Genomic DNA, 112906 nt, shown 5'->3' with positions numbered 1-112906 from the left:
ATATTCTCCTTTTTCTTCCTTAAATTGGAAGCTCTAGCTTATCTCTAGATCAAGTCTCTCAAGACATAGCTGGAGGTTTCCAGTCTTTGACTGCTATAGCTTTGATTTCAACACCTTTCCGTGTTCTTATTTATTCTTCAAAGGTGAATTCCAACTAGTCAAATCTGCTTTGGCTATAGATCTGAAATGTCTGGGGGTATAATTTTAACCACATAAACCAGTCACTATTGATATATGAGTGTGAATAGGGAAGAGAAACAGACTGTATAAAGAAAAGAGGACAAGTATGCCTGCAGCTTCCTTGTATTTATGCCATGAGGTTGGAGGAGGCAAGGACAGAGATGGTGGCAGAAACCGATGCTGTTTTAGCAAGGGATGCATGTCACTCTGAGACAGCAGCAGATCCTCATCAGCCATGAGTGTGGTGAACCCGGATTTTGGATGAAACATCAGCCTAGGCATCCCATTCACATTTTGCGACTGAAGATTTTTATGCAACTTTCCATTGGGAAAAGGACACACAAATTCGTTCTTCCTCTACTTGGGAAGAAGGGTGAACTACACTTTGCATTTCTACTGTCCTGTGTTTCTGCCACTTCCCAAGCCTGCTGGAAACGTAAAGAGGCATAGGGCTACCTACGAGACGGGTTCTGGTTCCAGTGCTGTGATGGACTATTGAGAAGTGCTGAAAGAAAATCCCTATTGCAGGGGTAATACCCTTGGTCTGTGGAACGGGTTTACACTCTGCAGTATCAAAGATGGTGTAACACTAATGTTTTTAGTCTTTATTTGCAAAGGAAAGCTTCCAAGCATGGACCAATTACAATTTCATGCACTTTGAGGCTTGAAACAACCACCAGCCAGAATTAAGGCTTTCCAGCAGAGCTGACTATCCCAGGCATCCATCACCAGAAATTTCTGAATAAAATGCTGGTCATTTGAATATGTGAAATTTGTTATGATGCAAACAAGTGAGAGCTGGGCACTCACAGGCAATGAGGAAAATGAAGCCACCTAACAACAAGGCTCCTGCCTGTAACATGCATTTTGTGATGTAGAATGCAACAGCACGTTTCTATATAAATAATAACTAAAATTGTGGTTCCTGGATAAGAGTGGTGGCCTGCCAGCAACCTCTGTACAAACCTCCAAGTTCCAGTAGCGAGGGGGGATCATGCACCTTAACTAGACAGTGTGGTCCACAGCCAGAAATACAGTCCTTCCCTGATTGATATGCCCATGATTACAATTCTATGTATTACAATTCCATGTAATCACGCTGGCATATGAGGGGCTTCATTGCCCTCAAGCTGTTAACCACAGTCTTTAGAGTAAGCAGGCACATCCTGTGGCCTGAATGACCTCTCAGAAACCATACTGAGTACTCCTGGCCTAACAGAAGTGTTAGAAGCACTTCTGTGTCAGCCCTATGATCATACTGGCTCTTGAGAAATATTAATCTTCATTGGGCTTCACTGATTGATTCTCAGCTGGGAGGCCTTTGAGGAAGTGCAGGTGATTCAGAAATGAATGATGATGACTCACTGGGTAACACCTGGGCCCTCTCTAACACTGTGGTAGGGGCATTTTGCTGCCAGTGGTACTATATTTTCATTTAGAAGTAAACCTAAAGGCTTAGTTGTTAGTGATGTTGTAACATCTTCCACACGAGTTTGAATGCAATCCTTGTTCTTCTGCTAAATTTCACTTAGAGAAAGTAGTATTCTGCTGACTTGGCATTTGTTCTGTAATTGAACTAGAATAGTTACTCTTCATTTTTTCTCTCTGACTGCTATATAGTTTTATTATGTGCTGTTATATAACTTAGTTCTGATGTGAAGCCAGCTATATTTCAGAGTTAGATGAATGATCCCTATATAATATGCATATATGTCTGCAAAGCACTTTGGATAAAAGATGCTAAGAAATCCAGGTAATTATTTTGCTTTTTCTTGGATTTTGCTTTGCTGCCCACTATGTAGCAGCTTTGCTGTTGTTCTGTCTCAACGCCTTGTTGAATTAAGTGTTCTGAACAGTTTTGGGAGTGCTGGAATAATTTATTTATTGCCTCTTATAGGTTGTTTTTCTACCTCTTTTGAAACTCCCCATTTCACAGACATAATGAAAAATAAATGTTTTCAACTAAAGTTTTAGCAACTGGGGGGTGGGGTGGGGGGAGGGGGCGGGGGGAGGAGAAAGCTCAGCAAAATATTTGGCTGATTTTAAGCCAAGTTTTGGCGCTGATATGATACCAGAGACTCCTGTCAGTAGGATTTTAGGGTACAGGAATAATAACTGAAAAGGAGGGAAGATGGGTGCACAGTGTTCCAGGCAGGATAAAATAAACCAGCAACCCATGTGGGTCTCTGACAGCTTCTCAACGAAGGATTTTGTACTCTGAGATTTGTTCTGACAGCAGGGTTTTGAAAATGTTTAGGACTCTTGCCATCGCATTTCTTTTAACGTTTGATTACCTTATGTGACATATCCTCGACTGTTGTAAATTGATACCACTTCATCAACTTCGGTGACATCTTGTCAGTGAACATCAGCAGAGGATTAGCCCTCTGCATCCAGACGTGTTGCCTTGAGCTGGGCTGGGATCTCATCCTAAGTCATTACGTGCCTGATGAGAGAGAGCTGAAGGGAAGAAATAGGTTATGATAGGTTGTGGTGAGGGCTGACCCAGTAAGTTGAACTGATTTATTTTTGATTTGTTGCTAATTCCAGTTTCTCTGTATGATTTTGGCTCCAGGACACATTATCTTCTGAGACAGAAAAAAATTGTAGCTACTAAGACCTCTGTGCCACCCTTTGTAACAACAGGGATGATATTGGTTCTGATGTTCAGGCCAGAGCCAATGTGAGAAACTGCATTCAACCCACCAAAATCCCCCCTGTAGCTACCTTTGATACTCATCTTTGTGGTTTGTCATATGGCTACTGTGCGATATTTATGTGCTGCAGTGTTTTATCATAACTCAGGTATAAGACTTCCTCTACGAAAGACTGTTTGAATTGTCTTTTGGCATCTATTACTGTGAAATGTGCCGTGGAAGTGTAAATCATGGCACTGGCTGTCAGGGAGCACTTGGCCTTCAAAGAGTGTCCTGCGGCATCGCTGAGGGAGGGGGTGAAGAGGCTAGCAGGGTAAGGCGAAGGAGAAACTGAATTTTTCATTTAACTTAAAGGACTCTTGTCTACAGGCTGGCATTCAGTACCCCCCTGGGACTAGAGCTCCCGAATGTGAGGGCCACAGAGCTGCTGAGCTGGAGGACACAGAGGAGAACATACTGTTGTCCTTGTTCCTGTGACACTGCACAGGCAGTGCTCTGTCACCTGGTGGGCAAATTATTCTCCCTGGGGGCAATGCTTCCCACAAATACAGAAATGTTTCACACTCTGGACTTGAGAAGACACTGTTTTTCTTATGGTCTGGGGGTCTGAGCTGGAAAGGCTTCCCCACACTGGTAGCACCAGGGAGAGCAGTGCTGGCACTCCCAGTCTGGCTCAGTAGGAGTGGGCTCGGGCACACACCCAGCCATCACGGCAGAGTTTTTCCTGCCTTAATCCAGCCCTGAGTGAGCTCAGCTGACTGCACACGGTAGTGTCAGTGTGTCTTCCAATGTGCAAAGTAATATTTCCAAAGGAATTGATCTTCTGTGTAAGGGCATTGGCTGACTTGCCCAGGTAGATCAGGTATAAACCTCTGATGTACCCTGAAGTATCGCTGTCCAAGCCAATGATGGGCCAATACATCTCCTGTGAATATCCAAAAATATCCAAGGGCGGCTCGCTGTCAGATGGCTGGTGCCATGAAACAGCCACTTTGTGGCTTCAGATAGCTTTAGTGAAGATAGCTTCAGTTTGAAAATATCGAGACTCCTATTTTTATGCAGTTTAACCAATTGGCAAGTTGCAAAGGTACATACTAGGGCATCTCAACACAGAGCCTGGAAGCTCAGAGTCTTTCCTGTAATGTCTTCAGGGGTTTTTTTTGTTTGGTTGTTTTTTTTTAATTGAATAAAATCCCAAATGTATCATCTTCGTCCAGTCTGAACCCAAACCCATGATACTCACCCAAGAAGTGTTATTACTAAGTGAGCCTTTTTGTTGAAAAGCTGTATCTTTCACTGAATGGTATCCTTCTTCACACGCTTCCATCTTTTTTTAATTTGTGCCTAGCTGTAGGTCAGGTAGGTAGATTTTCTGCTTAGCATTTCTTCAGGGCTCCCAATGCAGTTCTGTCAATATGAAGTGCTATAGTCTACAGCAAGCCTGGCCATCACTGAAAGGACTGTGAACTGAGGATATTTGCTATGTGGTCCCAGAAAATAAATCCTAATCTTCTAGGGTAGACACAGGCTTCAGACTGTCCCTAGGCTAAAGGGAATAGATTCAACTCTTGCCACGTGGAGTGTTCAGTGACACTGGGAAAGAGAAGAGCAGACTACTTTTCCTCTATATCATGTATGTCTTGGACCTGCCAATGCATGTATGTCAAACAGATAATGTGCAAGTCTTCAGGCAAGAATCCTGATTCACTCAGCCTTGCAAATGGCTCCCTAATGGACTTTGCTTGAAGCCATATGACCTTGAAAGTGGAAGCTTTCTGTCTAGCAGTTAAACTTGTATAGATGGGGACAAGTACAGACTGTGTTACGAACCCTGTTAAAAGTAAAGCTTATTAGAAAAGGAGCCTTTGCCCTTAGCAAAAGGGTTTTCCACCAGTATTAGGCAGGTCCATCTTGCAAGGAGATGACATAGCTGAGAGAAAAAGAATTTTAGAATATTATTCACGCTCACATATGTGAAGCGGGTTATATAAAGATTTTGCTGCCGTGCATCTGCAATGTTTGCTTGCTGATAAAGCTACACAGATTATTTAGCAATGGCTGTCACACTCTTGCTAATACTGTGTGTGGTAGTAATATGTTAAGTGCTATTAAATAACTTGGGTGTTGTCAGAGACCAATTTTTATAAGAGCTGCAATATCCAGATTTTGGTATGAGAGACTCCTAATCATGTACGCTAACCCTTCTTGTCAGGAGAACATATTGTGCCTCTGAAGTAAACATTTCTGCAAAAGTGGAATATTTTCTTATACTTTCCCTCAGCAAGTTAGCCCCTGTGACTACATAACTTGTGTACATGTGCATACAGCATGGAGAATTGGCAATGTCTATGTGCTAATGATTTTAACTAGCTTTGCATCCAATTTTGAAGCCTTCTAAATCCCCTCAGTAACAAAGTCCGTTCTCTTGATTGTTTGTTTGTGTGATGTGTGGCCAATAAACCATATTTCTGGCAATTTAAAGCTGTTTTTTTGGAATGAAACTATAATATCAACTGTGCTGTTTGCTTTTACAAATGCTTCTTTCTCAGGCTCTATCTCAAAAGTGACTTGGTCTAGAAACTCTGTTTTGCAAGAATCCTTGATGATATGTTGACATAAAGTATGACTCCAGATCAAATTAAGAAATGTTTTTTAAGCATTTGGCAAGGCACCTTTGAATTTTTGCAATGCTCACTGGCTCCAGACTGTAAAGGTAGAATTTTCCAGAGCATCCAGTACTTACCTAACTTTTCTGATCCATGCCTGCTTGGATTTCCACAAAGCAAAGGCTGGACTACAGCAAAGCCCACTTCCAGATTCTATCCAAAAAGCACACCATAGGCTGGTGCTGCCGGGCTGCTGAAGAGAGACTGGGGTTCCCAAACTTCATAAGCCCTGACGCTTGGGTTAAGAGAGGTGGCAGTTGTTTGGACTTTGCTCTTGCAGATAGTTAATGTTAAATTCCACTAGCTGAGGCACTTGGTTCCAAATTGGTAACGTGCTCTCCTAGTGCTGCCTGTGACCTTGGTGAGCTCTGGCTGAGCATTTCTCCCTCGGTCAGGGACCGATGGACTCTGCGCATGAAGCCAATGGAGTCTGTAAACTCCCTTAGCCAGGCTGTCTTGATTTTTACATTCAAGAAGTAGCCTTCTGACCCAGCCTGTGCTCTTGCTGATTGTAGCCTGGCCAAAATCTCCTGCCAGGATGAGGTGCTTTTTAAATAAGCTTTTGCGATGGAGTTCCTTGAATTTTTTGGTGTGTATTTTATGCACCTTGTAGGATTCACGTGCTGCCTTGCAGAGGTTAGAACTACTCACTCGGCTGACAGCTGGAGCTTCTTTTGCTGATTCCTGCAAGATCAAGGAGACTATTCTCTGTTAGCCTGGTTGACTGGGATATTCTGATCTGAAGTCAATGGCGGTGTTTAAAGTGTTCTTTGTAATCTGAGGTATGAGTAATTCCAGAAAAGCAAACTCAGCATGCCCTTTCTGCTGATTAAAGCTAGTTAAAAGCTTCACTTTAAAAGTAAAGGGATAGAGAAGAGTATGAAAGGATGATATGGGATCCCACCAGGGATGTCAGATTGCTGAAAACTGACCCAGGGTTTGATGGCATGACCTCGGGGCTGTGGCATACCTAATGCAGAAGGTCTGAGTCAAAGCCATCTGCAGGCCATGAGGGCTTGTCTGTCACACTCCATGAATCACGGATCTAGGCCTCCTGTGGCAAGTCTTCACTCCTCCTTAACCTGCTCTGTGCATCTTTGCCGTGTTGCCAGCTGACCCAGGAACCTGGCACTGATACACTAGAATAAGCCCCCAAAACATGTAGGTAAGCAAGAGCAATTTAGCTTTTTTAACTGAAGTCACTTCAAGCTACAGAAAGCTGGGAATTACCCTTCTAAAAGCAAGATTGGTTACCACTTTTAAAGCTGGACCTGGGACAGTGACTCTAAAATAATCAAGGGTTTGTTCTGTCCTTTGCACCAAGGCTGTAGTGGGAATATTTTTGATGGTGCTACTGGGAACAGGATCTGGCCTATTCTAATTGCAAATTGCATCCCTTCTGCACATAAGATTCAGTCTTAATTAATATCAGTGATGTCTTAAAAGGAAAAATGGAAGTTTAAATGCAGACCTCTCTAGATTTTTAATGTCCTGCACATAATTTTCAAGCAAAATGCATTCAGGAAAATGTTCCTTGTATTTTAACAGTCTCAGAAATAGCTTTGACTTATTTTGCAGTTCAAGCGCCAGCACAAGGATCTGCAGTGGCATGAAAATATTGTCTTTTCCCAAGTGTTATTGACATGTGTACCTTGCTGATGCTGCTAGTCCAAAAACCAATATAATTTTTAAAAAGGAAGCCATACTGCAGGAAATCAGTCTCCTTTTCCTCTTATGCATGATCTTCTAGCCAGAAATATATTGGAATTTATTTCTAGCCAGAAATAAGATGGAGAAACATGAGTATTAGGGGAGTATAGAGGGAGGAAAAAATATGGGTGTGCTCACAATATATTCTGTATGTCTTGTGCTTCAGATGTTGCCCTTCACAGCATTGCATTGCATCCCCTGCAGCTGTGCTCTGAGCGAATCAGAAGCTCTGTGAAATCTGCCTGGAGTATTCTTTCTCTTAAGAGCTGAAGCATATCTAGCCTGCTCTTCTCCTGCTATCCCTACCTTCCCTTCCAGCAAAACAGAAAACATGAAATTGAGAGAGTCTGCTTCCATGAATAATGTCCTGCAATCTCTGTGGATCCCACTGTTTCACCCACCTGCATCCCAATACTGCAGTTTAGATATGGGAACAGTCTCTTCTCCCCCCAGAAAAGAAAAGAGCATAGAAGAAGCTTTTGGCATGACATGTGAGCCAAAGACAGGAATGGCAGAGGTCACCAGGTCAAGAACCAAGAGGACATCTCCACTTGCAGTATCTGCACTGGCCAATACCTGATGTTTCTTGTCCATGCATTGCTGCTGGTGGAAGTGGTTGATGCACTGATGTCAGTAAGTCACTGGTGTCTCTAGCATTGCCACCTCGTACCATGTCAGTTTGCTCACTGTAACATCACTGAGATCTCTCTACACAGTATGAGGAAGTCAAGCTGAAGCCTGTACAGACATACCCTAGGTAGATCAAACCACAGATAGGAAATATCCATGATGAGAACACGGAGGCACAGCCATCCCCACAGGTGTCATACCACTATAGCTGGCCACACACCCCGATGTCTGCGCAGACTGCCCACCTGCGGCGGTGACATCTGCCGAAGATAGCTGGCGTGGGCTGCAGCCATGTCTCCTCAGGTCGGGCAGACCTGGAGGAATAGGAAGGCAATCAGTCCTGTGCTGCATCTGCAGATGTTAATGAAAATAGCATTGGCTGGACCAAAGGTGGAGAGGTGTGTTTTTCTCCTCTGTGCTGCTGCTGTCACCCTCTCTGGGGTGGCACTGTCACCACTGGTTGGCTGATGGCTGATCTCTCCTTGCAGCAGTGAGTGTGATGCACACTGTAACACAGTCCTCTGAGCCTGGGCATCAGGAAACAGGGCTCTGAAGGGAAAGCTGCTGGCAGAGCTGGGGCTGAACAAATGGCAGTGGCCAAAACATGGAAAAGAAATTGCTCTTCAGTTCTTTGCCAGGAGATGATGTGGCTCTTCTAGTGTGGGTTGCCTTTCAAGACAGGGTGATGCCAGGGGCCTGGAGATATAGGCATGGTCCTTCTCTTTGCCAAGGGACACCCCACTCTGTGGTTTTTAGCACTATTCTTCCAGTTCCACTCATCTCCCTGTGTTTACTATGATATACTTCCCACATGGGAGTGTTTTGTCAGGCTAAAATCAATGATGTCAGTGAGGTACCCGGACACAGCAATGACAGAGTGCATTAAAAGGACCCAGTTAAAAATTATCAAAATTTGTGTAGCACAAAGGAGTTTGAGGGAATGCACTGGAAAATCACACTGTCACACTCGTTTTTCATTAGTTTGAATTGCATTCAGAGGTGTATCGTGTGTGTATGTATGTTTATTTTTTCTAAATATAGTTATATATATATATATACCAAGTATTTCAACAGCATAGAAATAGAAATAATGTAGTTGGATATATCTAGTATCTATATAGATTTCTGTATCTTTTGCAAAGTGAAGACATTTGATTATTTCCCCCCACCCCGCCCCTTTCCCAGAATGTAGGTAATGGTAATCTTCATCTTGCCATCTAATTGCAAATAAATTTTCCGTTTTGGTTAGTAATTGAAATCGGCATTTTTGCATCTGCTGTTTCTAGACACTGCACTCCAGGAGTCAATATCACATGTGACAGTAGCAATTGATTTGTGAGGGGTGGCATCCCCACTGAAAATTTCAGGCCTCAGGGATCAAACACCTTGAGAGAGCAGTAAAGTCATTTTAAGTCAGGAGGGATTGTGAGGAAAGGGAGATAATACCCAGGCTAGATCCTGAAGCCTAATACAACAAACAAATCAATTCCGTGCTTTGTCATAGATTTTGTGTATGATTACATACAAGTACTGAAAATTATTGCAGGTGTAAATAAATCATACTGTAAATTTTGCACCATCCAAAGCAGCACCTTGACTGACCTGTGCTTATTGCATGCATCGGTACTGACAGCTGAGGGTTATAACCAACACACATCATCAGTGTAAAAAGGTAAATTGTAAGCGATGGCTGTTTGAAGGTGAACCTCAGCTCAGTGCTGGGCTGCTCCTTTCTCAGGGAGGTGTACCAGGGTGAGCTGGCACACACGGGACAGTCCAACCTCTGAAGAAAGACTGGAAGTGTTGGGAAGAAATTTCTTCAGTTGTCTACTTTTACTGAAACCATATGTGAAGGTCTGTCAGCAAGATTATTCTTAACCGTTGTGAATGAAGGAGTGTCAGTGGCAAGGTTATTAGGTTTGCAGACACTTTGGTTCCTTCCTTCTTTGTCCAGGTGGCAGAAACTTTCTCAGATAAAATGTGCAATATGTGGCTGTTCCTTAAATTTCAATTTCTAGTCTCAATGGGATTGCAGCAGATCACAGCATTTGGTGGTATATCCTAGGCTTCTTTAAAGCTTGGGGGGGTGTAAATGAAAGGTGGACAAAGCACAAAATGCTTCCTTAGATATCTAGATAAAAATCTGGCAATGCTTCTACTGTCGTCAGCACTTCCAGTCTGAGATATTCCTACTGTGCTATTATTTTGCGTACATTGGTCCTATGAAGCATGGTCTCTTCAGACGAAGAGGCAGGGATTAATGAGCCACATGGAAACACTAATTTGCCTGAGCTAGAGGAGATTAGTTTTGTGTAGACCATTAATGTAATTATTTTGAGATTAGAAATGTTTATTCGGTATTGCAGACTCACTGGGTGTTTTTTTCCAAAAGGTGCAGTCCAACACTATTAAATAGAGAAATTCAAAATACATATTTTATTTAAAAATGCAATATCTGTTCTTTGAAAGCATATAGAAGGTACAGATATGTGGAAGAAAGGTATCTCATTGCTGAAAGAATTTGTGCTGCTATAGTGTCTTGAGGGATCCCAAAGTGCTCGGCTCCTCTGCGAGCTTCAAATCAAGGTCTGCCTATAAGGTTCACTATGCTAAGGGGCAGAAGGGAAGGAAACCTGCAGTAAGTTGCAGAGCTGAAGTCCTTGTTTGTGTCTCTGCCCTTCTGTTCCATCACACTGTCTGCAGAAACAGTTCTTTTAGCTTTTCTTCTTTTCCTGCTTACTAAGTCTTTTCTCCCCCCTCATATCAAAAAGGACCTGAAGTCAGGCCATGGGAATCATTTGCAGGCATCAGAAGAGGGCTTCTATGGATCTCAGAAAGTACTCATAGCGAGAAATCTGCTGCTTTTAAGGGGACAAGTTGTTAAGGAGTACAAGGTTCTTGTCCAGCTGGGGAAAGACATTTTCCTTGCATTTTGTGAAGCGGCAACTGGCTTGGAGGAGAAAATAGAAAAAGAAAAAAGTGGGGCTGAATGAGAGAGAGTTCATCTCTACCCTAAGAGATTCCCAAGAAAGAGTATGAATTTGCACCTGTTTCTAAGCTTTGCACCTCGAGTCACAAAATAGTTTTTTTCCTTATGCAGTTGAACTTTGGGATCAATGCAGTGTAGTTAGTTCAGCTTGCAACCAGCTTGACTTTAAAAATTCTGCTTCAAGACTTCTACAGTTAGAAGTCTATCTGAAGAAGTATAAAACATTAGGGGACTGGTGCTAAAAATGTGCAGACTGAAGCTGTTATAGGAAAAGCATTTGCAAAAATGATATTGGGGTATAGCTTGCATTGTTCTTTTATTTGGTTTGGGGGAATTCAGAAACTCTTCTGGAAACATTTTTAAACACAGAGCTGCTAAGTGAACTTGTTCTAGTGATTTTCCAAAATGGAGCATTGAGCTTTATAACCTCAGACATGGTGTTTTATTTCTAGCTCTTTCAGAGTGATGGGAAGAGCAGCCTTTCCTTCTGACATTTACTTTAATTCATAACAATTACAGGCATCTGCCAAGATATCCTAAATTGTGGGGGAGGTGGAAATTGGGTCATGGAGAAAGATTAACATTGAACAAAAATATTTGCCAGTAGCTTAAGATGAGAAACAGAAAACTGTGTGTGCGCTGCAGAACAGGCTGGGGTTTTTTTGTTTGTTTTTTTTTTTTTTTCTTTTCCCCTCACAACCATGACTGGGTCATTACTTTAACAGAGAATGAAGAGAGGGCTAAGCATTAGGGTAATTTTCCTTGTGCTTGTTTGCTCTTCATCTTTTATACATCATCAGATTCCCATGTCCTACCCTTTTGATGAGGGTTAATTGGATTTATTTTGGGCACCTTTATGGGTAGGGGGAGGCGAGGCCAAATTCTCAGCAGACAAACCTTCCACAGGGGTCATATCTTATAAATGCAAAAAGCTTTAGACAGCTCGCCAGCAGCAGACACAGCAGAAACCTTCTAGCTGTTCCTCTGGGTGGAAGGAGGGAGGAAGGCAATGTGCCCATAGCAGATTTTAATATATTCATCAGTGCCAGACAGCTTCTGATTAACAGCAGTTGTCTCTTTCATCGAAGCATGACGATCAGGGCCTACCCATCCTCTCGCGCTCTCTGCACGCTGCCTTCCAAACAAGCCTCACCAGTCACTAATTCTCCCATTAGTCCTTTATCAGACAGTGTTTAAACCACCACTTGAAATCAGCCACATGGAGTCTGTCATTGGCACATCCGCTCCTATTTCCAGTTTTCAGCTTCTGCAGTCGATGAACTTCTGCTATCATCGTGTGTGTTCTTTGGGGCCCTCAATACCATCAGCTGATTCTCGTCATACTGGCATCTAAATCTATTAACCCCTTGTTCTTCTCTCTCTCCTCTTCCGCTCGAGGTTGTGTGTTGCCTTTCAAGGCAGCTGGTAGTGCTGTGTGGGCAGAGACCACCCGCTACAGAGGCTGCAGAGCTGTCCTGGCACAAGCGCCTGGGGGCAAGGCTCTGTCCCAGAGCTGCTGCAGGTACACGTCTGCAGACACCATGGCACCATGTGTGCAGGTGAAGCACCACTGCTCTGCCTCCCAGACTGTTTTGGAAGGAGCATAGCAAAAGCCGTGGCTGCCTTGGCATATGGAACACCCTTTAATGTGGGAGGTCATGCATTAGGTAAGGAATAAGGTATAATTGGCACAACTGGTCATATATGACAGGTTATGTGTTGTAGTAAGTGTAGCTGGCACCTTTTGTATTACATAAAGTTTTTTATCTGAAATGACACTTCTGGGCTGAAACTGGTGCAAATTTTGAGAGGATGGGAGGCAGGATCTTCTCTATAAAGGTCCTGTGTTTCTGTAACATCCTTTGTGACACATTGATACCCCTTCTCCTAATAGATACTAAAGTGCTTAAAGAGCTATACAAATTGTACTTGAGCCATAGCTGAAACTTCACGATGTCTTATTTGTTGAATTCAGTTGATCTCAGCAATGTTATGTGGTAGTTCACAACAGGGAATGAAATATACTTTCAGTAGAATTGCAAGGAGGAGTTTTACGTTAAGTGAAATATACTGGAGTTGTGGTTAGAATGCAAGGAGGGCTTTTTACTTGTGAAGATTTGTCACAGATAAGGTTACCACAAAAACAAAATATCAAGTGTTCAGAACTTCTGTCCTGTGCTGCCTCTGCTAGACAGTGTACAGAAGCCCTTGTTTTCTCTGCATCTTGTTGATCAGCTAATACTAGTTTAAGAGGATGTCATGTATGGATTACAACCTCTGTTTTCTTCAGTGCGTGGGTATTTATAGAGGTCTCAATGTTGACCATTCAGCTCCATCCAACTTGTATGAATTATATTGGTGACACCCTTTGCTGGAAGGATTCAATTCCTTTCTCTGCTGCAAACTCCCTTTCATGGAAAGAAAAAGGGTTTAGGTTGTGCTGGTGGATGTAGTCTGCTTTACTGAAGGTCAGGTTGCTTCTATGTGTTTAGGGACCTGACTGAGGAGATATTTTAAGTTCTGGCTAAGACTCTACAGAGACCATGTCTTAAGTGTCTTCTTGGGAGATATTCTGAGAACGTCAACATCTCAAGTACTTCAAGGCAGAGTTGTTTCTGTAGTTCACAGGACTGTTAAAAAAACATGCATGTATCTGGACTGTGCTGGCAGAGGTAAGCTAAACCCATCTATGTTAGTTATGAGTTAGTTTAATTTGTCATTGCTGTGATAGGGTAGCAACTGTAAGGGTCAGTTTCGTGGTTCACTGGGTACTGTACGATTCCTAGGGGTGGTCAGCAAGCACTCCTGCTTCAGTCCTTTGCCCTTGCAACAGGTTCACTCTGAAGGTAATGGAAAATTCATCTATTCTGTTTTGGTTTTGTAGCCAGGGAAGAAGCTGCCAGCTATTTTATAAAGGTATGCAGAACATATACTGGCAAGCTGCCAGGAGGAAAATTTCTGATTACTGTAGAAAGACAGTGAGGATGTGGACTGTAAAACACACTGCTTCAGAGTCTATTTAGTCTGTGGTATGAAAAACAAATTGTAAAACAATGCTTTAAGAAGTCCATCATTTAGAAAGGTAGACACTTGTTTAGAGTTGCTATAAATCAGGTTTTGTATCATATAGAATGCTTCCAAAGGCAGTGGTTTCCTGCTTGATGAAATAAACATTTTCATAGATATTTCACATGGGTCCTTTTTAGCTTTTGATCCTAAATCTTCCACCCCTTGCCTGCTATTTTCTATAGCCACCCATGGCTGTCTCTCATACTATCCCTTTATATATTTCCCCACTGCTGCCCTGATGCTTAGCTGATTATACATCTTTTCTGTTTATGAGAAGATCAGATTATCGGGAAATGCAGGGACAACACACAGATGCAAATATAGATGAATGTGCAGATAGTGAAGTAGCATCCAGACAGATATGACTGCCCGAGTACCTGTCTGGTACACACAGTGAGTTCTTGTGGATTAAACTCTTAAACAATGACGACATAGTAATAGTTTTTGTAGTGACAGAGCACTAAAGGACAAGGTGTGAGAAGTTTATTTTGAACAGCTCTGTGTTTCTGATTATAATTCCTTGAACACTATAAGGGAAATATGATGTGTTGTGAGAGAATAATGGCACAAAGTTGGAAAGGAGACTGAAGTCACCCTGAGAACTAGAAATGACTAGAGGCATCACTAGTACTTGAAGGACATTGGAATCTGACCAGATGCTGCATGGATTAACCATGATTGCCACCTGCCTTTTAACAATTCGTAGCTCCTGGACCATAGTATCTATACTGCCTTGGAGCCTCAGAACTGCATTTCTCATCTCCAAAACCATGGTGTTCAGTGTAGTATCCATGAAGAATGGGCCTCCAGCAGAAGGCTGTGCAGGGCACACAAGTATTGTTCTGCAGAGGAAAATTCCTCCAACTCTCACTAGAAATGTGGAAAGTTCTGCTATCAAAACTGTTTGCTTTTTCAGCAGTATCTCCCGAATTATCTAGAAGGAGATTCAGGATGATGGAGTCTTAATTTTCCTTTTCTGGCATGGGGCAAGAAGAACTGGAAGTTATGACCTTGTCCTTGAGGTCTTTGAATGAAATGGGAGAGGAGAACCCCTGAGGTGAAGGCAAACGTGAAGGCTTTTTGGCGGGAGTAAGGAAAGGATGATTTGTCTGCTGGAACAACTGAATTGGGAGAAGAAAAAAAGATGTAAAAAGAAGTTGATGCCATGGGGGTGGTTGAATCTAAAATATACATAAGGGAGAAATAGAAATCAACATTTACCAGATTTTCATAAAATAAAAGTTTAATTTGTGAGTCCTCATTAGCAGTGAGGATAGAATAAATTAACCACATTAAAATAGGTCCTCAAGGCCCCAGTTTAAATACAGCTGTATTTTGCAGAAGACCAGGCAGTTCGAAAACTGTGCTGAACCATTTCAGTATAGACTTGATTCAAGAATCAACAAATAGAGGTGGTGGAAAACGGCACAAAGGTAAATGATTCTTTATCTAAGAGTCTATGTGTCTTAACCACCTAAAACTCTGCCAGAAATAGTCATTCTGAAATGTGAATGCAGTTATTTGCATCAGCTATTTGCTAATGGGTATGCTAACATGTATCTGATGCAAATACTTGTTGACCTGATTCCTGCTTAAATGAGTGAATTTAAAATGTTTGACCAGTTTAACTAGACAGTAGCAGGGGCAGGAGATGTGGGAACAAAAATCAGGAAATAATGAGGCTGCTTGATTCTTTTCTGAGAGGTCTTTTCATACTGTAGCAAAAGTATGTGTAAAAGCTTAATTTAAAGAGAGCAAGAAAACACATCCAGCTATATGCTGGGGTGGGTACCAAACCTCAAATCTTCAGGTTGCTTACTCTATTAGGTTGAAATTTACTCTGGCCAGTATGGGATTGACTAACACTGTATTTATTATAGACTAAAAAGATCTTTTAAAAGCCATAAGCTTTCCTCCACAAGTACTGCTCATTTATAACACTGTTGTTGCATCACTCAATTCTACAGAATGAGATGGCAAAAATTTCACGCATTTTGTCATTCAGCTTTCTCAAAGCATGTGGAGGGAAGCTGTGGCACGACCCGACCCACCAAATGAGAAGTCAGAAGGACGAGTAGGAAAATGATATTTAGTTCTCCAAGAGAAAATACTGAGAAACATTGCTTCACAAGAATATTTTAAAATAGAATTGAAGCTTCAATTGCACCTTTACAAATGTGAAAAGATCTTTCTTTAATTCACTCCATGTGCTGCTTCTGTAGCTGTTGATGGCTGTTGGTAAGCTGTTTTCCCCTATTCAAGGGGAAAATGTGTTTAAATTAAATTATTGACTAGAAACTTGTCTAAACTGAAGTTTGAGCTTTTGCTATGAATAATAAATTTATGGAGTCTGCCTTTTGTTCAGAAGCAATCACTTAATAGTGCAAAACCTGCTAACAGCAGTTGCTACTACTGCACTTTTCAGGCCCCAGCTGAAGGAAAGGGAAGGGGGGAAATGATAGTCTGCAGCAAACAGCAGCCAGCTATGTAACACCTCTTCTGGAAGGATGAAGCTTGAACTAGTTCTGCATTTCACAGGCTCCTTCAGACAGATTTTTGTAACCTCCAGGGTGGAGTATGCGATTTGAGAGAGGTGGAGCTGCTCCACTGACTGGTGACAGCTGTGGGATTGAGGGACTGTCACTGGAGAGCAATGAAACATCAATCTCTTACGAAGGGAAGCCAGGGGGTATCAGAGTAGGAAAGGAGAGATGAGAGTTAAATGGGAGATGCTGTCAGCAGAAGTGCCTACAGATTTAACAAGGATTTGGTTTCTGTTTCCCAGAACAGCCGTTCACCTACAGAGAAAAGCATCCTCAGAAAGTCTAAGTGCAACACACTCTTACATGTCATGCAGAGTGCCACACTGTCCTTGGCACAGTCCCAAGCTTGATGTTGGCCTGATCTGTGTACGATAAAGCACTTACCCAGCCCGCAGCATACTAAATAGCAGCATGTCTAGGTGTAGATTTACAGGTAGAGCAGCTGCTGGTTTCAAGATTCACCGTATGCTTTTCTCTCCCTCTCCACCTGCAACTTTTATCTTCTACACTGTTTTCGTGAGCACCGCCTTGCAACCCAATGACAAGATTACACTGAGGATTAAGTACACAAGTGGGAATGCCACCTTCATATCCTTCCTCTGTTTCCCAGGGCCAGATGGGGATGTGTTCAGCCTCTGAGCTAATTAATTATGCTAGTTTGAAATAACCCTGCAGCCATTTATTACTGTTCGGTGTATTCCTTCTTTGGGATGCAGGAGTGCCTCTGGAACTGGCATAATTCCCCATCTGTGGATGCATGCAATGATGTCTCTTTTAGAAAAGTTTTATGGCTCCTTTTCACTAGGAGACATGACAAAGAGTCCCTGTGGGCAATGATCTGCCATTTACTTGTCACATGGTAACATGCTGATGTGAGATACCAGTGCACATGAGAATGCAGATAAGATGCAATCATTCTGTTATACTAAGTATTTTTGTTATACTAAGTATTTTTAAATTATATTATGCTTATGAGAATAACAATATTTTAACTAAATAGAAATCAATTTATTGATTTCAAAAATATTTTAGAGATATGAGGATTTGAACTGTTGCATATCAGCTTTTTGCAACAAGCAATATTGGCTTTCTGACTATACTTCCAAGTGCCAGTAACCATGCATGATGAATATTTATTTGGGTTTTTTTAAACACTCTATTTGAGACAAAAGCTCCTCTGCTCTGTGCTTCCATGGCAGTGGCTTCTCTTTTATTCTGGAAATACTTAGTATTTTCTTGTTGGCAGTAATGTACCTCAATAAAGCATCTTCAGAGTGGTCACTCACCCTAGAATGCTCTGAAACTATTTTCTACATGCTATGGAACAGCTATGTGCAGGACGTACAAATTTATCTGGCAGAGTGACATCTCCAGCAGTGTGGGTGCTCTGAATGCCACCACCATTCCCCAGCAGTGAATGATGCTGTGGGTGTGGCAAGGTTAAAGCAAGAGTTTCTTCTTCAGCTAATAAAACAAACACATTTTTGCTTTCATAGGCATCTAAGGACATCTCTCTGACTATGGACCTGCCTAGAAAATATAAAAAAAAATAGTTTTTAACTTAGCAATTGTTTTAATGTCTAGAAATAACTGTAAGGTTTGAATTCCCTGGTGGTCGAGAGACTGACAGAGGGGACCGGGTCAGGGAAAAGCTTGCTGTATCCTGATGAAGTTGCTCATGTTGTGTAAGTAACTGAGCAGGTTTAGGATTGTAATTGGTAAGCTGGAGCTAAAACCCTTTAAGTGAATGAGCACACATGTGTTGCCTGATTATGAAATGCTCTGTTAAAGATGAGTGTTACTGGTTTTCATTATTAGATTTTAGCCTTTACTAAGAAGACCTACTGTTGAATAATGACGATTTAAATTATAATGATTACTTAAACCGTAGACAAGCTGAATGCTATTGAAGCAGCTTGGCATATTCAATATTGTACTCACCTGGGATAATGCAAAGAATTGCCTGCAGTGCAAAAGGTGATGCTGGTAACTCGCACTAAACTGTGAAGGGTTAATGTGTTTAGCTGAGCTATCAGGGAATTCTCATCCAGCACGGATGTGGGATGAATGAAAGAATGAAGAAGTCTGAATACATGTAACATGTAGTGCATAAACACACTTGGCCTTGGGGAAGATGTGGAAGCTGCCTGCGCACTATCCTGAGAGGAAGGTGTTGGCTTCAGAATTGCATTTCTCAATGTGTTTCCCAAAGATTAAAAGATTCAATGGTCTTCACAGCAGCTTTGCTACTGGGTGGAGGAAGATCTGACTTTGAATTTTGATGGCAACTTGCGACACCTTTTGGGACTGACAATCAAGGATCAAGCAAGATGGGGTTTGTATCTTTCAGAGTGCTTGCCATTAACTGTTTCTCGGAAGGAGGCTTGGGGTGACACAGGAAGCAGGATCTGCGGCAATATTATCTCCTTTCCTGCTGAAGCCCCCTGTTTGTGAAGTAGTTTGGTTTGACTCTGAAAGGCAGGAAGCAACACCTGCAAGGCAGCAAATGAAGATAATGCCACAGAAAAGCAATGTATCGCAGATACAGGGGAGGATGTTGTAATCATGTTGGTCTGAGTGTAAATGGTTCAGCATAAATATTATCAAGCATTTCAATGCACTCTGCAAATGGGGATGTGCCACAAGAATATCTGAACTGACAAACCAGCCAGACCAGCCAGCCTGGTTACGGCTGGACTTTCTCAGCGAGAAGTGGTGCTTTTAGAAACAGTGATACTGAATACATTCTTTCTCATTAATCTGTTCAGTCACTTTTTGTATCTCTGTACACTTCTCATGTTCATAATGACCTTTGGCAAGGAGTTCCAGAGTCCAACTGTGCCTTACTTAAAGGGCTACCATTTTGTTTATTTTTTTTATCTGTCACTTTTGTTTCTTTGCTTTTGTATTCAAATCATTCCCTCTCCAGTCTCTTTACTATTTCACCTGTGATTTTTTTTTTTTTTTTTTTTTTTTTTTTAGGGGTCTGATGCCCATCTCTAACTTTGACAGTTCTGTTGTATGATTCCGGGGGTAGGTTAGAGGAGGGGGGGGGCACATGACACCACAACATGATGCAATATTCAAAACATGGGCTCAAGATAAATGAATACAGTTGCATAACAGTGATCCACTTCGGTCTCTATTCCTTCTCTAATTGCTCATGCCATTCCACTTGCTCTTTGGCCACTGATAAGCAGTGAACTGTAGTGTGGTGGTTCTCTTACAATGCTAAGACCTTGCTTCAAAGCGGTTATTGTCGCAAAACTAATCACAATATATGTCAAGTTGCTGGTTTTACCTGTGGGGTGGTGTTTTACCTTCACTGTATCCCTCTTCCTTTTTATAACATTTCTGGTCCATATTCTGGCAACGCTTTGTAGTCGATCTTTGTCTTTAACAATCTGATTAATTTAGGCTTCTTAGCAAAGTTTGTCATGACATGGCATGTTCTTTTTCTAAATAACTTCTGGATGTGTTGAACAGGACATGTCCCAGCGCAGGTTCCTAAGGGACTTTTTTTGGTGACCTATTACAAAACCCCTTTTTGTCTATCTTTTACCTGTTACATGATCATTTGAGGGCCATAATCCCATGGCAGATTAGTTCTTTTGAGAATCTCAGCTGAAGAACTTGTTGAATTCCTTTGTATTTATAGAGAATGAAGGCTTGAGATTCCCACAGAAAGTGACTGCTCCAGTTGTGCCATGCCACAGCTAGGGAAGAACTGACTGCTATCAAGTAGTCCTTTAGAATAATATAAGGGAAACGGTGATGCAATCGTGACTGTGACCATGCAGATGAGCAGAAGTGCTATTCTTGTGTAGAGTTTGGACACATTCAAAAAGACTGCACCAAAGTGAAATGCTATAGGTGTGGTGAAACTGGCCATGTAGCCATCAACTGCAGTAAGACCAGTGAAGTCAACTGCTATCACTGCGGCGAGTCAGGGTACCTTGCACGGGAATGCACAATTGAAGCTACAGCCTACTTATTTTCCTTTGTCGACCCTCCTCGTGATTGCAATCACTATAGCAAACTGCACATAAGCCTAAGTTGCTAAATGTAAGATTATTTTCTATTAATAGAATATCAACAATAAAAAAGTTTCCATTTTGTTAGTCTGGTGCTGGGTCAGCCAAGGAAAATTATATTTGGTATTGGCATTTGTAGGAGAGTCCTTCTGATGTACTTAAATAGAGAGAGGGGGTGGCTCATCTGTAAATATTAACTGCTAAGCTACTCTGATTAGGAATATAGAGTTTACATGGATATAATCTTAATTTTATGCTTATTCTGTGCATTCAGAATGGGGTCTGCATTCTAAGATCTTAAACTTGGAGGAGTCTCATTTCCTTATTAATAAGATCTCCCTAATAAAAAAAATTGTTGTTGAATCATGAAAAGGGATGATCAGAGGATAAAGCTTGACCTGCTGATAAGCCATATGGTATTGTGTTGTGTTTTAATGATGTCATTCCCTTCCCCCTACATGCACAGTGCCTGTTAAGCACTCATTTCTTAATGCTAAGTGAACCCAGCTGGCATTGTGAGTGACCCAAGTCTCCTCCTTGGTTTTCTCTGCTGATGCATGTTAAGATCACTTAGATGTTTATGTGGTGTGAAATGTGTGACTGGAATGAAACTGCAAAAGAGACTACCAGCCAGAGATACTGACCCAATGGAGGTGGAGAAGTAAAATATATTAAATGATGAAAATAAGTAATTATCCCCCAGTATATTACTGACTTGTTCTAATCACAGTGCTATCAATAGAGATTTTTGTGCAATTTTGTTAACAAAAAGCAAGTAAATGAGCATTGTTTTCTGATTGCAGAACAGGATATTGCAATAAATCTCCACATGTCCAATAATTTAGGACACCAAATATTCTGGCTTGGGTTACTTGAGGGCCATCTCCCTGCCTAATAAAGGGAAATCATGTAGGTCTTGTCAGTGGCAGTACAATTCAGCAAAGTTAGAAAGGCTTGAAATATATTCAGACTGCTATATGGTCTAAGGAAGAGTCCTGTTTCCAAAAAGTTACCTGAAAGTAGTAATATTGATGAAAGAGTAAAGTAAAAAAAAAAAAAAAAGAAAAAAAAAAGTGCAGAGGTGGGACACATCACTTTCCAACCTGCCTTGGGCAATCCATAACAATATGGGAAGCATTCTGTGCAGGTTATGGTTGTTACAGTTTCTCAAGATAAATCAATTTGGCAAAATTAAGTGCTGGTGACATGAAGGCAATAGGAGCAGTTTATCACGCCAGCACTCTTGGTTCATTGTGAAACAAGGCACTATAGCAAAAAGACTATTCAGTGAATTCTGATGAAGTTGAGAATGCCTTAGTGCTCCCTGAGATTTTCTTTCATTATTGAATAAAAAATTTGTGATAAAACAGCTGTATTTAAGATAACTGATTCTTCATTGATTAGGATGTCTTATTCTACTGCTAAATGGACTGTATTTACAGAGAGTGGAGACTTCTCTTGTAATTTAGTCAGAAAGACCCTGATGGCTTCATCACATTTGAGACAGGACAGCGCTGCTCAAAGCTCATGTCCAGAAGGACAATGACAGTCTCTTTATCATCAGAAAACTGTAAATATAGTTTAGAAGATAGGAATCTTTTAGCAATTTTATTTCTCAGTACCTCAGTAAAAATGGTAATAAATAAACATGACTATAAACCACGACTGGTAGAACACTTCTGAAAAACATGTTGGTTTCATATTTTGATTGCTTTTTCTTTTAATACTTTATAACTGTTGAAGTTGATTTTATAAACCAGTATCAGTATGCCAGTGTCAAGATAAGGAAAACTCTTTATCCATTCACAACAGATTAAGATGTCCTCAGACAATCTTTTTGATAGTATCAATGGATGGTTTGACGCTAAAAGTTCCTAACCACCAAAACTACGAAAAAGTTTATTTGCAATGGCAAAACATGAAACTTTAACCCAATTGAGCAATAGAATAGATGCTTTCCAAGGGGCTGACAATCTAGTATCCATATAATAAAAGCCCTTTATGAATCACATTGCTTTGTTTTTCATTAGCTGTTGAGCCAGTGTTGCCATTATGGTGTTCCAATATAATGCCTGATTTACTAAAAATGAATTTCCTTTTGTATCCCCAGAGGAAGTCTAGATCAGCATAGACCTCAGTATGAGAAGAATAAGAATAAGCACTTGTATGACATTTAGGTCTTTGGGATTTTGTGATCAATGCCCTAGTAAGTGAGTTGAAGTGATCAAATTATTGCAAATTAATCTGCAGCTTCTAAATATAGGCCTCACATCTCTTCATGATTCATCATCCTGTGATCTTGTGAAACAAACAAGTGAGTTAGTCTTGGTCAGACAACAGGGATGACAGCTGATTCAATGCTTTTTTTATATCGGAGAGGCAGCAATGAACCTGTCTGGAAACTATCTCTGCTGTAAAATTTAGTGGGACTTACGCCATGTGTTGATAACTGACTTAAAGACAGTAGGTCAACCGAACCCCAGGAGAAGGTGAAAGTCAGAGAGCTGGGTTTTTTCCCCTGAAAACATTCATGATAAGATTTGTATGCACCCATGGGATCAAAAAATGTGCTTTAAATTATTTCCTGAAGAAAATATTTTCTGCTGCTCCTCTAGGCAATAGCTTTGAAACTTCTTTTGAGAAAATACTTCAACATTAAGTTCCGGCTCATGACATGAGAGGAAGATACCAGGCCTCTCATGTTTGTTCTGTCCTTTGAGAAGGTAATTCCAAGGCCCTCACTGAAAGGGTTTGTAAAATGGTGTGTTTCTTTGTCCATCCACCATTAGCCCTGAACTTTGGCTGCCATTGCATATGTGAACTGAGAGAAGTCTGGACACAACACCCAGAATTGATACAGAAACTTCCTCATAGGTTTAACAGACCTGTTATTACTGAAAAATGCAGAATATGTTTTCTTGCTAATTAATATAATGCACTGTGGAGTGACATGGAAACTTTTTCTTGGTTATCTGGTTGTTCTTAATGCTGACTATCAAATTGTAAATGCTTTAATACATCATAATACAGGTGATTTACAGAAACATTTGGCATGAAAACAAATTACCATCTTAGTTTGAAAATAATGAACTAAAATCAACCAGTAAAATTGATTTTACATAGACTCTTCCAAAGAAGTCATTCTGGTGACGATACTGTGGTTCTTACTGGAGTGACTCTCATTGATGTACTGGGTCCAAATTGGAGTACTAAGGATTAGGCATTTGCAATGAAGTGAAATGTCAAGATTCAGGATCTTGTTTGTTTATAAACTAAGCCACAAGCATCAGAGCTTGAAGTCAAAGAAAATGTGTGTGTGTGTGTGTGTGTATATAAAATATCCTAAACAGTTGACAGTACCACAGATGTACAGAATGTAGTTGAAGTGTGTATGCTGTGAAATCTAATGAGCAATCTTGCTGTTGCTGATGAAGATCTTGTCAAGACTGAACAATTTATTCTTTTTCACTGTGGCCATACCAGTGACAGCACAACTGTTAAACCCACCAGATTAGTTCTATTTTCCCATAAAAAGTAAAACAGTAGAAAACATTCCACCCACTCATCCCACACTGATACAGCATATTCACTGAGCAGCCCTAAAAGTTAGCTGCTGGCACCAAATGGTCTTAAATGTGATCATTAGCAAACTCAGAGCCATGTGGAGAAGGAAAGGTAGAGAGATATTTCCAGCCTGCACAGAAAACTCTCCCAAAGCAAGAGTCATTGGAAGCTGCTTGCATAAAAAGACTGGAGTCTTGTACATATATATCCAGCGGCTGCCCCACAGCATTGTGTTGTCTCACTGTGATAGAGTATAAAACACAATGTGCAGCTGGTATGGAGAGAAAGTGTGGTAAATTAAAAAGAGGACTAAACATACCTACTTGGCATATGAGGGATGTGCGCAAATTTTGTAGGACCTACGTAAAAATTGAGTATGATCCATTTTTCTCTCGACTGTGCAACAGAAGGTACCATCTGCAGAAATCCAATGCATATGGTAATATTTTTTCCATCTTTTCTTTAAATGGTAGGAAAAGTCTGTTAATGTGGCTCCCCTCCCTTACTAGTTTCTCTCGGTCAATTTTTCATGTTAGATTTCTGGCAGCACAGCTTTCCTAACAGGTACAAGTTGCCTGTTATGATGGATGCGCAGGAGGACCGCAGTGTGAGGAGTTTCTCAGACCTTCCATTGGCAGCACTGAACCTGGCCCATGCCCTTCTAGCGAATGTGCAACTGCAATAGCACAGCTGCATCTTCTGTGGTACAGTTTGGTTGTGTTCATGAGGTACTCTGGCTATTGAAGTACGGAATGCAGATTTGCATGTGGCTTATAGCTAATTCAAATTAAGGGCATGGCAGTAGTATAAGTAGTATGAGAAGAAGGTCAGCATGGGGAGATAGCTTTGTTTGTTGTGTGAGAGATTCCTCCAGGTGATCTGAAGTACAGTTTCTTCTAACGGCTGCAAGGCAATTCTGGGCTGCACAAGCTGATGTCATGTGAGTGAGTCCCTGCAGATCTGTGGTTTAGACAGATCTGTGCTATCGTTTCTTTCCTGGCTGCTGATTTGCTTTAGCTTCTCATGGTCAGCATATACTGCGTTGTTCTTCGTGCACTGCAATCCAGAGATTTTTTTGAGAAAGCTAGATATTTTTCAGAGATTTCCTCTATAAGCAGTTTCTCTGGTAGCCTGATATGCCATATTCCATTAAAGATTACAAAGTAGAGTCAGCAAGTATGACAAGGGATTTTTTTTAAAAAGTTTAAATTTATATCTTGATTTGAGAATGTGCAAGTGAAAAAAATTTTGCCTTCAGTAATGACATTGCTGAAAGAAATAGAGCTGAGATAATAGAGAGGCCAGTGTAGTAATTGCCTGTAGTACTAAACAGTTGATACAATGGGGAATTTGAATTGATTACTGAACTGCTTTAAAGGTAGATACATTGTGTCCTTTGATAATGACTGCATATGTTTTACCAGACACCCCATTTGAGACAGGTTTTTAATTCTTCTCTTTTTTCCTCTTTCTTCCACTACTTATACAAATATGAGACAATGTTATTTCTCCAGTAGTGGAAAGACACGAAATGTCTGTACAAATCTATCTATTTTGAAAAAGCTTTAGGCATCTTAAATTTGGGTAGGCATTTTCACTCAGGACTCTCATGCTACAGCTTCAGCAGAAAACACATTGAAAGTCTTTCAGTTTGATAATAACATGTATACATATACACTAGTTGATGCCTTCTAGCTTTCTTATGTTGGAACCTGGTATGAAGGTGGTAAGTGTAACTTCTGTAAAACAGAGCTCCACCTGAGAACTGTCACAGGTGCAGATCCTTTTCCTCTCCTGTGATTTGAGCGGCTCTTATTCTTCACTGGACTCTAGTTCTCATGCTACTTTATCGCTGTGATGTACATGCTGGCCTATCCACCCAAAACTCTCCCACAGAAGATTTGATACCAGGAAACGCTGTTTTTATCATGCACTTTCACTTAACTAATCTCCTTCCTCTCTCCCCTATCTTCCTCCTCCTCCCTCCCCCACCCCCCCACCCCCCCAACAATCATTTCCTTCGATATCAGAGAACTGCAGAGATGGTTCACCAGGCAATTATGCTATCAGCCAAGCTTCTGCCATTCCAAGAAGCTTTATAAACCTCCTGAAAGAAAAACAGATTGTGTGTGAAGGGCTGGCTAAAAGCTTCTGTGCAGGACCCTCCTGAACTTTGTCCTCAAAAGGAGGTGGTGGCTGTTAACTTCTACAAGCAGGGGAACAGGCCTGCTGTGAAAATATCAAGGTTAGTAAAGATCAAATGCTTTCAAGTTGAGGTACTGATTTCTTCTGTGGATTTTCAAGAGACTGCATGGCTTTCAAAAGTGCTGGTGGACCTCGAATTTGGCATTTTTGTCAAAGGTGAGGTGGGTGGGCTCCACAGCATAGTTTGTAACCCTGCTTTGTGTGCCCAGACCCCTGCCCCAGCTCTGCATTTGGACAAGAACTAGTGTGTATGGTCCTTTTGTATGCCCAAGCAGGGAGGTAGCCAGGGTGTGCTCCAGTTTCAACATCCAAGGTTGTACAGGGCACTATGGGTTGCACCTGCCTGAGAGACCGTGCTGCGGGTGGCACACTGTGCCAGGGTGAGCAGCTGGCTGCAGGCAGCTCTGAAATGTCAGGGTCCATTTATTCCTGGTTTGTATAATCACTTAGGCATCTCGTTTTAGGCTCCTATGGCTAGAGCTTGGGGTGGGGAGTGGAGACCTTGAAGGAGTTCAATTACAGCTCACTTTGTTTTCCTGCAAATCTTCTCAAAAGGAACAAAAGGTGTGTCCGAATCAGTGTACAAAGCTGGAAGTATTAGGGCTTGGTGCATTTGACTTGGGTGATTCAAAATTTGGATAGTAGCTGGGGGGACGGCAGTGTGTTCTGCTGTTCTTTCTGATGCCCTGGTTTTGTAGTGAGTTAAGAAGCTGTGGCCCAGCTACCCGAAACAATTATGTTGCTTTTCTTGTGCAGCAGCTCGAGGTATGCAATTCTAATCAAAGATTCAACAAAGTAGACTTTAAATGATAGCTGAGCAACAATAGTGCTAGGAGTTATGTGAAATTTAAAAATATCCTGAATGGAAAAATGGTACAGTTAAAAGCCTCATCTGAGATTAATATTTTTTTCCCCTGGAATTATGGGAGACAGTTGGAAAGGATTTAAACAGAACTTTGTTGCTGCAAAGAAGGGATGCCAGAAAAGGAAGGCAATCAGAACAGACCTTTATTTTCTGACAAGAGCTGGGTTTGAAGCACTAGCTGTATTAAATAGTTTTCTGTTAACTCAAAGAGTAAAACTCAGTTATGAAACCACGTAACAGAAACTTGAAAGTTATTACATTTGTACAAAATTGGAAAGTCTGGGAGATTTTAGGATAGCTGCAAATGGTTTGAAGAGGGAAAACATGTTTTCACCTACTTCTTGCTGTCTCCTGATGTCCTTCATGAAATAACAGGCAGTTACAAAGTTTCCAGGCCAAGAAAAAGACAGCCACTAGAGAACCAAAATTAATGGTTAGAAAGAGAAGAATTTACCAAACAAGTTTGGCAGTCCATGCAACAGCTTATGGACAATATATTTGAGATGTTGATTTTACATGGTTTGGGAGAGCTATCTAGACAGGTTCAAACATACATCTATGGAGCACTGGAGTAGAAACTGCTCTGTTACACTGCTTATGTATGGAACAGGTAGTCATAGTTAATGTCTCATTTCTAAGAAAAGGTTGGGCATTCCTCTTCTAGCAAATTCAAAATGCTATAAGAAAATATATCAGAGAGAATGTAAAAGGCAGAGTCCACACAAAAAGACCTCCACATACAAAGCTTTTTGTGTTGTGGGACAAAAATAACCAAGACAAACCCCTTGCATTTAGAATAACCTAGACGTTCTTATGAATGGCATAGTTCGACAGGAGTTTAATTTTAGCAAAGTGTACCCAGCATAAACAAAAAAGGCAAGAAGTACTGTTATCTCTTTGGGACTCAGTGGACAGTGCTGCAGGGGAAGATTGGTGGGCTATCACGCTGAAGTGTATTTGTTTTCAGTTAAAGGCAGGCACACAAGCCAGCAAAATGGAGCGTATGGAAACAACCATAGGCAGTGAAAGGAAAAACATTTTGTGTTTATAGCAGCATGCATTCCTTTATTACAGAACATAAGGTATATGACAAAGCGGGGGGGGGGGGGGCTGTATTTTGTAGTATCAGGAAAAAATACCTAATGATGTGAAGATATTCAGGCATTGAGCCTGCAAGGAGTATCCTCTTCTGGGAACAAGAAGCAGATAAGTGAGGGAAAATATGAAGTTGTTTCAAAGAGATGCAAGATCTCGCACTGAAATAACATCTTTTGCCCCTCTCATTAGAAATGGTCTTCTCTTAAGCCAGAGGCTTCAGAAGGAGCTGGGTAGACTCGCTGTTCTGTGAGCTGTGCAGCAAGCAGGAGCACGAACAGAGCGGGTGCTACCAGAGCCTTACCGAGCACTTGTGGCAGGCTTTGGGGCAGTTGCTGTCAGCTTCCCGCTGCACGTGAAGCCTTGGATGCTATTTTCAAGTACATTCACATGCTTCCTGCCTGTGAGAAACACAGGTTCATTTGTTTATCACAAGCCAGGAGTGTGAAAGTGCTTGTAAACAGCACTCTGCCATCTCACCCACGCAGGGCCCTCCCTTCTCTGAGCAAGGACCTCACTAGTGTTGCCTCCTTCCCTCTAACTGCTATATTGCCATCACCTACCGCTTTCGTGCTGCTCCCCATGTGGGACCTGAAGGCAGGCACCACGCTCAAACAGCCTGTGTAGCTGTTGCAGGTACAAACTGTAGTGGAGCTTCAGCAGAGACTCCCAGCAACTTCTGAAGTGTCCAGTGCCTTGGTCTCAACAAACAAAAACATAAGTTCTCTGCATTGCAACGTAGCTGAAGCCCTTCAGCAATACGTTTGGTGTTAACAAAAAGGTCAAAGTCGTTGTCAATTTGTCTTTACTCACACAAAAGGAGGAAGGCAAGGCTCCCTGGATTGCTGAACTAAGTAGCTTTTTGCCCAGATTACCCACCTGAACCAGCAACCTGACCGTGCAAAGCTGTCTAATGGGCAAAAGGTTAGAAACCAGAATAAAGAGGTTCCAGTTCTGAGGTAATAAGTGACAAATCAGTTTGTTCATACCTCTTTGAGCCAAACACAAGCACAGTCTTTGTAACAACATGGTTAATGTTGGAGATTGGTGGTCTGAACATCACAGGCACTACAATACCTCAATGTCTATATGTTCAAACAAAGCAGAAGTCGTTGGCTGTAATCCACAGGAGTAAGAAAGGCTCATATGTTTTTGTCTGAAAGATGAGCATTAGCTGAAACCACTCACAGAGTATGGCTGGATTGTGACGGGCCATAGAAGCTTGCCATGAACTACCTACCTGTGACCAGCAATAAAAGTTACTCTTTGGGATACTCATATTATTTAAACAAAGCTGGATGCCTTCTGGCATAAATTACTGTTTTTCCCACAGATAATGAAATTAATCTTAACGGCATACACTACAGATGTCAGTTCCTGGATATTTTTCCTCTTTGGTGACTGTTCTTGTTGTCTAGTTAGTAAATAGATAAAGGTTTGGTGACTTCTTGTTCAGTGATTTATTTAGTCTTCTCAAAACAACTCTAGAATTAACATTGAATTTGCTAGGGAGGGAATCTGAAGGAATTTCTTCCATTTTCACCCAAGATCATCCAAGAAATGAAAAGTCCTTTTTCCACCTGAGAAGACCTAAACGTACTTTTCCTACCTACCAGACCCACAAGAAAATCCTAGATGAGAGGGAGAGGTTGTCTGAGATTGGCACACACTATTTCAGAAATTTCCTGTCATAGCTTTTCTGCTTTGTGTGGGACAATTGAAATATTAATAGAGCTGAAGACTGGGGATGAATTGCTAGGCATTCATCCGGGAAGTGGGATACCAGTCATGTTGTCATGAACACTTAAGTGTTTAATTCAAAGTGAGCAGTGTTAATAATGATAAAAGTCGCATTGCAGTCTTCTCTAAGCAGGTAGTTTGTGTTATCTTAAAAAAAAAAAAGGTATCTTTTGATGATTTAAAATTTCTGCATCTAACTTTTTTTTTGGCAAGCTGCTTTTTTACATGTAAGGTTCATAATTGTTCACTTCCTTTGCTTTATTTTCAGTTAAAGATGCCTGAAACAAGATGGAAATATTTTGGTTTGGATTGAACATTCTTGTTTTTTTCATTTTTAAATTGAAAAGGCTTGGTTTGGATCAGACAAAGGAAAGTACTTTTGTTCTGTGTGCTGAAACAGCTGGGGGAAATTGTTCCTACAATCCTAATGCCAGTTCACTGTGTATGTGTGTGTGGAGAAGAGAACAGGATTTATCCATGTTCAATGATCTTAAACCATAGCTAGTGGTGAATTGGCATGATCTATGATCTATTTTAGGAGCCAGGCCTGATCCAGTGGCCTGCTGTTTGTATAGCAAAAATTCATTAAAGCAGGGACAGAGATACTTATGTTTGGATTTTATTTACTGTTCTAATTGTTTTCTCATACCCCAGGCTCTGTGAACCAGCTCATATCCAGACAAGATAGAACTGTGCATAGGAGATTGCACTGAAAAAGCTGGGCTTTTTAGCCCTGAGACAGCTTTCAGTGAATGTGACGGTGCTGCTTCTGGATCCTACCTAGCTCGTATGCACAGTGCAATACTGGGCTCAGTGTACTTGCCCTGCTGCCCTGGAAGCAGTTTGGGGCTCCCTGCATTGCACTCTGATGCAGATACCCAAACACTCACAGGCAGTCAGCTGGCCAAATGAATGCTTTCTCCACACCAGATCTGTACACCTAACAGATCTGTTAACACTAAAGGAAGGCTTGGCTCAGTCTTTGGCTGTGAAGTATTTTCCAACAGTCATTTTAGACTTTTTTCTTTTTCTTCTCATTGTTGTTAAAAAGACAAAGGGGTTACCAAAAGGGTTATTTGATGAGAGTCTTTCTCAGAGAAGCACAATGCTGTGGATGTGATCTGAAAAAGAATCTTTGTCCCTAACACTGAGGGCAGAAGCTTTTGGCTGTTTAGACAAGTTGTTCTCAGTTCTGTCTCTCAAAGGTACCTGGAGATTATTCTAAATGCTTCGTAATGCAAGTTGCAGAGCAGCTCATTGCACTTACACTGTCAAGCAGTTAATGTTTAAAAATCACTTATTTTCTGTTTTCATTGCTGTACCTCAGAAGAAATAGATTCTGTTTTATCTAAACAGAAATAGAGCTGGCTATTTTGCTTGCAAAAACCTCCAGTAATGTAGTTGAAGGGTTTTTTACCTTCTTTCATTTCCAAAATGAAATAAAAAAAATTAATTGCTCAGCTCTTACTCTGACATTAAAGAAAATTAACCCATAGAAATTGTTCTGACATAGCTTAGAAATGGGTTGTATGCCAGCGAGGGAACATAGGTAAGCTAAAACCAATGTATTTATGCAGTTCTGTTTTTGCTGCACTACTGCAGTACAGCCTGCTGGTTAGGGCCTGAGTGTCTCAGACTTTTTTTCTTGCTTCTAAAGCTGTGAGCAGCTTTGGTACAGCTTAGACTAGGGATAATGAACCTGACACTCACCATCTTAAGACAGTTCTGCATCTTTAATGTCTCATGAGCTGGGAAAATTAAGAAAAAAATACATACCCAGATCTCACAGACTGTCCTGATAAAGCCAAAACTTTTAACAAATCCCTGGTAACTTTTAAAAGCAAAGAAAACCAGAGTATAACCAGGTCAAGGAGAATGGTAGGACAACAGGTTTAGTTAGACCACAAGTTTCAGTAGCCAAATCTGGTTTAAGCCAGAGAGAAGTCAGGTTGCTCTAGACATCTCAGAGATTAAAGGTCACTGCCTACCTTGAGAAGAACAGCATTTAAGCATCAAACTTGTCTGCTTTTGGAGAAAGCTTGGAAGATCAGGCCAGTGGCCTGACCACCATAATTCATCTGTGCTAAGCCTGAGTAGAATATTACAGGAAAGGCTGCGGGTCTGACTTGCTCTCACTTGCAGTAGGTAGAATCCAATACTCAAACACAGAACTGCTTCTCTAGTATACTGGTATGTGAAAAAATTGCATCTATAAATGCAGCTGAGAGAATGACTTCTCACTGCAGCTTCATTCCAAGGCCCGTTTTTTAAGTCTATTCCTCCCTCCAAAGAGATGCCTGCTAGTAAACTCAGGGCTATTTTTAGAGTACTCACTGAAGATGCTGGGGAAAAAAAATTTGAGTCAGAGAAGTCTCCTATTTAGACATAACCAATTAAAAATTCTATCTCTGTACCATGACTGGGGGCTCACTCTGGTGCCCGTGGGATTTTTTTTGGGGGGGGGTTGTTGGGGTTTTTTTGGAGGGGGCAGGTGGTGGGTGGCGGGTGGGGCAGGGCAGTTTAAAGGGAAGTAAAATTAATGTGCTTTGCTATGGCTTTTCTAGTATTAAGGTGAGGAACCTGTGTTCTGGAGTGCTTTTTGGCTGCAGCTAATGCCAGAGAAAAGGAGGACTAAGCTGCTAGATCAGTTTCAAAAGTTACCACGGGGAAATATGACAGTTTCAGTTATAACCCATCTTCTGTTTCATTAAAGAGGTTAGCCTCAAATTTTACTGCAGTGCACTGCAGGTAGCCAAGCCTCCAGCATGAAAAATGTGAACAACAAAATTAGTTTTGCTTTCAAAGAAAAGGAAGATTGAGAAAACAAAATAAAGATTTCTTGAGTTTCATATGACTGTAGTCATACCTTGCTTACAGTGTATCACGAGAGTCAATTAAATTTGCAGGTTTTTTGGATGTGCTCCTGATTCTCAATCATTCTCTCTTTGGGGTTTTAACCGTGGTTTAACTGCCATAGCTTTATCTAGAGTTAAGCAGCTTGCACCAATTTCAGGTTGCTGCTGCTTATTAAAAATTGAACTGTACCTTTTCTCTGTTCTTAAGGGATATAGCTGAGGGTCTGAGCAGCTCTGAAATTGAGTTTGTAAGTAGGAAATACACATGGCATTTACTAGACTACACAAGAAAGACTAGCACAGGAGGCTGCTTTTGCAAAGCAATGCAATGACTTTAACTGAGAGCACTGCTAGTTTTCCGCCATTTTGCCAGCACGAAAAAATCTGACTGGAAAAGAAGTATTCTTGTTTGTAGTGTTCTCATACCTAGAAATGTAATTAAGTACTTGCCAGTAAGCTGCAACTGAGGCAAGTACAGTTCAGGCAGCCACAGACAATTCTGCTGCTTAAGTTAACCAAACAATGTCACTTGCTGCCTTCCCCTGCTCATGATTTGCCTGTGCCTTCTCTCAAAACAAAATTATGCTTTTCAAAGACCGTTTTTTAAATCATGGCTTATAGTGAAATTAAGACCTCATAGGAGTCTCTAGGTGCTACCACAGTACAAGTATTATTTAAATAAATGCATTTTCTCATCACTGGCAAAAAAGATTTACTGAAGATCAGGATAGAAAGTCAAGACCAATAGCCTAATTTATAATAATCAGCTAAAATGCAAGCTTTCATATTAAGTAAATAAATAAACAAAACCCCTCCCTATTGCCAGGAATGCAAAAGTATCTTTTTGCATTCTGAGTGTGGATATTCATGTCAGATAAGTTGCCTCAAAAGACCATCACCTACTTAAGCTAATGAGCTGGCCTCACACTGAAGCACGTGAAAAGTATTCATAGGTTTTGTTTTACAAGGTTCAAATGTACAAGTCATAATCCGCACCAAAAAGACAGTAATAAATAGTTTGGAGGAGATAATGTTTCAATCTAATCAAAATTATCACCAAGTGAATATGTATCTAGCAACTGGATACAGAGCTGTTTACTTTCTAGATGCTGATAGTATATGAGATCGATGATGTTCTTGTCCAATTATTATCAAGTGATGGCAACATACAGAATCTGGGAGGTATGAGAGGTGTGAGGAGAAGTATAATTAATGCAGATGTTCTGATATTGCTTTGGGTTTTTACAATTTTGTTAGATTTTTTTAATGTTGAATCACTTCCTCTGGCCCAATTCTATTCTGTGCTTTTCACACGTATGGTGAGAGCAAGAATGTATATGTGATACAGTCTAATTAACAATAACTGAGATAAGCAACAATATAGAAAACAGAGTGGCAATTTCCTGGAATAAATTCACTATGTTTTAACACAGGTGTTTGCTAAAGCCATGTTAAAATGTTTGTGTCTGTTATTCCAAGGTTTCTGGAACAGACCCTATATTCATAAGCAAACAAGTCTTTCAAATTTATTTGAGAATTTCTAACACAGTATAATAATTATTTCTCTCTTCAGAATAAATGCAAGGAGACTGCAGTCCTAGGTATAGTTAAGCTTTTTCCATTCTTTCCATTCTTTCGACTCTCTAATTGGCTTTTACTGCAGCAGCTTTTGGGGTGACCTATTGCATTATCAGGAGTAAAAATTAATCTTTTTGTCGTTGCATTGCCACCCCACCCCCCCTCATCCCCTCAGTTTTTCACAGGCTTTTTAGAAGGAAATTCATGGCCTGCTTTATATGCACAATTAATAGTAACACACTCTCCTATGTTTTCATAATCAGAGGCAAGGAATAAAATTCTAAAGGATTTTTTATTCTGTATACACTTCCTATATGCATACCAAACACAATTGCACAGCTAGACTGTCTTCATTTTCATGTCTTCATTATGAATGTAAAGTTACTGAAATCTCACTGAATACATAAAAAATCTAAACCCGATTCACTTTCTAATCACTGAAGTTTCCTTCGTCTGACTCCTCCTCATTTTTCATCACTAAGGAAACAAGCAGTGCCATGAAAAAGACAAAAAAAAAAATTGATTCTTGGTAGTTGACTTGTTCCCACTACAAATTCTTCTTTCACCCCATGCCTTATATTTATCATCTTAGCCCTCTGCTAGTGACATCAACGGTGACGTTATAGAGAACTCTCATTGGAGGTGCAGGAGATGAGACAGCAGGAGGAAGAGGTGGACTGTCCTCAAAGAAGCTGATTTTAGTCTCAGTGAAACAGAAAAATAGAAGGAAGGATAGCACAGAACATATTGGGGGGAAGTTGAACTGCTCCTACATAAAAAGATATTTTAAGCTCATGTCAGCTGTTAGAAATCCATATACAGAAAACTCAGTTTCAGGGACTGCTACCATTACGCTATCACTATGCAAAATAGATCTTAAAAACATTAACAATAAGTTTTTCTCAATAAACTTATGAATTTTCCTTTGATGCCTCCTGGCCTGAAATCCCCTTTCATGTCAGGTGGCTCTGATCTTTGTTTCTATTTTTCTGCCCTGTCTTCCTCTTTCCCTATGCCTGTCTGATTCCAAAAAAAAGTTCCCCTACTACACATCCTTCCCAAATGACTCTTCAGTATCTTTTGAAGATGCCCCCCTTGTTGTACCGAATGTCTCTAGAGGCTGTTTGTCACTCCACTGTGTTGTTCTCTATTTCGTAGCATGTAATGTAATGATAGGCTTCCAAACATGAGAAGCTGGGAAATGTAAAGATGAAGGAAGCCTATGAACAAACAAAGAGACTAATAATCTGTATGCAACAGGACTAATGCGGAACTTCAACACCACGGGGTAGAAATTTCAAGAACAAGGAGTTAACATCTGTGAATAGTTGCCTGAATCAAACCAGAGCTCTTCTGAAATCCATGTTTATACCATTTCGTCCTGGTCGGCTGGACTTGACTTTTAAATAGATATTACAACATATGGGGTAGGACCTGCTTTGCTATCTGTACTAATACTTCATTAAGCAGTAATTTTCAAAGCAGACTTATTTTGATAAACTTCAGGAAGTTGAAGATCCTGTGTTAACAAGGATATATGCCCTGTTCAAGCTGTGCACATTTTAAACATCATACTTTTGCTCTAGATATCACTGACAGCATTGTTAACTACTGGTGGCCATTCAGCTTCTGGCAAAACAGCCTGATGATAAAGTGGTAGTGGAGGGGATCTGCTCGTCTTCACTGAACACTATCAAGTCACGATGAAAAAGAAATACAGAAATGATAAATGGAAGAGTGAATGTTCATATACAAGCCACTCTGATCATTATCAGGATGATTTGTTTCATTCATTTTAAGTTGAAGGAGGAGGAGAAAGAGTGAGGTGGTTACAGATTGCAACCTATTTGACTGGTGTTGGTGTGTAGTGAACTTGGCCCAAGTGCCCATATTTTTTAAATGCTTAAGACAGCAGATGATTGTGCATGTAACCATGAGAAATTCAGACGATTAGAAGCAGATACTTAACATCGAAGGTAATTGAGTATTTGATTCTCTCCTCTGCAACAGGGGCTAGGGGAAAGTAGAATATTTCCCCTGCTGCAGGTAGTAATATCACTGGTGCTTCTACTGCAACTAGAGCTGCTCCTCCTTTGTGTTACAGCAAGAAGACAGCATCCTCCAGTGAGCACTCTCAAGCTTCTCTGATTGCTTTTAAAACAAAGTGGAGGGCCTATTTAGTAGACCTAATCTACTAAAGGGCAACTTTCATGCTTAGACCAAACTTTGTTCTAAAAAAAAGTATCTTTGTACTGCATTTCCATAGCTGCTATTGAAAATGTATGTTTTAAGAAGGGCTGTCTTTTATCCAGTTGACAGTTTTACTTCTGTTGATAGCAACTTCTAATACTTTGTATTTTATCACATCATTTGTGTTAAAGCACTTAAGGATTAAATTAAATGAGCTGCATGGCACTATTGTGTAATAGGCTATAAAAGGAAGGGCTGGACACATCTGAAATGGGAGAAGGCATGTGCAACGACACCCACAGCATCCCAAGTACCCAAGGAAGGGAATGTAGCCCATTTGAACATAGCCCTTCCTAGGAAATTCATACCCGATATGCCTTCTGAGGTGTGGAAACTTTGGCACGTGTCAGTGAAAAATACATGAGGCTGTGTGGGGAGAGGTCTTACATCTCTTGGCTCTGTCCAAATGGTAGGCCAGGTCTTCGTGTGAAACGAGTGGGTATTGTCCCAGTAAAGTCAATCAATTCATGCCTGTTTTCATAAGGTGAAATTCTCTTTGACTTCCCCTTGAAGCTGATTTTTTAAAGCAGAAATCAGAAATTGATAGCGGGCTTCTCTGCTCGCATACTGGGTGACAACAAATAAAGCTAGCATCCAAGCATGTAATATTTGAGATGTTTTTCTCCCTTTGCAGAACAGGCTTAAAAACTACTGCAGAACACCAGTTTTATAAAGAGGTTGGGTTTATCAGAGCGCTGCTGAAAGCAGTTGAACAGGGAACTAAGGTTTTTTTCTAAACTAGAATAAAAGTAACTTGCTTAAAGGAGGATGATGAGAAGAAATACAGTTGAAACAATACTGAATAACATCCAAGCATGTCAGGACAAGGTCTCTTCCAACCCAAACCATTCCATGATTCTATACTGCCAACACCTGTTATTAGCAGAGGATATTTCTGGACTACAGTCATGACAAAAGGCATAAATTCTTAGAGCAGGTTAAAGTGATTCTGCCCTGGTAAGAGATTGACAGCCACCCAGGGTAGACAGGGAAGTAACTGTGATTGACATATGACTGGAAGCAGTAACTGTGAGTGACATAATTGTGTATGATCTTACAGGATTGCAATGTGGGTGTGTTAACAGACACAGACATGTAGAAGTGGAAAGCAGTTGCTTGATGATGCACAGGATGAAAGTTTGAACACAAAGCTCTTCAGGAAGCACGCTGAAATCCACACTTCTCTTGCTTTTGTTTATCTTTCTTCAAGACAATTATAACAACAATAAGAAAAGTAGGCAAAAAAAGAACAGCCCACATTGATGTTTGCTCCTTTTTCTCACAACAAAGAAAGAGCATATCTGAGAAGTCCAAACCCTTTTACGCTGCTCAGAGCTGGCACAACTTGAAAGTCTTGGTAGTTTAGTTCATGTAAGCATCCAAAGGTTTGGCTGATGTTTGTTTTGCCCCCTCCTCTTAGACTTGAAAAACTAGACCAGAATTGCTGGGGAGGTGGAATCCTTTCAGCATTTCTGTGGGTTTTTTCACATTGAAAAGAAAATAGAGAACTCTGAAATGAAAAATGACTGGAAAAACAGACAGACCATTATTGGATCTCTAACGCTATTTTTTTAGGTTCAATTCCAAATTAAGACAATGGCTTGCTGTTTGGTTTTGTTTCTAAATGAGGATCGGGCTCCACTTGATAGACATATTATTCCAATAGCCATGCCTGATTGTGTCAGGATCAACCGGAAGAAAAAAAGCCGAAGGAGATGCAACTTCTATGAAAGGCTAAAGAAAGTAAATTAACAATGTTTGGGATCTAAATATCATTACATTTTAAGGTCTGTCTTAGTGCAGAGCAGTTCTAGTTAAACCAGTCAAAAGAACTGAGGTAATAATGAAGTGATGGATAGTAGACTTTTTTAATTGATATTTTGCCCACTGTCTACATTTTCATTTGCTGCGTGATTGTAGTTGCTTAACTCTCTAGATCTTAAATCCAAACTTCTAACTCTTCCCTCTGACCTGAAGAATTATAAGAAGCCAATTAAAGAATTCTTACAGCTTTTTAAGTATTCAGAAGCTGTAAAGCCAACTACAAAGGTAAACAATGAAGATCAATAGCAATGCTATCGCCTATGTTCAGAAGGACACCTTCCTGCAGTTTCAGTTCTCCTTTCCAAGACCTTGTCAAGGAGTGAAATGGTTGTCAGAGCTATGGATTACACTGCTGCCCATTAAGCAGCATTGCCTTCAACTAGACTGATGCATTTGGCAGCAACTGAACTGTTTGAATTCAATACTGTAGTTTGTTTTGCTTAAACTTGTGTCTATTGAAAGTCTTATTTTGGAGCGGCCCATCAGTGTTTGCATTTCTCTCTTGTTCCAAAACTTGCATTATTTCTGTTCTCCTGCCTGAAGCCTTCTTATTTGTCTGCTATGGTTTATCTCATCCTCTTCAGGCTTGATAAAACAAATTCCAGGCTCATGTTTCTGCACATATCTGTGTTCCCTCTGAATCTAGGTGGCACACACATGTCTGTTCTGAGGTGTGCACTACCACTAAAATAACTATAAGCCTGCAAATGCTATTTCAGCATATGTGGCACAGTAACCTCCTCTTCTGGTCTAGTATTCCGGTTCAGCATGGAGGCCATTTTCAGAGTTACTAAGGAGATATATTAGAATTTACACAAAAAACAAAGCTGAATGAGAGTGCTAGATTCACATAAGAAAAAATTGAGCGCTGGCCCTGATCAACAGAGGGGTTCCCAAGCCATTTACTTCTGAAGGTTCCAGCAGGAAAGCAAAGGCATGTTCAAGACAGTAAGGGAAAGGGTTGATCTGCTTAAAAATTCAGCATCTGTATGGGTGATGCCGAATTTCATGCACACAGGTCCAGCACTGTGTGGATGAAATGTATTCCTTCAAAACTCAGCGGTTAAGCTGGAAGATTTGTTTTGAGTGTGGGGTTTTTTCTGTTTGGCATTTTGGTGGTTTTTTCTCTCCCATCTTTTCTTCTGAGACCTGCATTGTCTGGGATGAAGTGGGGGATCTTATGCTAAGTCAGTGAGCATCTCCAAGATACTTAAAAATGTATATTTCATGGCTTGGTGTTGGTAGTTCAGGCAACATAATTACTTTGTCACTCATGCTCTGCATTGCTTGTATATCACTTTTCCCATAAAATACGTTTCAGGTTTCTTTTCACGCGTTAAGCATCAAGAAAAATTTAAATCTGGTTACAGAAGTAAGAACAGCTAATTAGGGACCCTACTTGGTGCATATATTTAAAGATACAATGTAGTGTAAACAATTTGTCCAAAATGTCCTCTGTGTTATTTCTTGTTGTAAAAATCTCTTCTCTTGAAACCTTTCCCACTATGATTTCTTTTTCTTCTTTAATCTTCCACCTCTTCCTTTGTTCATCATTTTTCATCTAATTGTAGCCTGGAATATCATTCTCCAGTGACCCACGTTACATTACAGAACTGTATACCTACTATCATAAAGGGTCATTTGCCTCCAGATTCACAAGTCCTCCTTTAAAACTGATTTGGTTTCCGCCTCTACTGCTAGGCCCTGAGGTCTTAATCAGATATTCCAAATCACTTAGTTGGATCTGTGTTTGACTGACCCACCCAATTCAGGTCCAGTGCTCACCTATCCCCCTACCGTTGTGCCGCAATGGAGGAATTCTCCATGCTACTTTATAGCAACCAAGACTATGTAGGTAGGTGTCTCACAAGAAATCAATCCAGCTTACCGCAAAACTGCCACATTTCTACTTTTCACAATTTCAGAAGTGTCGCGATCATCCTCCTTTCAGACCCTAAGTGTCTTTATCTTCTCAGTGTTCTTTGCCGTTCTGTGACGGGTTCTAAAAGACATCTTACCATTGCCTTGTGTAGATCTATGAAAACATCAGCTCACTGTTGCACAGAGGTGAAAAAGGCAAAGAGAATGTTAAGGGTTACTGAGAAAAGACTGGAATAAGATGGAAAGCATTGTTCTACTACTGTATAAATTCCTGGTGTGTTTTCAATCTTGACTACTGCACAGAACTAGGAAGATTAGAGAGAAGGAGAGCGAGTGTGATTTAAGGTATAGAGTGTTTTATATGGGAGGAAGTACGAATGGTTTCATTAACTTGGGGGAAAAAAAGCAGCAGATATTATGCAGATCTATAAAAGATGTGGAGTAGAGAAGTGAATAGGAAATGACTACTTGTTATTTCTCACAACACAAGAACTAAAGGGCACCCAGTGAATTTATAAGCTATAATAAATTAGCTTTAATACAAACTGAAAGCAACACCTTTCCCCAGAGCATATAATTGTGAAACTCAGCACCACAGGGTTTTGAGGAGGCCAAAAGCAGAAAGGGGTTCAAAACAGACCAAAAAAAATTCAGAGAATAGATGTATTTGTGGCTGTTGAACGTGATGCTGTACATACACCCTTTATGTCAGTTCCTTCAAGCTATTACATGACTTGAAGCTAGAAGATTATTTCAGGAAAATATCACCCAGAATTTATGCTGCTCCTTGTAATCCTTCCCAAAATAGTACTTATGTTCTCCTGCTGCATACTAAAATATGCATACAAAGCATACTAAACTAGGGGAACCTTTGGTCTGTGTTTGTACAATTATTCTTATATTCTGTGAATGATATCATCTTGACAGTGAAGTCAGACACCTGTTCCTATATTGAAGTGTAGTGAATGCTTTATCTCATGGAGATTTGGACTTAATTTTTCTTGACACTACTTGATCTCACCAGACCAGACATGGTGGTCTTGAGCAAGGCAGGAGCTGCTGGTCTCAGGAAAAGTCTTGTCTGTGTGAAAGTTTAAAAAAAAAGATGGTTAGATTTCTGAAAAAATAAAAATGAAATTGAAAGTAACATTGAGTGATCAGGGAGATGTCTTTCTGACTGGACTTTATTAATGATGGTTTCCTGTTGCGGTTATTTACATACACTTATTGAGCACAGCAGAGTTATTTTTCTTGCTCTGGCTCTGTCTTATAAAACTCCAAACTACAGAACTGTCACTCATGCTTGCCAGGGATGAAATGTCAATGTGAGGTAATTTAACCACAGGCAAGGTAGCTTAAATAAGAGTTATGGTTTGTCTTTAATAGGCAGGTTTAGGACACACATTGTTTTGTAGTAACTTTCAATTTTTCTTTTACATCTTTCCTTTTCCACTGTAGTAGTAATTGCTCATGTGCTCTTTAGGGGTCATATGACTGTGCAGATCCCCGGAGGGAAAGGGAAAGCTATGCAAAAAAAAGTCAGTGTATTTGAGGCAGGACTCAGCAAACTAAATGGGAGCCTGTTTTTCTAAAGGTTCATTTATGCCAGCAGGGAGATCCTCATGCAGTATGAAGCAGCGCTGTGCTGATCTCAACAGATCTACTTTGTTTGGTGGGGCTTAAAAATCTGGTCCCATGTGTGCAAGATTCTCTCCTTATGCTGATGCGATTTATTGCCACTGCGTCTGGGGAAGGTTTTGCTTCTGTCTCCTTCTCCCCTCTCTTAATGTCCTAGCAACACTACAAATGCACTGTTTATCCCCTTGCTTTTTTTGAAGGTTATCCATGCTCACATGGCAAGCTGTGTTTGCGGCTGGGCCACTGCTTGTGTGAGCTTTGATACCGTGGGCTTGGCGGCAGTGACAGCACAGCAGCACTGGCTTTGCCACAGCCTTACTGCCTGCATCAAGGCCCCAACATTCATCTGGGTTGTCTAGCTCAGCCCACGCTGCCATCTCACTGCTGGGAGAGCTACCAAGCCTGGGTTTACCTCCACATACCAAGAGTGTGCTTTTCTTCCCACAACACAGCATATTGAGGAGGCAGGAGTTACTCTGAGTTGTGTTTCCCCGCCAGCAGTGGCTCAGCATGCTGTACTGAACTGGTTTGCTGCTTACATATGGCAGTAAAACAAACCTGTTCCCATGCTGCTGCTCCTGCTCAGTTTATTGTTTTAAGAGACATGGTCCATTTAACTAGCACTCCTGTGTTGTAGGTTAGCTGTGGGTCAACTTTACATCTTCAACTGTAAATGTAGGTCAGCTGGCTGCCATGAGCTATGTTCCTTATTCTTAAAAGCACAGGTCCCCGCATGCAGTTTCACAGTACATCGCACATGCTCATCTTGTAAAAAAATTTATTTTGCTAGAGTGGTTCAGCTGCTCTTGTGATAGTAGCAGTCCTATCAGGACGGTAGCAAAATTTTTTCAGTCTAGGCATTGTAGGGACATAATGAGAGCATTTTCTGCTGTTTCACTTGAGGATTTTCCTTCCACTTTTTTGGTAAGGATAAACTGATCTCAGCCCTACCAATGGAATTAATTATTATAGGGTGTAACAGTGGGTGCCTATAAATAAAATGAGTCCTTCAGCTTTTCTGCTGTGCTGTCTCTTCTGCATCCTAGATTTTTTCATTCCTGCATCCTAGAGAGCCCATCAGAGGTTTAAAGTCTAGATGTGAAAGGGACTCTTACAAGCTCAGAAGGAGCCAGCTGGGTTCAGTTACCCTGCTGAAGGACCTGCTCCTTCCTTTATCACACACATTTGCTACATTGCTAAAAAAAGGCAGCAAACTGTTTTACATATCCATGCTTGCAGACTCTATTTTTAGATATGACACCTAATATGTTCTGAATTTTTTAGCCCAGCTTCCTAAGAAATTGAGGCTTATGCAATCCTTATGCAAAAGGAAAAGCCCCAAAAGGTTTCCCAAAGAAGACAGCAAAAAACACCCAATAGGTATATGAATTTTTTCATATTTCATAAACAGAAAAAATTGTTATAAGTTTCAGATGGAGAAGGTGGGCAGTGTGGAGCTCCCTTTCTCAATGGCTGCTTGCATCATCCAGATGCTTGTGGGACAATGACAGGGTAGAGACAGGGGCTATACATGTTTCCATAATGCTTAGGTAGATGTCCTTGTAGGAAGTCATGACACTCTCCATCTTGGAGCAGAAGAGGGACATGACAGGAGTAAACCATGACCTTGTATCTTTCACCAAAGCTGAGGTTGTAATAGGAGAATCAACAAATGGAGCAGTCACACCACTGCCACAAGCAGCCCCAGCCTCCCTGCCCAGGGCTTCTCCAGCCTCACACCACGGCTGTCCATCCCACCTCTCCCTGACAGCCAGGAGACGTCCCTCCTGAGCCCCCCATATCACCAGTTCCATGGTGGTTTGGGCCACCACTAGTGGTCTACCTGCCATGACACAGCCACTACAGTGCTTGGAGTAGCAAGGACCTAGCCCTTGGCCAACTGGGGAGAACAGGTGCGGAACTCCCTTTGCCCAGGGCTGTGGGGTCCTTCCAGCTCCCTGTGAGACCACGATGGAATATAGGTAGGAATGGAATCCATCCTGCAGTGCATTGAATCTCTCTGGCTTTAGTGGCCAAGGAGGGAGCGGACAGCAGTGTGCCACGGTTTGGTCACATGCCCTTATGGTGTCTGGAGAAGCAAGAAAAGTTAACTCCTCCTTGTCCTGTCTCAACTCCCCTCTGCCATGCTGCCACCACCACAGGTAGTCTCTTCTGTCCCTGCCCTCTCCTCTCAGCCCTTGCTCATCTCAGCCTCCTCACCTACATACTGGCCTGGCACAACCATTTTGATACCTGTTCTGGGTTGCTGTGTCAATGACTCCTCTGTTCCGTGGCCACTGCCAACATTCTGTCTGCTGTGATGACATAGCCATGACATCACCAGGGCTGGTTCCCAGAGTTAGTGCTGCATCACCATGACATGGCTATTATCTTCCACCATCGAAGCAAAAAGAAACAATTAAGTAAATGAATAATAATAGTAATAATAGGTTGTAATTCTGGGAAAGGCAATAAATTAGCTGTAGCAGCCATTTAAAGAATCAATAAAGAATGTAGCAGCTCAGGCACAGGTTAAAAGAGAGTTAAAAGCAGTAGGTCCTAGCTACTGCCCAGTTTTAAAAATTTGTGCAATACTGGCTGTTGAGATTTCTGGGTTTGAAGGCTAAATTTCAAAAGAAAAATCTTGTCAAGTTGACTGACAGTAATACTTTACACCTTTGGAAATAAAGACATGATCAATGCCAAACCTTGTATCAAGGAGTGGCTGACAGTGCTGAGGGCATTTGACCATGAGCTGCAAGACTTGCATCTTTCTTTCCCTGAAACAAACAAAATATTTTGTGAAGGATAGTCCTGTGCTACACATTTCATTTGGGAACAGGAATAAAATATGTGGATTAGCTTCCATGTACTTGGCTCACTGCAGGCTATTCCATCTCCTTTAGCTGACAGGACCAGAGGCAACGCGCACAAACTGAAACACAGCAGGCTCCATCTGAAAATCAGAAAACACTTTTTTTTACTGTAACAGTGACCAAGCACTGGCACAGGTTGCCTAGAAAGGTTGTGGAGTCTCACATCTTGGAGGTATTCAAAAGCTATCTGGACAACAGCTCTAGGTGTGCCTGCTTGAGCAAATGTTTGGACCAGATGGTCTCCAGGGATCCCTTCCAATCTCAAACATCTTGTGATTCTGTGATAGGTGGCCATATAATGTTAAAGCTGATGTTTAGTTTGCCAGAACTGTATTTTAATAGTTTGTTGCTGACAGTATTTCACGCATGCTCAATATTTCCCATGCTTGGGAAATACTGTCAGGATGCAATTAGAATAGGCTGCTCTAGGCATGGTCTGCAACCACATCTGAAGTGTGCTCAGAATTCCTTACAAGGACAGCTTCTGGATTTGGCTCCAGCTGGAGCTCAGGAGCATTCTAACATGCAAGCAAGTTAGGCTACTGGGGAGCATGGTTCAGGATGCAAAATAGGGAATGAAACTGTATGGTAGTGTTCAAACATCTAAAAACCTCTTTATGTTGCCTTTACAGTAGTACTCTCATCAGTAAGAATTAGACCCCTAACATCAGGAAGAGTACCACCTAATGTCATTACTGTTAAAAACTTAGTGTTTCCCTGCTGCTGTCATATTGTGAGAAATCACAGTAGTTCCCTATTTTTATAACAGAAGTGCAAAATATCATATATCATTGTGCAGTACTACGCCTGAATAAGTTACCTTTTTAGGGGAGTTAATACTTACAGTGATTTTTAATTAGCAAGTCGAAACAGTAAAGTGCTTTTAGTATTACCAAGCATGAAAAAGCAGGAAAAGGAAAGCCCTGCTTTCTTAAATTCCTGTGGCTATGCCTGGAAATCAGAATGGGCTGAAGCAGATTTTTTCTCAAACCTTTTAAAAAAATAGATGTGCAAACTTTGCGTGTGCAGACTGAACAACCATAGAGATGAACCCTTTACAAAATTCCCTTTTGTAATCAGATTGCATGTCTTCCTTCAGCACTGTAGATCAAGTACAAGCCCTTGCACAGCACGTGTGGGCATCGCTAGTAAGATTTACTCTTTATCCATGCCAAGTTTTATCATCCACTGAGAAGGCAGCCTGCTGAGCAGAGGGAAGAGTTGGGTTGTGGTGGATGCTGCTGATACTAATAAATTTGGTGAGAATATGGTGGAATATTGCCATAATATAACAATGGTTTTTAAACAAAAAAAAAAAATATATATATAATTTCCAAACCTTTTTCAAAAGCAGGTGGCACAATTAATAGGAAATTATTTGTATTCAGTAAGGTGGCAAACCAATTGCAGTAGGTCTTCACAGAGCCCACTGAAATAATCACAGACAGGTAAGAATAAGAGAGATGGGGCTACCCTTCATTTCCTCATAAGAGGTCATAAAATATTTGGGGACATATTCCTCCCCTCCTGAGTGCACAAAGAATTAGTTGCCTTGGCTGGAGAAATTGTCACAGTGATACAGTGTGGAGTTATAACTAGTTAACAACTTATTTAAAAAGTGCTTCTCTGAGGACAGATAAAATCTTTCAGGTTTGAATTTTCTTCCTTATTTTCTTCATTTTTTTTTCCTTCTGCTCTGCAATTCAGTTGCTGAAAATCTCAATTCAGATTCAGATCCAGCCATAGTCTGTATTTTCTACTGTAAACTCTGCGGAATGAGTAGCTGCTTGATAATTTCATAGGGTTTGGTATGTTGGTTTTTTTCAGTTTGCCATTTTCGATGTAGGTCATGCCAGTGCTCTTCCCCATTTTTGGTATTAAGGGAAGAGCACTGGCATTTTTGCCTTACCTTGAAGACTATTAGTTCTTCAATGCTTTGAAATCTTTCCACACTCTCTCATTATGCACATACCTTGAGTAATATGGATGGTATATTTATGTATAAAACAGCTTCCAAATTGAACATTTTAACTACCTAGGTGAAATATTTCTTACACTTGCCAGATGTAAGACATGATAACTAGATACTAATTAACTAGTTTAAAAATAGGGTTTTGTGCAGAAACTAGCAGCCAGGAGTACAATGCAGCATTAAGGGGGTAAAGAGTTTTGCCCTGGAATACCCACACAGTTTTATAGATATACGTTATTATGCATTTATTCTCAACTAATAAATGTAGTCCTGCAAATTACACAGCATTTTAAATTCTAAGGGTCTTCATTTCTGCTGACTCATAGCCAGGCGGCAGACCAATTTAGTCAACTAGTCTAATCCCCTGTCTATGTTGCTGAGTCAAATGGTGATATTTTTATTCATATTAGGTAGCACCTGATAGATTTAAACAGGATTACATATTTAAACATGATGTAAAACAGTATTAAATGTGAATGAGTACATGGCACAGTTCAAAACAGGTGTCTCACTGGGACCTCAGAGTGCAGCTTTACAATATGAAATAAAATGAACTTTACCCCAAACACCACAATGTCCCAGTAAAAACTATCCTGAAGTATTCCGAGCTGCACATCATTCTTCGTAGACAGAGCACAGAGGACCCAGAGAAAGCTTTAATGCTCTGTAGAGTTTCATCTATAATGTAATTTTTAAATGGCAGTTTGTACATTTGTTGCAATGGATGTTTGGTTCCTGTCAGTGAAAGCCAGGCAATAAACTACTATGGTCCCTTGTATTTGGGAATATGGCAGGTACTCGGCAAGATATGCTTAAGTCCAAAAAGATGACAGATAAAATCACCACCTTCGTTTCAGTTGTTCTTGTCCCACAACTCTGCATCCTCATTTGGAGTATCTGACTGCTAACACCATCAGTTTGCTACTTGTTATTTTGAAGGTGGGGGAATAGAATGATGATTACAAATAAACATTAGATATCCATCAACTCTTCCCCTCTACATACATCACTGTTACCTATATAAAATAAGCCTCTGGTGAATTCATGTTTTCAAATAACTTTTCTTTCTTGGGCCGCTGCTGCTTGCCTGGGTGCTGGAGAAAGCTGGTTTTGATGTGACATGGATGCTGCCTTGGAAAAATGTTCTACTGAGAATTTTTTTTTTTTTAATTATTGGGGGGGAGGGGGGGGGATACTTTTTACACAGGTGTTAAATTTCCTGGAGTTAATCGGGCAGAAAAATGCCTCTGAGGCATCATTTGGTCCATTAACTGCACTGCCAACTGCCAATAGCTGGAGTTGAATACTAACAGATTTTATAACTCTTTATGATAACTGACAAAGCCAGACAGATTCACAGTTCAGCATAGCCCTCCTGTTCTTACCTGCTGCCTTCTGTCTTTATATCCCCAGTGTACGAAACACACTTCCTTTGTTAACAGGGGAGACAGGAATAGAAGAAGCTGGGTTGTTTTGCTCATTTATGTGAAAATTATACAGATGAGTTAGTACGCAGCAAACCAGGATCAGCATCCCCTCCCCCACTTCTAGTTACTACTTCAGAAGGAAAGTTATTGCAGCATTGTGTCAGATATGTGCCCCATAACACATGGAGCAAAGCAGGAGACTAGGGAGCAGCTGAAAAACTAATTTTTAAGATTGCCATTTCCTGAGAGAAATCTTTATTCCTAAGACAAATGTGAAAAAAATATAGAAGGAAAATGAAGATGTTGCTGTTATTTAGTGTAGGTGTGTTATTTTGCTGGCTACTTCAAATTGTGCTGTATGAAAGCTTTTAATAGTTTTTTTTCCATGTAGACAGTGTCCTGAATCAGTGTCTTTACTAGAGAAGACTGCAAACCCTCATAGACTTCATTGCAGAATCAAGGTCAGCAGAAAGAGCATTCCCTAAATCATAGATAGCAATGTAGAACGTTCTCTAAATTGACACAGGTTGTATGTATGTGCACCCACTCTGGATTCTTACCTCCATGTTTCTCTTAGACTATTAGGACCATGCCTTGTTAGTTCTCAGCTGGGAGTCCCCACGTAGAACTTTGTTGAAATGGGTCATGACGAATTAGTATGTAGAATACTTCTCTGTGTTTCCATTACAACACCAACCATAGAAGATGCTGACTTTGCAAACAACTATGGATGAGACACAAATCCCAAAATCCTTATTATTTGCCATGGTTAATTATCCCAAATTACACTTAAAAGGATATATGGTATTTTTCCCATTTCTCCCACGGTGGGTGTTCCAAATGATCATGAAGGGAACATATGGCTAACTATTTAATAGCCTGTTTATCTGTCTGCTATGTGGCATCCCTGCAGCAGTCTTATTTCTTTGTTTGAAGTTTTCTATATACATGCATTTAAAAGGCACTTGGGAATATGAGGATAAAAAGCAGCAAATAAATATGTTTGGAAAGGATATGTTGTACTAAATCAGCAAAGGATAAAAAGCTCCAAAAAGGAGAAGGGAAGAAAATTGGCTCCACCTTAGAAAACTAATGCAAGAGCTGCTGAGTGAAAAAGAACACTTATCCAGCTGGGATTTATTAAGTGGAAAGCTTTTTTTAAAAAAAGGCTGTGGAAGACCAGAAATCAAAGATCGCTGTATATTTACTGGCTTTTTTGAAGCATCTGTTTTCTAATATCAGAGTATCTCACAATGACTAATCAACTGATGTTCAGAATATCCTTATGAGTTTGAGATGTGTTAGCCTCATTTTACCATCGAAGGAATAAAGAGATTATTTGTCCAAGACTAAATAGGAAATCTGTGACAGAAATAATAATGTAGGCCTGTATTGTCCAGCGCAGTGACTCAACCATAACACCATGCAACCTTCTATCAGGGTAAGAAGGCAGTAAGGGAGGGCTGTTGGTATAATTCACGACCAAAGGAGAGAAGCTGATGAGAGACCCCTCAGAAAAGATGGAGAGGGCTATATTGTTCTGGTTATGGTGGAGGAAATCTACCTTTGTTCTTGGGATTTGGTTAAAGGCATATAGAATGCTATAAATACATTTTCAGCTAACCCTTGCTGGGCACCTCTGATGACAGGTCAGTCTAAAAAAAGCCTGAAACCTTAACTTGTAATGAAATCTGAGACTGTGTTTTGAGCTTTGTCCACATGTGGTTATTTTATGAAAACTTAGAAGACTTGTATGCCAGCAAAGATGCTAAAATCTGTATTGCAGGAAGTTAAAGCCTTTTAGATTGATAAAACACAGATACAGCTGACATAAAAAAGGAAAAAAATGTCCTCTTTATTGCTCCAAAGGGAATTTAAACTGGACTGGAATTTCTAATATTTAAAAACAAAGACTGAAAAAAATCATGTTATTTAAATAAAATTTTCACACTTTGTGTTTTCCTTCAGCTTTTAAACATAGGTAGCTAAGACTGTACAACTAAAAGCGTTACCTCTGTTAAAACTTCTTCTCATTGCGATTACTGGGTGAGCTGACCACATTTTTTACCTACCTCCTAAGGGGACAGTTGTCATGCACTATTATCTGAACATATTTCATTATTTATGTTACTGCCAGTGAGAATGTCTTTTTAACCACATTCAGTTTGGTTCAGTGAGATTTTTATGCTAGGGCTTGCACATCCCGGTTGTAAATCCTGTAGAACACTGAAAAAAGCTGATGCAACTTTTATTAGCTATATTAACTTATTTGTAATAACGGATTCTCAGGCTTTCATCCAAATTTTCAAGATACATCTACCAATTGCATCATCGGCTTCTGAGAAATCTAAGAGCTTGGAAAAGTGAGACTACCATCATTAGGCTTACTTTTTCTGCGCAGAAGACTGCAACTTAACTGTACAACCTTTAGGGCTCCACTGATCAAAAAGGTTTAAATTCACTGCCTTCTAGGACTTCTCAGTAAATAGAATAAAATTGCCCTTATCCAGCACGTTTTCCACAGAGACGGTTGATCAAAGGAAGTTACAGGTAACTGAATTCAACAGTGTGTGTATTTGGTATTCATTTTATTTGCACTATGGTTTTTCACATAGTCTTGGCAAGGTAAAATGTTCTCAGAGTGGATGCAAATGAAGTGCAATTTACATATGCTTTAAACTGTCTTGTCATTGCCAGAGTTGTGTAAAAGGGTGTGATTTTGTACTACAACTAAATGCATCCAATGATTGGCACTGAAGAGGACAATCTCACAACTTCTTTTCTTTTCTCCTCTTCCCCAGCATGGATTCCTGCCCACTTTTCCCTAGAGCTTCAACCATGAGATTAAGGAAGCTAGACTGGAAAAAAAAATTAATCTTTCTAAAATTTATTAGGCTCTCCACTGGGGTTACATGACTATAACTTCCTGCACAAGTGCATAGCTGGAGCTAAGAGGAAGGAATAGGATGATTCCCTTTTGAAATTTGAATATATTTGCATTATTGCACATAGTCATGGCAATTGTAATGAGAAAAAAATACCTCCCTTTGCTGTGTTGTGAAGAGCTTACACAGTTGTACCTTTCAGCGTCAATTTGCTTTGAAAAGAAAAGGTTATGGGATTACAAGTGAGAGATACGTATTCTTTAAGGCATTGTGGAGCACACACTGGAGGCAACTTGATTCTTCAGTTTCTTAGTTTTGTTATGATTATTATATTTCCCCAGTTAACTGTGAACAGAATTCAGTAGGGGGGAAAAATATCTAATTGTATCAAAGATTCCAGCGATTCCCATGCAAGTCTGTTTGAAACTAACATTGCAATATGGAACTACTGAAATGCAAAAAAAACCCCAAACAAAACCACAACCCCCCAAAAAACCCAAAACATAAGCTGTTCGGAATTTCTTTTGTATCAGGATGATTTAATCTCCCATATAAAATTAATTTCTAAAGTGTCTTCTGTTAGGAGCTATACTATGTTCCAAACATTTGAGAGAGAGTTCAGCTAACACTATTTGTCTGAAAATGTTTACATTTTCTGGAAGAGGGAAAAGTCTACAGTTCCTGTCTAGTGAGAAGGAGGAAGCAAGCCTGGGAGGTAGAATGCAGAAAATCTGCAGATTATAGTGGTTTTCTCTGTCTTGGTTAAAAAAACCCAACCAAACACAAGTCACATATAGCATTTTGCATGTTAGCTGATTTTTTTATCAGCCAACAAATAAATTGTGCTGAAACATTAGACTTTACTCCCATGGTGATTAGATATTACAGTACATATGGTATGGAAATTTAAGTGGTGTTTGAAGACCTCATAATGCCTAAACACAGCATGCCTGCCAACTGTTGACCATACGCTATAGCTGAACCAAACGTGGAGTTGCATCCTGCTATCCTGCACCTGGATTGGCCATGCAAATATATCTTAGATGTTATTGTAGAGGAAGGCCTAGCAAGGACTTCATATACTTTCTCTCCACAATAGCTGCAGCAAGTAGATCATACATCCCCACCGTTAAAAACAGACGTAATCTTCTGTCTGTCTGAAATGAGTTTGTCACATCACACAAGATTTGTTGTCACCCTGTCCAAAAATTGTAGTGCTTCTGTTTTTCTCTTGGTGAAACTAGACAACATTATGTCCTTTATGTTATACTGACTGCATCTAAAATGCAAAAATATTTAGGACTGATGGGTCAGGGTGAAAGGTGCAGCAACAGACTAAATGCTGTACATGCTGACTTTGGTTGGTTTGTACAGTATGTCAACTTGAATAGTCATGTCCTGTAACATTTTATTCAATAGCTGGCATTTAAGTCTTAGAAAAACAAGCCAAAAAATCTGAGTAGTTTTTTTCTGATATTAAACACTGGCTTCTTTAGAGAAGTTTCTTACTGCAAGTTCAGCTCAAATTACGTTTACAGCATTTTAGAAGACCATCTGAACAAAATTAACTCCTACCAATTTTAATTATTCAGAAGTTTCCCCTCCTTTCATTTTATAGTTTAAATGTTACGTAGAATAATTTACTCATGAATAAATAGCCTTGATGCTTTTTAGACCTCTGTGATATCTGATATGTAAAAGCTGTACCAAAATAACTGAAAAAATGCTATCAGTGAGCAATTTCTCTTTGTTTTGTGGCACAGAGCCATACTGATTTAGTTAACATTCGTGTAAAGTCATCTTATTCCCATGTTATTTCACAGTGAATATCATCTGACATTTTATTCTGAAAGTAGTGATCCACTTGGAAAGTGGAGGACTTTTTTGAATCCTGCCTAAAACCCAGTGTTAATGTCTCCTTTTAGCTATATATCCTATATAGTTTGTGTGAATACCAGTAGTCTCTAAATTATGCAAGATACCTGTAGCTGGGATGAAGCATAAAGCAAGCTGTGTTACAAATCAACCAGTGTAACCACTCTGTTGATCTCAACCCACCTTTTCAGAGCATTTAATCTCCAGTTTCTACAGCATACCTGTTCTTCTAGTATTGGTCTCCATACTTTTCAGACCCAATGCTATTGCACAGTCTGAACAAGAGTCCATTAAACTGATTACTTGCTATTCCCCTACTGATGCTCTCTTCCAAGTTCTGCACAGGCACCTCAGGCTTGACCCAAAGCAATTCTTTTTCTTGGTTTCAGGATTCCAATGCACTTTCTTTCAAACTATTTTAAGACTGTCAATAGACCCTGCTATTCCAGTTTTGAATGAAATCTTTTGGTCAAACCAGGTTGTACCTAAGACAATAGGCAAACAGACTGAGACAGAAAAATGTTTGCTATATTTAAACATCCACAATACAACCCTATTTGTGACTCCGCAAGCAAGTACTGTAACAGACCCATTACTTTATTCCTGAATGCTTCCATTTCCCACTTTTTCTAAAACCATTGACTTACAGTTTTTACTTTTTGCATTGCATGGATTTTTAACATTTATTTTTAACAGATAGTACTTTTTTACCATGGAAAGCATTTTCATTTTTAATCAGCTGAAGTTTTAGCATATATTCTTATTATTATTAGCAATTATTAATTTAATTATATATATAATAAAAGCAATTATTAGCAATAATTAAGAATATATTCTTAAAATCTAAGCTTGAGCTGTTTAGGTTGAAGTTTGTCTGAATCAGGAAATTCTGGTAGGAGCTGAGAGAAACACAATGTTGATGAACAGCCTTTGATATTAGCCCTCTTAGGGTACAATATAATATAGGAGATACAACATCTAGTTATGTTTTAGTTATCTTGATGCCTGTTTGTCATATTACTTCTTCTGATGATGTCAGAAACCATAGGAAAGGGAAGATAAGGCAGATTGGCATCCTGAGCAGAAATATTAACGTATGCTACAGAATGCCTCAAGAGATAGGTTGCAGACATTGAAAGACCTCTGGTTTCCTCCTTAGAATTAGAAACCTGAAAATTCAGTACCAAGATCACCGTCTCTGTGTATTAGTTTTTCTCTTTCATTCCCTTCTGCTGTTGTATGGTAAGTTTTTCAAGCACTAAATCTGATTATAGATTCAGATTATAGAATGGTTTGGGTTGGAAGGGACCTTGAAGATCATCTAGTCCTAATCCCCCTGTCATGGGCAAAGACACCTTCCACTACACCAGGTTGCTCAAAGCCACATCCAGCCTGGCCTTGAACATTGCCAGGGATGGGGCATGATAATGCTCTTGCTGTCCCTGTAGTGTCACACTGATGAATTCTGGTCTGGCATGTCCTAAATAGACTGACCTGATGGACAAATTAATTAGAGTTGCAGCTGGTATTTACTTCTCATCATTAATGAGTACAGGGCTTTCAAGCTGCTTTTCAGAGGGCTTTTGAAGTTAAGATATTTTATTTTACAAATAAGATGGAATAAGACTGAATTTATTGTCACTTATCAAAACCCAGGTACAGGGCAATAGCTAGTTAAGACAGTGACACACCTCTTAGAGCTGAGCAACCAGATGTTAGTTGTTTTTTCTGACTCATTCTGAAACCAGATGAAACTACATACTACTTACAAGTTAAGCAGTGATGAGGTGGAAGCACATGCCACCTTTTGCTGAGAGAGGAAAAAAGGGCATTGAAATGTAAATTCTTATGGTATAGTTAAGAGTTTTCCTTAGCTTAATCTCATAGCCCCCAGATTTTTATACAGTCATTAAATAGTCTTGAATTTATCTCATCATCAACAAGCAAAATCATTATGCACAGCTGTACTATAGAAGTGGCACAATGCAATTATTTCATTGCACAGAACAGATGCATGCTGTTGGCACCTCAGACCCAGTAGGAGCTGCATGGAGCTTGTATCAGCAGGAATTCACTTTCCCATACATCACTTGGGGACACAAATGTGCAACGTGACAGGCCCATCACTACCAATAATTCATCTAATTTACTATGGCAAGGTGGATACTTGGTTGCGTCTGAATGCCAACAGGTCAGTGGCTTCATCTAGCAGCTCACGCTGTTCCCAGCAGTGCTATGTGCCTACTAATAATTTAATCTTGTATTTGAAGTTCAGTTCCTAGCAGTTTACCCCTTCTTTCTCATTGTCTTTCACTTCTACTTAAAAATATAATGGTCCATTTCAGCAAAATTAACTGCAATTTCATGGATCACTACAGCAGGAATAAATTTATACATAACACTGTAATCCATCTATTTGTTCCCCAGAATGCAAACTGACTTGATGAGCAATACTGTGTTCTATGTAAATAACCCTACTTCTAATTGAGAGTGCTGCATTTTCAGTGAAGAAGGGGGAGAGAAAAGAAGATTGTATCTCTGACTTTGACTTTCTGATAATTTTTCCAGGATATTTCATTTCAATTTTTAAAAAGTTTAACATATAGAAAATATAGGCATCAACTACCTTGATTTCTTTTTGAATGAAGACTCTGGTGCTCTGCTTGTGCTTCATTCTTTATTTTCTTTAAAAAAAAGTAGTTTTCAAAATCTGAATTCTCATATAACACGCCAGATTACAATATCTAAAATACCCAGTTCTTCTATCTAGTAGATACCAGTTACCATATGGGCAAGAATAAAACATTACTCTTGTTCTTCCATCAGCGTGTCAGTAATGTGCAAGAAGAAACACTCTACAATAGGATGAACAATAGGAAGTTCACTTTCCATAGCCCCTCTTACATTCAGAGTCTCTGCAGGGATTGTCAGCAGGTGGAATAATTTATATGAACTGGATAATTGTCTTTGTAGCGTGGATGCCTTTCTACTGTGAATTGATTGGCATTTCCACTTCTTTTCACTATAAAGATGTTAGACAGTAATTATCAAGAACCTCTTGCAGGTTCAGAACTAGAAACAATGTCTAGAGAAGATATTGAAAATAAAGATACCAGCTTTTATATGCTGTTATAGGTTTCCTAAACTACAAATTTTATCAACAAATTTGATTGATTATGAAATAGTAAAAGTTACTGAATGTGAATGGTGAAGATGTTTGAGTGGTAAACATTAAGTCTTGTCTTTAAACTTCATTGAACTACTGACTTGAAGTCCATCAAGTCAGTGCAACCTAACTTCTCCAGGAGGAACAAACTTATGTTACCAATATTATGGGGTAGTAGTTTTTTTTAAAAAAGAAAGAATTACTCTTCCATACTGTGCATTTAGTGAATTGTAGCATTTATTGCCACAGAGTGTAGTGAAGGGCAAAAACGTAAATAGAGACATTTACAGAAAATAAGTGGCTCTCAAATATAATTGTTCAAATACATTCTCTGGCTCAACAAGTCCCTGGATTGTTGCAGGGAACAATTTCTGGAAGGAATGTCAAGAGAAAGCTCATTTTGTTTCTTTTCTTCCTGCCCGTTTCCTGTAAATAGATCTTACTGGCACTCCCAGACAGAGGGCACTGGGCCAGATGGGCCTTTTGCCGGACCCTGTACACTATTGTAGTGCTTTTATGTGCATTATGGCATTTTAGTACAATTTCCTGGCAAAATCACATTTGCTTCAAAACCAACTTGTTTCTACCAGCAGCATCTGTTAGAACTGCAGAATGAGCAAACCCACTAGCTGAAAGTGCTTCAGTACTTGCTTCCTAACTGACATGCACCTGTGGTGCTGCTTAGTAACTTAGGTTGACTGGACTATCATTGCTTTGAGCAGCCAAGTTAATTACCCTATTGTCTTAGTAGTACTCGTGTAACTAGAAACTTGTATACACAGAATCTGTCTGTCTTCTCTGGTGCAATTCCTTCATTAACGTAGGAAAATACAGCTATGAAAGAGCAGTATCAGCCCCAGTCTATTTCAATATGTATTTTAGAACCAGGAAATATTAGTTTGTCTTGCTTATTTTCAAGCCACTAATTTTTGGAAATACCAAATGGATGGCAATTTCTTTTCAATTTTCAGCGTTTCATCTCATCTCTCTTCATATTAAAAAATGTTTCCACTGATATGTAAGCCTAAGTCAGCAGTGATGTAATTTTTCCTAAGTTCTTACTTGTAAAGGTGTTGGTAATTTTAAGTATTTTTTTCTGAAAATAACATAGAAAACTTGCATTTCCTTACTCTTTTTCTGATGTCTTTGTGGAGCTGTGATTACTTGCTATCTTTCCTTGAGAAATTAGTTTAAATAATCCCCCCCAAACTTCCTAATTTTAATTGACAGGCCTTCTCAAGTCATCTTTGATTCCGTACAGTGTTACCCACACAATGAAAATTCTTCACTGTCTCAGTATTGAAGAAGCCCTGTTGACATTGGTGTCTGACTTTCTCTGATCCATTATTTATAAAATAATCCAACTGTGTGCACTTACACACATGCCTCCAGTTCTTTCTGCAGTCATTCATCCATCATACCATGTGCATAATCTCAGAAAGAGAAACTGCACTGTATGTTAGTTCACTGATGTCTCAAATTAGTGAGCTTGGGGGACCCCAAGAATGGTTAGACGTTGCTTTTCTGACTTTTACTTTAGCATCAGAATAATTTTTCATAAAGTTCTTCATGTGCCTCCTGAGTGCCATAGATAAATATTCATTTTACATCTAGAGTCAGTAAGTGACACCAGACATTTCTCGTGGTGCTTATTCTATTGTCCAAATTAGAAAACTCAACACACTTCTGCAAATGTAACAGTTCTAACATGAATTAGAAATTAGGGCTTCACCCCCCCGAAAGGTGGCAGGATCAATAGCCCAACCAAGGTGCATCTACACCAATGCATCCAGCAGGGGCAACAAGCACGAGGAACTGGAAGCCGTTGCGCACCAAGAAAACTATGATATATCATCATGGAAACAAGGTGGGATGAGTTGCACAACTGGAGTGCTGCAGTGGATGGCTATAAACTCTTCAGAAGGGATGGGCAAGGAAGGAGAAGCCCTATATGTTAGCGAGTGTTTTGATTGTCTAGAGCTTAATGTTGGTGACAAAAGGGTTGAGTGTTGTAAGGATCGGGGGGAAGGCCAACAACGCAGATGTCATGGTGGGAGTCTGTTATAGACCACCCAACCGGGATGAAGAGGCAGACAAAATTTTCTATAATCAGCTGGGAGAAGTCTCACATTTGCTAGCCCTTGTTCTCATGGGGGACTTCAACTTACCAGATATCTGCTGGAAATACAATACAGCAGAGAGGAAACAGTCTAGGAGGTTCCTGGAGTGTGTGGAAGATAACTGCCTGACACAGCTGGTGAGGGAGCCTGTTAGGGAAGGCGCCCCGCTGGACCTGTTGTTTGTGAACAGAGAAGGACTTGTGGGTGATGTGATGGCTGGAGGCCGTCTTGGGCAGAGTGATCATCTCTAAGCATGTGGAGGAAAAGAAGGTTAGCAAGAGTAGTCAACATGGATCCACCAAGGGGAGATTGTGGCTAACCAACCTAACCACCTTCTATGGTGACTGGCTGGTAGACAGGGATGTTATCTGCCTTGACCTCCGCAAGGCTTTTGACACTGTCTCCCATTAACATCTTCATACATAAGCCCAGAAAGCATGGGTTAGATGAGTGGACAGTGAAGTGGATTTAGAACTGGCTGAATGGCAGAGCCAACAGAATTGTCTTCAATAGCACAGAACCTAGCTGGAGGCCTGTAGCTAGAGGTGTTCTCCAGAGGTCAGTACTGGATCCAGTCTTGTTCAACTTAATCATGAATGACCTGGATGAAGGGACATAGTGTACCCTCAGCAAGTCTGATTATGATACAAAACTGGGAGAACTGGTCAATACACAAGAAGGCTGCACTGCCATTCAGTGAGACCTGGACAGGCTGGAGAATTGGGCAGACAGGAACTTAATGAAGTTCAACAAAGGCAAGTGTAATTCCTTGAGAGGAATAATCCCATGCACCAGCACAGGCTGGGGGTTGACCAGCTGGAAGGCAGCTCCATGGAGGAAGACCTAGCAGTCCTGGTGGACAGCAAGTTGCCCATGAGCCAGCAGTGTGCCCATGTGGCCAAGAATACCAGTGGGATCCTGGGGTACATGAGGAGAAGTGTGGCCGGCAGGTCAAGGGAGGTGATCCTCCCCCTCTACTCTGCCCTGGTGAGGCCACATCTGGAGTGCCATGTCCAGCTCTGGGCTTCCTAGTTCAAGAGAGACAGGGACTCTCCAGACTGGAGAGGGTCTGGTGGAGAGCTACAAAGATGATGAGGAGACTGCAGCATCTCCCTTATGAGGAAAGGCTGAGAGAGCTGGGCCTGCTTATCCTGGAGAAGACTGAGAGGGGATCTTACCAATTTCTACAAATACCTTAAGGGTGAGTGTCAAGAGGATGGGACCAGGTTCTTTTCAGTAGTGTCCAGTGACAGGACAAGGAGCAACAGGCTACAACTGAAACACAGGAAGTTGCATCTGAACATGAGAAAGAATTTCTTTACTTTGAGGGTGACAAAGCACCTAGAAAAGGCAGCCCAGAGGGGTTGTGGAGTCTCCTTCTCTGGAGATACACAAAACCTGCCTCGACACAATCCTGTGCAACTGCTCTACGTGAACCTGTTTAGCAGATGTTTTAACTAGATGATCTCCAGAGGTCCATTACAGCCCTAAACATTCTGTGATCACAAAGTGATAAGAGTTTTCGATCCTTGGAGCAGTAAGGAGAGGGGTCAGCAGAACTGCTGCCTTGGAATTTTGGAGGGCAGACTTTGGCCAGTTCAGGAGTCTGGTTGACAGAGTCTCTTGGGAAGCAGTCCTGAAGGGCAAAGGAGTCCAGGAAGGCTGGACATTTTTCAAGCAGAAAATCTTAAAGGTGCAGTAGCAGGCTGTCCCTATGGGCTGAAAGATGAGCCAGTAGGGAAGACCACCAGCCTGGCTGAACAGAGAGCTTTGGCTGGAACACAGGAGAAAATGGAAAAGGGGCAGGCAACTCAGGACTACAGAAGTGTCATGAGGTTATGCAGGGAGAAAATCAGAAGGGCCAAAGCCCAGCTAGAATTTAATCTGGCTACTACTGTAAAAGACATTTTAAAAAGTTTCTCTAAATATGTTAGCAACAAAAGGAGAGCTAAGGAGAATCTCCAGCCTTTATTGGATGCAGGAGCAAACGGTGACAAAGGGTGAGGAAAAAGCTGAGGTATGTAATGCCTTCTTTGCCTCAGTCTTTGAAAGTAAGACCAGTAGTTCTCTGGGTACTCAGCCCCCTGGGCTGGAAGGCAAGGCTGGGGAGCATAGTGAAGCCCCCATAATCCAAGGGGAAATGGTCAGCAACCTGCTACACCACTTAGGCACACACACGTCTACAGGGCTGGATGGGATGTACCCGAGGGTACTGAGGGAGCTGGTGGAAGCGCTCACCAAGCTGCTTTCTATCATTTATCAGCAGTCCTGGCTAACCAGGGAGGTCCCGGTCGACTGGAAGTTAGAAAATGTGATTCCCATCCACAAGAAGGGCTGGAAGGAGGATGCAGGGAACTACAGGCCTGTCAGTGTGACCTTGCTGTCAGGGAAGGTTATAGAGCACATTGTCTTGAGTGCCATCACATGGCATGTACAGGACAACCAGGTGATCAGGCCCAGCTAGCATGAGTTTATGAAAGGCAGGTCGTGCTTGACTAACCTGATCTCCATCTATGACAAGGTGATGCACTTTGTGAATGAGGGAAAGGCTGTGGATGTGGTCTACCTAGGCTTTAGCAAAGCTTTTGGCACCATTTCCCACAGCATTCTCCTAGACTGTTGATCTGCTTGAGGGTAGGAAGGTTCTACAGGGGGATCTGGACAGGCTGGATCAATGGGCTGAAGCTGAATTGTATGACCTTCCACAAGGCCAAGTGCTAGGTCCTGCACTTGGGTCATAATAACCCCACACGATGCTACAGGCTTGGTGAAGAGTGTCTGGAAAGTTGCCTGGCAGAAAAGGACCTGGGGTGCTGGTCAACAGCCAACCAAATATGAGCCAGCAGTGTGCCCATGTGGCCAGGAAGGCCAGAAACATCCTGGCTTGTATGAGAAACAGTGTGGCCAGAAGGATCAGGGTAGTGATTGTCCCCCTGTACTCTGCACTGGTGAGCCTGCACCTCAAATACTGTGTTCTGTTTTGGGCCCCGCACTTCAAGAGGGACATCGATGTGCTGGAGAGTGTCTAAAAGAGGGAAACAAAGCTGGTGAAAGATCTAGACAACAAGTCATATGAGGAGTGGCTGAGGGAACTGGGGTTGTTAAGCCTGGAGAAAGAAGGCTTGGAGGAGACCTTATTGCGCTGTACAGCTCCCTGAAAGGAGGTTGTACTCAGTTTCTTCTCCCAAGTAACAAGTGATAGGACAAGCGGCAATGGCCTGAAGTTGCTTGCACAAGGGGAGGTTTAGATTGGATGTTAGGAAAATTTCTTCACTGAAAGAATTGTCAAGCATAGGAACAGGCTGCCCAGGGAGGTGGCTGAATCACCACCCCTGAAGGTATTTAAAAGATGCATAGATGTGGTGCTTAGAGACATGGTTTAGCGGTGGACTTGGCAGTGTTAGGTTAATGGTTGGATTTGATGATCTTAAAGGTCTTTTCAACTTGATTCTTTTCCAAATAATTCTATGATATCATTCAAAATTCTGGAGAAAGAAGCAGAGACAGAAATAATTTCATTCTCTCTTTCTTATCTGTGTAAGACAGACAACACTGGGATTCCATGGCAGCAAAATTAATGAACAGGAAGACAGTGGAGACTGCTTTCTGCAATAGCCTTTTGGTTCCATTCAACTGTTCTTTAACCAAAAGTACAGCAACCATTTACAGACCTAAGGAGAAAATACAGAGAGTATGCCTAGCCTCTCCTTTTGACAAGACCACAGCTTGACTCCAAACTAGAAGGAAAGTGGCTTAGTTTTACTCAATAATATATGCCATAATAATTAAGTGCTTTGACATTTTTATGTTGAAAACACCATATTCAGGTGTTTCACAATGAAAAGTCTACCAAGAACATGGAAAGCACTAGCAAGTAAAAGAAGAAATGGATAATGTTATTTTCCAGTAAGCTTGTTTAAATGTAGCCTAACACCTTCAACTACTAAACCACACCTGTTGACTTATGGTGCTACTGTAGCTAGCATTTTGATCACACCTATTATAAGATCCAAATGCAAATGTCAGATCCAGTGAAAGTTGTATTATAGCTGAAGGACAACATCTGCAACTAGGAAGAAGGGAAGGAAATGTTTCGTGTCAATCCATTGCAACCCTTCTGTCTACAGAATTTTCAAAGGGCTCTAAACAAGAGCAGAGAGGTGAAGAAATTAGAACAAGAGCTTCCATTTGTCTGTGAATTGCTCCACTAAACTGTAACAACAGTGTTTCTAGACCTATCGGCATGGATCTGTTAGCTTTCACAGCTGGTATACTCAGTAGGAGGTGTATTTTAGTCAATGCAGTAATAGCATAAAAAGGGAATGCAGCCTCCAAATGATTTAAATTATGCCTGTGAACTGTCATTTCACAGCTTTATGAGATGTTCCTGTTCCCCTCCCTCCCTTTTATTTTTTACCATCAGCCTGGGTAGATTTCTGTGCAATTCCCAGCTGAGTCACCAGAGAAGGGTCCACCTTCATCATGTATTAATTTGATTTCAAGCCCCGACAAACACACAGCCTCAAGAAGGGAGACAATCTGTAATACACTATAAGAACAAAAGATAAAAATATTAAAATTCATAATAAATGTTTGTTTTCCATCTAAGCCCCCTCCCCACACCCCCATTTATGAGCGTGCTTCTCCTTTCTGCTAGCTACCACAGTCCAGACTGAGGGATATTTTTAATGTAAGGATAGGCATGAATTTCAAGGAAAAGATCAAAATGGTACCTTTTATTTTTTTAAAGAATAGAGCTAATTAAGCTTTTTATCAAACTACACTCATCTTCAAATGACTTAGATGGGAAATATATTGGTTTAATTAAGATTTCACAGGGAGAGACTGTTGCAAATGCTTGGAACTGAGAGAAAGGGGGATCTTTATGAGGAGGGTGATGTATGTTTTACAAGTCCCTGTGTCTCTTTGTTGTTTGCACTTCAAATAGAGTCCATTTTTATCTGCCTCTCTCCTGCTGAGAGAAAGTGATTTTATCATGTGTTTCAATGAAGCTATTAAAAACTTCAATCATGAGATTCCTCTTTTGCCTTTGTATATTTCTCTCTCTCTCTCTCTCTCTCTCTGTCAGAGTTGCACTGTGACATCGGTTATATGGCAGCATACATCGATTTGCTTTGGTTTACACATGGATTAGATAATTCTCATGCAATCATAGCTTGCTTTAACCAAAAAGTTAGTACCCGTGTTTTCCTTAGCTGGCTCCCCACTTGGTTTGACTTTTGTTGGTCTACAATTTTGAAGGTTTTGCTGTGCTTCCTTCTTTCTTTGTTTTTAGCAAGTGTTGAAAAGTTCAGGAGCGTCAGCTTGAAGTTCTATATGCATACAAAAAGAACAATGCCAGCTCAATACTTTTCCCTCACTTCAGGAGCTCAGGAATATTTCAGAGGTGAAAAAAGAATGTATTACAGTAACGTGGCATTACAATACAAGTATTTGGGGGGCAATACCAGACAGGACTTCTACATTGACAAATCATATACTCTTAATGCTCAGATGTAGTTATTTATCCAGTAATCTAAGACACTAAAAGGGATGTGTACTAGAGATAAAAAACATGTCAAAATAGTTGGATCATAACTAAAACAAGCTATTAACCTAAAAGATCCTCCTTGGACAAAAATAATAAAAAAACCCAAAACAACAGAAATACCCAGATTTTGATGACTGAAATATAAAATTTAGTAGATGATTGCATTTAAATAATATTTAAATCAAGTAATTGAGATTACAAAGGCCTGAAGCCTGAATATAGCAATACATTAATTTCTTGTCTTTTGCTTTTGTTTGTCAGTTAATGTTTAGACAAATCATGTCATATAAATGAAGCCAAACAGTTTAGGTCTTAGTGTTAGTAGACAAGACGTCAACATTTGATTCTTGCATTCTGTGCCTCTGTTCTTGAGCCAGCTCTGTGTGATTAGTGCTGCAATGCTGCATATATAACTGATTTGCAGTTTGCTTACAAGATTGATGTCTCTAATGCAAAACAAAAAATATTTTTGGCTGAATAGCAAAGAGTATATTATTTTTGACCAAATGGAAAGTTGTGTTTTGCCCAAAAATATTTTTTATTGTTTCAGGTGGTTTTACCTGTTTATTCAAAGCAAAGTATATTTTGAGAGCAGTGTAAAGATGAAAAATCAGAAAATTTGGTATTGGAAATACTTCAACCATTAAAAATGGCAAAGGAGTAATTTGATAGAAATTCACAAAACAGCTTAATCCTTCTCTGTAACCTTTTGGACAAAAGATATTACTAAGAATACTTCTTTTCAAGATTTGATATTTCAATATTATCAGTCATATTTTGCCCATTTCTCTTTGTAACACCTGCACTCTTTTGAGGGACACAGATGGAACCCGATCAATCTGGCTGCTTGTTCTTCAAAGTCAACAATAATTAGGAGTTAAAACATTTTTTTTCTGAGCAGCAGGCTGGAAAAAGCATGGACCACTTGGCCAGGCTCTGAACCATACTCAAGGAAATGGAATTCCATCCACATCCTCAAACAGGTACAAAGTCAAGAAAAGTGGCTTCGAGAAATCAGGGTGTGTGGATCTCACTGGCTCCAGAACTCAGTAATTTATGAATCTATTTCTGCTGCAGCAAATGGTCCTTTCCTGGCTTACAGTCTACCAGACAGAATTTAGTTCATGTTTTTAGGCTACGATTTTAGAGTGGTCTTAGAGTGATGGCTGCAGGGAGAAATTTCACTTCATGTCAGTTCCTTTTTCCTGTGAAATGCCTGGTGCTGGCAGCTGCAGGCACAGTACCAGGCAGCCCATGGGCCAGCGCCAGGGCTGCGTTTCCTAAGGGGACTTTCTGCTTTCCAGCAGCAACGGATTTTCCAATCATCCATGTCCCTTCTCCCACGGGGGCCCTGCTGGCCCCTGGCAGCCCTCGGGCAGGAGGAGGGACTGGAGCTCTGAGGGCAGGGAGCAAAACAGCCTTTCGGGAAGCCAAGCCTCAGAAGGGACAGGATGAGCGCAGGGCATCATGCCCCTGTGTAATTAATGTGTGTAGTTAATTACCAATGGGGTTGATGTAGGTGAGGACACACAGGTGGACTCACACTGCCAGGACCAGCCCTCCCCTGTCCCTGCTCCTCCTTACCTAGCAGTGACTGTCAGGTAACCTTTTCCCTGGGAGAGTCTAACTGCTGCCAGTCACCTGCAAAGACCCACCCCCTTTCTCTCCTAACCCAATCTGAATGCTCTCAACCAGCCCTCCCTTCCCCCATAGGGTCCTTGCATTCAGAGGGACTGTCAATCATCCTGCAAGCCCCACCCCTCCCTGCTTTCAGCCCGTGCTGCGAGGGGTGGGCGGCCCCCGCCATTTCCTGTAGGGGTGGCATGCAGGGCAACGGGCAGGGGTGTGGGGGAGACAGCTTAGTGCAGTAACACAGCAGTGTCTTTTCAGCCTTTAATCACCTGAGGAGAAAGCCTTAATTCTAGTTTTGTTTTTAAGGCATTTACGTGGTCCATAGATATTTTGCCACCTGAAAGTGCCATAGTATGGGTGTTGGCCGTATAAATCATCACTGCTTTGGGTAGATCACGGTCCCTCTGTCCAGGCCACCGGCCTTCCATGATGCGCCTATGCTAGTGGCTAAACTGATGCAACTAAATAGGCAAATGTGCCTTTTCTTTCTTCTTATAAGAATCTGGTTGTCATACCTCTTTTCTCACAGCTTGAAGACAACCTTCTGGTTTGCTAATTGCGGACTCTGATGAAATCCCAGACTGCTTGTATCAACTCCCTCTTGGCCTGTGCCTGCAGAAGCACACGATGGTCTTTGTATTTGCCTGTGTTTGCCACAGAGATTGCTTCTCTGTGGGTACACTGTGTGCATACACCTGTGGACTCTGTCATGTCAAATGGGATGTGTGGCAGGAGAGGTGCTGCACAAATTGAAATGCTGATAGCTTATGACCACCACTGTCACCCCATATTAGAGAAAAGGGCACATTTTAGGAGACTTTTGATGGCTTATTCCTGGGAATGAGTACTTGTGTCCAAAGGGGCCAGTGCTTTCCAGATAGATACCGTAAATAACTGAGCGTTGAGCAAGTCATGGGGTGCCCCAGCACATGGCATGCTGCTGAAGCAGCAAACAGCTGTAGCATTTAGGAAAAACTGCTCTAGAGCAACTGTAAGCCTTGCAGTAAGAGAATAAAACCACACTAAGCTGAGCCCCACACCCAGCTCAGTAAACTACCACGCCTGTGAGTTCCTGCGTGGTTTGTGGTTTGTGCCCCGCCAGCTTGATTGACTGTGCTTCATGAGGGATAGGCAACGATGCCATTGTGAAGACTTGTGTGTACTGCATGGCTCCGCAGACTTCGGCCCTTGCTAAGTACTTGCACTGAAGACAGGAGACAAGTTGGTTATTATGAGACTCTTGCCATTCCCCACTGCTTTGTCTCAACATAGATCCTGAACGAGCAGAGTGCAACCATCTGCCGCAAAGGTACAGATCTGCTCAGTTGCTTGCTTCTTTCACTATGAAGTTTTAAGGGTAGATGCATTGGCTAAATTAGCATCACATTTTGTGCAGAGTTAAGCAAGGAAGGTCTTAGCTGCAAGCCTCAAGGTTTAATGTGTTTTCATTTCTACTGCGGGTGCATCACATTTTTCTCCTTGTCAATGGGGGATCAGGACTGTGCTCAGGAGGAGGGTATTTATAGGAACAGAGCAAAGAAAATAATAAATGGGGATTTTTTATGGTTTGGGTTTTGGTTTTTTTTAAGTCAGAAGCAAAAAGATATCCAGATTTCCCAGAAACTTTAAGGTTGCTCAGACAGAGATCAGACTATTGTCTCTCTCAGACACCCAGTGTGATAATACTGACTGGGGCAAGATGCCTAGAAAGAAAAATGCTTCTGGCAACTGTAGATCTGGCATCATTGACCCTCTTTTTGGTGTCTCCTGTGGAATGTGGTGGGGTCTCAAGAGGCCAGGCATGAATGTAATTTCTCCTCAACTGCTTTTTGATGTTATTTTAAAGCTTTTTAATGCATTGTAACTATAATATGCAGTACTGCTATGAGACATTTCTTTAGAATTGAGTGCTATGGAGCTGCATGGCAAGGTTTCTGTGTATTTCATGTATGCTTGTGTGCATAGAGAGAGTTCATAATACTTTACTTGTCTTGCAGTTAACCTCTGAGCAAAAGGATATCAGTCTCCAAGACAGCATTTAGTAGCACTATATCAGCACAAAATTTTCTTAGAAAAAATAATAATCTAAACTTGCTTCAGCAGCAGGAGAAGCTGTCACATTCATATTGATCTGGAGAAGAAAGGTTTTATAATGACTGAGCCAGGAGAAACTGGCTTTTGGGATGAGAGAGAGTTGCCCACCAGTTATGTTTTGGCATGGAAGACTGTAGCTGATGCAGCTAGCAATGCCAGTCATCCACTTGTAAGTGGAAGGAGAGTAAGACCCATGCTTTAGCCTCTGCTCCCAGTTTTCTGAACAGGGCATAAACCCTGGCTATGATGTGACAGTGAAATGAGTTGTGGAAAAGATATGGAGAAAACATTTTCCCTTACTAGGCTCTGGGTGAAAAAATGCTGTTGGTGTTCCAGTGAAGCAATCCCCTTATTTTTCTATCTAGCGACATTTACTTTTGTTTCTTTGTTGCATCCAAACTTGCAATCCCACAGAAAAGAGTTTAAACACCAAATAGTGCTATGTGTCATTCCCATTTTTACCAAGAAAGCAGAATAACCTGGAGATGGATGGATAGGCAATGTGAAATGTACACGTCTAAGCTTAGTTTTGTTCTCTGGATTTTGAAGTTGTTTCAACTCTACCTCTCCCTTCTGCACACATCTCCTAAAAATGAATGATCTGCCTGTGCAAAACAAAAATTTGTCTTTCACAAGGTATAATTTTGTACAACTGCCAGAGAACCAGGACTCTGCTTCTCAAGTTAGCTGTCTGTCCTGATCTCTTATACCTGCTTACATTAGTTTGTAAAAGTATAGCGTGTCTGCAAGCTTGTCTTGTTTTTACAGGTTATAGCCATTACTCTAATAACAGACATCACTTCGAACTTTGTCTTCCTTTACCTAATCACCCAGAATTTCTTTTTCTTCCCCACACTTACCTTCTACTCTTGCAACCATATGCCACTGCTCTCCATTTTTTCTGATTCAAGGGCAACGGCAGTGAGGTTGTAATGTCCTCTGTCTGTACAATGCTATACTTTGCCCTCCCCACCAATTTGCAGCTTGACAGCAGCTCTCTGTGGCCACAGGCAGTATCTGAAAGTTTGGCCAGCAAGAGGTTGCTATTAAGCCACAGGTCTGAAACTACTGCTGTAGGCAGTCTCTTTTGGTTTTACTGCCTGACATAATGAAAATGATCTTCATTCCCTTTACTATGTTTCTTCCCTTAACGGTATTTTCACTCGAAATTCTTCTCTTAGTGGAGCTGTAAGGTATATACCATAAAATACACACACTGGCAAGTTCCGTCTCTGATAATAGTCAGAAGGCCCTACCCACTGCAGCTGAGAAAATGCTGTATGTTTTATCAGTAATGAAATATTGCTATCAGCAGTTGATATGGCTATGTCTTTGGGGCTCATTTTACTTTCTTTTGTTTGTATAATATAATAAGGCCCTGTCTTTCTCTGCCTTTCTCCCTTCTCTCCAGAGTCTGGTTTTGGTTTAAGAGGAACATAGCTACTCTGTCTTCTTTCAGTTCCTGAAATTGCTATACACAATCTAATAATTGTCACACACTTGATCTGAAGCTCAGGTCTGGCTGCAAGCCATATTCAAGTCAGTGCAAACAGTATCCATAAATCCCTTGATATCTTTCAAAAATCTTTACTTTGTAGCTCCCTTGAAGGAGACTTCTTAGGCTTTTCATTTTAGTTTTCCACCATTCCTTGTACATTTGGGCAGCAGCAAAGGAAGTATATTACCATTAGGGGTTATATGGTAGTGACTGCCTTTCCTGTATAAGCCTTTCATCTTAATGTCTACACACATTTATAACTATTGATGGGCATTTTAACCATTTGGCCTTAAGACAGGTGAGGATGAATGCTCTCATTTTATAATCAGGCCCATGGACATGAATGTAATGACACTGAGATGACCGGGGCACTAAAGCCGTACATACTATCTTAACAAAATTTATAATCTGTAAAAATGAACTGGCCTCCTGAGAAGGCAGCTTTATGGCATTCAGTAATCCCTTTCCATTTACATATCTCCACGTATGGCTATACTGTACTTTTTAGATGTGTCCTACAATACGTAGAGGTGAAGTGACTTGGTCAGAAAAGCACAGCAAATCTTTAGCTGAGCTGGGCTTGGAAACTGGATTCTTGATCATCTTCAAGGCTGCCTTGTTTCTGTATTTTATAGTGACAATTTCAAATAAGCACTTTTATAAAAGAGGGGTGTGGGGGGCAGAGAAAGAAACAAATGTGAGTAGAATTGGCAGTGATATTAGCTAGGCTAGTAAGTGTATGCACTATAGTCTTCATGCTTCAAGGTACAAACTGACTCCCGTGATATAGCCTTTCTAGTGGGTTGGTGCTTTACTTAAATACTCCTGATGTTTGGTTATTACTGCCCCATGGATGTTGGACTTAGTCAGCTGGGCGATGTGGGTGAAAGGAAGGGCATCTTTCTTCTCTTTTGGCTTGAGCCCAGAACACCATCTCTGAAGTGTAGTTGCTGTAAACACTATTTCTAGAAGGATTTCAAATAGATGAGAATGAACAAAAGTGATCTTGGAAAGGGTATGAGTTCTTCCTGTAACCTTATTTTTTTTAAATTGTTCTGCTGATTAGAGAACTGTGCTAAAATGCCATTTAAATAACATCTAAGCAGGGGAGACTAACCTTTGAAGAATAAGCTTGCTAAGAATGGACACATTATCCTGGCACTAAGATCATAGGTCAGTACTGCAAAATATTATGAGATGAAAGAAAATTACTCAAATGCCTAAATGAACAGTATGCACCAATACATGATGATACTCTTTTTTCCTTTTCTTGGAGCTCCGAGATCCATCCTTCCTCCCCCTCCCCAGATCTATAACCTTTTTTACATATGGCTTTATCTTTTCAGAGCAGTGTACAGTACCAATTACATGCCACTTTTTCCCCTGAGTCACTGTAAGCCTTACGTTCTCTAGACTTTCCTTTCTAGTTCCCCAGTAATTTTTTATTATCTCATCATGACAAAACCACCAGTAACCCTTAAAGCACAAACTTTAACCCTCAGAGATCTGCCATTCCTTTTTTATTTTTAATAAACTAGCTACATAAATAACATCATGTTTCCAGGTTGTAGCCACTCCAAGCTACAGCTGAGTTCTGGCACAGGAGAAACACTCCATAACCCTGCAATCTAAAAGGGATTATTTTAGGATGGGAACAAACTTCTAAAATTGTCTCTGTGCATGAATGTGCCCTGGTAATTGTTTTTCATGCAGAAGTGTATAGTGGATAAAGACAGGATACTGGAGGCATTCTGTCTGACTGTTTGTACACAGCATTTGCTGTACCAGATCAGGCTATTCATCTGTCATATCCAGTAGGGTACCCAGATATCAAACCATAATGATTCTGAGAAAAATGACTGAATCCTCTATCAACCAAGTATGCAAAGCTCTACACAGTGATGGAACAAACACTTTCTAACAGGGTGGTTAGTTTACCGTTTCAAGCTGTATTATCAAGTTTCAAGCTGTATTATCATTACACTGACAGAAATAAGGCTACTGCTGAACCATGATGTGCTAGGATTCTTCTTTCTTGGTAATCCTAATAGTGTAATAGATCTCTGAGATTAAATTCACCAAAGCAAACAAAAATTTTCCCAATTTACTGTCAAAGAGAACTGAATCTAGTCTGAAAATACTTTCCCTGCCTGAACAACTGGTGAATCTTAATTCATTGAAGTCAAGTGCTTCAACATTCTTAGTAGAAGGGGATGAATAGACATGCAATATTACATTGCTGAAAATTATATAGATGTTGTCATAATCATGTCATTACCTTCAGGAGAGGCCATGTACAGCACTTGCGTTCTTTGCCTACTGATTTGATATAGCATATATTGCTATCTCCTCTACGCCAAGTAATTACACCTGTAATACATGCCTAAATGATTTAATACTCTCTTTTTTTTGCTGTAATAAGCCCATTTAATAATCAAAGCTTCTGAATGTTTGTATTGTCAGATTAGCTTTAAATGATGTTCAAGAAAATATTCTTCCTTTCCCACACCACCACAAGGCAGTTCTCAGTAGGTCTGATATCGCTGCTCACAGCGAGAGTTTCATCATTCAGAGCAGCAGCTGCTTCCCTCTGTTCCCAGCAGAAGTGAAGCCAAGCATCGCTGTTGGAAGATGGTGGTGCTGCAGTCTACCAAGAATACTGGTGTGAAGTGATGAACATTTTGAAAGGGCCATTCTAGCTGTGGGCAGCTCAGGTATCTTGAAAGCTCCATTTGTAGCATTATCTGAAGGAATGAATTAAACACCAGGGGGGTTTTTTTAAGAGAAAATTTTTCGTAAGAAGCATCATAGAGGTAAAAAAAAAATCTTGGAAAAATCTTCATATGTTGTCTAGGCAAGGTTTTTGTGATCTTCAAGTAGAATAAAAATCTAGATTAAACAATCCATTATGGAGGATATATAAACAAACAAAACATTAAGCCCAAAGTGTCAAGTTTCTTAAAGAACCCATATTTCAGAATAATTTTACTTAATGAATTAGTTAATAGGTTTACTTGTAACTTCTCTAGAAATTCATTATGTGCCCTTACAATTAGTGCTGTAATTCTTAATGTACACCGTGCTTCTCATACATAGAAAAAACACCATATCCTTATTTTAAATGCAAAACTCAGATCAACTGTAAGTACACAGATAGACAAACACCTCCATAGTATACACTAATTAATTTTATTTTTTTTACTCTTTTTCAACACTGTTCTGATTTGCTCCTCTTGACTGTTGAGGTCACTGTGGGAAACAGGGTTGAAGCAACCACAGGATGATGTCTGTAGGAATTACTCATTCACTAAAAACTGCAACTGCAGAATGTGTTTAGAAATATTTTCTTAAATCTCCAGGGCATCTGTGGGTCAGCTCTTTAAGCATCCTGAGCTTTAGTATTAATCAATTCTTTTACAGAAAGTCTTTAACTGACTTTCAGACACTGTTGACACTGGATGCTCTGCACTGACAGAGGTTATGTCTTCATTGCCAAAAAGAAGCAGTGCTTTAATATTCAAGTGGATTACCCCAGATATATTCCTCAGTGTGGAATCTCAGTGATTTTATGACAATGTGGCTAGCTGTGTTCAATACAATACATACTTCAAACAGCTACATCAAGGTAGTAATTCCATTGGGAATTCACTATGGAGTAGCTGTCTTGATTGAAAAAAAAAAAACACAAAAACAACTAAACACATCAGTTCTTGAGATACAGGCAAAGTCATGGCAGAAGAAAATCCAGGCCTCAGCAAGCTGTCATTCTAAAGAGAAAGGTAAATGAAGAGTGGGAAGTAGAATGGAGAGAAGATGAAGGGCTTTTTTTGAATGAGGAGCTCTCCCCGCATCGTTGTACAAGAGCAGTTGTTTCAGGATAGTTCTTTGGGTAGCCATCAGTACTCCAGAATAAGAGTTCCTTTACCTGCCTTGATTTCTATCTCTTTTGTAGGGCCTCAAAGCTCCCCACACCTGTTTTCACCTGTATTATTACTGTGTCGCTGTAACAAATCATCAGTGGTACTGCTCTCAGCTGAAGGATTCCTTTCCTCTCCACAGCCACCTAAAGAGCTTTTACCATTCTTTGTGTACTGTAACATACAGAGTCACTGGGAATGGTAGCACACTTGTAGCCACTGCTTTGAGTCTTTGAAACTCTTTGTGATTTCGTCTGGTAATTTTGGGGAGATTTCTAAAGAAATTCACAGCACTTCAGGAGATCATGTTAGTGATGAGATTCAAGCCCTTTCCTGTGAGTCAATACTGAATGATATGCCCTAGCACATTTCTTGCATGTGAGACCTACAACTGTAGGTTGATTGCCTGTGGTCATCAATTATCCTTCAGCTAATTGCACAAGTCTGAAGGAGTTTGCCCTGATAACCCAGGCAGATTTCAGTTTGCCTTCTGCACATCTGACATTTTTATTTTAATTGGCCAGTTGTTGCTTCTGCTCTTAACCTGCTGTGCGCTGCTGAAAAGCACTGGAGGATGGATTTCATTGTTAGGTGAAGGGATAGACACAGAGTCAGGGAAAGAAGCAGCCAAACCAGAGGTATCCTCCAGGGTAAAGCTAAGGTCAAAGGACACAGTCATCATATTTTAACATGCAGGTTTACCTGCTCAGCTAAACCGTACCAGAGCTGTCCAGAGAAATGCTATTCTCAGTGAGGCTGTGGCAAAAGAAGAGCTCATAATAGAGCTTCTTAATTAAAGTGCTGGGTAGTTTTAGCAAGAGAAGCCAAAGGATCAGCTGTAATCCTTCAAAACGCACCAGGGAGAAGCTACAGTAGTGTGTGGCCCCTGCCAAGCACTGCTGCACACACCCCCCCGATGAAGCCTATCATGGTACCAGAAATACAAAGTGAGTCTGAATTTAATTCAAGATTTGTGAAACACATTGGGAATCTCTTGGGGTGAAGAGTGGTTATTTTCTTAATGAATTACTGCTGTTTTGAACAGTTTCTGTTCAGTATGCTTAGTTTTACATTTTTGTTTGAAATGGTTTTTAACTTTTGAGCAGGATGTTCTTTTGAAACACTGTTGTCCTGTTCAGTCTAAACAATCCTGATGTGATATTTTGAAGGGGGTGATTTTGAATGCATCAACTTCTGCTATGCAATCTCAGATGCCTAATTGACTTGAGCTTTGGAAGGGCTGAACATCTTCCTCTTCCCTTGACCAGCTGCAGAGATGAGCAAAGTCCAACCACTTTCAGACAAAGCAACCAAGAAAACAGTATCCCAAAATTCAGTGAATGCTTTGTGGATTAGCTTCTTTTATGAAGATGATCACTTTATTAAATATATTTATTTTTGTAAAGCTAAACTAAAAAGCAAGGCTCACATTCAAGACAAAAGAGACAGCCTACCATAATCAAATATAGCAAGATATGCAATAGTAATGAATCTGAACATTGCAGTTCCTTAAATCTGATACCAATTAAAGTAGATGTGAGTAGAAGAAACTGATAGGGAACAAAATAGAAAATGGAAATGCAGTGAACGTTGTAGGAACTTTTTTTTTCATATGGAAGCAGAATTGCAGTGTTGATAACATTTTTAGATGTATTCAGTTTGGATAAAATTCACCCCATTTGGAAATATGGAAGTAATCACACTAATCCCTACTTTGAGGGGTTAAATCTCATTGTAGCAGTGCACAGGCCTTGTTTAAGTCTTGTGACAAGTAATTCTTGCCACTGGCAGGTTTCTCACTGCAGAGCCCTTACCACATTCACAATGTATCTTGAAGGGTGAGAGCTGCACAGTTCCTACCCTTTGCAGGTCTCAAAACTTTTTTCTGCGGACTTTCTAAGGTATGTAGAAGAGGAGCACCTTCTTGAAGGCTGTATGAGGTACATGACATACAGTGTTCTCCACAGTGCCTAGCCAAGTAATTTTTTTTTCCATTCTGGAATTTTTTCCTTCTTTCCTCTTTTACCTTGTTTTCTGAATTCTATCTATGAATAATAATTTTTTAAAGTTACATAATGAGAGTGTTAAGCACACAGAAGCTGGGAAATAATGATTGTAATGCTAGCCTCGTTTTTGTGTGTGTTTTGATAATACATAACCATTAGCACTGAAGTCAGTATCACCTTATAAATGGATATTGAAAAGAAATCTCAAATCATTTAAAGCAGATTTTCTACCTAAATGATTTTCCATGTCTTTGATCTAGACACGCAGATATCATTGCCTGAATGAGACTGGTGTTCCATTAGAGTAATCACCGTAGAAAAATCAGCTTACATTTTCATCTTGTATAATTTCAAAGTTAACGCTGCTGTGAGCAGGGGCTTGAACTAGATGATCTCCACAGATCTCCTTTAATCTAATTATCATATGATTCTATAGACAGCTCTGACCCATTGGTTTTTGTTAAATTGCATCATATGGAAGAATACCACTTGCTTCAAGTAGTTTGCATTATGAATAGGGAAGACTGTGAAAGGGTAAGGAAAAGAGATAGAAAAATAGAAATACAATAACCAATCCAACAGGTTGTCAATATGATATTAATTTCCTGACTTTTTAATATTTTTTTGCCTTCAACTCTTTTTCACAAGGTGATTCTTAGATGACAGCACTGCCATCAGCACAGTGTATTCTGGAGCATAACTGTAGGAACAACTGTGCATGATTGTCTTGTGTAAGAAATAGCATGTTGTCCTCTTCTCATAAACTGTAACATAATGTTGAATACAGCAACTGGCTTCTTCCAATATGCACACACCCATTTCTCAGCCTGAGAACAAAGTCAAGGTAAAACAATTAAGCCCATGATTAAGTGAATTGGTAGGACCACAGTTCTCAGGGGGTCTGTGAACTGGTTTGCAGCTGTTGTGGATCATGTTGTGCCTCTGCCCTGATTGCCTATGCTATGGCATCCTTAGCACACCCAGAGTTCCCACTGCTACTCAAGACCCTCATGGGTTATTCAGAGTCCTTTTGTGTGGAGTCTCCCCTCATTTTGTTACCAGTACCAATGGCTGCTAGACCTTTATGTACCTCCATAAGTGTGCTTTGGAGTGTATTCGCTAAGGAAAATTGGATTTCCATCTCATTCCTTTTTATGTTCTGTACAAAGCCAATACAAACACCAAAACAAGGGGGTAAATTGGAATTGAAATAATATGCCTGCAATTGCCACCCAAACAACTGTACAAATACATTTGCTCTAAACTTTTTGAACCAGAATTGCACCCATTTCTTTATTTAAAAATCTGTGTAGACCAGGCCCAATGTTTAGGCTTTCAGATAATGAAGCACATGATACTTAATATGACTAGAATACAAACATCATGAATGTGCACTTTTGTTTCCATTAAAGCATTTTTACTTGGAGATTTAAGTACCACCATTCAGTGGTTTGTATGCAAACTGTGGCACTCAGGAAAAATTACTGAAACTGAGAGAGACAATGTCCATCCTATATTCATACACCAAAGTTAATTGAGCATGGTATCAGTAACTTGCAGAATAGAGGCAGGGAAGAGGATCTGCAGTGCTTTATGCAGTAAAATAATATTAATAATTTAAAGGACACAATAATCTGAATATTACCAAAAAAACCCCAAAAACAGTAATGTGGATCATGGCAGTGCCCTTTACATATGTGACACCCTGCAAGTCTGTTGCTCTGGATGCAGATACATTGTTAGCTCTGTGCAAAACCAAACCTGACTGTTTTTAGCTTGAGGCAAGATACCAGAGCTCTGCTTGCCCCACGCAACTGATATTTCATCTCAAGAATTAGTTCCTGTGTGGCCCACTGATTCCATATGCACAGTGGGATCCTCTATCTTCAGTTTAAAGCACTGAGTCCTTGTGACATAGCCATGAGTATCTCATGAAGTACCTTATGTTTGCCTCTTCATCCTTGGAAAATATTTTCTGTGAGGAATTACACCAGGATCTTTGTCTCCGTACTGATAGCTATTTTTTTTTTCTTAAACGAGAGCTAAGTCAGTGTCTTTGTGCAGAGTTTCAAACCCAAGTGCTTGAACTGGTGGGGCTCCTAATCCTCAGAGGTGAGCATGTACTTTAAAACGGCTTAATGCTTACAGTTTCTAAATATGCATGGATCAAACAGACTCCAGGATGAGCTATAAGAGTTCAGACTTTCTGCAAACTTGCACTTTAAACTGGAAGCCTAATCAGGAGTGAAGGAGTATAGTTGAGAGGTTGCCATGTATTCTTTCCATAGAAATCTTTAAGTAGGTGGTTCACTGCTGGCTGTGTTTGACTAACATATAAATTCCAGCTTCAGCTGACACCTGCTCATGCTCACGGGTGCTCCTTGTCACCCACATGCACACAACACATACCTACCCTCCAAGCGTACACAGACCAGCTCATTCACAGTTGCTCGGATTTGTACTTGCCAAAGAAAACGCCACACACATCACCTGAAGTATGTGCTGGGACTTCTGTTCCTCCATTCAGGCATACTGCAAGTGAACATCTTTCATTTATAATCAGATTCCTAAAGATGCACATGTTCAAACATACTTTTGCTGGGATGTGTTCAGGCTTGCATGCAGAACACCTGCTCCTGTATGAGGGTAGAAAAGGCACTTCACATGATGCTGCATTCACCCAGTCATGCATGTAATCCCACATTCCCATACACATGCAGAGTCTGCTGTTTTCCATGTGTGTATTGTAGCAAATAATTTAAATCTTTCTTCCCGTCCTGCTTAACATGCAAATGTGGATAGCACATCAAGATTAGAAATAAATGCAGCAGAAAAACTTAAGTCAACCTGAAATGTTGAATGACTCATTCACACCCTTTGCGCAGTGTTCCCTTTTTGCCACATGTAATCTATTGAATAGTCTGAAGGCTGTGTGGTTCCCTGCTGCAGAGCAGCAATCGATCACTTGCTCACTGGAGGAGTGGGACCGTGATTATTTCTGCAGTGTGTACGGGGGTTGCACAGTGAGGTTCCAGTTAGCCTCATTGCCGTGAAGGTGCCCACGCTGTAGGAATGGGAAACGTAGGATGCCGGGACTGATCTACCTATAAGGAACTTTATGTGCCTAATTGTGTCTTGGTCTGCATGTTAGTTCAGTAACAAATATTCCTGCATCAGGGTATGACCTGGGTATTTTTATTCCAAGTGATGAGAATCTATTCCAATTTGGTATAACTTGATTATGAATTAAGATAAACAAGAATGAGTTGTTCCTACTTCAGAGTAAAAATGTCTACATGTTAAATCATTCAGGAACTGCTGCTGTACTTGAATTTCAAAGGTATCGTAATCCAAGTGAACTAAAAAATGCATAGACAAACATGAAATATGTTCCACACTTCCACTTAAAATGGTGTGATTGCTGTGCAGAGACAAACCCCAGAAATAGTAACAAGCTGGCATTCACATTTACCTTATAAAGAGAAGAAAAATTGGATTGACTGTTGAAGTTGCATCTTCAAATGTATGAATTATTCTAATTGATTGCTTTCAAAACCCTTTCAGAAGCATTCTCAAATGCAGACGTATATGGGCTGACTTCAATTTATAGAAAGGCTCTTTTGTAGCACTTAGGCTTTGTAAAAGGGGTTCTGTGTTTAAATGTAAGTTGAACCGTGAAGATCCATTAAGCAGAAAAAACATAGTTAATACAACACAGAGGCTGGGAAGGTAAATGTGCAAGCGGTGACATTACACAACGAACGTACCACAGCAGTGCTCATTATACCACATAGCACATATTGCTGGTAGCATTTCAATTTCTCTGCCCTTACTTAAATGTGAAGCTTTATATGTAAAGTATATCAGATCTTCTCAGAGCAAAGGTGGCTGCGAGCTGAAATTATGTGTAACATGTGCAAGGTAAGAGGGCTCTGGGAATCTAATTATCAGATTTACTACATTTGTGCTTAGATTATCGTAGCTAAATGTATGTTGAACTCTCTTTTAAATAAAAGCACAAGAGAAGAGGAAAAATATATAAGGGAAAAGAAGTGAGGCAAACTTTTCAGTAAAAAAACACAACTTGTGCAGTCAGATGCAATTTTGTACAAAAATAGATTTATGGTTAAAATTACAAAGAAATGCTACCTTTCCTTGCTGAGCTAACTGTAGCTCTGCTTTTGTACAAAGCTGTATCTGTTGACACACAATGTAATTTTAGTACTAGAGTTCCAGATTTTGCACAATTACCCATGCTGCCAGGATTAATCTAACAGAAAAAAACACCAAGGAAAGTAGCAGTTTCATCACTGATCTTGCACTTCTTCCCATTTTACACAAAATTTTATCAGCTGGCCTGATCAAAGAAACATGCAGTAGCTGATTTGAAACATAATATTATGTACCCAGCAGTATATACTAGCAGATTTGCATATCATTTTGTTCGCATAACCCACTCAAATGTATTGCTATATAGTAGAGTCCAATATAAGATTAAAAACTATTTTTACCAGATTGGGTTAATGCCTTAATGTAATGAAATCTCCAAGTTGTGCTATGCCCAGAAATAAAGAAATGATAGCTTTCTGTTCCATCCTTCATTTTTACACATGAAAAGAGGAGTTTAACTGCTGTGGAAATGAGCCAAAGACATAAGGTGAACTTACTCCTACTTTAGCACAAATATTTACAGATTTTTTTTGTAGATTTCCATTTCACATTGTGAAATGCGTGATCACGCATAGACAAAGGGAATTTACCATTCACATGCACATCTAGTTTGTGCATCTTCTTGTGCAGACCTGCATGAATGCCAGAATTGCTCAGCTCTTAGTAACAGTACAAGAGCTCAGATTTACAGAACAGTGTGTTGGATAGTGTCTGTTTTTTGGAACTCTCTGACAGTTAAAGCTGGAGATAATGAATCTTAAGTATTCTTTCCCTTATTTAGATACCCAAATATAAGGAAAGCACCTTGGAGTATCTGGATCTAATTGTAAGGTTTATTGTCTGTGGTTTGTTGGTTGGTTGGTTGGTTTTTATCAAGTCTCAAGGTAACAGATGCTTGATTCTGTTTTGACTCCTTTGCTTTGAAAATGACTTTTGGAAAATCCTGATGAAACATGTCTGAAATATAACATCACTCCTCATCCCAGTCTCTTGTATGATAAATTTGAGAAGTATAATTCTCCATTAGACTTGTTGCTAGCAGAACTGTACCCTGGAGCTGATCACAGCTGGTGTGATTCAGAGAGGGTTTGAAGGTACTTGTAATTATATCAAAGACCAGTTTTTGGGTAAGTAGTCCCAAGACTGGATTTCGCAGAGCCTGAACATTGTCTGACACCTCTCAGATCCATCTCAACTGCAGTCTTTTTACTAAGAGTACATCTTCTGAGAGGATAAAGATCATAAAGAGCTACACCTGCATGGAAGTAGATGTATGTGCATGCACATAGATTCCAGAACAAATTCAGAGGTGTACATTCTTGCACTTGTTCTGAGATCTATATCCATTTATCCTCCAATGAACCTTCAATATTAGTGCAAATATACTAAACGCACGAGGTGTGTTAATATATCGATGTGGTATATTTATATAGTAGTCTGTTGTGGCCCTAAATTCTGTGAATCCACAAAATGCAATCTCCACCAGTACACAAAAGTAGATAGATCCCTTGCATACATATGCATATGCACAGTAGGAAAAGGATTGTTATTCTGATAACCACACGCTTGCAGTATAACACGTATCAGCCAGTGCTGAAGCTTACCAAAAGGAGATGAGAAAAATTGAGAGGCAGTTAGCTAGATAAGATATGAAAAAGTAGCACAGAAGGAAGTGGCTACATTTTTTATACTTCAGTTGTTTGTCTGTAGGGCTTGAGAAGGAGCTGCTTGACAATTGTGCCAAAAGAGACCATTCAAAGCAACTTCCCATCAGGCGGCATTCCTCAAGTGTCTGCTCTTTGGGAGCAGTCAGGGAAAATTCATTCTGTGGGAAGCAGTTAATGGAGCTGCATTACCGACCCCTTATTGCTCTGTCTGATAGAAAGACAGCAGGTTCACTTTGGCAGCTCCAGAGCCCTGATCAGTTCAGATTAGGGGCGTATCATCTGTCTGGCTTAATCAGGCATGTTTAGATATATTTATCATGATTAGAAGGGTGTAGCAGAGGGTGGGGGAAGAAATAAAGAGTAAGATTACTTTTCTCTAGCTTCAAATGGAAGTTTAGCAAATCCCACTGAGTCACTAGGTGCTCATCAAAGGGAGAATTTAAATTCTGGAAAGGAATGTTTTGTTGAACACTCCAGCACTAGATTCAAATCACTGAAGAAAGGTCTCTTTTTCTTTCTCTCCCTTCCTTTCTCCTTCTACCACTTGCTTGCAGCAAAGAAGAAAATCAGCAGCTCGTGTAGCCCATGTTGATTTTGGCTTGATGGGCACACAGCCCCTGCTTAGCTTATCTGAACTTCGAATTCTAGTAGTATGATGACAAAATTAGCTACCATCATAATGGCCTAGATGTCGGACCTCTGTATTTTTGCCATGTTTATCTTTCAGGGACGCACATGATACCATTGCAACAGCCTCTAGGACTTATTTTGCTACTTATTAGTATTCAGAAGCAATGATAATAAACAAATCATAAACACTGGGAAGAGGCTCCTTTTTCTGTCGGTAACAGCGCTTCTCTGTCTTCACCTGGCTGGTTTTTTTGGATTTGAACACTGTAAAGAGAATTATCCCAATGTATTATAATGTCAGATGTGCCAAAATTGCTGCAGATGTAACTTGGTATAGTTCATACATGTTGGTGGAGACCAACTGGTTAATTCTTAAGAGCCTCTGAAAGAGGTGGTATTGGCTCCCAAGAAAGCAGTAAGGAGGAGAAAGGTTTCTTAGATCTGTTTCAGTGCTGAGTGTGATCAGAAAGTAGTCCTGTTGGAGTAAGGCTCCAGAGCAGAGGTCAGGCTGTGGGATCCATGGTTTCTTGCCCTGAGTAACTGGTCCTTTTTAGCTCTTAGGTGAGCTAAATGTAGGACAGGCTTGGAAAAAAGTGCTGTTATGAGGAGCATATTCTGTTAATCTTTTCCTGTGGTCTTCAACATTTGGGCTTGCAGATTCACCCAGATTTCCCAGCAAAGGCACAAATTGCTGTGTGGTGAACAGAGGCTTCCTTGACTGTGAGCTGGATCTTCTTTGGTCTCATCTGCTGATCCTTAAAATGTAGTTCATGGGCCCAAGCTGAAAACCTCTGGCGCAGAACACTACATAACAGAGCAGGCACACTTTGGCTATGTGTCCTCAGAGTAGGTGACAACACAGAAGCTGTAAGGAAGTTGCTTCTATCTGGACTCTTGGGCAGCAATGCAGCCATTAAAACAAGTCTAAAGAAATCCAGGAGAATTGTTGGCAGGAAAGTAAAAGTTAAATCTTCCCTTTCTCTTTTGTAATATGCCCTTTCTTCCTCTGCTAATCCAGTCAGTTCTGCGACAGTTCAGTTCTTGTGATTCTGTGTCAAGATGATAATCTGGGATGTCACGAGCATGGCTCAGTGTAATCGCCCTACAAATGCAGAAGGTAGAGAACTTAACTGATTAAATACAAAAAGCTATTAGTGAGACACTAATAATTCAGTAATCAGGAGTTATAGGGTAGGGAACACAGAAGAGAAAGTTGGCAGGTTTTGAGGGATTTGAAGAAAATATTTAATATTGTCAAGTTTGCCAATACTTCTTTAAAATAGAAAACTAGGGGATCATAGCAATATATTCCCAAAGAAAAATCTCTCAGAAGTGCAGAGATGCTCATCAGCCAGAATAGTAGAGGGTACCTCTAGAGATGAATTAGCAAAATGATGGGAAGGGTTGCATGAATCAAATAGGAAAAGAACACTGTTGTTCAAGATTAAAGCCAGATCTCCTTGCAATAAATGGTGCTACATCGATAGTACCAGGAAGGTAAAGTTGTATATTCTCCTAGTGCATGAACACCTGTAGAATTAGAACAGTACTCTTACAGTTAAAGCTTATTCCTGTAAGAAAAGGCTTCACACCTTTAATTAAAAGTTGTACCACATGTGCAAGCACAGTAGGCTGTAGTCATACCAGCTAAACTGAATGTGGTTTGTGAGGGTGATGGTGACAAGACCAGCACTAGAATATGCAGCTGATGACTGAGCTGTTTGAAAATCCTAGAACATGATCAAAGAGGATCACTACAGGTGAGCAACAAGGTGCAGAGCTTTTAAGACAATCTTTGCTAACAGGAAGCATAGCAAATTGGGACAGAGCTCTGCCCAGATCAGTTCACGGAGCTCTGCAGAGCAGCATTTATAGCACTGCCACTCCTGTGCACTCAATCCTGAAAAAAATAACTGCCTACTAATGACCTGTCACTGTGGACAGCTTGAGCAGCTGTTTGCAGAAAGCAAAGCGGTGAGAGAGGATGAATTGCTGTGTGTGAAGCATATCTGAATATGGGGACAGGAATAGATGGAAGATTGGGAAAGACCAGACAGCTTCCATTCATAACATTCAGCTTTATGTGGATTTACAGCCCTGATGCTCCTGAATCCACAGATGCTGAGTTATTACTAACAACAAAATATAACAATAAAAATCTCGCTTGTTTCGATACTTTAACTTCTGTTTCCCTTGTTGGCAATGTTATTTTCTGAAGGCAAACTAATTAAGAACACGGGGAAGTAGTTTACACTGAAGACAAAGCCTAGCCACTTACTTTTTCATATATTATGAACCCGAACAATTCAGAGTAGGCAAAATAGTTGGTTTATATGTTTTATTGGAAATAACCTTTTTTTTCCTTTGCTTTCCTTCTTTTCTTTTCCTTTTTGTTTTCTTTTCTTTCTGGCTACTCCCATGCTTTCCAGATAGAAATTAAAGTGGAAAAGTGCCTTGGAAAAAGTTTTCTCTCTTGAAAATTCAAACCCAGCCAGAAATGACTAAAATTTTTGTGAGCCAATATGTTCTTAGGCAGTTTTCAGACATGTTTGCAAATACCTCTATTTTGGATCATTCACCTGAGTGTAAAAGTAGGGGTAAGTTTATCTGCATTAAGCTCTTTAAATATAGGTCTTCCCAGACAGTATCATAGCCACGGTTCAGCTATCCCACCTGGATTCTGCCACTAATAGATGATGACATAAGAAATCTGAAGTAGGTAGTTGTGGAATAACCTGTCTGCCTAAGCTTGGCTTTATCCAACTGTCTAACAGACTGGCTAAAACATGGAAGCATGGGGTCTAATGCCCTTCCCATAAGGTTTTTTTACATTAGTTATAGCTGAAATATCTGGGTGTTTCCTCCTATTTTTCAACATAGCTGTGATGCATGTATTGCACATGGTGAAGATGTTAACATACTACCATAACTGTGACAGGGGAGGAGCATATAGGAATGGAGAAGAAAGAAAAATAGTTATTTCCTATCCTTTCTCAATGTTGAGGCCTTGCCACTACTGAGTGTTCTGTTTATGGTATAGAAAGCCACATCTTTTATGGCTTGATATTAAATAGATTTATTATTGTCATGGAATATTTCTGGATACGTAACAGGAATCCATACCAGTGTTTTGTGACGTTGTCAGGCAGCAAACATAAGTGACAGCTCACAGCAGCGTTCTTGCTGGGGGGCCCATTAGATCACATCATGGTAGAAACAGAGAAAATAGGTCGTTCTAACGTGTAGCATAGTGTAATCTGTCAGGCCATTCACAGAGCATGAGAACAAACATAACTTAAAACCAAGAAGACTGTGAGGATTGGTGTCCCACTTTCCTGTAAAGAGGTGTATATTCCTGACATGTACAATGATAGCCACATGTAAAACTTTTCACAGTAAGAGCTAGCTGCTGTACTCTTTCTGTGGCCCCCTGCACCTGTATATTATTTCAGCAAAATACATTGGGCATTATCCTCTTCAGAGGCAATTCTCATGGTTTCTACCCCTTACTGGTTTGAGCGCTTCATAACTTACAGCTTACCCCTGTTTTAAGTAGCCGGTATTCCAGGGAGATTAGTCCCTCCCCAAAGGATGGTGTGTATGGGGACTGCCACTGCCTGCTGCTGGACTGATTGTCTTAGACTTGCACATTGTGGTGTTTTTTGTGAAGTACTATGGCCCATAAGAAAGGATGAATTGCATGAGTTTATGGGTCCCAGCAACAGCAGTTTGGGGGGTAAGAACAGGGCAAGTGCACTGTGAAGCTTCTTTCACTAGGCCCTCCCAGATCCTGACACTCTTGAGAATGAGCTCCTAGTGCTTAAGTTATGAGAAATTGTGAATAAAAATTCCTGTTTGCCTTTTCCATGATTCTCATCATTTTCTACATTGCTTTTGTATTTATCCCTCTGTTAAACTTTTTTCCTAGGATGAAGGATCCTAGTCTGTTTAATTTGGTCCTTCCTTGTTCAGAAACTTTCTGTTGCTTTGGTCTGAATTTTGCCTGAATTACTTTCCTCTGCTATTTCTAATGCTACTGTCTCATTTTTTAAATGGAGGGGTAAGAACTATATTCAAGTTACAAATACTCAAACAGGTGCCCCAGTGATCTGTACAGTGACATAATGTTGCTTTCTGTTTTGTTCTCTATCGCTTTCCTGACATTTCCTAACCTGCCTTTTTGACTTCCACTGAGCTGACACTTTGATGGAACTATCCACAGCAATCCAAAGGTATCTTTCCTGTGTGGTAATTGCTAGTTTTAAGTTTGTTGCTGTGTTCATATAGTTACAGTTGTTCATTCCCATGTCCATTACTTTGCAGTCATTGGTGCTGAGATTCATCTTGCACTTCAACAGTGTTTTGAAAACCATCTCCACCATCACCATCTTTGAGCAGATTTAATTTGTATTACCTTGACATTTTTTTCTCATCAGTAAGCTTTGTCACTTCATTTTTTCCAGATCATTTATGAATCTGTTGAACAGCTCATTCAAATTGTTTCCCAACTTACTCAGTTGTAAGTCCCTATAGGACCTTCCCTTTTACTCTTTGAGCACTTAGGAGGTTGTTTTTTTAAGAGCCTTCAGTGAGAGACTCCATCAAAAAGGCTTTAGAAATGCAAGGTTTATATCAAGTGATCACTCCTATCCACATGCTTATCTGCTCCTTCAAAGAACTCAATCAGATTTGTGCAGTATGACTTCCTTCTACAAAAGCTATGTGAGGGGCAATTGCTATGTCATTTCTCCTTTATGGCCAGTAATTCTTTTCTTCAGTATCTTTTCTACCAATTCCAGGCATACAGAAGTCAGACCTTCTGCCCCTTGCATCCCCTCAAAATGCTTTTCAATCACAGGCATTGTGTTTGCTGCTTTTTCTAGTTCTAGTACAGAGGCTGGGTTAGGTCTTACATTGTATGCCGCAGTTTAATTGCTCAGCCTTTACTATTTCATGTTCAGTTTAGATTTCAGTCAAGATTTCTGAAATATCAAATCCTTGGATTTACTCTTGTTCATTTACTGATTTGTCCTAAAACCTTTTCTTCCAGTTCTTCAGATTAAGACAGTTCCCCTGGCTCTTCTCTGCAAAGAAAACCCCAGTGTGGGAACCTCCTTACATCCCTACAGAAGATGCATGGATGCAGAGAATTTATTTAGCTTTTGTACTTCATCCTTATCTTCTTTGAGCACTCTTTTTACATCTCAATCATCTGTCAGCCCTACGGACCCTCTGGCAAGCTTCCTGATTCTGTTGTCTTTGAAAATAATTTTATTACATGTTTTTATGTCTTCAGCTACTTGTTCCTCAAGATACGCTTTTCAACAAACTTAGGGTGTCTCATTTCACTTAACAGATCTATACTCTTTTCTCTTTTCCTTATTTGGGCAGAACTTGCACTTTTTGAGGGACAGGATCCTCTTCCATTCAGCTATTAAATGAGCCTGGTCTGAGGCAGCAGCAAAGGGAAGGTCCTTTTGAACTGACACCACCATTTTAAATATGCAGTGTACCAAATATTTCCAGCATTAGAGACTGATAATTGTCTGTGCCCCGCTCTGTCCTGTGACAGACACTATTCTGTGCCTCTGTCCCCCATGCCTATTTCTGACTGTCCTCGTCCACACACGTGGACCCATTACTGATGTGGTACACTGTCATTGCGGGGAGGAGCCTGATACAGGCTCAGCTCTCCTTCTCTTCCTTCCCTTAGAGAGTAACGCACCTCCTGCTTTCTAGCGAAGCACCAGAAGAGAGGAGAGCTTCTACAAGGTATGGGGCAAGTGTGGCTCTGAGACTTGAGTGGGGGGAGCTGTGTGGGAAAGATACTAAGGAGGAAAGGAGGGTTTTGTAAGGAGATGTAAAGTACTGCTCGGTAGAGAAAGAGCATGGGATCCCAGTGCCATCTTGTTCATCAGCTTCCACAACAGAGCAGTGCTTTTGCAGAAAAAAATGCTGTGCCTGAGCCAAATCTGACCAGCTGGAAGCTGAGGGAGGAGGTGGGCAAACAGAAGGAAGTGCCTGCCCCCACCCTAGTCTTCCACACCAACCCTTCTGGCACAACAAATATTCATGATTTCATAGTGTCATGGTATTGTGCTCCTCTCTTTGGGGCTGCTGTTGCACAGGCTTCCCAACTTCTCCAGTGCTGCACAACTCTACTCTCATGACTGAACGCAGCACAGAAGACCCAAGACAAAGTTCCCCAGGAAGATTAAGCACCATCCTAGTCTGAGGCATTTCTTACCAACTGCTGTTGGTTAGAGTCCTGAAAGTCTGTTTGTTCTGTGAATCCTGTTCCTAGGAGGCTTATTTTGTCTGCGTACAGAGGCTCAGCCCAAGTATTATGCATTGCTCTGGATGGTAGGATAGCTAAGACTTATATGTGACAGTGCTGAGTGTTTTAGTGACTTGTTCTCCCTTATATATTTTACTCTCTTATCGCTGACAGTCAGTGGAGCTGCACCGTTAACTCTGTAGCAAGAGGTTTGTGTTTTTGGAAAGAAATATTCCCATGCCACTTGTATGTGGCTTAGCTGGTGAAAACAAAGCTTTTATCTATCACAGCTCTTGTAGATAACGGGTCCCTTCTCTGTTGTTTCTGCTGTACAGATGTTCAGAGTTGAATTCTGTCCCTGGTTGCTTGTCAGTCCAATAGGTTGTTCTTGCAGAGCCGAAGAAAGACAGAGTAGCTCACGCTGTGTATCTCAGTGCAAAACCTCACTGGATGGAGCCGCAGGCTGGAAATGCACATGCTGCAGGCATAAAAATAAAATATTTTGTTCATATGGCTCCTTTAAGTGGGCACATTTTTGCAACTGTGCCCTCTGTCTGTGATGTTGATATGTTAATATGTGAGATTGAGCTGGGCTGAGCCCAGGCAGTCCCTAAGTGGTAAACTCTTCATAGGTGGTGACCTTCCCTGGCATTGTTATTACTGAATTTTGACCCAGCTTGATGTAGGGTGTTGAAATCTTTGGGATGCTGCTGTCAGAATATGTTGCGTGCTGACATGATTTAGGCCTTGGCACTTTTCATCAACAGAGAAATGCTGATGTTCTTGCTCAGAGAATAGCATTCTGCCAAACTAAAATACCTCCCTAATGCTCTCAAAGCCACACTGCTTTTAATTTTTCCTTTTATCAATCTTCTGCTGCACTGGTCCCACAGAATTGCAGTAGCCTGATGCCCCTTGGATCTGCTTCACTACAATAGGGAATCACAGAGAAAATTCACCTCCATGTAGAAAGCCAGCACAAAATGGGGAGTACTGGTCAACTCATGCTCCAAACTGAAAAATCTTCTTTTGAACATTGCATAGACTTCATGCTAAACTCTGTACAAAAGTGATTTTCACACAGAACTTTATGCAGTCTAAAACTGTCCTTGGTTACTCGAAAGCTTAAAGGAGTTGTACCAGTTAGTTATAAGCAGAATCTGTCTCTCTGTGAACTGCAGTGCTGTCCTTTGGGACAAAAGGTGCTTGAGAAATGTAAGTTATGACAATAATGTAAAAATACCTGTCTCTCTGTGTCACAGGGTAGTGCTTGAAGTCAGGCACATGCAGAGAGGGGAGGAATGGGCCCCTGGCAGGGGAGTTTTCATGAGGGCCCAGCACTGACCCATGTGGAGTGAGAATTCTCAAGTTACAGATGGAAGGAGGAACAGGATCACAAAAACAAACTGGTTTGAAGTTCAGGTGACGAGAAGTGGTAGGCTGGAGTTCAAAGACAGGATTATTGGCTAGTGTTGCTTTAGTAGTTGGTGGGGGAAGAGCTTAAGGCCACAGTATTACTGCATTGCTGATTTATCAACACAGCCAACACTGTGTATGGTATTTGAGTCGCTTCTAAATCCAGCCACTGGCAATGAAAAGCACATTTAATCCATGTGTTAGATTGTTTGAAGAAGTATCTGTCTCCTGGTCTCTCCCTAAGGTTGGGATTGCTGAAATTGAAATGGAGGTGAGAGAGAAGATTTTAACTGTTTCAGAAACCCTTCTCCTTCTGAGGGGGTCACATCTCCAATAACATCTTTTAACATTTGAGATACTGAAAAATTAAAGGCTCTCTCCCCTTTTGCCCCCTGCAGAGAGAACCCCCACTGTCTCTTCTGTGACTAAGGGTCAAAAATCAAAGACAGGATTTGTATTTAAACAGTTTATTGTTTTTAAGTGTGAGGGCTTTTTTTTTTTTCTCTCAAGCTGGGATTAATGGTCTACACTTAGGAGTTCCACAAATCATCTGCCTTGTTGGCTCTGGTCTCTCTGCAGCAGCCCACTGCTGCAAGATAAAACACTGAAAAACATCCCTTATTAAAGTAATTCTCCTTTAGCCTTTTTCTTCAGTTCTCTTCCATGAAAGAGTATCATTGTTTAACTAGTGCCCACAATGGTTAATTCCCTTGATTTAATACATGCATGCTCTGTTAGCATGCTGGCTGTGGGAGGTTGTAGACTGAAGCTCCAAAAATGTCAGTGCAAGAACAGAGGAAAGTTCTCAGATTAGGCCTGAGTTGCACCTGCAGAGTTACATCAATGCTGGAATAAGAGTGGGGCAATCAGAGGATGAACCTAAGCTATATTTGCAAATCTGTAAATAGTATCCAAAGTAAGAATTAGAGCATCAGTAAGTCGACAGCGAGAAAAAGGGATGAAAATGTTGGAATAGCTGGAAAGCTGAAGACTGAAAATACATTGGTAAAACATAGGGATTATACTCCACTATTGATGTATATTGACAAAACCCTAAGGCAATGAGCTAGAATAGCAGGCATATAGCAGACCATAACTGACCTATGTACTTGTCCTGGTTTCAGCTGGGATAGAGTTAATTTTCTTCTTAGTAGCTGATACAGCACTGTTTTGAATTTAGTATGAGAATAATGTTGACAACACCCTGATGTTTTAGTTGTTGCTATGCAGTGCTTACTTTAAGTCAAGGACTTTCCAAGTTTCCCATGTTCTGCCAGTGAGCAGGAGCACAAGAAGACAGGAGGAAGCAGAGCCACGACAGCTGACCCGAACTAGCCAAAGGGATATTCCATACCACAGAACATCATGCTTGGTATATAGACTGGGGGGAATTGGTTGGGAGTCACCGATAGCTGCTCAGGGACTGGCTGGGCATCAGTCAGCCGGTGGTGAGCAATTGTATTGTGCATCACTTGGGGGTTTTTTTTCCCTTGGGTTTTATTCCTTGCTCCTCTTCATTACAATTATTGGTTTTGTTGTTATTATTATTGTTGGTTATTTTTACTTTCTTTCAATTATTAAACTCTTCTCATCTCAACCCACGGTTTTACCTTTTTCCAGTTCTCTTCTCCATCCCACCAGGGCAAGGTAGGGGTGTGGAGTAAGCAAGCAGCTGCATGGTATTTATTGCTGGCTGGGGTTAAACCATGACAGCACTCCAACCTACATGGGGGGCCCCAGCACCGAAACAATCCTAATTGCTATAGGATGGGTTAATACTAAATGAGCAGATCTGTCTGTGGACTGACAAAAAAATTGCCTTGGGGCCACATAGTTCAATCAGTCGCGTGAATACAAATTCACCTATAAGCAGTGAAAAAGAGGGTGCTAACAGATCCAAAAGCATGTGAAGATCTTTTTATAGTTAAAAGTGAGATTTAACATATCTCAGAATTAATCTCCAGTGATGTTACAGCCCCTCTTGTGGATCACTTTACCTGGACATCTTTAGTCAAGTGCAAAGGGATTCTGCAAGCAGGAAATAGACAACTTAGCCAATAAATACATGCTTCTTACAGCTAACACACACAGAAGCTAGCTAGGATTTAGTGAAATATTAGGCTAAGCATTAGCATACTCGTTGCCTGTATAAAGGCACCTGAAGAGTTTTTGCTGGTGAGGCAAGCATCAATCAGGACAGAAGAGTCAGCCTCCATGGTTGCCATCTGCCACCAGCTGGGCCAGAACTGATAGCACTGACAACTCAGCTCAGGTGACCCCAATGATTTGTGACTGGTCCTCAGCCAGACTGACTATCTGAACTAAACCTCCTTTGGTTTTGTTTTTCCTCTGAAACTTTATATCTTTCCATGCTGGTGTTTTTTCTTCTTGAATCCCAGGGCTACTGCTGGTGCTGTCTTAACAGCCCTATATATTATTATATATACATATATAATATATAACAGCCCAACAGTCTATAATTTTCGCCCTGCAGACTTTCTCCCAGCTTATTCTCAGCAGTTTGAGTCAAATTGCACCGTATCAGTGATGGGCTCTGGATCCTTGGTACGCAGGTGGTTAAATCCCTGGGCTGTGTGTCAAAGGGGGAAGCTTACAGCAGGTATTGCAGAGAACGAGGGGCTACAGCACCCTGTTGATTTTGAAGTGGCATAATTTTGGAGGTTGCTCAGTATCAGTACTTTATATATTGGGGATCTTGGTTCAGTTCTAACAGGAGACAAGAAATAGCCCTCTAAGTAGGGTTCTTCATATGGTTTCTTTCTAGGACTTTCTGGTTAAGAATGTTTTGGGTCAGGCAAGTTGGCACTTCTTCTCAAGTCATAAAATATGGCTGGTTTTGCCAGAGGCTTCAGGGTCATTGTTCCCAGATGAACCTAGCTTAGTAACCATAAAAATTACTTCTATATTGGAGCTGTCTGATGGTCTTCACAAGTTAGGCTGCAAGAGCATCTACCAGCAGTTCACTTGCTCAATGTGGCACTGCCTAGCTATTTCTTGTCTTGTCACTGGCAGTCTCACAGCTGAGCTGCAGAGCCCAAGAGCCAGCCATGGGAAAGGAGTAACTCTTGATTATAGAAGTGGTCCTGCTGGGGTACATCTGAGTTACACGAGCAGGAAGTGGTGAAGAAGCAAAGTTCATGTTGCTACTTCCCCTGTCACATCTGCTCTGCTGATGAAAAGCAGGCTTTGGTTTGCAGGTTGTCTGGTACATTTCAGGCTCCTAGGTTACCAACACCGAGGTAGAGTAAGGGCGTGCTACTTGTCAGTGCTACAGTTTCACTCTCTGCTTGCTCCAAAATAGGGGATACAGCCTTTCTGCAAACAGTTTTTCCTAGCTGCTATTTGTGGTCACCCATGCTAAGCTGTCACAGAGAAAAACCTCTTTCAACCTTCATTATTGTGGCCCCGTCCAAGAAAAAAAATGTATTTATTGCAGGGCGTTCATTTTGTCTACATTTTGTCTCACCCTTGAGATAAAGAGTAAGTCACTGCAGAGGAAAAATGCATTCTTCTATTGCATGACAGAATCACTTGCTTTATTGGAAACTGTGGCAGCGTATTGATTGGTCTATGCAGAAGGTTTTCCCTGATACCAGCTTATTTGGGTGATGTGTTCAAACTTCTTGGTGAGACTGCTGCAGAGAAAGAGATCTGTTGGAATAAGCATACAGAACAAGTTGTTTGAACTACTGACTTAAGCTAATTATAGCCTCTTGGCCAAGGCGTCTCCTCTACTTGCTAATGTCTTTCCACGTCTAATAACTAATGTCTACCAATGGCTGGTGTGTGCTCATCCATGTATAAATCACAGCATTGCCTATAAGCTTTCTAGAGGCTAGACTCAGCAGTCCCAGCAGCTCATAGATGTTGACAAGCATATACTTCTTCCAGCTTTGCTCTGCCACCAAGACACGGTATGGAAGCCATCGCCAAGTTTGATTTCAGTGCCTCTGGAGAGGATGAGTTGAGCTTCCAGGCTGGCGATATGCTGAAGGTAAGTGCAGCTTCAGGCTTGACTAAACAGCATTTCCGAGAAAGCTGCCATTCTATGCTCCCATTTGCCTTGGCAAAACAGATGAAGACAGATGCCTATAGATTGGGATAAAATTGCAGGATACTCATCTCCCATAGGGCTTGCTATAGGTCAATGAACAATACCCACGTTGCTTGAGTCTGTGTCCACTTCACTTGATTTTATACCCATAAACTATGGAATTAGTTGCCCTGCAGTCCTCCAGTAGTCGGCAGGGAAGGATAAGTACCTTTGCTGGAACAGATATCCAGTTCTTCAGTGGACAGATTTTGAGGGTCCTGTCTGTTTCCATTGACTATATAGGTAGTCTAGGGTGACTATGTTTAAGATAATTATGTCTAAAGGCAGGCAGGATGGCTTCCTTATTTCCAGCTCTTAAACTGTTTAAAAGATAGTTGTTATGCATTATAGAACTTTTATCTAACTTTTCACTGTAAGTAGTTACTGTTAGCTGCTGCAGGGGTTTTAGGCAATTGCAAATAGAAAATCCATGAGACAGTCTGTTACACACATAAATGGAAGAGTTTAAGAGGTCTTGGGCTAACAATATATACATCCTTGCAGGAATTTAGCAGTGAGGGAATGACAGAAGTAGGGTTGATCATATACAATACAGAGTATTTAAGAGTCTCTTTAAAGTTTTTGCATGTGTTATGGTAGAACAGTTCTTGTTAACCCAACCCTACCTCCCTGTATGGTCCCAGCTATTCCAATTAATAAGATACTGGGTCTCAGCCTTGCCTCATCCATCACCACCATTTCTTATTTTATTGGCCTTTTAATTTTTGAAGCTTAGACAAAGCTGATGGCATCCAGAACTCATTAAGATCAAATACCAGTTTTTCCCAAAGAGCTATGAGCAGGTTCTGGAGAAATCACTGCCTTTCTTCAGCATAAATGAACACTCTCATTTCTAATTCTTCCTTAGATCAAAAGTAGTCCCCATGTCCCTACTGTCCCGTGATTTTTACCTGATACCTTCTTCCTCAGAGACTTTCATCAAGTCCCTGGCTGGGGTGATGGTGTTGACTAGATCAGTTTTCCTTCTGTTCCTCAGTTTCCCTTCCTGTAAAATCATTATAAGCTAGAGCTTCCTTTCAAAGTATGTGGGAAGCTACTGATGAAAAGTGTCAAGTAACACTAAATATCAGTATTATTATTAGTTGTCACAGAGACTTCACTACCAGAAAAGTCAGACTACCTCTTGCTTTAACATCCTTGAGGTAAACAAAATAACACCTTAGCTGCCCAAGCCATAGTAACAGCAAATTAGCCTGAGTAACACCTTTCTTCTGGCATACGCACACATACATTCATACCCTGTCATAAGCCCCCTCCTGCTGCCTGCACAAGCTGCTTGCTGGCTGTCTTTTCTGATTTATGAAGGAGATAAGATGAACAGTATTGATGTAGAGATTAGAAAACAGGAAGCATGAGGCCCTCAACCAGCAATGACAGGAGGAAATCCACCCTCTCAGCCCCCCCACATCCTTCTCTAAGAGGATGACATACTGAGAGAAACCTGCCAGCCCTGCACCAAGAACCAGCAGGTGGGTCTTTCTGGAAACTTCACTGCCAGCAGAGCAGGGCCTGAGCATGACCAGGGAGGGAGTAGCTATCATCCCCTTTGGTCGGCCACAGCAGCAAAAAAGAGCCTTAATCCAGTATCTGGGGATGGTAGAAGCAGTGACTATACAAGCAGGAAATTCCACAGCTTTCTGTTTCCCAACCTTTCTGTATCCAGATGCATAAAAAAGGCCTACGTGGCAGGCAAGGCAATGGGGAATTGGCCCCAGAGAGAGTAACATCCTGTTGCCAACACCAAGTAGTAAGAATGTGCATTGGGCTCCCAAAACATGGGATTGGCTTACAAAATATGCATTATTATTGTTAACAATGGATTTTAAATTAAGCCTTTTCCACTTGCTTTCTCCTTTTAAAACTGTCACGGCTCATGCTTTCAGGCTCCTCTCCAAAACCAGAGAGAATAGAAACATGTTCTATTTCATAAAGTGGAATTCTGTCCCAGGAGTTGGAATGTCAAACAGAACACCAAAGACCACAACATCTGCAGTAAAATCACAATGTGGTTGCATTCCCGTCCTCTCTCCTCTAGCTGAGGGCTGTATCAGGGGCCATCAGCCAGGGAGCAGTGAATATGGGCAGTCCCTGGTCAGCAGTGCAGTCCCCCAGGACCATTACACTCGACTTCAATGTGGGTACACTTGAAGCTGTTCCAGTGTGCACTGTGGACTGGCTTCCTGCTATCCTACGATCTCTTAAGTGTAATAGTGGCTTTAAAATGTTTTTTGCCTCCTCCCTTTATCTACCTTGGCAATGTCCAGGGTAGCTGAAGGGTTAACCCACTAATTAACCTCTTGCAAAATGACATATGAGAGAGCACACAGTAACATCTGTGCAGTCATGACACACACACACACACAGATATAGCTGTATATCCCTTTATGCCCATACACGTCAAAGGAGTTTTCAGAGGTTTTTTCCTCCCTTGCGAAACAGAGATGCTCCGATACCAACTATCAAAAGCAGCAGAGAGAGCTCCTTAAACTCCTATTAAGTCTTTCGGAGCTGAATTTCTCCATTTCACAGACATCAGAGACATGCAAACAGCATCCCCAGCCACCTGGACAGGCATTCAGATGAAGGGATAAAGTTAACAAGCAATCCCTCTAATTCTGCTTGGCCTTCTTTATTGCTTTGTTTGCTCTGAAGTGGTCATCAGCCAGTAACCTTGCTGCACGGTGGGTGGGAAGTAAAGCATATGTGGAGTTCTTTTCTATTCTTACAAGAAATGCTAGGTTTCTGCCAGAATCTTAGATACATACGCCTTTCTCAGGAGACATGTTTATTCCACCCATCTCTCCATTGCAGGTTTTGAGCTCCCAGGAAGAGTGGTACAAGGCTGAGCTCAGAAGTCAAGAGGGCTACGTTCCAAAGAACTTCATTGATTTTCATGTTCCCCCGTAAGTGCCACGGAAAGTGTGTGCACCACCATTGCACGTTTTCACAGAGTGCTGCCAAGAACATGTGTGCATGCATACACAAGGGAAGACATGACAGAGGAAGCACTGGTTATTACATACTGCAGTTTAAACTGGCAAGGACTGCCATAATGCCATACATAGTTCTGCCAGTGCATCTTATTTCTACCCTAAAGCATTCCCTGCTCTTTCAGAGCTGAAAGGATCTCGGCGCTCTCTCACACTCCCAAGTGACTGATGCCTTTGTTACTGTTACTCAGAGGGAGGTCACTGGGTTGTGGTAGGAACTGCACTTAGGTCTTCTCGGCCAGAAGGAGAATAGTCATGTTGTGAAGTCTTGGCAGCAGAGGCTGAGCACAAAAGGAAGAGCAAGAGATATTTTTGAAAATGTAATTCCCTCCCCCTTGACTCTTAGCGATATTAACTCCCTTTTCCCCACCCTGCCATCCACATTTCCCTCTCCTCCCTGCAAAGTGTGTGTGAGTTTCTCTCGATACAGTAGAGGTCAGTGCACTGCTACGTGAAACCTGACAGCTGGTGTTACTCATGGATTGACAGAGATGATAGACCAGACATGCTCCCACACTCGTGCAGACACACGCGTGCATGCACTGGTGCCCTGAGCAGGCAAACTGGGAGGGTACAGGGATTCTGAGTATACAAATAAGTGCCACTGTCCCCTTTGGAGGTGGCACTTACCGGCCTTTTTGGACGTAAGCCAGACTGCTTGGCTGAGCTGAAGGGTGTTATTAGTTTGCAGTGCAACTTATGGGCTTGTACTTCTGCGCTTCAGGGCACTAAGATGTCCCAGTTGGTCTTGTTTGCTCTTTCACAAGGCTGTGGCATCACACAGGGACACTAGCAGTTTCTTTTTTCACACACTTTTTTCTCATGATGCTTTTTGTGCAAGAGCTGTGAAGAAATATTTTGCTTTTATGATGCTTTTAGCTCTTAGAGTAGCAGGTCTGCATTTTGAACCAGTTCAGGCTAGACACTAGAACCAGATGTAGGGAAGAAAGTCGTCTCCTACTTTTGATGGGCGGGTTTTTCCCATTTTTGTCTTATCAAGTAGTCATTGAGGCTGGTTATGAATGTTGATTAAAGTCTGATTTCCCTTTGCTAATGATACATAGGTAAACTGTGATGATAGTAAGGAGAAGTATAACAAAATTTAGAAGTGGAAATGACAGAGGTTATGGAACTATCAGTCCTTAATTTTAATGGAATACAGGCAATCAACATTATGTAAAAGCAGAAAACTTCAGATTGTAGATCTTATTAGCTGTGGAGTAGACATATATAAATGTACATAATGATTTTTTTCTCTACTGAGAAATTCCTACTGACACGGTATTATTTTACTATTTATGGTGACTTTCTTATTATTAGTCCAGTGCCTTACACTATCATTTGTTATGCCTGGCTAAATTTACATAAATTTGCTTATGTATTCTGTGTTTCTGTGGTTTTGTGGTATTGTAACTCTTGCAGAAACCAATTTATTAGTACTAAAACTTTCATGGCTTATTTCTGCTTAAAATTTATGTGTGTCCCTTGCAATATATCCATCACAGTCCAGTAATTTTCAATCAGTTTACCAAAAGCAATCTGATGTATATGTCTGAATTATGCATGAGTGTATACATACAAGTTTGTAATTTAAAATTTCTTTGAATAACACCTTACTGTACTGTGCCTGTTATTACAGTTTCAGCTGAGTGTTGTTTCTTAGCAGGCCAAAGCTTACGTTCTTCTCTTTGCATTTACGTGCTTTTACTGCTCAAAGAAAATGGTCTGCATGCGTCAAAACCCTGTACCTTAGCATGTACATGGCCACTGGGAGTAGTCATCTGTGCTCCTCTGATCCTTTTGTTTTGTCTTTCCTCCACACCACTTATTCACCTTCTCCCTTCCCTCAACTTTTTTGTTCCTCACCTTAATTCACATGCCTTGTTCATGTCTCCATGATTTTTCCCACCTGACAGCTGGTTTGATGAGAGGATATCCCGCCATGAAGCAGAGAACATCCTCATGAGCAAAGGAGTTGGCTCCTTCATTGTCAGAGCCAGTCAGAACTCTCACGGTGACTTCTCCATCTCTGTCAGGTATCTGCTTCTCACAGCATTTTCCTGCTGCTTTTCCTTTTCAGTGGTGTCCCTAGCCTCCTCTTGACAGGATTCCTAATGTGGCATAACCTCTTGGGAAGTTTGCATGCTGCCAGTCACTGGCAGTGCTGCTGTGTTGTGAATGAGAACAAATTAGGCATCTGATTCCCAAATCTTCCTGCCTCTTTTCAAGTGACAAAGTGAATGCCCATTCCAAAGCTGCATCTTCTGGTGACCTGCTTCTCTGAAAAAGCTGCAGCAAAGCAGAGTGCTACATGGGACATTTCCCATAGTGCAAAACACACATTTGTTTTAATTCCCTGACAGTTCTGGTTGCTGAGTCAAAGAACTCCACTACTGCCATTAAGAGATGATTATTACATTGCGAACTTATTTCCCACAGGTCATGAAACAGCCATTGAACAGGAACAGCTTTTAGTTGCTTGCAGCCCAGCTGCATTTCAGCAATTTATTGTAGCCCAGCCCTTCTCAGAGTGTTTGCTTCAAAGCAGAGCTCTTAGATGATGGCTGGTTTCCCAGTTTTCAGACAAACAATTGATAACCAGTTTTAAATTGGAGTAGTGGTTAACAATGTCTTTTCCAAGCAGCGTGCACTTTCTGATTCAGGGAGCTCAAAAAGTATCTGGGAAGAATGCAGGAAAACATTTTGTTTACATCTATAGCAGTAAACTAAGTACAATCAGGATCTTTCTCTGGCCCTGAGGTCAAGCAATGTGGCAAAGCGCAGATCCACATGGCTAAACCATCTTCACCTCACGGAACAGAAAAGCTGTATTCAAGCAGCTCACCGCGAACAGTTCTTGGTCCACTCTGTCTGCCTAACCATGGCCCAGCACTGTCTAGGAGAGAGCTTTTTGGTTTAGACCAAAACCATGCTAATACTTCAACAGCGCGTGTGACTGTAGCACTCCAGGATAGCACTCAGTCCTTGCCTGGTCCCTGTTTAGTTTATTTGTGCAGATGTAGCCTCTGAGATGAGTGTTGTGAGTTCTGGAGTTACACAGAGCAAGGAGGTAGGTACCAAAACCAGATCACATCTAGTGCAAAAAGGAATTGACCAAATCAGATAAGAGGTAAGAGGAGGGGAGTTGCAAGTGGGAAGCAGGAGCAGAAAGTTGAGACAGTTAATTTGGCTTGTAACAGCAACCAATAATTCCTTTTTTTCTTTTCTTTTCTTTTCTCTTGGGTAAGGAGAATGACCAGTAGTAGTGATATTACACTAGAAAGTATACAATTATAAAACTCAGTGTATGGCTTTGTGTAACTATGTCTGCATATAGTGGTGATGCCCGTGGTGTGAAAAGGTATAATATATCTCTTATAGGCAATGCAGACTGGATGTTAACAGGAACATGCAGAGGCTAGTGGATAGACTACAACTGCACCTTTGTCTCCCGTATAAAGTACAGAATAAAGCTATTAGCTATTTGTGGCCCTGAAAGCTCCTCTGGCCTTTATTTCAAAGGAGAGGCTTTAAAACCCTATGCTTTGTTCCCATAGTGCTTTGTGACTGGGCAGACCTGCGGTGCTCCATGTTTGTATGTTGATAAGTCTTTTGAAATACAGAGCCACAGCTAGGTCCAGTACACACAAGGATTGCCATTGCTTTACTTTCCAGAAGTCTAGTTTTGGCCAAGCAAGAAGTTTTGGTACCTTTCTGGAAAAGACTTTTTCAAAAAAGACAAAAATGTAATCTGGTTGATGATCCCTTACTTTTTCAATTGGATCCAGACATGAAGATGATGTGCAACACTTCAAAGTGATGAGGGATTCAAAGGGTAACTATTACTTGTGGACAGAGAAATTCCACTCGCTAAACAAGCTGGTGGACTACTACAGGACAACTTCCATCTCCAGGCAGAAGCAGATCTTCCTGAGGGACAACAGCCGAGAAGAGAAGGTAAACACAAACTGTCCTTAGAAGTTTCTCAGGAAGGAATTCAGCCTATGAGAATGTCTTGGGGAGGGGGCATGCGGGGAGAGAGTGTGTCCTCAGACACCCTGTCATATCACTGCACTGATGGGCCTTGCGACACAGATTTTTCATGGATTCAGCAGTACGTACGGTTTTATAATTGAGCAGAATTTTCTAGTTCTGTTTTGGATAGCAATAGGCAGTGCTGCAAATCTGCACAGAGGTGCTTTGCTAAAGCTGTGCTAAGGCCCCAGAGCTGAAGTTCTAAGATGCCTTACACATCCAAGGAGAGCAGAACTTACCTTATTGAAATGCCTAGCTTTCATAAGGGCAGGTACTCAGCTGACTGGTAGGTTGTGTCTGAGAAGAATTTGAATCTGGTCTCCTAGTGTCCTCGAATGCACCCAGAGTGCAGCTGTTACTACAGTTGAAAGTTTGTCTGCTCAGAAGAATCATCCATCTTCTGTTACCAAGCAAACACAGTAACGAATTTGGAGGAACTGAGGGCAAAACCTGGAGGTATGGGAACAGGCTGTGCATTCAGGGAAGATGTAGTAGCTGTTTGAGAAAGCAGGGAAATCTCGGTCCAATGAATGCCTGGGTTTGTGCCAAAGGAACAAGCAAATGACATAGTGGAGAGTGCTATGCATTGCACACACAGTACTGGGAGTGAACATGCCCGGTCACTGCAGTAACCAAAGTTCTGCTTTACTGGGAAACGGATTCTGGTATTAAATTACCAGGATGTGCAGGTAAAGGCAAGGCATGAAGTATATGATTTGCTGACTGCAGCGGTAGTTTTATAGGCATATAGGTAGTTTTATATGACCCATATAGGTAGTTTCATATGGGTCATTCTTACTGGCTCCAAAAGAGACATGATATGTTTTTCAGTCTGAAGAAGGGGCTTGTGTTATTGTCTCCTTCTAGACCACTTAAAATGCACCAGTAAGGTATAAAATAGAGGCTATGGGACCTGTGAGAGAGATCACAGTGAAGAATTGTCTGGGGAAGGAGAAAGGAAGACTGTATGCATGTATGTCAGTAAACCAACCTGTTTGGGCTGACTGTGAGCACGAAGGGAAAGAGAACAGCATTTGCTCCAAGATGCAGACAGGCAAATGAAAGGAGTAAAGTTTACTTTGGCAAACACTCTGTACATTTGTTATGGTGATGGTCTCAGCAGGATATGTTTAGCACTTGTCACAGTGGGGTTTCTGTTCACAATTCAAATTTCGAGATGCTACAGCCATATGATAAAATGACAGTAATATACAGATTTCAGCGCAGAGACAAATGAAGTCTAAGGGCAGTATTTCCTAAAAAAAGCTTGGTTTCTGTGCCAGTCCTTACATCAGTGGCCACATTTTCAGTCCAGCACCTCCCATTACTACCCAGTCTTCAGATGGGGAATGGCTATGACAAAGATCTAAAATATGGGATTCCTGATTTGTCCTTTTGTTCAGAGGGGCAGGATCCTTCCTTTGGAAGAGCCTCCAAGGTAGAGGTCAGTGGCAGTGATCAGTGTGCAACAATTGCTAATCTTCAGTCAAAGATGTGTGGGACACAAAAATCTGACCTCACTTTTGTGATCTTTCTTCCATCAGGAAAGGCATGGTGAGAGCCTGGAACGGATGGGCCGGGAAGGATTCCATCTGTGTGGAGCAGCTGGAGAGGATAATTTTTCTATATCCAAGAGAAATGTAGAGCATCCTATCCCCATACTGCAGCAGCAACAGGTACTACCAGGAATGAGGGGCTGGGATGTCAAGCCCAAGCACCTGAAACACTGGCCTTGATTGCTTAGTAGCATGTGAACAGTCACTTTGTCAAAAATCTGTCACCCTGCTTTAGGAAGCAGTCAGTTAGGTCTTCATATTGGGGTAGCAGCAACGATTTTGTCACCCTGGGGAGCTCTTTCGATGTGCAATAAATATGTGGGCTTTTATTTAGTTTTGTGATCCGCAACTGATTGACAGACCAGCAAAAAGTCAGCTTACAGTGGCTCTTTCACTGGGAACCTGGGAGAACTTCTGGGGAATTTTGGGGGCTCCATCCCAAAACCTGGAAAACAAAGAATGGTGTCACATTCTCGCTTTGCTTAGGAAAGGAGAAAAGTATCATCCAGTGAGAGTGCAGAAAAACACTCCCAGATCTTGCATGCACACACATATATGGTTTCAGGAACTTGTCTCTAGTCTGTGGGACAAAGGAAACCTTACTGCCCGTTTCTTCTTTCTGAGTTGTGCTACTAACATTCAGCACCATAAAACACATCACAGGGATGAGAAATGACAATGTTAAACCTAGTAGAGTTTGGTTTCCTTTAGAACAATCCTCCTCCTCCCTATTCTGGGCCCTCTCTGCACTCTTTCATCATGTTGCATCCCTGATGTGTGAGGTTTCCTTACTCCTTTGCTTCCACAGGAATGGAGAGAACAGCAGTATCTGGTGCTGTCTTCAAAGTTCTTCCTGATTAATTTGGGGAAAGTAGTTTTCCTGGGGTTGGCTCATGTCTCTAGCTAGAGAGAGTGTAGTATCATCCAAGGAAAGGACTTGTCCTACTGAAGTAAAGAAATCCAAAACGCTGTTTCTTAAGGCATGAGAGCTCCCACATAGCAAGGCCAGGGACAATCATGAAATAGCTGTTCTCTCTCATCAGACAAGCAGTGTTGCCTGTCAGGGTACTGCTGAAGGAATAATACAGCTTCTGACAAAGCTGAGGGCCTGAACTCTTTGGAGCATAGTCTATGCATCAGTCACACTTGATATAGAGCAGAAACACTCACAGGAGTGAAGCAGCCATGTAGTAAGTCTTGCAGCTGCAAAGCCAGATTAAGTTCACTCACTTTCTGGTAGGGACAGGTAAGGTGCAAATTGTGCTCCAGTCTCAGGCCTCAGCAAACTTTTAGGCTGACAAAAGGCACAAGTGAAACCAAGGGAAATTTTCAAAGAGTGGGTGCAAGAAAGGAAGCAACAAGAGGGAGAGGACAAAAACTGTTTGCAAGCAACAGCAAGTACAAGCTGTTGTTCTCCCTCCCCTCTGTTGAACACAACTTATCAGACTCTGTGTCACTGAAGCACTGCTGCAACCTGAGCTAACATGATAACAGATTTTGTCACACTGTTATTGTAAAAAAAAAAAGCTTAGTGCATGCACTAAGGGCCTGGAAGGATGAAGACACTCAGCACCTCTCATCTGTGCAGACAAAAGAAAACTTGCTCCCTAGATGTTGCCCCCTTCCTCTCTCCATCTGTCTGGGCTGATTTGTGTTGATATGACTTCAGATGTGTGATCATATGGCTTCTTTTCTTTGAACCTGATTTTGCCCCTTTCTTCTTTGGTTAATTGGGCTACTGGGTTCTCAGGCTTGCTCCCTGCCCTTCACAGAATGGAGCAGTCCAAGAAAAAATAAAGTAGTGAATCCTCAGCTGTGCAGTCAGCTGCATCAGCATCGCTGCCATTCCACCAGTGTATGGGATGGAGGAGTGGGCAGGACTGGGGCATAGTACCTCCAGATTGGCAAAAGTCCCCTGAGCAAGTATGGTTTTTCACCTGTGAGAACAGCCTTAGGTTTTCTCCAACAGTCCCAGAGGCCGAAAAAATCCCTCTCTGACCACTTTTCCCAGTGGCTGTGGAACACAGCTGAGAACAGTCAAATTTCAACTTCTAAGAAGAAAAATCCAAAACAGAACAGTCTGAGGTGACCTCTTCCATGACAGGCATTGCTTGCAGGACGGCAGCCCAGGGGTTGTATTGGAAGTACACATCTAAGATGATTTACCTGAGGGTTGGACCCTGACTCCCTGGCCACCAGTGACTTTTAAAGCTCCTTATTTATACATATTAGCACATACGTTACTTTTGTCTTGCTGTTTTCTTTCTAGGATAGATATGGTGGGAGTCTGGACAGGAAAGATGGGCTGCATGGACTAAGGGATCACGGGCAGGGAAGTGCAGCAGCTATGCAATGGAGACACATAGACCCACTGCACCAGCAGACACCGGTAGGTGATGCACTTGGAAGGCCCCATCTGCCTGACTTAGCAATGGCCAAGCAGTCTGGGCAATGTCACCTGCACAGAGGCTACATGAGGAATAGTGTATTAAGCCTGTTGGGACGTATCTTAGATGTTTTTGATTTTCAGGACTCTGTCCCAGACACTTGAATCTGCTTCTGGGGTACTCTGAGGGCAAGACTATGGTGTTACATGACCATAGTTCTAGGGCTGCTCTCAAGGCCAACCTTAGTTAACATACAGACTTAGTAGGAGGGAACTTAGCATGAGCTTCACAAAACAGGCATCTGGGACATTGTGAATGAGCCCAAGCTCACCCATGGGTTTGGATTCAGGTCAGCAGAAGGTATTTCTGAAAATCTAATGATCTCTCCTAGAAGAGCTTCATGCCCGCTGATGGGACTGGCTTTGCCACCACAGCCAGGCCTTCCTAAGTACAGTAGCTATATGTACAATGCTCTTTTTAGGTCCTGCGGAGAGTTGCCTCATGATACTGTGCCATGCTACAGCACTTTCTGTCTTGCAGTGCACTTGTAGTCACACTGTCTCTTCCACTACTTTTTGCTTCAATCCTGAGAAGACCTGTCATCACACAGTTCTACTTGTCTGTTCCTGGTGCATCCTCTCAGACCTACTATGCCACCAAAGTGGAACTCACCTACCTGTCACACTTATCTGTCAGAGCCTCTCAACACACTGGGTGTGGGCGTGATCCAGATATGCCTCTGCAGACATCTCAGACTGCTCCCCTACCTGGATCCATACCTGGCAGTTGACTTCAAGTAACAATTTGCTCTGCAAATTCCTAGTATGTGAATGCCTGCTCAGAGCATGGTGTCTTTCTCTGCTTCAGCCTGTGATTCCACTGCCAACTCTAATGTATTTCTCCATCAGCTCCTAGGAGTGTGACCTAATTCACACTTCTCTTCCTTGAGAAAATGTACAGCTTAGCCCTGAACAACCAGAGGACCTAGATCCAAGGAGAGAAGGGAAGGACAGAAGGCCTTTCTCAAGTGTGAGAGAAAGGACAGATTAGATTAGGAAATTTGGAACAAACCGGGAAACAGGGACATGTCTTCTTTTGGCAAAAGCCCCAGATCTTTATTATAATCCAGCTCAAAATACAATGGCTTTTATCCATCAGGGGCTGTGACAATGAATAACAACAGGCCCTTGCCTGCCACACCCTATCAGTGATCTAGAAGCCACAATCCAATTATAGGAAGGTCTATATGTCCAGCCAAATAACTAGGAGTCATGTCTAAGCAGGGCCCTGAATGGAAGATTTGGCAAAAGAGTCTGTCTTCAAACAAATCTCTCCATCTGTGCCCACAAAATATACCTCCCAAATTGTCCATGCTCCATGGTGTGGGTGCCAACAATTTCCCAGAAAAGAAGCCCATGCCATGTCCTTTAAAATCTAACTTCCAGTCAAAATAGGAGATTGATTGCAAAGCCCCTTATGACAAAGAAAAAATCTTAGTGCTCATTAAAGTGAGCTCCAAACCCAAAATGAACTGATACACCCAAGCAGTTCCTAAATCCTTGAGTTCAGGGGACTGACCATGGGGATAGTCCAAAGAAGGTTTAAGACCTTCCCCTATGCCCCAGAAGTGCCTGAAAGAGTAAATATCATTCTTTACAATGTTCACTAGACTCGCCTGTGTGCTGGCTCTCCTGATGTATCCCTCATAGTCCTTTGCTGGCCAAGGACACATTTCTAAGTCTGTACCACCAGCAGCTCATGTCCCTAGAGGTGCTCCTGTAACTGGCTTCGAATATGGCTACCATGATTGATCTTACAGGGCAGAGGAGACAGAGCCACGTGAACACTGTTTCCCGATGACCTGCTCTCAGCCTGACTTCTCACCTCAGGGTGTGAATACCCATAAACATACTGAGGCTGCTGAAAACCCAGGCACAATTCCTTGGGTGTCCTTGTAAATTGGTCCCTCTTCCTGGCATCTTGGCCACTTCCTGTTTTAATTGCAAGATGGTCTCAATTTCAGCATTTCTTGTCCTCTCTTAGTGAACATATGTTCTGGGGCATAAAAGGGGTAACAGGAGAATGACCTTTAAGAGTTCTGGCTCATTGTTCCCTTCCTGTCTCTATCTCCTTTCCAGCGAACACTATGGGTCCGTGCCTTGTACGACTTTGATGCTGTGGAGCATGATGAGCTGGGTTTCCGCAGCGGAGACATCTTAGAGGTCCTGGACAGCTCCAATCCATCATGGTGGAAAGGACGTCTGCGTGGGGAACTGGGTCTCTTCCCTGCCAACTATGTCACACCGGTGCCCCTGTGAAGGCACAGTATGACCCAGAGGGCCATGTGGGAGCTGCTCTTCTGACATGACAGGGACAAGAGGGAGTGCATCTTCCCTTGCCCCAGGACATACAGTATTTTTGGTTTTGTCTTAATTTATTGGCAACTGATCTTTTGAAATGCTGGTATGAAAAGGAACCCTTTGAAGAGGATAGGATTTCTTCCCCTATTTTTCACATCCATGAAGGGGAGGGAGCAAAAATCCTGGACTGTTCATTGAGATCTTACTGGATCCTCCCTGCCCTGTCACTTATTTGGCTAAGTATTGATAACTTCCTGCAGTTAGGTTTGTTCTGTGGAAATGCACCTCAGACAAGTCAAACTTCAGTATTCAGGTAAACCTCGCCTTTCCTTCTGGATCTGGTAGCACTTATAGTCTCTTCAGGCTCCATTTCACCTATCTTTCAGAGGCAGAAGGAACACCCTGCTCCCAATTAACACCCAATTAAATGATCATTGGTAATCACATCAGTCCTTTAAGTAGGGGAGGAAACTGAGGGGGCCTTAGGTTGAGCTGCAAGGCAACCTTGGCTTTCTAAACAGTTTCTGCCTTATCCCAGCAGTACTTTCTGTGGGTATGGACTGTTATGGATATACCAGTTGAAGGGAAAGGATCCTGTAAGATTTTGTACAAACAAACCAGTGGTGAAGGTATGGGAGAGTGAGAAGCTACTTTCTTTGCTTCTTCTGATAGTCCAGCTCTTCTTTCTTCACCTCTAACAACAACTTGTCCCATTCTCAAGTGGCTCTCTGAGGTACCTACACTTCTCTTTAGACATCCTGGTTAGAGCAGGTCAGGCCCTTCGGCTATACTAATATTCACTTCATTGGATAACAGTGAATATCCCTCACTGGTTCCTTTTGTAAAACTGAATTGGGGAGGGGCTGGAGAGAAGAGGTTTTTCTGGTTTGGTGGCAGAAGTTCTTTCCCTGAGAATGCACTGTGTTCAGGATCGCTGTGTACACAACTCTGACTTGCTAGTGGAATGTCTCATCCAACAGGTTAAGCTGTTGCTTTACAGTATGCAGAGAATAAAGTTGTGGCTATCAAATAGTCTGTTCTCTGTTGCATTTTCTTTTGGATGAAATAAGGTAAATAAGTTTTCAAATAATTGCTAAGTAAATGCCCGGATGTGATACAAATATACTGCAAATGCACATTAAAAATTATTTGAATCCTGTGAAAGAGACGCTGCTGCATAACCACTGCTCAGACAAGTTGATATTAAACAAGCTGCCTGCATCTTTCACAACATGTGGGACCTTGGCAGTCACAGCAAGGAAGTGATGATTTATCATTCTTGGGAAAGAAAGAAAAGGCAAGTGAAAAACTCCAAAAACAAATCCAATCCAGCAAGAAAAATGTTCTTACCTTTTGTTAGTCCCAGTGGGAGAAAATTAATCCGGAAATAGGTTCTTGGTAAAGTCCAATTCAACGTAGCTGGCCTAAATAAAGCTGCCAGCTAGACAGAGTATTAGCAGAAAGAACGCATTGTCATATTTTTGAGAGAACTCACAGAATCCAAGTTGGGCTTGGAAGGGACCTCTGGAGATCATCTAGTCTAACCCCACCCCACTAAAGCAGATTCACCTAAAGCAGGTTGCACAGGATCACATCAGGCAGGTTTCGAATATCTCCAGAGAAGGAGGCTCCACAACCTCTCTGGGCAGCCTGTTCCAGTGCTCTGTCACCCTCAAAGTAAAACTCCACCGAAAGCAGATTATTAATGGATGAAGTAAAATTAGAGTAATTAATTAACAAGGTATATAAGTTCTAAATAGAATAGATAACTTGGAAAGACAGGTTAAGAGCTTATGTCTATTGTCTACCAGGGAATGGAGACATACCATATGACCTCCTGGGCTGGACTTGGCTCTGCTCTCTTGCAGGAGCTCTGTTCTGGGCCTTTAGCATCTCCTTTTGAAGTGAAGTCCATGAGGCTTCTTTTGGAACAAGTTACGTTATTATTGGATTGGTGTGAGGCTGTAACTCAGTGACCCCACAGTTTGAAGTGTTTTGTTGTGATTCGCTTTTTTAACTTTTTTTTTCTTTGCTAAGGTAATATCAAATTTGGAAGAGAAAGGATTAATATTCAGTGAGAGAGAGGATTAAGACCACGGGAAGAAGGAAGCAAAGAAACCAGAGACCAGCAAAGACAAAGGAGGGATATGAATGATTGATCTTTCATATTCAGGTCTGGCTGAAACTGTAGAAATGGTACTTTCACAATTATTCCCACCATGTCAAATCATCTTTCAATTAATTCTCTTTTTTATTAGTTACTTTTAAAATTAGAAGCAATGTCTCCTTTTCCTTTCCTCAGCACTCTAAAGACCCTCTTGGTAGTGAAGATGTAGTTGCACAAAATTAATTGAAGATAATGCACTTAGCAGTTTGATAGCTCTTCACACATTTGAAACCCCTTTACAGAGATTAACTAATTAAGCAAGTCTAAGTAGTACATTGTAAGTACCCCCATGTTAACTCATTATTCGTTTGAGGAAGAGGTAAATTTTCATGTGATTTTTTTAATAGATGTTTAAGGAATTAATACTTAAGGTAATTAGCATTGAAGGACTGAACACTAATTATGGACAACATACCAGAACCACAGTAAAATCATGATTTCCCATTATGAGCAGCACTTAATGACACCAAAATTACCAGGAGGCAAAGGTATCATGGCATCTGTGGTAACTATACCTGTGCCATGTTCTGCACTGCCTTGTGCAGCTGGCGAAGTTTTGGTCTGCAAGACCCAGTCTCATTTGCCTCAGTTTTTGTCCTTGTCTGCTCCCCAGAGCAGAGGCAGTGATACCTTCATTTACTGGGTAAAGTGTCAGACTGTATTTTTGCTCCTTCCCACAGGAGAAGCTGTTTTCCTCCCAGCAAAACAACAGCACAAAGAAACATGGCCCTTCCCAAGTCAATGGAGTCTCTGGATACAAGGAAAGGTGTAGGCAAAGAGGGGAGTTTTGCTGGGGTAGAAGGTGGTGTAGCCACAGGATGGAGGCATTTTCCATGCCTAGTGCCATTTTCTGCTGTAGTCTGCCAATGACATGACATCTCCCATAGATCAGGTCATTTAATAAGGAAAAAGAGAGAGAGACACTCCTCCACCCTCTAGCCTTCCTGCTCCTTCTTCCAACAGGTTTTCATTGTAACACAATCCTTGCTAATATTGTGGTGCTTCACTTACACCTGTGCTGTGAAAACCTCAGATTCTATTGCCCATGCAAGAGGTACGTTGTAGCGATGTAGTACAGGAACCTTAAGATGACAGGGTGGTACACTGAGTTTGCCTGACATTTGTCAATGCCTAGTAAATAACCAACCCTCAAGAACACATGCTGAGAGAGCCCACTGTGAAACCAAAATGGGAATGAATAAAGAGGAACCCAGAGAGGTATTTTGTTCGGTATTTTTCTTAAGCAAAAAAGACAGCTCATGGGAAAGAGATTGTAAACAGATAAAAGCAGGAAAAGTATGTGGCAAAGCAAACATTATTATAACAAATGAAAGAGAGAGCTGGACTTGTACATGGAAAAATCAGTTTGATGAGTTCAGCTGAGCTGTGCTTTCTTTTGTCTGAATTAACTTTTTGCTTACATTCTGCTGCAGATCCATATTTTGTTTAGATATGTCTCTGTGATTAATAAGGCCGAGTGAAAACAGTAAATGGAATTCTCCTTTCTTGTGAAAGCTGTCTGGGGAGGGGTTTATGTGCCACAAAATAGAGATCTCTCTGTCTTGGTGTACATGTGTAATAGAACAGCTGCACCCACTGGAGCATGCTGCAGAAACAACAGGAACATGTCTGGATCCCATCTGACTGCTGACAACGTAAGAGCACCAGGGAGATGATCCTCAGTGCTGCCACAAAGTCAGCACCTGATCAGGCTGCTAGGTCAGTCCCCCCTGTACAAGGGATACAAGTTCCAGCGTTGTTTTTCAAATTGAAAGTGGCTTTCTTACACCCCAAAAGTGGGCTGTGCAGGAAATTTGGAACTTTTCACAACAGGCACCTGTTCATCATGTTTTGTATTCAGCAGCCCTCTCATCTTTCCTCCCCAATGGGATCCTGATGCCCCAGGCTCTTGGAAGGACATTTTGCCTTCAGCCCTTGTGGAGAGCAACCAAGGATGGCAGAAGCAAAAGCTCCAGCAACCAGGAACCTGTGGTCAGGAGAAATCAGCCTTGAACAGCAATATGGTATCAGCTGGAACATTTTGCACTGGAGGAGCAATGCCCCAGCAGCTTAGTCCCACAGTGAGGTGAAGTATGAGCTCTACCCTGAATGAGAAGCAGCAGGTCTTGAATTATATCAATGTCACATCATAGGGACAACAAGGATGTCTGGTGGGACAGAGATGTGGCCATCTGGGCTAGGGCTGTGCTCAGAATCTTCTGCTTCTGCAGCTCTCTACCGAGGAGCCTGGTTAGGCCAGACTAAGTGTGAGAAGTATTTGGCAATGCTGTTCCTTCCAATGCTGCCCATCCTCACCCAGGCCAAGAAACCTAACTCTACCTCACTACAGCTGCAGCCCATCATCTTGTGGTCCACAGATGCACTAGAAAGACCATTACCGAGCTTTTGCCTCTGTGCTGAAAGTCAGTCCTCTGCAGGCATCTCATTTCAAATACTTGTTCAAAGCAACGGGCTTAGCTGCTTTTAAATGAAGCCCCACAGAGCTCAGCTGAAACCATTAGTGTTCCCTAGATCATCCAGGCAGTAACATTTACTGGTTAAAACATACACATTGACTAAAGAGCTTCTGACACCCAGCCACTCCTTGCTGCTGAAAGCTTTGCATTTCAGTGGGGAATTATGAACTGAGTGTACGATAAAGCCTTTAATAGCACTGAGGAAGAGGGCAGAACATTGCCAATTTCTCCAATTTTTAGAGGCAGCTTTCATGTGACAGAATTCAGGAGCCTTAATTTGCATCAAACGCAAAAGGAATTTCTTACATAAGCAGAACTGACCGTAAAAAACAGCCAGTGACTTATCTGCGAGCTACAGGACAGCAGGGAAATGGGTAAGTGAGTAGGAAAAGTTCACTGACCTTTGTGCAGAGGGAAAATTCAAAGCACATTGTCTGCTGTCATTGTGCAAGTGAGAGCTGCTTGGCGGATGTCCAGCCTGCTAACATGAAAATGCAAAATTTCACAAATGGCAGACGTGCAGGGATCCTTGTAGACATACAGAAATAAAATTAGCTCTGGCTACAAAGGGAGGAAGAAGAAACAAATAAATTAAAAGATCTCTATAGATACCTTGCGGCTTCTCCCCACTAATCCAAACAGATTAATTTCCACCAGGATTTATGGAAGATAAAGCTGTGGCAAGTTTGTTTGTGACAAACAAAAATGAGAGCAAATCGGTGGGGGGGAAATGCGGTTTAAGACATAAGCCTACTATTATGCATGTAAAGCTATAAAATGGTGACAGTGTCCTGGTACCATAACTGCAATTCAATGCTCTGCTGAGAGGCATTTCTGGGAAACGATTTCGTGATAGCCAGTCAGAGATAAAGAAAAGGAAAGTAAGAGGTACCTTCTCTACTGATCTAGAGGTTACTTACCTTGTACCTTTTATGGCTATGCTGTGCTGAGTGTGTCTGACTGCGACTGTAACTTCCTTGTAGTACTGGCCAGTCCCTCTCCCTTGTCAAATTGTGAGAACAGAGCTACTGCAGCACCAACAAATAGTGACAAACAGCAGGAACCAGTCCAGGGTCACCCTTCTCATGACTCAACACCTTCTACCAGGTGCAGCACACCAAAACTTTGCTCGCAAAATGCTGAATTACAAGCAGACTGCATCAAAATTTTTTTTTTTTAATCTCATCAAAATTTACAGAGGAAAAAAATCAACCACAAGTTTGCTACCAGCACCAAGGGATTGGGGAACTGCCCTTTGCTCTGCTCCTTCTAGAGTCATTTTCCTAAGAGCTGAATGCATGTGTACCACTGACAACTCGTTCTGAACTAGCAACTTTTTACACTCACTTGGCAGAGGTGTGAATAAGAGGCATGTGGCAGCAGAGAATCAGCTCTCTGTAGTTGCATATCTATATATCTGAGCTTGCCATTGTGATGGCAGCTATTTGCCTGTTACTGGATGAAGATGGTCTGTTGCTAACAATGGCCATGATTTCATCAGAGCAGGTGAGTCAATCTAACAGCTCACTGCCACCCTGCAGAAAACGATCCCCTTGTTTTTTGCCAGGTTAATGAGTTGAGTCAGCTCAGCCAGGGCAGTGTGAGGAGGCTCAGAGCCAGGGAAGCGAGAGCGGTGTGAATGCGCAG

At 41.2% G+C, this 112906-nt stretch overlaps 1 protein-coding gene and 1 long non-coding RNA gene across 6 annotated transcripts; one reads left to right on the top strand and one right to left on the bottom strand.

Moving 5' to 3' along the window:
* The first annotated feature begins 26211 nt into the window (after nucleotides 1-26211).
* Nucleotides 26212-107643, top strand: GRAP2 (GRB2 related adaptor protein 2). Of its 3 annotated transcripts, none has more exons than XM_037390320.1 (8): nucleotides 26212-26287; nucleotides 93065-93167; nucleotides 96099-96190; nucleotides 98194-98313; nucleotides 100066-100234; nucleotides 101857-101988; nucleotides 104138-104257; nucleotides 106394-107643. In XM_037390320.1, exons 2-8 carry the CDS (start codon nucleotides 93090-93092, stop codon nucleotides 106571-106573), a joined length of 891 nt encoding a protein of 296 aa, XP_037246217.1. In that variant the 5' UTR covers nucleotides 26212-26287; nucleotides 93065-93089; the 3' UTR covers nucleotides 106574-107643. The 3 variants fall into 3 exon arrangements, with proteins under 3 accessions (XP_037246217.1, XP_037246216.1, XP_037246215.1); XM_037390319.1 differs by lacking the exon at nucleotides 26212-26287 and adding an exon at nucleotides 66617-66786; XM_037390318.1 differs by lacking the exon at nucleotides 26212-26287 and adding an exon at nucleotides 87161-87231.
* LOC119149250 lies at nucleotides 102005-112320 on the bottom strand. Of its 3 annotated transcripts, none has more exons than XR_005104625.1 (3): nucleotides 112180-112320; nucleotides 111661-111740; nucleotides 102005-102313 (listed from the first exon to the last, which is right to left on the bottom strand). It is a non-coding gene; the product is annotated as an uncharacterized LOC119149250 (long non-coding RNA). The 3 variants fall into 3 exon arrangements; XR_005104627.1 differs by having other exon boundaries at nucleotides 111661-111737; XR_005104626.1 differs by lacking the exon at nucleotides 102005-102313 and adding an exon at nucleotides 107771-108056.
* Between the last annotated feature and the right edge of the window lie 586 nt (nucleotides 112321-112906).

This window comes from Falco rusticolus, chromosome 5, assembly GCF_015220075.1.
Source record: "Falco rusticolus isolate bFalRus1 chromosome 5, bFalRus1.pri, whole genome shotgun sequence".
NCBI lineage: Eukaryota > Metazoa > Chordata > Aves > Falconiformes > Falconidae > Falco > Falco rusticolus.
This window is presented reverse-complemented; position numbering and strand designations above follow the sequence as displayed.

Excerpts from the sequence above, each read along its gene's own strand:
- GRAP2 (XM_037390320.1), top strand. The coding sequence starts at position 93,090 with ATGGAAGCCATCGCCAAGTTTGATTTCAGTGCCTCTGGAGAGGATGAG. Across the intron at positions 100,235-101,856 it reads ACAACAGCCGAGAAGAGAAG|GAAAGGCATGGTGAGAGCCT; the intron begins GTAAACACAAAC and ends TTCTTCCATCAG. Across the intron at positions 101,989-104,137 it reads CCATACTGCAGCAGCAACAG|GATAGATATGGTGGGAGTCT; the intron begins GTACTACCAGGA and ends TTTTCTTTCTAG.